The sequence below is a fragment of the Larimichthys crocea genome, chromosome XXI (assembly GCF_000972845.2).
Source record: "Larimichthys crocea isolate SSNF chromosome XXI, L_crocea_2.0, whole genome shotgun sequence".
Taxonomy (NCBI): domain Eukaryota; kingdom Metazoa; phylum Chordata; class Actinopteri; family Sciaenidae; genus Larimichthys; species Larimichthys crocea.
Genome location: NC_040031.1, coordinates 4169100 through 4309114, shown reverse-complemented (window position 1 = coordinate 4309114; position 140015 = coordinate 4169100). Strand labels below are relative to the sequence as shown.

General features: G+C 40.4%; 1 protein-coding gene across 1 annotated transcript; it reads left to right on the top strand.

Annotated features, from left to right (window-relative positions):
• The first annotated feature begins 20226 nt into the window (after positions 1-20226).
• On the top strand, positions 20227-112453 carry tmtc2b (transmembrane O-mannosyltransferase targeting cadherins 2b). The gene is made up of 12 exons (XM_010756822.3): positions 20227-20747; positions 60350-60926; positions 81616-82462; positions 84127-84241; positions 84752-84837; positions 86696-86880; positions 88129-88207; positions 91050-91171; positions 97962-98043; positions 99658-99772; positions 104354-104417; positions 110622-112453. Exons 1-12 carry the CDS (start codon positions 20665-20667, stop codon positions 110799-110801), a joined length of 2535 nt encoding a protein of 844 aa, XP_010755124.2. The 5' UTR covers positions 20227-20664; the 3' UTR covers positions 110802-112453.
• The last annotated feature ends 27562 nt before the right edge of the window (positions 112454-140015 follow it).

Here is a 140015-nt window from a genome sequence, read left to right as displayed (position 1 = left end):
AGATGTGCGAATTAACTAGACAAAAGTTGTTTCAAGTAGGTTTGCAGAAGAATGACCGGAGAAAATAGCACTAATATTTATGGAGTCATAAGTTTATTTCCATGCCCTTCGTACAGGCCAGGGGAATCTGTCTCAGTGACCAGTTACGTCATAGCCAGCCTGGGGTTTTGACCATAATTACCATACAAGTTCACAACTTATAAACAGCAGGAAATGTGTGTGATTTAAACAGGTCCTGTGGGGGTTACACTTTGTCTAAGTTTTTGCCAGAGGAAAATCACTCGCACGTTAAAAAAAGCCCGTGTCCCAGGATCACGCGAGTTTCACAAGCAAGTCCTGGAGTTGTGTGATTAAGATATATTGATAAAATGGAAGAGTAATGGTCCATGAGATGATAATGTGGATTAACTGAGCTGTCGTGTTTGTTTTGAGGTAAAAAAAAAAAATTTACAGCCAGCACAAGACACTCAAGGTAATTTATCATCAGTGCAATGTCACTCGCAGTTATTCATGGTGCTTTTATGGTTTCTCATTCAGATACAGTAATCCATGACCAGACTGCATTTTTGCAGGACCGCTGATTATCAGGTCAGATGTTTCTCAGTGTGCATCGATCCTTCATTTTATAGCTAATGGTCTCATGGATTTCATTGTGGTGGAATTTCCTGTAATGCAGTAAAAATGGCTAAGCTGCAACAAATCAACTCCACAGCGTGAACATTCAGAGCTATTTTTTGTCTTTCTTTTTTTTTTTCACATTACAATGATATTTAGCTTGAATCAGGTTTCATCAGCTGGTGTTTATACCTTTTATGACCCAATAAGGCAAATATTCATATTGCTGAGATATGTTCATGGTTCCTGTTGTGCACAAGTCACTTCAGCCACCTGCCAGTTTTCGCATACATAATACAGCAATCATTTTCTTGACTACAGCCTAAATCACAGGAAGAAGCAGACCTATTATAGTTTAAAGCTTGCTGCTTTGGGGGCCACTACTACAAGACAGTGCCTCCGACCCTAAGGGAATTCTTGTCAACAAATTGCTTCACACCTGGGGTCTCTGTGTTTCCAAGCCTGCTGGGAGAAAAGCTAAACCTCCCCCTGGGTATCCTGAAGTTACATACATTAGCCATGTCCTCTAAGAAACAGTCGATGGCTGTGTGGGAGTGTGAGGTGACCTATGCATGATGCATGCCATAGAAGGGTGAATGGCTCCCATATGGCATGTGATTAAAGTCCCCCCCTAAGTCTTCAGCATGTTTGCATTCAGATAATCCTCTTCCCAGTTTGGGGCCTCCGCATAGCAAGGTTATAAACAATAGGTGGCCCCAAAATGAAAGTTTATTTCATCCCTTTGTGGCTTTGATCTGTGTGAATGGGTTCATCACAAATAATGGCAACAGAGTTTGATATGATTTCACTGTGCACAGGTTCTCTCTAGATAGTGTTACAGGGGTCACACTATAGATCTTCCTGTAGCAGCAATAAGCCTCACAGAAGGGAACTTTTTGCACAGTACAACAAACCTTTAAGAAATATCTGAATTACAGATGTATTTGTGTTTTTCTTTTTCTTTGCCACATATCTCTTTATCCACATATCCGACCTCCAGCTAGTGTCTATTTTCCGCAGTAACTGCCTCCACCACTGTGATTTTCAGTACATTCTCTTATAGATCTAAAGTTTGAGATGTAAACTGCTCTGGGTGTAAATGTAAAGGCCGAAACGAACATGACTAAAAAATGGACAAAACGAGACAATAGAAAACACATCTGGAGTTGAAGACTGGACTCGGGCACTGAACTTTCACAACAAAGTCAGGGCCATCGTCACATTTCAGATGACTCAGATGGCTTGTTTGGCTGCACAGAGCATGATTTCCACTCTAGACTACTCAACATGGACTGATTTATATAACTGTCATATGATCAATATTTCCCCAAAACATTCAATCCAAAAAAATAAACACAAAATTTCAGTAACTTTTTGAGCAGGATCTTTCATTAATCATCTTACAAACACCACCCTATGGATTTATCTTTGTTAGGTTGAGCGCTTAACAGATCAAACAAAAAACCAAAGACCAAAATCAGTTTAAACGGTTTATTGGTAACAGAGGTGGACGTGCAGTGGAAGGCGGAGATCGCGTAGAGGGGAGCAGGGCTGCTGGTGGCAGAGTCCAAAAAACAGGAATGGAGACAAAACAGGACTACGGTAGATGTGATGGCGTTTTCCACAAGGAGAACTACACCGGGGACTATAGGGGGTTGATTCTTTTATACTGCAGGAGTTGATTAGATGATGAGGAGCAAGTGGTGAAGTGATCAGGCAGGTAGAAAGATAAACTGTAGGCCATGCCCAGAGACACACATAACTGAGAGATATAGACAAGACAGACAGAAACACAACGCCTCTTCAAAAAACTACTTGTGACCCTAAGGGGGGTTGAGAACCACTAGAATCACCTTGACCTAACCCAACCCTCAAATGAGTTTCAGATTGTTTCTGGGTTTGATGGTATACCAGTAAAGTTGGGCAGCCTAGATATTACAAGATTGTACCATGCCAGGTGGAATGCTGAGCCATCCAAACACCATAATGGAGAGGTGATACATCTGTCAGTAACAACACTTGCAGTATAGAGAACCCATTGTAAAGGCTTAATTACTGCAGAGAAGACATTCATCTTTGCGTGTCCTTTAACGGTCGCGTGAGTCTGTCTCTGTGAGATACAACCTCATACCTGAACTGCTGAGTCAGGAGGTATTACTATGGGGCCTCAGTGTACTCCATCAGCATATAATTTACATATTATTTTATCAATAAAAAATAGACTTGACTTCACATGGCTTTGTGGATTAATCAGCTGTGTTTTTATGTTTCTCGCCGGTTGCTGAGTTCACTGCGGAGGCCAGGCATTTTTACTCTTATTCTCACAAATCTTAGACAGAAAAGTCCAGGTGAAAGTGAATATGGAATGTTTGTCCATTACAACGCACGGCAAAACCATCACGAAACAGCTTTCCAATGCCAGTCCAGCATCCCAACATCCATCTGTCACACTGCGGGCACCTTCTGATGTTCATATGTAGCCAGCTTTGCTCTCACAAAACCTCCAGCTTGGATAGTTGTTTTATTTATATGACAGTTCAGAGGCCTTATTTTGGAAAACAGTCTAACATCCTGCCTGTGTTCTGTTTGGTGCCAGCCAGAACCTGCACCTGTTTGCTTTTTCGAAAATATGAAACATTGAACTGCAAACTGTCAAAGTGAAATGTAGCTCACTGGCGGGATACTTTGAAACCAAGGTAAACGAATACCTGCCTGACACACACAAAGCTACGAGTTACTCAAACCAAACAGCCAGTGTCAAACTCAGCTCATAGAGTCAAACTCTTCTTTGAAGCATGGAAATGTGATGCTTGGCTTTGCAGAACTTTCCACTCCCAAGTCATCTCACTGTTTACTGCACAGCCCACCCCCCGTTCACTGTCATGTCCTGGGCATGCATGCGTGCGTTGTGCTTTATAATATAGAAAGTCCATGTGAGTGCACAGATGAGCCTATGTTTGTATAATGAGATAAACTGGAGTGATATCATGCTTGGGCCTTGTACATGGGATTGTGCAAGTGAGGTCAATGCCTGTGAGAGGGGTTTGTGTGTCAGAGTGTGAAGATGGGCTCCAGATGGCTGGATGGTGGAGATTTATGGATGAACAGTGGCTTTGTAATGTGAGCAGTGGGATGAGAGAGGGATGTGTGACCCAGTGCTGCTGCTTCCACACTGCAGTCCACCAAGGGTTATATTGGATGAATTCTGTCCAGGACTCCTTGTGACTGCGTGTCCCCAAGCTCTTCTCTGGGACACTGGGAGAAGAAAAAGAAACACTTCTGGCATTGATTAAATTCCTGTGAGAAATGATTTCTCCATTTTCTACAGCCTCACTCTGGTTTTTGCGTGTGAATTTTACTGTGTTGCTGCAGAGAATTCTGCTGCAGTCCTGATTTTCTCACACAGTACACTGTATTCCTTATCCTTTTGCTCTACTGCAGGAGGTGCTGTTTTTCTAGCCTCAAGAACATCTCCTCTGTAGACAAACCACTGCTCCTTATCACAAAGGTTTTAGCCAGAGGAATTGGTTTCTCACAGGCCTTGATCCACTTTCGGGGATGCGTGCATATGGGTGGAGTGTGTTCAGTCCAGGCCGGCCTGCCACTTCTAAAGGAGAGCGGCTGCATGAAGAAAAAAAAAAAAGAAGCCTTGATGAGATAAAGCGCTTCAAGATGTTCGCATGTTGGTTTAAAGCTGAAAGAGAGAGGGAGAGAGAGAGAGAGAGAGAGAGAGAGAGCCACTCAGGCATTGCATTGTCACATCTGTTGTTTGTAATGGTGTGTGTTCTCCCACTCTCTGATACACACGGAAAGCATCCTGATATACAATGGCAACACTGTCCTTGCGCGTCTGGCAGAGTAAACAAACTCCATCACTGCCTCAAGATATAGAAGTAAGAGCAAAATAAAGATAGGAAAGATGCACTGACAACTTCGGCTGAATAAAAAAAAAAGACTCTTTATGGGAAGTGGAAAGGGAGAACTTGTTGCACAAATAGGGTGGAAAATTAGTGCATTGGCTGCCAGAGCTCTTCTTCAACACTAAAGACATTAGTTACCTGCTCCAAAGACATAAAACGATTCTGTGTCTATTATTACATGCCATGGCAGGACTTCTCCATTCGTGGTTCAAAGCAACGAGTTATTGTCCAAAACAAATGCGGTTGGGTTACTTCATTTATGCACGCAACGCAGCACACATATTGCCACGGCCTAAAGCGAGGCTTAGTGTCTTTCCAAACTGATTTCCAAACTTCCAATGATTCTAAAATAATATGCATTGTTTCGCTGTACTAAAATTTATTCCCCCTCTTCGTTCCAGTAAAAATGGGAATTAGGGTAGAATGACTTATTGTGCTTGGTTCTTGTAGTGTATTTCATGCTGAGAGTGAATCTGTGTGAGATCTCAACACCCAACCCACCCCCACTGACAGACTGACAGACAAGAATGGGAAAACACAGCTAACAGGGGAGCTGGATGTAGCAGTACCCCAGGAGAGAAAATAAAGGCCAGGGAGAGGCACAGGGTTAATGCATTTACAGGGATGATACACTACATGGACAAAGTAAATGGACACTTGAAATGAATGTCTCTCAGCTTACACAGTGATTGTCTTTAATGTTGCACACTGAACACAACATCTGCACCATGTTGTAGTAACATAAACTGCATTATACACTTCACCATTATATAATAATGCTTTATGACTACATGTAGAGTGGCACGGTGGTACACGGGGGGCCTACTGTGTAGAGTTTTGCATGTTCTCCCTGTGTCTGTGTGGGTTCTCTCCGGGGAATCCTGGCCTCCTCCCACAGTCCAAAGACATGCAGGTTAATTGGTCCCTTTAAATAGCTGTAGGTTTGAATAAGGGCGTGAAAGGTTGTTTGTCTCTGTGTCCCGTGATGAACTGATGACTTGGCTGGCTCCAGTGCCCGCCCCTGTTAGGATAGCGGTTACAGAAAATGGATGGACTACTATGTACATATATCAGTAGTATAATATATATAACTTTATATATACTTATAATATATAATTGAATATATTATTCATACTTATACCTAATTAACCTAACTATTATTCTATATAACCTATACTATATCACTATACTCATTTTTAATTCAAACTGCTAATGTGTTTTTGTTTTGTATTTTGTATTTTTCTTCTTTTTTTGTCATCACTACAGAAACACTACATAACTTTTAAATATGATAAAGTTGTGGTGATGTTGACTGCTGTTGGTTATTGGCTTAATTGTGTATTGAGTACTGGCGGTGGCTGATCAGGCTAATATCAGCCAATCGATTCAGTTTCTAATGGCAGTATGTGGTAAATGGTTGCCCTCTTGCCAACGACTTGGGGAAATATGTTCATCTTTGTGGTGCAAATCTGACTGTTAATGTAACTTTAATGTAACAGTCATTAGAACATCTGTCAAGCAGAGTGATACATGCAGTTAAAAGTCGCAGTGCTATGTGCTCTATATCAGCTGTCAAATCACTTGGTCTGAACAACTGTTCGAAGTCTAAACATTTTGACTTTATCAGAGCAAAACTGTTATTCTTCTTCCATGATGAAAACAATTTGTTAACCTGAACTTTAATAACCTGCACTAAATGATGGTAGCAAGGACAGAAAATTGCTCAGATGATGCTGTGTAATTATCAAGGAAAAATTCAAGGCTGATCCACCCACAGATCATCATCATCATCATTAACCTGATATTGCTTCCACTCATGCAAAGTCTGGAATTTGTAGCCCACCATTATTTTGCACAGCAACAACTCATGATGAATGAGCGACACTCAGACCTTTACAGCAAACTGAACCTTGCCAGATTCAAAAAAAAGAAACATTTACAGTTTAATCTATAAAGGACAGCTTGTATCAAATGAGAACCAATATGTGTGTTTGGTAATTGGTGAGGCATGCCTGCTTCATGGTCTTGGTTTAATGTGTTTAGGTGCATTTATCAAAACCATGACCTTTCCTACAAATTCAGCCCTTTGTTCTAACCTATATCACTCAGAAACACTGGAAAGAATGTGACTGAATGCCCACTTTATGAAAAGGGATATTCCAGCAAGTATTGCACTTCCATAAGTGGAACAGAAAGACAGATGGTCAAAACTGAAGCAGCAGAGGCTGAAATACCTGATCCGCGCATGGGCCAAGCTCCAAAAACGCTGAACCAACAATTTCCATAATTCAGCCAATGGTGTCTTTCATTAGACCCTAGTGACATCATTAAAGTTATACTGACCTTCACTTGTGAAATCGGGTCCCTTTAAAATAGCACACAGTATATAGGGTGGATGCGATGAAAATGACGCAGTGTGTCAACAACATCAGGTCGTTAATGCGCAGTGAGTCACTTTGAGTGCATCTGTGTGTGTTTAGCGACCGACAACTATCATCAGAGCGCAGGAGGATGGGAGTATGCAATAAAAATGGATCCCATAACTCAAATACAATGTTAAAGTCAACTGCTGCTCATCATTTCCTGTAGAAATACGATCAGTAAATACTACATAGCACAGCTGTCTGCATGGCTTCCAGTGAATGAAGACTAATGTTAAAGTCATAAAAGGTGTCCTTCACCGTTCGTAGAGTGCGGAGGCAGGTGCAAAAAGCATCCACAGGACAAAATCGTATATTCATTACCAGATTAATTTTTGACCTGACGATGATCTGATGGAAACGCTGCGGCTGTGAAGCCAAGCCAAAAAACATGTCAGTCTCTGTAAGCTCCCATGTTAAAATGTCCAACTTCAAGCAGAAATAAACATGTTTACAGTCGGGTACAAAAAAAATTGAAAATTGAATTGAAAAAAAGTCTGAATTTTTTTCACTTGTTAATTATATTAAGGCTTAAAGTTGTATTATTAACCGTGGCTGCTTTGACAGACAGTAACAGCCGTGACAGATGACTTGTTACGCACCCAGGCATCATTCGGCCTGACTCAGGTCGCTGATCACTTGTTAATTATATTAAGGCTTAAAGTTGTATTATTAACCGTGGTCTGCTGACCTGAGAGAGAAGACTACCAACATGGTAGCAGCCAGAGCCACCACACTCACCCCACTGAGCATCAGAACGGCTCTTCAGAAACCTGTGGGTGACGTCACGCATATGCTGACCATTTTTTGTCATTGGCTACCATCTGTGTCTTTGTGTCTCTAAAGTTCTTGATAAAAGATCATAAACTTTCCACTGGACATTAAGTTGAACGGGATGACAGGGAAATTCCCTGTGGGAAATTCCCCAATATAACCTCAGTGGGTAATTCACTTGGGCGAGTGAACATGTCACATGTTGGGTAACATCAGGCTGCTTGAATGGAATGTAACTATTACTAGAGAGTTGAAGAGGGTTGTGTGTGCGCACAAATTGCGCACTTTATTGAAAAAATTCAATAAAATGAAGTAAAAAAAAAACAAAACAAAACGGCAAACAGTTGATCTGAAGACAGATCTGAAGTTAAAATTCTTCACTGAATCACTTCCAGATGCTGAGGACAAAAATAAACTCAAACAAACACACAGACCTGCAAAACACAATCTCCTTCAAAATTGAAATGTTGCAGAAAAATGTCCAAACATTATCAAGCCACTGTTTATCACCAGTCAAAATATTTTGCTCGACATCCTCCACATCTGTCCCCACCCATGTCTGCTGAGCTCGGCTACACCGTTGAAAGGATGTGCAGATTAAAGGGCCCATTAGAACCTCAGTGACACTGTATCCTATATCACAGGGGAGTGTGGTGGAACTGCAGAGTAAAGGTTCTGTGTAATCCTAGTTGACGATATAAACAGTTTGAAATATCACGGCGCCCGAAGCGCAGCAAGGACAAAAGAGATCATTATGTGTGTGGAGGAATTTCACTCGTGGTCATTATTTGTGATATGAGGCTGCTGAGCTGCAGTATCAGAGCACTCTCTGTAATTTCATATGGGAGTTGGAACCATTTTTCTCTTCTCATTATCTCCCAGGCTTTGGCGATGAAGAAGTCTGTGTATGGACTGTGCACTTTTAAGTATGCTCTCTCTTTTACATTGTTACTGCCTGTCACTGATTCAGGCTGATTAACAATAATGGGCTACAGCACTTATCACATCAGTATGCTGGAACTACACCACAGCAGCAGAATCTACACTAGGGGTACATATAAAGCTGATTTTCATTTTTAAACACTGGGCTTTAGATGGACTACTTGTTAGCTTTGCACAGTGGGAATAATGGCAATCAGTGGCAAATAATGTCTGCTGCACCTCATTCTTTTTCCCCAAAAGCCAGAAATTATCATGGTGGAAAATAGCCTGCCGCATCATTCATTTAAAGCTCTGCGTATGGCAGAAAACAAAATGGCAATGGACTGACTTGAAAAATACATTCTTAGCCTTCTAAAGAAAACAACAACCATTCATTCACTTTTTTTTTTTTTTTAACTGGCCAATCTCATTAAATCCCCTCACACAGTCCACGTACGTTGGTCGTGGCAGACGTTTTTGTGTATATGGAACATTTAAATCCAATTTGATTACATTTGACGGAAAATATGCCGAGGCTGCTTGTGGTATTGTGGTATTTTGAGCACTCAGCCCTTGTTTAGTATCTGTCATCCATTCAGCTTGCTTTGCGTGCGCTGGCAAACATGACTGCGCTGTGAGCCCCCTGTGTCGTTGTCCTCAGCTTGTTTTAGGAACTCTGACTTGTCAGATAAGATTTGATCGATTCTATATTCTAGACATTTTAAATGAATGCAAAGACCCCCTGGTTACATACATCACAAATATCAAGACCAATCTTTCAGGCTTGATCTAATTTTTGGTCTCTCAAGTTGCAGGGGACACATTTCCTCCATTTTGCTGTTGTTCATGTGTGCTGCAGAGTAGTAGCCCAGCACAAGATCTGTCATCATGTTCTACAATGACTGAAGAGCAGTTGAAAATGCCAAAGTTAAAATTGGCAATATTTTTTTGTCTTTGATCTTTCAGCAACAAATAGAAATGGTATTATGTTAAATGCTGTTTGATCAGGGCCCTGAGTAGTGTCCATTACATACATAATGTGCATTCATGCCAACAAAGACGGGACAAAATCCTTGTAGATCCCAAAATTAAAGCTATGACACATGAAAGTTATTATGTGTTTAGTGGGAGAACAGCTGATTGTTGAACATTTTTGTGCTTTATCCTCCTTGTCTCGTACATGTAATGACATTATTACCAGTGTAAAAAATGTTGGTTTCCTCTGATGTATAATAACACATAATCCCATAGACCACATTATATGGACAAATTACAGTAAGTGCAGCCCCAAACAGAGGTTATATCTTCTCCATATTAATCCAGTCTGAATTTCTGGTTTGTGGCTCCACTTCAACACTGAAGGCACCACGTGAATATCTGGCTCTGAACACAACTGGAGCTGAGAGAAAAAGAAAGCAGCAGGAGAACAAAGGGAAACGCTGGAGCCACTTGCCTTTCCGAGCTTACGTATTGTCTTCACCACTGAAACTATTCAGAAAAGCATGAGAGCGGCCCAGTGATTTGTCAACCGTGGTGTTGTCTCCCAGGAGCGAGAGCGCGAAAGTAAGTCAGAGCGACAGCAAGAGCAAGGAGAGTGGGCATAAAAGAGAGAAAGAGAAGAGGGATCGAAGGAGAAATAGTTTGAGAAGTGTGTTGGCAAGGGCGAGACGCGGAAGACATTTGTATGCAAGGCTTAACTTTGGCGCATTAGCATTCAGTGACTAGTCACTCTCTGCTATGTACTCTCCCCACTATAAATCAAACAGCATGTTTACAGCGTAGGAGTGCACCGACTGAGGGGTTATTGCTGATGCAAGGCACACCATGAAAGCTCTCTGAGCACTTCACATTTGATTTTGATTTTATGTGCAAAGCCGACGCTCTAAGCTGGTTCTCTATGCTAATGACATTCAGAAGAACATCTTGATAAAATTGGTTTGACTGATAATTGGCATCCGACAGACAATAAGAAAACCTCTTTTGCCAGGAACATCTTACAGTAATTCAAGCAATTCAATCAACTAATTCTCATTCAGAGAGTTCCCCACTGATAATGTCAATGGCTTTTAGCTAATGTCAACTGATTTCAAAGTTTAAAAGGATCTTATGATCGTCACGCAGAGATTAGAAAAGAGTTTCTGTCTGTTTTACTGTTCCTCCAAGACACTGAATGAGATAGTAGGATTTCTTGTTATAGTTGGAGTTCAAAAGTAACATTACAGCTGGCCTGAGGTGTGGTATCTGTCTGATAGGCTAACTCAAGCATAACTGAATAGTTAAAGCTGTAATAACTTGTAATAACTTTGGTCCCGTTGGGAGGCAGAAAACCAGGTAAAAACACAGAAATATTATGTAAGGGATAATGTACAGCAATGCATGACAATGGTTGTCCCCAAATGGTGGAATGACCTACCAACGGCTACAAGAACAGCAACATCCCTTTCTACCTTTAAAAAACTTGTAAAAACCTTTCTGTTTCGAGACTGCGTCCCTGCCTAACAAAACTAACAACTACTCTGTGCTACTTTACACCTTTCTCAGCTTATGTCCTCCTCTGTAAGTCGCTTTGGATAAAAGCGTCTGCTAAATGCAATGTAATGTAATGTAATGTAATGCAGAATCCTGATGGTAAGCAGAGGCGTCTTGAATCACTACCTACTAAGGAAACCAACACTGAAATTATTTTATTGCATCACAACTGTGTCCATAGTCAGTCAGGTTTCCGAAGCGCCGTTTTGAAGCTGAAAACATGCGCGCGCTGGCTGTCGCCATATTGGATGTACGGTACTTCCGCCTCCCTGCTAAGGTAAATATCGGCAAAGACGTGGATCATCATCAGCCGAATGACCCCTGAGTGCTCTAGTAAGCCATCTGTAATGGCGTGGTCACGTTAATTATGTGCAACTTTAAGCCTTGATATCATCTGAATGGGTGAGTTAAATTTGAATTTGGGCATGTATTGGTGCTTATGGAGACTGACTCACTTCTGCAGCCTGTCTCAAGCAGCCACAATTACAGTTTTTAGCACTTTTTTCCCCCCAGAACCAGTGATTAAGGCTTGGTCCACATAGCAACAGTCAGAAATAACAGACCGTAGAATTCTGTAATTGATGTCAATCAGAATCAAGTATTCAATAAAGCCATGTAATAACACTTTTTAAAGGTGCAGTGTGTAAGATTTAGGTGGCTCTATTTACAGAATATGGCAGAACTGGAATATAATATGCATAACTCATGTGTCAGCAGAAAATAAGCATTGTTATGTTTTAGTCGCCTTAGAATGAGCCTTTTGACCCCACGGGTCCACCATATTGAACCACCATGTTTCTACAGTAGCTCCAGAATGGACAAACTAAACACTTCATGTGTTTTGTGACTACTGAAGCTTCTACTTCATGCTAGGAGGGAGAGAGTGAAACAAGGGGGCTGCAATCACCAACTACATTGCTAGATGGCACTTGATTTTACGTTTAAATGTTAAACTTGCTAGCAGCAGCAATAGTACTTACCTATTTACCTATCCATAAGACGCAACAATAGCATTCATTTGGAGTTTTGTCTCTGGTTACCTGGCGAAGACGAGTCAAACGTTCACTCACATTTTTGTTCTGGTTTTTTTTTGTTTTTTTTGGCTAACTTTGTTTGCCTGCCTTGCCTTCAGAGCTGAGTAGCTGGTATACTGTGAGGTTTTTTGTTCAAAATGATACTATGAGAGGTGAGAGTGACAACAACGGTAAAGGTGAGGGTCAGAAAAACAAAACAATGAGCTAAAAGACGCAATAGATCTGTGGGAACTTCAGAGTCAGGTGATATACACACAGCCCTACACACTGTGGTACACCCACAAAGGTGTTTTTACTTAATTTGACTAATTACAACTCGTGTGTGTGTGTGTGTGTGTGTGTGTCGAGACTGTGATCGACTGATAGCTCCCTCACAATTCTGTTAACAAAACTGTTATTGGTGAATCTGGTACCTTGATGTAATTCTCACCCTAGCGTCAAATAACTTCAACCTAAACTGAGTAAAGGTCTAATCAGTGAGTAAAATTAGAAAATGTATTGGCCTTATGCATGGAGGACATTTTGACCCGAACAACAGGAAAAACAGTTGTACATAATAAAATTAATGATAACTGTATTCCATTTAGCTGCTTTGTTGATTTGAGTACATAAGCGTATTCACACTGTCATTTATGGCAAAATGTCAGTACCCAGGTGGTACACTCATGAAGAACAAAAAGTTGCGTATGGGATGCTAGAAAACTTGTGGAAACAGAAAACCACTGCCATTGTGAAAATAGCGGCCGAGGAAACTGCTGAAGCCGCTACGGTGAATACCGTAATATACAAATGTAATTTGAACATATGTTTTATATTTATGTTTATACAAATGTTGGGGCTATTGCTCCTCTCGGGTGCAGTTCAGTGGAGAAAAAGAAAATGCGGTAAATGTTGCAAGACAGTTGTACTACAATGGCTGTAGTCAAACTGAGACAAAACTACGATACCAAAATTAGTGTACTACGCCAGGGAATACATATTGTACTATATAGAAGTATACTAATAAAAGAATCCAAGTGAAGACACAGCTTTGGTATTGTGAATGCGGGTTCAGTGGCATGACTTACTGGGACAGACATTGTTAATGTTACTAGAAACACCAATGACAAGTCCAAATGTCTGCTTTGTAAAAGGCCTGTTGTCAAAATAAAAGAGCTGTATGTGTTTTGTTCTTGATGGTAATTTTAGTAAATGGTCATAGAGAACAAGTTTCCATATTTGCTTTGTCTATGTCATCTGCAGAAAATAACGCTCATCCAAGCATCTGCCAAAGTGCAGCCAATCCCACAGACTCGTGTCCAGCGACCGTGTAATCCTGTCTAAGCCTGTCTCAAGACATGACATCTAAAAATACATAATTTCTTAACATCAACAAGACTTTTATTCATTGTTAGTCCTGCTCTGGTATGCACTTGCCAGAAGAGTTGAGCCTGAGAGCAGGAGGAGACCTGAACTGACACTTAAAGGACCCCTCGACTCTCCTCTCCTCTTCAGTTCTCTGCAGAATGCATTAACCCAGATCAGCTGCGGTTCTCATCAGACACACTCGGGCTGAGGACCAAATGTTACACATCAAAAACGGCTGGGATTTATGTATAAACACACACTCATATAAACACTCAGTGGTTTATGTGAATGTGCAAAACATCCAGCCACACAAAAACTGTCTTTCTGTCACACGTGCTGCACAGGGATCCTACTGTTTTAACACACACAGTCACACATACACGCACAACTACAGCTCTGGGATTCGCAGCCTGCCTAGGTTGCTGGGACAGGTTCAGAGAGCTGTGTGTTCATTAAAATGGCTGTAAACATCCTCTCTTTGAACACATTTCTGGGGTGCAGGTGAGAGATGAGCAAGCTAAGCTTCAGCAGTCCTTTGGGTCTCATTAAAATGATCATTTAAAGGGTTTACAGTACAGGTTGTTGTTACAGATCAAATAGATTGGGGTTTGTAGCTTTACAGATAATCAACTACTGGCATAATGTTAAATATCCTTTTCTTACTAATGTTTCTCTGTGTTTTATCTCACCTGCATATAGAGCAAGGCAGTTTTATTGACTTTTTGTGGAGGGATAGAGTGGAGGGCGCACTAAAATATCCTCAAGTCTACTTCCAAGAAAAGCATCATGTCTGGCTGCATTCAGTATCTGACGGATCTTTTGAGGCAAACGTGAAGATTACTGCAGCAGAGGGTCATTTTGCTCTATGAAAAGGCACTCAGATACATTTTCTTTCTTTGTCCAAAAACCGTCAGCTTTTAAAGCTTGCTGAAGGATCTAGAATGAGCTCTTATATGCACTGGAGTTTGAAAACTGCCAGTTGCCTGTCGACTGGGTTATAGGAGGCAGAGTTTAGGAATAACAGAGGTTTCAGCGATTGTCTCTGGAGTGGAGACGTTGATTCATCCGTGGAAAGACCTTGCTCCGGGTAATTTCATTATGCAGATGAGTATGAGTGCTCCTGTGCGCCTGTGACTATGCTGGAAAAGGACACAGGCGGCGTGCGGCTGGCAGGACACGGCAGGACTGGCAGACTTATCCATACACCACCACCACCACCACTACTACAGTGGTCTCCTGATCAGTTGCAGTTATCCCCTTCCTCGGGTTAACAGGGAAAAAAATGGCATTCTGAGAGAAGCCACAGCATTCCTCTTACAATGCCTATGTCTGTATAGCATAAACAGATGGAAGTTCTTGGCTGTGCTGAGCCCCAGCTTAACTTTTTTACTTGAGGATCTATTGTTTTTATTTATAGCGTGCTGCTGCTGTGTTGGCATATCCATCCTGTGGAGGATTTGGTGCCTAATCAAAAAGAACTGGTAGTTACTGAACCCTCCATTGCTAATGATAACAAAAATTAAAGTGGACGTTTAATAACACAGATTTCATACAAAGTGCTGAAATACACACAAAGGAAACCGCAGATGACTTTGTAGATGTTTCGTTGGCTTCTTGCTCGTTCAAACTGTTTTTTATTGTTCTCTTTCTTTCTCTGTCTTTGTGCCATCACCATCCTCCCTCGTGCTTATTGAAACCTAAGCATGTCTGCTGTGAAATGTGTGCAATGATCTTTTTCAGCTCCACATTGCACATGAATACTTAACTGTGCATATACATGCTGAATTTGTTGGTGTGGCTGATGGTGTTTGGATAAAAGAAAGGTACAAATCGAAGTTATTCATCTATGGGTTACCCACTGCATTTTGCTCTAATTTTACCTGGCAAATAACAGGAATCTACCTCAGAAGTCATGACTTAAAAGAGAAAAGGCTGGGTTCCCGTCCTTGCCTAAGATCAAGACTTTCTTGCTCCGCTTAGACTGGTGAGAGATACAGCAACGTAGCTGCCGCTGCAGGGGGCATCAGGGTTCAAAGCAAGGCGTATAGTGTTTGTGTGATGGTCGTGGTTATTTGAAATGAGAAAAATACTCATTTCAACAGCCAAAGAACATCAGGTTATGTATCCCTGATTTAGATAAGTCCATCCTAAATATAATAGCGAGCTAATACACTGGATTATCTTCTCACTTCTCCGCTCAGACTTTAATTGCGTTTTAAATTGGAAATGTTGTTCTTTGCGCACCATCGCACACTGAGATGTGGTGAAGGGAGGATTGCGAGCAGTTATCACCATGTACATAATATTTAGAAGTTCAGTGTAATTGTTGTAACATCACACAACCAGGCATCTTGAATCTCCCAAGACCAAGACCTCCAAGCAAACTCAGCATCAAGCTCCCTGCTCCTCCAGCTTCAGTTAATGGACCTGCCACATGGATTGACTAGCTAACTTCCTAATGAAAAAGAGAATGACAAATTATATTAATGGAAATGCCACCGTGTCCTGTTCGATAGAGACTTCGTTCTCCACCTCCACTCCAGCTGTCCGGCAGCATTACCTCCTCTCCGGTTGCACCGACAACTCTGAAGAGAGAAAAGTAATTTACAGAGCAGAGGCACCGACAACTCTGAAGAGAGAAAAGTAATTTACAGAGCAGAGTTAACTGCTGAGTCAGCTTCGTTGAGATGAAAATTAAGAGTTGATGTCTCAAACTGATGATCTTGTATATTTCCTGATTGTAAGTGTCTCTTTTTTAGTGCAGGTATGCTGTGGGCTACACCACCTGTGTGCTGCTTTACACGTTTTCTTGTTTTGGCATTCTGCTCAGTGTCTGTCCCTCCAAAACACCCACAAAGTAGATTAAGCCTCTTGGCTTCGTGCAAAGCCATACTTAAGAGAGCCTGCGTTAAGCATCACTTTCTGTTTTTACCACACTCACGTTTCTTTTTCAGGGTTTTTTTTTTTTCCCCATGCAGAAGTGATTTGGCCCTCAGACGTGGGTCTGAACCTGTAATTATCTAACAGCCAGAGTGGTGTCCCTGTAATTCCTTCAAACCGTCCAGGATCCAAAGACACTCAGGGAGGTCTTCCTCTGTCACACACATCAGGCAAATGTCCCCCCGCCCAGCGACCCCTCTACTATCTTTTTCTCCTCTTCACCCACACCCACACACATACACGTGTTTTCAATTTGGTGGACACTTTACAAAGTGTAAGCTAAGAACTTATCAACATAATGCATTGTCACCATGAGTCCCTCACAGATACCTTTCATTACAAATACTTAACATGACAATAAATGACATTTTAGTCTATAAAATATTAACTACATTAATATAGGAATGTTAAGTCATGTAAATTTATATTTAACTTAAGTTACTCAATAACTTGTTCCCCCGCTTCATAATTCTCCATGCCTTGAAATTTAAGTTGGTCATAAGTTATTGTAAGTTGGGTTGCACTGAATTTTTGCTTTAAGTTTACGCAAGGATGTAGTGGTCAGTGGTGTGCGATGTACGAAGCAATTACACAATGTAAACACACAAGTATCAGAGCTTATAACTAATGTGTTACAAATAAAAGTAAATATTATCAGATTATCAAAATCCTAAATATCAACAGTGAAAGTCCTCATTGTTCAGCAAAAAAAGTCTGTTTTATATTTTTATACATACTATGTTGCAGTTGTAGTTAAGGTTGAGCTAGTTTTAATTATTTAATAAGTTGTGGAATATACTCAAATACCACCTTATATTTTCAAATTTTAACAGGTAAATATTGAACTTTTAACTCTGATGCATTTATTTACTTTTCACATTAAGATTTCACATACAAAGTACAAAGCTCTAGTCATAGCTAATGAATCAAACAGATGAGTGACAGAGTTTTGTTTTTTTTTGATAACTGAATAATTAAAAAAATAATTTATTGTCTTAGCTTCTAAAATGTACCACATTAACTTAACTTTGTTAACTACAAAATAATGTCTGGACAAAATAATGTAATTATTGTTTGGATAAAACAACAGCAATGCAAATTCATCAGTAAGAATATTTTCATGATATAAAACAAAAACATATGTATATGGCAGTCACAGGGGCCATTTTTATGCACCGCATACAGTGTGGTATTACAACATTTACATTAGGGTAAGGTATCTGAACACTTCTACTACTGCTGATGTTTTACAATCTAATGTAATCTAATCTTTAGTATTAGTATTTTCATTATTGATCAAGTTTATTATATATTAATAGATCAATGTCTTAAATATTAGAAAAGGTCCAAATTCTAAAGATATCTCATTCAAAACAGTAAAAAGTAACATCTCACTCTTACAAATGGGGAGCTGCACATTTTTACACAAATTAGGCATTTTTGATTTTCTGTCGATCAACTGGATGATCAGCATTGTTTTCAGCTCTTGTAAAGTAACTAGTAACGTAGCGTAAAAAATACATTATTTTACTCACAAATGTAGTTGAGTAGAAGTATAAAATGGCTCAAATGGATCTATTTAAATACAGGTTAAATACAAATTTGTACATTGTGCAATGTCGCTGCCAGTAGTGGACGATAAAGTACAGGAAGTTAAGAATCCATGAATCTAAGATACTGGCTATCCAATTTTCCCCATGCCTTTTTTGGTGTGTGGAGAGACAGACAGACAGACAGATAAGGAAAGAAAAAGAGAGCAGATATATGTGCACATGACGCAAGTGCAGAAAATTTTGGGCAGAAGCGATCAAGAAGAATTATTTGATCAAATTTTCCTTTGATAATCAGATGATTCACTTTGTTTTCTTCAGAGCAAGACTTGTCATTTTGGTTTTTGCTGTGTAATACAGTGAGGCATAGCAGAACATGTGCACATGCTTTGACCCTGATGGTTGGATCACTCATGTTTGGATATTTAATCAGTCCTCAGTTAGTTGTCTTGGAACAAAAACCTTGTCTTTCTTGCTCTGATCATTCTAATTAATTCCTGCTATTCTGCATCATAGTGTCCTGCTGCTGTCTTGTGAAAGGCTGCTCTGAAGTCTGCTCCGACAGATGGGGTCTGCCTATTGAAACAACCCTGAATCAATATGCAGTGGGCCAGACGACTTTCTTTGTCTGTGAAGCACTTTTACAATTATTCTTTTTTTTTCTCCTTTTTTTTTGCTGCCAGTCTCTTTTGTCTTTATATTGTGTAATACCCTCCGAAAAGAGAGTCCAGGAACATTTGATCAGTCATAAACTATGGAGGACTTTAATTTTAAAATGCTGTGTATTGTTTTTGGAAATTAAACATGTTGCACATCCTGAAATTGATGATACAGATCCGGTCTAGAAAAGTATAATAAATAACAGATATTATACTCATTATGGAAAATAATACTTACATTTATTATTTTATTCTCATCAGTGTTTTGAAACAATGAGATAATGATTCATCAATTTAAACTATTAAACTAAAACAGAGAGTGAAATAACATCTCAACATACGTCATGCACTGTGAGCCCTCTACTGGTCACTATGGGTGCAGCTAAACTCCTACACTCGCCTTTTCAAGCCAGATTAATAGAGAGAAATTACTCGTGTGACACTGATAAGACTCTTTGTGGTCAGTGTGATGAACATGTCACCTATTCTTCACATCTAGTAATGGGAAATATTTTATGATTTAATCTGATGACCAGACTGGAAACAAAAAACATTTCTTTTTGGAAATGAACAGAAGTCAGAGCACATGCACACAATGTCCCTTTTATAGCTGATGTTTTCTGCAGCTGTGATCAGTTATGTTTATTGAAAGCAGATTGTTTTTTATAATAAAACTTCAGTGAAATTATTCACAACACACGGGGCAGTTTTACATTGCTGTTTGTACTTTACAGCCTCAGGGGTTAATTATCATTTATTCTAATGAAAGAATATATTTGTCTATACCATAACGTGCTCTCTGCTGCAGTTAGTGGATGACATGAGTGACACATATGATTATCATTATGATGGTAAGCCCTAGGGAATGAAAGAAATTAGAATATTCATGATTGTGCTTTAAAAATCCATAACACCCACCTGAATAAAGCCGAGATGTCTTTGAACGCCACACCGAGGACCACCTCTATATTATGGACTACTGTTAGTGGTAGTAAGTGACCCTTACCCACTGGTCTCAGCATCGTGTAGTGTGATTTATCCTGTTACGTTGGTGGGGAAATGCGCATGCGCCTGAGATCTCCTACACCACATGCTTTTAGCTGGCGATGCGTCAATCGACTAGAGACACCGAGGGTAGGAGCGGAAGTGGAGGGGATTTGTCTCGCACATTAATGTTGCACATTACAACAAAAAAGTTCATTCATCGGTAAATTAAGATGGATAGAAGCTGTGATATGAATAAACGTATATGTTTTTTTTTTACTTCGTTAATAGGTGTTTTAGGTGAGAACAAAACTACACATAAAATATGAAATACGGCATAAATTGACAATAAGTCATAAGAAATGGGAGATGTACAGAACATGCAGTCATAGAACACTATAAAATTATAACACACGAAATAAGAAAAACCTCTTCACATCTCACTTTTCATATTTGCTTCGGGCACTTTTTCTAGTGAGTTTTATTTTTAAAGTCCAACCGGAAGCGGTAGCTCTCATCGCGGGTGACTTGACGGCGCTCTGGCTCACGACGCTTCATCCAGCAGCGGCCGCTGAGCATCAGAGCTCGGATCCTCCTCCGTGTCGGGAAGGCGTGCGGTATGCTGTCACACATCCACTGAAACGCTGCTCGTCTTTTATCTTCTGCCCAACTCCCAGCAGGATAAAACAGCTCTCCAGCTCAGACCCAACATGGGTTAGAGAGAAAGCGACCTATGGATTATCCACTTTGTGCACTTCAGCGAGGATGATGGGGGGGCAGGAGTGGGAAGTGGACTTGTTTTCGCAGAGACATCCTGACAAAGACGGGGACTGAGAGGGAATAAGAGATCCGGGATTCGCTGCTTCATCTCTGTCTCGCTTTTGCATCTTTTTTTTTTTTTTGTGTGTGTGTGTTATTTTTTTTATTTTGTTTTTTATTATTATTTCCCCGCGTGTGTGCGAGACAGAGAAATGTTTGCAGAATTGCTGTGCGGCGCCGTGGCTCTGGTCCTGTATGTCAACACTCTGGGCGCCGATTTCTGCTACGATGACAGGTACTTGGGTTGAATGAATGACATGAAGCCTCATGTTCGTCACTGTCCACCACCACATCTCATCACCTGTGTCTTATCGGTTCTGGACAACAGATAGGCTTTCACTCATTATGTTGCCATAACTCTGTATGCAACACTGAGCTGAGCTTTTTTTATTTCTGTTAATATGAGCAAGTCTACCTGAGGACAACTATCAATTTATCAATAGAGTATGAACAGATGTGCAGTGATCGCAGTGCTCTACTGGTTGCTCTGTCACTGCAACTTAGAAATCACTGCTTTCACCTGCAGACACTTTTTATTGAGTTACAGGGATCATGATTATACAGGATATTTTCCACATGTTCCTACTGCTGCTTCTTTCTTTTTTTAAAACAGCCAGTGTGCTTGGGTGCCTCAGTACAAAGTGTTGTCCACAGTCTGGACTTGTTCTTAGTCTTTGAGGAAATAATTGATCCCTAGAGGAGGAATATTGTCTCGTTTCATCCACAGCACAAATCCCATCGGCAAATTGTTCTGAATGAAACTTTTAGGAAAGTGTTTTTGTCAGTAATTTACTTGAAATTGTCACCATCCACCTTCTGCTTTTGAAAAAAAAAAGCGAGCGCAGTCGGTGCATGGGTTCAGCGGGGTGATGCATTACTCATTGCTGGCCTTTTGATATTTGATGGCTGAATGGTTGTCAGTGCCTCAGGCTCATTAATGTACCATCCGGGGCCTTGATGTAGGTCAGAGGCATGGTTTGCTTCCATCATTTTGTACTTAATACAGGTTGATTATTAGTGATCTGATATTTATAGATATCACCTGCTCTTGACACAATATATGCTGCAGTTCCTCATCCTGCGTTGTGCGCTTTGTACCAGCAGCAGTTTGTGTGTATGCATAGCAGATGTGCAGCTTTTAAAACACACCCAGAGGTTACATATTAGTGAGTAAAAACAGAACATTAACACCCTCTACATCAACTGGTGGTGTATTTCCTTTACAACTTAGCTCTGTATATGGGACACTTCCCATGTTACACATTCCCTCAGGCCGTTTTACTCAAAGTCTGATAGTTTTCCTGCTGTAGACGCAATACACCTTTGCACTTTATGTTATGGTCAGGTGATTCTTGCAACTTCTTGCAAGAAAGATGGTGTTTAGTGTCCATAAACCTGTCAGGGAGTGGCCTTACTGTGGAGAGGTGAGAGGCTACTCACTGCTGCAGAGTCAGCTGCTGTGTGGCTGCCGGAGAGCCTCAAGCCTCCCAAGTTTTTAATGTAAGACAGAAAGCCAAAACCCTGATTATTCTGCGAAGAGATGTTAACATAATGTTTTTTATTACCGTGTGAGTTCGGGTCCAAGTTATTTCAGGCTTCTTACGAAAGAGATGAATGACAGATTTTTTCAGTGCCAGCCAGGGGATTTTTAAAGTTTTTTTCGTCTGACGTATCCTCTCTCCCCCTCTCTCTCTCTCTCTCTCTCTCTCTGACATGTTTTTCATTGCAGGCTATCTGTCAGCCAGCGTTATCTGTTTTTAACACCATGTGTTTGGTTCAGGCTTGTAATTAGCAGCCGTCTCCTGTCCCCCTTGGGCTCTACTGGGGGAGGGAGAGAGATAGACAAAAAAGAAGGGCGCTTAAGTAAAACCGCCTTGGACACAGGAACTAATCTAACTTGCTAATAATGTGCACATGTATGAAAAAACAAAACAAAAAAAAAGCTGATGTGACGTTAAAGATGCTGTCATTGTGGAAAATACTGAATCTGAGGATGACAATAAATCAAACTGCGAGCTTGCCATTACCCAACGCCCTGAAGCCTGTAGGCAGGATTTATTTTAACTGTGAGTCTGACAGTAATTTATGGATCATTCAGATAATGTTTTTCAACAACTCAAAGTGCATCAGTATTACAGAATGTAAGGCCTCCCACTCCAAAAATAAAAAAATCTGTAGCTGATATCTTATTTGGGGAAAGTCTGTGTCTACTGTTGAATGTTTATGATAAATAGTTGCAGAAGAATTAAATATGGATAGTTTGTCACAGTGCAGCATTGATTCCTCGCTGCGAGAAGACAGATTGTGCCACACGTTTGCTCCTGGCTGTGAAACCAATGCATCGAGTTAATTCAGCGAGTGATAAAAAAGTTAGACTTGCAGTGAGCGTAAAATAGCTCAGGGCTGCAGAGCTGGCGTAAAAGACACCTGAGGATCTGCAATCGATTGGCTGGTAGTCTCTTCTGGCAGCAGAATACATAATGATTTGCTGCTCTCCTTCCATGTATTCTTCCTGTGGTGAAGGGAGTGTTCGAGGGGAAAAAAAAAAAAAAGGCACTGTGTTTTTTTTGAGTCACATACTTCTTATCAAAGGCGAGTCCGCTGGTTACACATTAATTTGAGTAAACTTTTCTGCATTCCGTACATAGTAACCAAGGCCAACAGGAGGTCACAGTTAAAGGGGAAAAAAAACAAACAGTTTTACATGTGTTAAAAGAAATGTTATCCTCCAGGCGGTGAAAAAAATAATCTCATGCATGGCTGTTTTTTGATCCTTGCAGTCAGTCAAGGCCCCCTCCCTTGGGAAAAAACAACAACAGCCTGGAAGAGTGGCTTGCTCCACCATGCCTAATCACCCCAGGGAGCTTTTCCTCCCCCTCCCCTGGACACACTCATCATTAACACATACACAGCTTTGACACCTGCACCAGAAAATGGGAATCATACGTCATGTAGTTCATATCTCTCTGCTGCTATAATCTACCGTTAGGGTTGAGTGAAGGAATGGGAAAGTCCTGATAAATGTCAGAGGAGAAATACTGGTGCAATATTCTGTGACTTGCTGTAAGCCCGAACATTAGAAACGCATGGTGTAACAGCAAACCCTTGTGCGAGCATTAGTGTATTATTATCATGATTGCAGGTGGAAATTCATGTCACAGTCCTCAGAGTTTCTAAAAAGCTTTTGTGTCACAGGTTAACCAAGGTTAAATTGGTAGTAGGAAATCAAAAAGACAATGACTTTCTCCATTGAACAGTTGAAAACACTGAGCTCTTTTCGAGGCATATTTCTGCCTACCCACACACGCTGGTTTTATGGATTACCGTTCCCTGTCAGGAGCTTGACGGATGTGATGAACTGCACCCACTTCATTTCTCTGCCCTGGTATGATGTCGTAAGGTATGACTGTGCGAGGATGTGTGAAGGTTGCGGGTCACACTGAAGGACGTAGCCTCCCTGGGCATGGGCGATGATTTATAACGCTCAGACAGTTGGTAAAGGCGAGTCGGTGCTCTGCTCCATGCCCTGAAAGCTTTATTAGAGAAGTCAGGATCGGGGGCAGAGCTGAACACTTCACGCTGATGCAGTCTGATGTGAGCTCTGAGTCGATGATGGCAAAGAAGCCACACAGCGCTTTGGGCGGTGACTCATGTTGTTTAATGATCATACCAACCGGGTAACGGGTAAAAAACAGCTGTGAATCTTTTGGTGTTTGGTGTTGATTTTATTTTTTAAATTGCTTAAATTTATTGCATTGTTTATCATTTATTGTAGGCAGCTTTCTCACAGTCTTCATAGAGCCTTTGTAAACTGGAGGATCTCTCTGTGTGGTCTTTTGTGTTGACCTACCTGGCCTGACGTGGACTCTGTCTGTGACCACGGCTGCCTCTTCCTTGGCACGGTGTGTCAGTTCACTGATCCGGAACCCTCCTCACATAGCCTATACTGTAGGATGTACTGGTTGTGGTTATGTTGAGGGCGGCAACCCAGCAGTTTGGGTATCTCCGCTTTTTTCCCCAGTCAGGCTTTCTCTGTCTGCGCCCTGTAATTACCGTCCTGCCTGCAGAGAGGGACTCACGACATGGTTTGGTAGACGTAGCTGCTCTGCTGTCTCCCTCTCTCTGTCTCTCTTTCACTGCCTGCTTTCCCTTCAACAACCCCCAAAGCCTTTTAGGCCTCCAGCTCCCATCATCCAACGGCTGCCTCCAGATGGTCCCATTTGGTGAGCAGTTTAGGGTTTTTCTCCCTTCTGCAGTTTGGAGGGGAAGGTTTGAAGTGGATTCAAATGGAGGATGTTGTGTTTGCTTGTAGTTGCCAGGATGGAGACATCAAAGTTTCTGATGACACAGACAGTGCGTAATAGAGTCATGAGAGAAGCACATACAGTCATATTATTGTATTTTGAAAAGGAGCTATAATTCATATTTTTCATAGTAACAGTGGATGAATTGTCTGAGTAATGTGAAAGAAGTCGCTTGAAAGAAATCATGATCTGACTATGCAGTTCCTCAACTCTACAGAGCTTTTTTAAACATCTTTCAGCTGATTATTTTGGGCTTAGGGCCAACAAATTTACTTTAGTTAACAACAAGCTAGTGAACATGAGGTTGTATATAACAGTTGAAGGTTCATATTTTTCCTTTAGGAGTTGGCGGAGAACAAAACAGAGCTAAAAGGAGAGAAATTGACATTTGGCAAGCGTCCAAATATACGACTCCAAATGAATGCTGAATACGTATGCTGGATGTGCAAATGGGTGATTTAAATGGTGTTTTTAACTTAATATCTTGTTTTTTCCCTCACCCACGTTGTCAGTAAATTCAGATATTGCATGTTTAAATAAATAGAAATAGAAAAATTACTGACAGCAAGATAGTGGCTATTTTCTTTGTGCTAGAGGAGTAAACTTTGATGTTCTTGCATTTCCTCCCTTAAACCACCAGGGAGTACAATCTGTTGGCTGGAGAGGAAGGAGATATGTGGGAGGCATCCTGCCCAATCTTGTTGGCCCCACACTTTCTCTTGATAGATTTTCTCACATTACAGGAGGGTGTTTTGTGAATTCTCTGTAACGTTTACGGATCACACAAAAATTACTCTACGCCACCCTGAGAGTGTTCACATTCCAGGCACAGTAGCTGTTGTGAGACAACAAACTTGTATCTAAAAAGGTCTTAAAACTCCAGTTCCTTCCTCATTTTTCACTCAAGAATGCAAGTATCACAGAAATGACAACAAATCTCCCATCATTTCATAGAAATGGATGGATTTCTTATTAGAATATGCCAACACTGTGACCATCTTTACTTTCTGAGGCACACCAGCCCGGAAATATCAGCTCAGTGTCTAACCACAGATAGATTGGATCTCCATTTTCCTAACCTCTCATTTTCCTGAAGATAAACGATCAGGATAGAAATTTTCACTCTCACCACAATTGCAAGATAAGCTAGCCTGGCAGAATTCATTTGTTTCTAAAAATACCATTAATGAGGGGTTCTGATATGTTTGTGAGTTGCTTCCATTACCCACAAAACCCTGCAGAATTACTTGAAGCATCAGAGTCTTGTAGAGAGTGAGTTCATATTTAGGTCAATAGGAAACAGCTGACTAGATACGATGCACCTTTCATCCCTTACTATCATTACGCCCAGAATAAGACTTCATTACCCTCTATCTTGGCTATTGAATTTCACCTTCACCTTTAAGCTCATTTAAAAAAATAGTGGCCTTTGTACTACGCTCCCTGTGGTGAGGGCAGAAAGGAAAAATCTGAAATACCTGCATATTTGTAAAATGTGCAAAAGCGATTAAATTTGAGAAAGTGTCTTGCTGGTATGCTTCCCAACATGTAAAATGTGTGGAAACGCACACATTGCAGCAGAACACTACATTCCTGTTGCCTAACTGAGGGCTTCCTTTCCTCTACCTTTCCATTCTGGGTCACCAGGTTTCCCAGTGACTGTCAAAACAGTTAAATTAGCTCTTCAGACTGCTTTGCGTCCCACTGTGGAAAGACAGCTTCCAAAGTGTGATCTGTATATTGATGGGTGTGACCCAGCCAGGCTTAGGTGAACTCTCTCCATCACTGCTCTGGCAATTGAAAGGTTTGAAAAGGTTTTTCCACAAGAATGTGAGGAAATTATTATTTCTGGTCAGTGATACCTCCAATACTTTGCACTTTCTGTAATTAAGTTAGGCATAATGCCAGAGGGTAAATAAAGAGTACAATAAATGTCAAAGCTGTGTTTAAGATGAAACCAAGAGAGGCCAATGCATATTTACAAAAACTCTCTATTACACCAACCAATTCATTAACCACTCTAGTGGAATGGCTCTATGGATGGCAGTGTAAACCTCCAGTCAGTCTACCACTGAACTATCTCACCAATTATTAGATACACTGCCATTGAACTCTTTGCAGACATTAATGGTCCCCAGAGGATGAATCCCAATTACTTTGGTTATCCCCTGAGGCATCATTACAAGACAGTTTCTCCAAGACTTTGATTTATGGCTAAATACCTGCAAAACGGATGACATTTTCATCAGCAAATGTCAGCCCACTTACATGCTAAAATAAGATGGTGAGCATGATAAATATATCTGCTATCTAACTTCAACATGTTAGCATGGTCATTGTGGGTATGTTTGCATGCCGACAGTAGCATTTACATCAAAGCACCATTGTTCTTAAGAACAAACTCATAGAGCTGTAGCCTGGTTGTGGACTCCTGTTTTGCATAATGTGGGTTTGTTTTTTCTGTTTAGGTAAAACATAGCCAACTAACAGGTTGACTATTCACAAATCCTGCATTCACTATAAAGATGGTAGATATGCTACGACTAAGGGATGCATTTCAAACATCATTGTTCCCAAATCTGTGTGAAAACAGTAGGTTTTACACAGGGAACATGCAACCTTGATGCTGCCAGGCACCCATAACCTCCCGATCGCGATGATGTCTAGACTCGTGAGAAACTCTATACATACCTGACTCTTAAATTCCTGTGATAGCTCGATGAGTAGTTTATCACAGTGGGGAGCTGAAGGCACCTTCCTTTTAATTACTGGAGTAAACTGCTGATTGCCATTGGCTGAAACTGAATGTAAGTGGTACGGTGAATGGAGCAGAATCACTCTGGTGATTGCCAGACTTCGGCTGATTGTCATTTGTGATACACCACAGCGCTAGGTCACTTGTGGGATTGAAAGCTGCTCATGCCCATTGTTTCTTGAAAGCCCTCACAGTGCTCAAGCTCAGCCAGAGCAAGCTGTTTCAAAGCTGCATTAATCAGGCTCTAATGCTTTTAAATCACCCGACTGGTATGCAGTGGGATGAGAAATGGGCCATATGTAGATGCCTGGTGGTGGATTGAGACATTAGAGATTGCCTTTGCAGCAATGGACAAGGTGCTAAACTAAGTCCTCTTTAGGTATTCTCAGTGCTCCTTGCCTGGCTATTTAATTAAAAGGCAGCAGATTATCTCTCTTAATACATCATGTGGTTATAGCAGCACACGCACATGCAGTATACTTCAGGCAGACAAACACAGTGATTTGCCTTGAATGGGAATATTTTTCAATTTCCAACTGAAAAGTCAAATAAGCAAAAAGCTTCACATGGTCAGTATTGGATGACATGAGGTTCATCACGCCTACTCAATAATGTGAGAAAGGCTTTAAAGCTGCCAGGGAACACACTGAGTCAAGACAAAGGGTCAAATGTGCTGTTTACTCAACAAAAAGAGATTAGCCAGTTGCATCTGGTGTGTCCACTCCTGAAAACAATGTTTTGAACATGTGTAGTGATCAATAAATGGTGGCTATAGGTTATGCTCCCATCGTTAAACATGAGTCTCCAATGATTTGACTCTGCCGGGCAAAGTTGTTAATGGGTCTAGACAAGGGTTTGGATTTCGAGGGCTAATGCTGGCTGATGGCTCTTAAGCCGTGGCCACTCTCAGGCTCTTGGCCCTCTTCATATTAATGGGATTAACAGGACTGTGGATGAGAGGGGGCATGACGTGTAAGCAGAGAACCCCAAGCCATTAGAAACAAAAACTCCCCTGTCCCCCATATCCAACAGGGATGCTATAGTTTGCCCTTTTCAGTAAGGAAAAGGAGAAGGCGACCCCTCTTCACTGGGCCTCTCCATCTCGGTGGCCTTATTCTCTGACAAGGAGCACTGTCTCGTTTCGATAAGGTTATGACACAAGTTGGCCGGTCCAGGGGTAAAGCCTTTGTCCATTCCAAGAAGAAGGGGCTGTGTGGTCCCTCTGTTCTCACTGGACCCAATGAAGGAGGCCATTTGTCCTCAAACAGAGGGGAATTAAGCTGTGGTTGTGTTGGCCCGTTGTTTATGAAGGACAAAGAAGCAAGACCTCAGTGTTCACTGTTTGAACAGAGCAGAAAACTGCTGCAGATTTGCGGACCAAACCTGTCAGAACCAATTGGGTGAACTCATTACGGTCATACGTGCTCCTGTTAACGTTTTCAAGAAGCGAGACGAAGCAGGGCAGAGGATAGCGTGCTAACAGAAGCTTCTTTGTGTTATGAATATGCCAGTTCAGCTTGTCGGTTTCTGGTGGCATGGATGGTTTAGCTGGAAAGATGATGCGTCAGTCAATGCTATTTGGGAAATGCGGCCCAACAAGTTTTAGAGCTGGTTGCCAGCAGCCATCAGCTATCAGCTTTTGGTTGCCAAAGCTGACAGAATGGTTGCCATATTTGAATCATTTATTACTGGAGCAATTATGGTCTGCTTTAATTATAAGCCGTATTTCTTTTGTAATGAAAAAGGGAAATCAAAAGTGGTTAAAGATGTTTTAGATTATCCAAACCTACTTGTTGGTGCTCTCACAGGTTTATTGTTTGAGAGAGTTAAAAGGTTGTAAACTTTTCAGAATATTTTGACTTGCTTGACCACTTGAATGACTGATATATTTAATTTTTCTTAAAATGATGATAAAATCGGGGCAACAGAAGTGACCTCTATGTAAGACTCTCCACAGAGGAATGCAAAATGTTTGAGAGGATCCTCCCAAGACAAATGACAGAAACAGTAATTTCAGCAAGTGCCCCAAACAACCTATGGTAACGGCTGTAGTAATTATGATGGTAGCAAGGGAGGAGGTCAGGGTGGATGTTTGGGTCAACAAAACATCTGACTCTAACAGTTTTACAATCTTTTTTTTAAAAGCATAACCGAGATCATTCCCCAACCTTGAACACATGTTTATTATTGTAACCATGACGACATAGCTCCCCTAACCTTAACGATGTGGTCATTTAAACCCAAACCAGATTTCCCTGAAACAAACCAAGTCATTTTTTTTGTGCCTAACCAAATTTTAAGTGTAGCATTGTCGCATCATAAAATGTATTTATTTTTCAACAGCGGTTTGTAACGGTTTTATATCGGTTCCTGCTGATAGAGGGTTCAGATTAGAAGATGATGCCATGTGTTGATCTAAAGAGCAGTTGCAAATTGTGTATTTTGCCGTTTACTTTGGGGTGGGAAAAATGGCATAGCACTGTAGAGCAGGTCATCAGTGCCATTTTCCCCTTTCTTGCCAGGTTCAGCTTCAGTTCCTTAACTGAGACAAGTGTTGGAATTTCTCTGACTTGTGTTATTATTGTGGTTAAAGTGGTTTTCAAAAATGATTACAGTATCCGGTGTTCCCTAAGTGTGGTAAGTGAACTCAAGTTCAGAACAGAAGGGCCTGTGGTCTGGCCAGTTTAGCCACTGTGGGTAACCTGCCGCTCCCCTCGGGCTTGTAACACTGGGACACAACTAAACATATGCACTTTGTGGCCTTTGTTCCGATGCTGTGTGTTCTCCCAAGTTATTGAGTTGTGGTAGAGAGAGAACATTACTATGCACTTCTGATGAGGGAACGGAAATAGTGAGGGACTGGTCACACTTTTCTTTATTTGTGGACTTGTGAACAAGCTGACAGGGCAAACTGAAGACTATTCTTGTGGATCCTTACAGTCCCTGCAGAAGGAGTTGCCTCCTTCCTCTCTCTTCCCTCACTTCCTACCTCTGACCAGACCACAGCAATGGAGGAAGCACATCTTTTCACAAGCTGCCTCTAATTGATACCGTTGAGCCCTGGGAACCTAGTGCGTGGTTTTTAGTACTCTGCAAAATGCGTGCAAAGCACAACAGCCTGCAGTATGCCACCCTCTGGGACACCACAGGTTATTTACAACCAGACAACCAGTCTGGCCCAGGTTCTTCTCATATAGTTTCATTTAAGAATGTTTAAAGAAAAATAATAAAATACCCACCGCACTTGGATGTGACCCTTGCCAAGCCTTTCATCAAATAGCTACACTGAGAGAGGGCAAGAGTTGAATCCAATCCAGGGCTGTAATCTCAGCCTTAGGGGGCTTTTCACTAAATGGTTGTGTGGGTTATGAAAGAATGAAACCAGATATATGTAGGTTAAGTTCCTACTGTTGGTAATGGCATTCCGCTACTGTTTCTCTCCGTACTTTTGCTTTTACTCACCAGCTACACCTGTAGAATATTCAGAGTTGTTTAAAAACATGAGTTTATATTTAATGAGTCGTGTTAAGTAAAGATTTGGGCCATATATTTTTTGTGTTTGCCTGTATATGTTTGGCATTACCAAATCCAATCAAATGTGGTGTAAATTGACAAGTTCTAATGTAGCATGTCATGGCTTGGTGAGGCAGACGAGTCTGACATCTCTCCAGATGGAGAACAGCTTGTGTTGTATTGTATTTCACAGACAGAGCCAACTCTCTCGTTCACTCTCTTTCTCTCATGCTCGCTCGCCCTCGCTCTCTGTCATCATGAATAAAATCACACTGGTGACAGATTGATGGAATCATGATGGTTTACAGGGTTGATTTCAGTGGTTTATTTTGGCTGAGCACTGACCCTCAGTATCTGTGGCCACGGTGTTTCTCTTCATCTTTGACCTTTCACATGTGTGACTTTCTCCTCTGGCTATTTTGCCAAGTGAGATCTTCCTCTTGGGCAGGAGGTGGATGCACACAATTGGCCTGAGTTTATTTTTCGTCCTAGGAGGAAGTTTGGGTTGGGAGAAAGTGTGCACAACTGTTTTTCCTTTACCAGCCCCTGAGGTTTGGGGATCTGGAGAGAAGTGCTGTCAGCTGCTCTGACAGAATAATGAGACTCCTTAAATGCACTCTCAAGAAAAATACATTTTTGGTCCGAGAGAAATTGCGTGTATGCAAAAGCAAAGAGAGCAGTGCTGGCAAGTAAGAAAGAATGACTGATAAAGCATTATGGCATTAGATGGAAGGTCTGATCCTTGATTGTTTAAGTGTGACTGTGAAGGCCTTGAGGCTGTCTGTTTCAGTCTGTGGCGAGCATGTGTTGTCCTGACTGTGAACTCCAGCTGCTTAGAGTCTTACAACATTTACCTGATGATGTTAAAAGGGCCCAAAACCACACCGGATCCCCCAAGTGGCTCTTCCAAAACGTGTCCAAGCCCGTACAGTAGACACATTTCTCCACGACCACATGGTAGAAACATCAGCGGCTGTTTTAATTAGGAAGCAGTTAAAGGGAAATCCATCCACAGCCGTGCTGGCTTGCAAGCTTTGTTTTCATTTGTGTGAGTGACTGCCAGAGTCCTTGATGAAGACCCTAAACTTCAGACACATGAGGCTCACGACTGTTCAAACAAACTGTCACTCAGAAACCTCAGACCATCTCTTTGTCTGCCAAAATAAGTCAGCAAGTATTTTAGCCTCTCGGTCAGGCTTAATGTTTTATCTTCCAGAAACAAGTGCCATTATCTGAGGAAAAGGATAAATTATGATGAGTGACACTTAGGCTATATCAGGAGATTTCTTGAGACAGGTTAATTTCTGTCTGTGAAGACAGAAGAGAGAAATTATCTCTCCCTGCTGGCAGAATTCAATCACTTGTGTAAAGAAAAATACATTATCAGCACTAAACACTAGATTAAATGACTTGTGCAGTGCTCTCCCTGCCTCTGCCTCTCATTTAGTACTACTCTGAAACATTTGCTAATGCAGTGCAGCCATCATTCCGCATGATTGATGAAGCTGATGACTCTCCCACACGACAGCTGATATAAAACAGGCAGGCCTCGGTTACCTGCCATGTGTGCTCATTCGCTCCCTCGAGACAGGGCCTTGTTGTTCGGAGACAATAGACCTTGATTGGCGTCTATGATTATGTCACCTCTTAAACCTCACATCCTGCGGCTCACATTCTCATTCACCTCAGGAGCTAGCATCTACCACCGGCAGCTCATTGAGAGGTTATTGATTTTTAGCAAGGGAATAATCCACCATAGTTTCCCAGTGAGCACACAGATGGCTGGCCCTTATTAGGTGAATAAGGATTTCATTTATTTCTTCCTGCAACCGTCGCAGAGCCCATTCATTCATTCAATGAAGTGTAAATCCATATTGGAAAATGAATCACTTATATGTCTATTTCCTGCGGAGTCACAGCATTCTACATCTGTATGTAAAATATACTCTCTGTGGGAGCGGTTCAGGTCCTGAAATGGGTTAAGTTTAGTTTTGAGATGTCCTTTGAGTAAGTAAAACCTCACAAAAAAACTGTAGTGTTTTGTATGTGACCAACAAGCACAATTCAGATTTATGCCGCAGCTGATGATGTATCTCACACTCCACTGTTGGTGACGTTGGGCTGTAAATCATGTGGATGAATGATGGATACAGGTTGTCACGGCGAACAGATGAGTTGGCAGGACACACGCTGGCATGTTTGCCTGCGCAATGAGCTTTTAATTTGCGGTAACAACTTGACATCAGCAAATTAGTGATCTTTGGAAAACAGAAAATCAGACTCCTCTAGAAGAGTAAAAAGGACTGTTTCCTGTCTGGACTGCTAACAAAATGATTCATAGATGTTATTTTCTTTTGTAAAAAGTTTAGCACATTTTCAAAGTTTGAAACAGTGTTTGAAACAGCATTTCAGGCAAAGCAGAGAAAAATACAATTACATGAGGAATGTGCAGTGTAAAGATCTGGGAAAAAGTTCTTTTCACATGCGGCACTAGTCAGTGAAATGATCCTCTTTTCTCTTGTGCCAGTACCCCTCAACCTATTTAAAGACTTTACAGTTGCCTTCGTGGCTAGTTTATTAATCTTTATTGTATTTATTTATTTAACACACAAAATTATCCCTCATTCCAGTTTGGCTGTGGTTGTCCATTTGTTTTTTCCAGAATAATTGGCTGTTGTTTTCATGGGTAGTTTGTGTTTCACACTAAATTGCAAACTTGGCTTTCACCCTGTGCAATCACAGTTTCCCATCTGAGCGCCATGATTAAGCCACGCTCGGTCTGCACAACCTGCTTTACACAAGGCAAAGCCTCCTGTTTTAGATACTCAGAAATCAGTATTTTAAATAGAAATTAAGAATATTTTAAGTTGAAATTTGAAGTAATGTGCTGTAAAGAGCTTCCTGAATACATTACTCTGCTTCTTGTCTTGACAGTCATACTGCATGTTGCCAAGGTCTAATAGTTTTACAATACACTAGTATATTGTTGGACAGGACTCATTCGGAGTTGTGCCATAATCACATAATCATCATTATGAATGATCTCATGGCATTTATTAAGAGGACTTCTGGTTTTCTTCAAGACACCAGCTCTGCTGTCTCACATCATGTCTGTCGTCTGATTAATGGAGAAAATAGCTACATGAAATATTACTTATTTATTCTCGGACGCCATCAATGGAGATTTGTTTTTCACAGTATTGCATTTCCAGTTTGTAACCAATTCATCTCAAATATCTTTAATCATTGTGAGCAGGGGGATCCTTGGCTTGAGAATGAATGACAGTGAGTTGGATTTAGAAACCCGAGCAAAGCCAAAGGAAAGCCACGGGTCCACTCACCGCTCCACGCTGCCATGGTTTCATATGTACGTTATAGTTCCTGTGTTGTCCACAATAATCCCAAAACAGATTCTTATATATGGTTGTGCAGGTTTCTTCATCTGAACCCTACGGATGATAATGATATTGGAAAAAGCTCTTCTTGAAATTTTTTAAACTATATAACAGATGGTTGTGTGCTTTCCTCATATAACCAGCCTCAAAATAGATTTGGGATATATTAATTAATAAAACAGACGATTCTCCTAAAAGCTTTAATCATTTACAGATTTGTCTGACTTAGGAGGGTTTCTGTGTAACCGTCAGTGGACTCCCAAGGGTGAGTCAGCTGTTGCAGCAGTGGACACCCACAGTCTAAACCAGATTAAGAGTTTAAACCTTTTAGTCCCCAGTCGAGAGGCTGTTGAACTTGGCTTAATTTAGATCTATACATTTCTTGGACAGGATTTTTGCATCTACGTTTTCGAATTTCTGAGAAGGTGGACTAAACATGATTGCTCAATGATTTATGACTAAACTGAAAGCTGATTTTTTTTTTTTTTTTTTTTTTTTTTTTTTAAAGATGAAACAAAGAGGCTTAGAGGCAAGGTGCATTTGATCTTGATCAGAGAGTTCTTGAAAAAAAGAAGATGACGATTGAGATCAAAGCGTATCAAAACTGGTCAAACATCTTGATCTTATTTTTTCAAAGAAATTGATCAAAGAATCTACATTTTGTACTGACCCCAGCTGCAGATACAGAGATAAAACCAAGTTCCCCTCTAAGACTGCATGCACAGTGTTTTCACCTCAACACAGCTACACTTTCTGACAGCTCTAAACCTCTGAGTGAAGGTCACTTGAATATTGATAAACTTTAGCACAGTTGACCTGATGTCTACCCGGATCTTCAGCTATAAGCATATTCGTATGTTTGCCGATAATGTAATAATGTGTTGCCTTGTTAAGGGAAAGAGCATAACAGAAAGGAAATAAGGGGCAGCTGCTCCCTATGTACAGACATCACGGCACATTGTGTATCATAATGAATCCAGAGTTGTCGGCTCACTAAGTAAACACAATCCATCAAATCAGTGGGACAAGTGTTGTGGAGAAACTGCTGGAATCACTGGTCAATGGTGAGGTCAGGAAGGAAGAAAGTGTTCAGGAGCCTCTGACGGCTCTGGCCACCACAGTGTTGAGATAGACTAGCACCTACTGTTCTCAACCAAAGCCAAACAACTAATACTGCCGAGGACCTCAAGGCCCACACGTGACCTTGTGTAACCTAAGGATAGAAAATTCCATAACCAACAAGAGCCTAATGTAAAAATGTGAAGTGGCCGAGAGCCTTCACCTTGTCAATCCAATAAAGCCGCTATGATGCAAGTTTAGCTTAGTGTGGTGCAACCTATGGCTGATCCATGAGCTGAATCCTTCTGCCAGCTTTGTGCAGTAGCCAACATAAGTTTTACTGGAAAACTGACCTTAGCTTATCATGAAGAGACTTCATAAACATTTGATATGTCAAGCTGCCGTCCCAATTTTTCCACTTTTATTATTTGTTTCATGGGATACAAATTGGACTCTAATGCGCTCATTAGCAAATGCTTGGGAGGTCAAGCACACTTTATTAGCAGGGACACAGTGTGTTGAATGAAAGCAGAAAAATATGAAATCTCACCTGTCTCCTTATGGTGTTAACTGCAGATGGTGCAGGTTAATGAGGCAGTCCAACAATGCAAAAACAACATGCACTGTCTCAGAAACGACCCTCATTAAGATCATTTATAACTGGACCTGCTACTGTGGACAAATATTCTGGAATATCTCCAGCATCATTCAATAAAATGCCAGAAGTAAACACCATTTCCTCACAGAGTGTATTTCTAGCTGTACTTGCTTTATTTTCAGCAGCTTTGGTTTACGTTATTAGCCCAGTTGGTGATGTGTTTATGGCTGTTTGGACTATGTTTATTTGAGCAGGATTTAATGTTGTTTACTTGGGACCAGCTTCTGGAGGATACAGTAAGCCCAGACAGATAATTGTGAGATTTATAGTAGTAGGTAGGATAAAACACCAGCTCTGTGTTTAGCAGTGTTTATCTCAAGAGTTCTGCTGCAGCGAAATCATCTGCTAGATAATCATGAAATCAGGCTGAACAGGAAATACCTGTTGATTTCCCCTGAATGCTCTCTGATTATGAAGAACTGCATGTATGACTGACATTGACTAGCCCAGAGTAATTATCCTGATGCGTTTCTTTACCTCACTTTTAAATAGACTGAAACAGAACCATGTGCAGCATTATACCTTATTCAGAAATAATAAACATGCTCCTCATTTTTAAAAAATCTTTATTAGTCACATCTCTGATTGTGGTATATAGAAATTTAAAGGATAAGACTGGCTTTACGTTCTGACTTTTCTACCCTGTCTGTAGCACTTAGCCTAGAGCCCTACTGAAGGCATAAAACGGGCAACAAATATATCATTAATTTAATAGACTCTTTAAAAGTTATTTCCTTTAACAGCTGGGCACTGTAGTTTTAAGTAAACAAGAATAATAGCAGCCATTTTGACATGAGATAGTAGAGTCAATGCAGGTGTTTCCAGTGATATTAAGGTTCCATTCCATTCATTGCAGCTTTCCGCCTCTCCGTTGAGCCAACACTGGAACCACAGTAGCACCCTGACTCTGTTTGACCTGAATGGAATGGAACCTAGTATCATTGGAAACACCTGTGTTTACGCTACTATTTCATGTCAAAATGGCTGCTGTGAATAAAGTCTATTAGTGCATTCTTTGAGGACTACTTGCAGGCGACGATTAAAACACATTTTTGGTGCTCTAGTGGGTAAAAACCACAGTAAGATGTATGCGGGTGTAGCAAAAAACAACAACATTATTTTATTCACCGTTTGTAGGCACACTATTTAATACAGCAATAATGTCTTTCGTGCGCTGGTTTTTGGCATCTCATGTACACTTCCTCCAGGTATAAGTAACTCTGTAACAAATGTTTAATTGGTGCATCTACCTGGCTCCTGTGTGTCTCTGACTCAGGTCCAGCACTCATCATTGTATCAAAGGTAACTAAACTTTAGTGCCCGTGCTCAAAAAAACTATGTTTCTCCCTGATTTAAAATGTTCACATTTGTTTTGAACACAGCTGCAGACTTTATGGTCAAAACAGAGCTGTTTTTTATAGTAGCACTGTTAAAAAAAAAGATATTTGCTTTGGCTGTGAGTTAGCACTGAACAAGTCAAACGTAGGGCAATATTGGCTGACTGAAACACAGTGTTTTGCCCCAAAACCATTGGCCGGTGGCCTTTTGGAGCTAACCAGCAAGAAGCTGGTAATTGATTTGTTAAAGCACCCCTGCTGGCTTGCTGAAATGAGATGACAAATGCGGTCCTGAGGCAGAGTTCAGTAGAGGGAGGGATGAGGGTTAAAAAAAGATGGTGCATGACCCACAGGAAGATCAATATTACATGATGAGGGTGTGGAAATGGCACTGCAGTTCTTTGTTCTCATTCAGCTAGAAACCAACCACTTTTTCCACGTTGCACTTGTGATGTTATTAGAGAAAACATATCTCAGTGACACAGGCCATTTGTTTTTACTGGCCATGTGTTTTTCTGTAGTACATACAGAAAATAATTCTTTTTAACTGCCCATCACTGGAAGTGATATCAAGGATATAAAATGCAATGTGGATTCCTTTTGGGCTTTTGATGACATGAAGTCCCACTACAGAGGAATGGAGACATCACACACTTATGCTGTGTTCTGTGTTGTTGAAATCCCATATTAATAGTCATTACAAAGATTAATAACCTCAATTCCCCTCTACTGGAAATAGGAGATGAGCTCACATGTTTGGGATGTAGGCTTGATTGCAGTGTACTCTACCTGATGTGTGAGAAAAAATAGTGTCCATTAATTCCACCAAATACTGGCTTTTGCTGAGGGGAAGGCCTAAATTATTTGTTGGTATGACATAAATAATACAAACGCAGAGACAGTATGACCCTGTTATTTTTCCCTGGGTTCATTCTCTGACTTGCTTCACTCATCTGTTTGTATGTGCAGTATGGAATCTGACTATGCCGTGCAGCATTTGGCAGCAACGCTTTCCAACTCAGCTTTTCTCAGCCAAAAAGAGGGGATAGGTCAATTGCAAGTACACTTTTCGAGTCATAAAAATCCATATACAAGTATTTTTCTTTGGGGTTTAGAGAGAATTCTTTGCCCTTAGGAAAGCCAGCTGAAGGGTTGGAGGGAATAATAGCTCACTTTGCACCTCATAAAAACCTGTGTGCACACCTCAAGTGCTGCTGCTGAAGGTCCCTCACTTGCAGCCCTCAAAGTAGCCCCTGAGGATTATAGAAATGATGAGGAGGGCAGTACGGAGGATGATCTCTGCCTTCACACCGCTGATGTGTGTGTTTAGCCCTTTTCCCAGCGTCCTTCACCATAAACCACAGTTTGATACAAGAGTGGCAGAACATCATGAATTCCTTCTTCCTTTCAGTTTTTGAGTGATGGTTGAGCAGCTTTTTCCTGCTGGCTCCTCTGAACACCACATCTGCCAGTCACCACTCCAAAGTGTGTATTCCTTTACTGTAATGCAATGAGTCTGGCGTGAACCCTTGGCTACTGAGCTGGACCAAATTTGTGCACTGTGTAGGATTTAACCAGGTTTGCATGACTTAAATTGTAAATATCTGCTGAGCTCTAGGAATCCACTCTGTTGCACTGTGATAACCAGCAAAGCAGAGTGTGTGGTCTCCTTTTGTATCTACTGCAAGTGATTTCATGATTCTGTAGCAGTTACACAAAACTCACCTTTTCTTTGGGCAAGTGAACTTCAGTAGATGAAAAATAAGTTGTAAACTGACAGATGAGCATTTGGTTTTCATCCTTATTCCCAACAGGTACTTACTGTATTGGCTTGAACTGTAAACCATTGATTGATAAACAGATGTAAATTGTAAAATAGTTTAGAGTTCTGATGAACAAAACCATTTCAATCTTTGTACTGAAACCAGAATTAGCTCAGATTTATAAGCTCTCTCGGCAGTGGTTTGATCTCATAGTTGTGAAGTTGTTTGCGGTTATTGTTGTTAAGTGATTGGTTAATTAACTGGTACACTGATTGACATATTTTTTTCCATAACCAATCATGCAGCTACAGCCATGCTAACAACTCTATGAGGCCGTAATCAGCAGCAGTGCTTTTGGCTGAATGCTGACATCAGCATGCTAACAAGCTCACATGTTGATGTTTAACAAGAAATATTTACCGTGTTCACATCTTAGTCTAGCCTGACTAGAACGTAACACAAAGTACTGCTGATGTTTACGCAACTTGCATCAGTTATGCTTGTGCCTTGTCATGAACCAAAGCAGTGATCGAATTCGACTTTTGATCTGTTGACACAAGATAAAAAGTCAGGGGAACAAAAGGCTTATAATTTTTCCTTTAGGGAGGCAAACATACCAATCAATTCAGTGTGTTCAAGAGCTAAGTAAAGTATAATATAATATCTCTACAAATTTTCAGAGTAAATCATTCAGTGGTTTCAGTCTAGACCACTTGTTTGGTTGGATGGCCAACCACCATTGTCATCCATAGAGCCAAGACATTAGCGTAGCCAAATGTTGGGTAAAAAAAGAAATTCTATATTAATAAGATAAATATATTGCTCTGCACCTGGGCTGTAAGTCAAGATCTTACAGTGAGATTGGCCAGAGTGTGCAGCCAAAAGTGTTTGACCTAAGTGTAATTCTGGATTGTATTAGGCTGGCTAGGTGGGAGGCTGAACTGAAAACCTTCCTCCCTCTTTTAATTTACTGACTTCTTCTAGGACAAACAGGCGGGCAAATCTTTCCTCTGAGAAGGCTTGTCCTCCGCTGAACTCTGTTATCAGCGATCTGACATGTGAGTAGGTTCATATAATTAAACCCCACTGCTTTGTTCACATTTGCAAGCAGCTGCGACTTACATGATCCATCTCCCTCTCCTTCGCTGCAACACATTCTGCCCTCCACTGTGTCTCATCGTTAAGCAGTTTGCTCGTAATTAAGTACATCGGTGAATTAAGGGCTCACTGGTGCTGATTTGTCTTGGTGGCATGCTAGTCTCTGTCTCTCGTTCATGCACATATATGTAAACACAAACCCACACCCAAGCTGCTTTTTGACACCGATTGGACTGATGTCGTAGGTCTTGCTGCGTGCCTAAGCTTAGCAGTTAAGAGACTGCTCTACAAATAGCCCATGGAGACGTCATAAGCAGGTGTTGTTCTGGAGAAATTCATGTCACATTTATCTAACAAGACATTATGATTAACCACTTGAGGGGAAAAGCTTGTTATTATTTTTGTAGTTTCACTCAGTTTCTGCTGATCACACACAAGTCCTATAACTACATCATCATGTTTTGCAATGCTCTGTATTTAGCCTGAACACTTGATCGCTTTGATCCCTTTTAGGGCTCTGTGAGTATCAACGTGGGTCTGTCCACCACTTTGGTCCAGACAGAAATATCTCAACATTGAATGATGCTTAAAATTTGGTACAGACATTCATGCTCCGCTTCAATAAAATTGGAAAAGCTGCAAATCCAATGAGAATTTGGAAAAAGAATGACAATCAATCATTCCACAAATAAGCTGACGGCTGATTTTCCATCAATCAAAAGATCATTTCCACACTAAATAGCTTATCTTGTACATTATGTCGCAGTTCTGGACTGTCATCAGCAACTACATCAGGTGGAGGGATGGAAGTTTATCCATCCATATTTGCACTGTAGTCTTGAATATTTCATTAGTACTAATCTACTCCTGTGAGTCAGAGGATCACAAACCGGGGCCAATGTAATTTCCCGACTGTTTTTGGTCATTACCGACACATCACCAGTAGCAAGATGAACATACACCTTCTGTCAACATGTTATTTTTAAGATTATGGCTTCCTCGCTCCTTCATGGGAAAACTGGGTTGACACAGTGAATTTCTTTCCATTTAAGCAGCCTTAATAGTTAATGCTGTTTTGTCTGCCCCTGGGGCACGCTGAGTGTGCTTTGCACTTTTTCTGGGCTGGCACAGATTCTCATTACCTCTGGAAAAACTTCCCGTGTTCATGTAAAACAGTGTAACTTGATGCAGAGACTCGAAATAGTTTGCGGGAGACTTAACATCCTCCACAATTTGGTAGAGGCAATGCAGCTTCCCAAGAAGAGTCACATAAATAGAAAATGGCCCTGCAGACGATGTAAAGAAACAGCATGTGCTTGTTTACCATCTATAAATATCCAAGGTGAGGTTGGCATTATCTTTTCGCTCTAGTGAGAGGAATTCTGGGAAATCAAAGGACACAGAGACATGCAGTGTTGCTATCTCAGCTTTTTTTTTTTTTTTATGTAGCTATGACCTCTTTCCTAAACTGTGGCCTCTGTACTGTAAATTGAGTTAAACTGTGTGTGGTGAGATGTGTTTATGGTGGTAAAAAAAAAGAAAAACTGCCATAAAACTCACACAACACAATATTTTTAGCTTGTAGATACAAAACTGGGCACATTTAGTACAGTTACTATAGTGACGGAAAGCAGCAAACGTTGACGATATACAGTTTGCTCCATAAGAAGGATTCAGAAATGTTTACAAGACATCATCTGTTGGGTGCCTTTGGGAAGTTATTTTCTCTTACTCCCTAGTGAGATAATCTGTTTTCACCAGCAACTTGTCACACTGGAGCCATCCAAACAGAAAATCAAATGCTATCCCTGCTGGATAATGGGTTTTTGAATCCTTTAGGACTTGTGATAGTCATTGTCTCATTGGTTCAAATTTAACAAACGTGTTTGTTTGGGCATATTCAGACCAGAGTGTCTGTGCGAGTTTGTATGAGAAAACGCTTGTGTGTGCCTTTTTCTTTTTTTTTTCTTTCTTTTTTTTTTTTTTATGAGCTCGTCTGAGTGATTTCCCAGTGAGAGTGCGTTTTACAGCCGGATTCCTCCAGGATGAGTCTGGCTGTTTGATAGAACAGCCCCATGGCGGCCTCCCAGTCTCCAACCTAATGAGCATCAAGTCTAACAGGTGGTCCATCAGAGGAGCACAAGAGCACAAGAGGAATTAGTCTGTTTGTATGTAAGTTGCTTCTTTTGCTATGCAGAGAGACTTTTTTTTTTTTTAATAGCATTAGTGCTACTTTTTTCTCCGTCCAGACAGGAAATGGAACGATAAACACAATATTTCTTGGAACAAAGATTGGCAGTTTGAGATGCTCTGTGGTCTGCACTGCAAATGATGAAACAATTTCAGAAAACCTTGAAGGTAGTCGCCATTTATTGACTTGATTTAAGGTTGTTGACATTTTTGTACACTGCCTGAATTCAACCGTGAACAAGCCTCTTTGTTTCATGATCCCACTATGGAGAACCTATAAAAGAAGGGCACAATTCATAGAGCTTGAATGAAAGGAGCTGTAAAAGTGTTAATTGTTTCCAGTTGAGCTTCCAGTTTATACGATGTGAACGATGGTTTATTAGATATTTTGTGAGAATTATTTACGCAGTAATCATTTAGTAATCCAGTGGTCTATAAGATAAACATGTACAGTGTTGGCAGCCATCCAAAATAGTTCCATTTTCAATATTTTTATGTACATTTACAACTGTAACAGATCAGTTACTGCATAGCTTTATTTATAGTTTTCTCACTTACAAATATAATGCTACACCCACACTCTAGGTTCCCTTGCTGATTCCACGCTATCGTGTTAATCCTGTTAAGTTATTGTTAATAATAAAATTTGTAATGCTTCATAAACTGAGGTCACAAAATTATTTTATACCAAGCAGCGTGGGCCTGTTGGTTGGTTTGATTGATTGTTTGCTATCAGCAGGTCAAAATTTCAATTTGTTCAAAACACAAAATACTTGCAAAACTAATGACATTTCCATCAGCCTCAGGTGGTCTTTGTGTTTAGTACTAATTAGAAAATGTTATGCAAATGTGTACAGACTCACTTAAGCATAAAATATGTTGAAGTAAATCTAACCAGGGTGTTTGGATTTTGACCAGAAGGGAAGCACAGATCAGTTATCCATCACAAACAGTACTAAACTAAAACTAAAGTACTAGTTCTAAACACAGGGGCAACATCTTATTCTCATTCTTTGTTGAATCCATTTAGGTTCCATTCTGCGTTACAAGTCTTGAAAGGAGACGAGAAACATGACAAAAGCTTTTGCCTCGCTCCCAGCTGTAGTTGCTGCCTTGGTAAATGTCTAAGTCATGATGAATAACCCAAGTCTTTGTGAGTCTTCACAGTTTACTGATTTATCTGCCTTATGTCAAACTTTGCTTCCGCAGCGTGGTCCTTATCTCAGATTACACACAGAGCAGTAATTGAGTTTACTGAGGTTAATTACTTCGATCATACTTATATCTAACCATAATGAGATCTATATTTACGCTAATTACATTATATAAGCTTTGAAAATGAAATTGTATTTATTGTGCATCTTTGCTTATGTTATTTCTAGACTTTAAACGTCATCACTGGGGAAAGAAAAGGAAAACATCATCTGCTTTTTGTGCTGCTTACAACTTTTCCGCGTCCTCTTGCACTTACATTTTTTCCAGCGGCGTTCCTTCAACTGCATGACCACTCTAACGTTGGAAACAAAGCAGGAGTGTTTAGCATGAATGTCTTTTGTCTTGGCATGAGCTCATTAAATGATGTTGTGTTAAAATGCACAGGCTCAGGGTGGGGTGGGGTCTGGGCCCACCCCCCTCCTTCTCTCTCTCTCCTCCTTTGCTGCCGCAGCTGACTTTTAATGGAATCTGATTTAAAAGCTTGTGAATAATTCCTGTGGGCCTGTGGTTTGTAGGTCATTGTGCCATTATGGTTTGTTTGGTCTGTCTGAGGGAAGATGTATGTATGTATGGTGTGGGTGTGGGTGTGTGTGTGTCTGGGTGTGTGTTGGGTGGGGGGAGGGGGAGGCAAGGCACGGAGGCTTGGCCTGTTTGTCTGGTCAAAAGCATCGTGGCGTTTCTCTCTCCATACTGCTGTAAGGTGGTGGACACAGAGTGAACCCGCACACACCCTCAGGCTTCACCCGCAAATCCCTTCCCCTGAGCAACAAAGGGATTATGGGAGAAACAGACTAATCTACTTTTGTGAATTTACAAAGTATTTGCACACAAGCCCCGGCATCAATCTAATCTTAGAGAGCAAAAAAAAAGCGTTTTGTTTTTTTTTCATATTTCATCATCCAAAACTGCAATTTTCTTTATTTTATGGTGTGCAGAGCCAAGAAAGAAAACGTTGCATTTCCAATCTGAGAGCTTTTGTTTGTTTTGTTTTGGGGATACATTGGAGAAGGAACACTGGGCTTGTAAGGGGCCACTTGCAATAACAAATTACTCCCCAGTGTGTAGGAAACATCCAAAAGCAGTACAAATTACTCCCCAGTGTGTAGGAAACATCCAAAAGCAGTGCTTCGGATGGTTTTTGTCTTGATTTATTAATATTCTGCATATGCCTGAGAGTTGTGCATGAAATATAGCTGGAGGTGTTGCACGATGAAAAATATACCTTTTGTGAAAGAGGCTTTCCAGCCAATTATATTCAGTAGCACATACCAGGAATGACAGTTTGTTTCTCGGACAAATGCTTTGAGAGCAACTCTCACCTCTGAATGGTACTTTTGGCCAGCTCCAACATCTTTGATGTCTTTATTTAAAGTTTATGTGTGCATGTCGAGTCTTTATCTGCGCGTGAGGTGGGAGTTGAGTGACGGTGAGTGGAGGAGAGCGAATAAGGATGAACTTATCACTTTGTCTTTGACCAGACAGATCGTGTGGAGGGTTTCACCATAGCTGGCTCTGTTTCACTTGTTTAAATGTTCCTGTCTTGATGGTGTGATACGGCGTATCCCAGGCTTAACAGCCCGGAGAGAAATAAGCTGAGGGATTTTCCTCAAGTAAAGGTTAGCACGCCGGAGTGGCTGGAAACTGATATACAATAAAGGTTTCTTGGCAGTTATCACATTATTGTTCCTCCTCAGACTCCCTGGACATTTGGAAATTAGTCTACATGTTTGCACATTCTGTAAAATGATTGTTTCCCTTCCATCTTTGGCCTGATGATGAAAGATCGTGTGATATTCTTGATGGGCGATATTTATCTTTAGAGGGAAGAGCTTTGATTTTGAGCCACAGGAAGAATGTGTGTGTTGCCTTTGTGTTGCACAGTGCTAGATTGTGTTATTTGACTCATTTCCAGACCAGATCCCAGATGCTGGACCTGGGTGGTCACACCCATAGTGATGTTGCACAACGCCTGTTTACTGCATCTCGTTTGTTAACCAAATATTGTTTCTGTGTTTTTCCTGGTTCTGGAAAAATTAACCTAACACATTGGGGGGAGGTTTAACTGTTTGACCACAATTAAACAGACAAAGCCGCTAAACTGTCATTGTGATATTTCCAGCCAGATGTTCTAATGACGCTCTCATCAGCTCTCACCTCCTCTGTTTTCACAGTGTGTTCACAATGTGAGCCAGATGGGTTGTTCTCTTTTGAAGGTGGAGCAAGATGGGTCCAACACCATGGATGTGGGAACACACAATAATATTATTCAGGCCTGAATATAAGATGATTGTAAGATGACCTCACTTTTCCCAACGCCTGTTTGTAAATAGTTACTTTTGGACGATATGAAATTCTTCTTATCAAACTCGTAGTCCCAGAAGGAGACTACGAGGAGGTTTTCTCTTGTACAAATAAAACAGGAAGCAGAACCAAAATTCTCAAGCGCAAGCTTGAGCATATAAATCTTCATACCGTTTACCAGTCATGTACCATTTTTTTAAATGACCTCAAACCTAGTTTGCCACTTTTGTTCTGCAATTTCTAACTACCTACTGGTCACCGTACACACTGACATCTGCATAAAGTTAATATTCTAGCTCTAGCTCCCATTCTTACTGGAAATCTCTAATGGGTAACTGAAAATAAACCAAAGAAAGAAACTGGAAACTATAATCAGAATCTCATCCATGTCCCACTTGTCAGGGAAACATTTTTGTTTAGCTTACAAATCTATCGGCTGTTCATGACTGATGTCCATTAGAGGTTCAGACATGGGGGTGGGCGACCTTTTTCAGCCTGCAGGCTTCTTGCGCATACTTGAATGTCCCTGCTCTCTCAGCTCACTTTATGAAATGAAAGACCCTCTGGTGACTTGTTGATCTTGTTACTCTGTGTGAACGCACGGTTAGACTGACTTGTTCATTTTATCACTTAAATGCTACCATGAGAGCTGCCTAGATCTGAAAAAAAGAAAGTAGCTTTTTACAGCTGCACAACACATTTTTATACACCACTCTCTCCGGCAGCAAAAAGCACTCTCTGTGTTGTGGTTTATTCAGCCTTATCTGAGCTGATTTCAAACACGGCCTGTTGCATGGAAACAGGAGTATTGTTAAGCTTCTCGAGCACATCCAGGACACTCTCAGGCATCCATCATGCACTGTAACAAGCCGCTGAGTGCCGTTTGAAGCTTGCGTGTTTATGTGCTATGCATGTTCAGCGCTGACAGATCTGTAGTGACAGTTGTGAGATATGGCCTGCTGGACATCCAGGATAGGGATTGTCATGTCTGATGAGAGGCATCACCAGACGGCTGCTCTCTGAACCCCTTTCACATCTGATGTTAGCAGCGGATAATGCAGCTCTAAAGCCTCTTGTGTAAGAGACCTGGTCACTGGAGACTGGACAGGAGAGGACAGGGAATGACGTAAGTGTCCTCTTGTTCTTCCTTCCATTCTCCCCCTGCTCCCTGATCCTGAGCACTTGGGGAGGTCAGCGGAGCAGATACTCTGACCCTAATTCCTTAAGGAAAGGTTTCCTGAGGAGTGTTGCCCCCTGCTCCCTGCCCCCCTCTTGGCAGCTGACCTGGAAACAGAGCAGAGCGCAGCTGACGTAGACACAGGCCGCGTGTTTTGCAGAGCCTGCGGACAAAGCGCCGAAGGGACTGGACTGTTTTTTGATCTGATGAAGGACATGGCTCCATCTGTTTCCTGCTCCCAAGGACTGCGGCATTCACAGCCATATCGGATGAAGACAAATGAATAAACGGAAGGATGAGTCACGGCTTCATGCCCATGTTTTGACAAGTCCTTCTGCTTGAGCGTGCGACGCTGGAAATATTGACATGTTCGTTAAATGACTTTGAGGGTGGTTGCGTGTCAGGCGTCATTACAAACGGATAAATTCAGCTGACAACATTTCTGTCTATAATTGCTAACCAATTCAACATTGCTGTGTTTACTCCGCAGGGTTCCATTGTTTCTCCGTCAAAAAACAAGACAACTCAAAATGTAGGACACAAGTATTTGTGCTCCCCTCAGGAATCTATGTGCCTCTTCAGAGTGTCTCCCCATTCTTTCAGCTCCTCATCCACGTCGGCACTCAAACCCATCCATGTCCTTTCTCTTGCCCTGTCCTCTTGTCTGTCTTCCTTTAACACCTGTCAGCTTCATTGTCTTCCCCTGAAGAAGGGTAAAGCCATGCTCCTGCGACCTTTTCAATGGCTCTCTCCCAACAGAGCCGGTGCCTTTGTTCCTGTGCCTTTCTTTCCAGGTTTTGGGGCAATCAGCAAGGGGGCATCCGTCTTCCCTTTGAGGGAGGCGTGGTGTTCACTGCTTGCTGGGTGTGATAATGGACCACACATGGTTGTGCTCCGGTGGTTCACCAAGACCTGGGGGCTTGGTGCGTGGGCACAGGCCCCGGCTCTGCCTACTCTTCCCTAAAACTGGCCCATAAAGCGCTCTTCTTCTCAGCCTTTTGTCTCAGGCCCTTTCACTTAGCCAGAGCTCTGCCGGGCCCTTTGTCCTCCTATCTGGGGGCCTGGTGCCTCAGCGTCCACTCCCTCAGCTTTGTTCAGTCCACCTACAATATGCCACCAACAAGTATTCCAGAAATGAAATGAATGCAAGTCTTTCTGTCCGTGTGAATGTGGCTAAGTAAAGAAGGAGAAAAGGGGTTTTTGATTTTGTGTTGCTCAGGAGGTTTTGCTGACGATTTGGGCAGTTTATTGAGCTGAGCTGATGATGTGAATAAAAATTCATTGGGATACAAGAAAAAAAAAAAAAAAAAAATTTCTGTTTCCGAACTTGTATAGAAAATTAAACAAGATTCTTGCTTTAAGGAGTTTAATTAACATTTTTCCTGAGTGAGGGATTGTTGTTTACGTGGTGCAGATTCTAAATTAAATGCAACTATTAATTGTTGTTTACGTGGTGCAGATTCTAAATTAAATGCAACTATTAATAGTGAATTAAAACCTCATGCATACTTTAATTGCAGACAACAATACAGTCCCAGCAATCCCCAGTGGTTGAGTAACCCCCCATAGCAGACCACATGAATCCCAAAGTGCTTTTTTTTATCAAACCTGTAGACATATTTTTCATACTTGACTGAATTAAAGAGCCAAAAAAACAGGCGTCAGAAGTCTGCATACTACACTAAAATGTTAATATATGTCCCTCTGTCCCCACGTCCATGGGTAACATGCAACATGTCTGACTTTGTATCCATAAATCTTTAGATGCACGGCTTATTAAGTTTCCTTTTCTTTTTCTTTTTATCTGTAGAGTGGAGCTTTTTGATGTTTGACACACATGTCAGGGAGGTTTCTTTCTTCTTTCTTTCATTATATTGGAGACTTTGCTAATTTAGAAAACGTCTGTCAAGGCCTGTAGCGATGGTACCACCCTGACACTCCATTAACAGGAGGCATTTAGGATGGTAATGATGTAAATTTAATGAAATCCCCATCCTTCTTTGACTAGAATTTCATTGTAAGCATTTTAAACTATAAAAGGGATGTCATTTTATATACTTCATGAAATCATTTTCCAGTTTGCTCTGGTTTACCATACAAATGGCAATGATTTATTGGTGCTGCCAGGCTGCCTGCACAGACCTGCAAGGCTGAAGCGTAACATGCAGTTGTTAATGTCGGTCCATTTGAGTAATAAGTCCTCTGCGCCACATGGCCCTTTGTTGTTTTGCCGCAAACCAGGAATACAGTATGGGGAGACATCAAAGGGAGATGGCTACCTCTTGGGTAGCCTTCGGAGGGGCCTTGAAAGATTCCTGTTTTTTTTTCCTGCTCTACTCATTCAGGTCACCGTGGTGCCTGTAGTATTTGACACAGTTTTGCAAAGTCCATGTAAGTTTTTGAGGTTTTGGTGGGTTGAAAAACTTCCGTCTACAGAGCTGGGTTAAATTCTTTTCATAATATCAATCTCACCCATGTAAACTTTTCAACCCACTTTACTGAGCATCATTGCCACTAACTCTTCTTTAACATCAGATCTCAAATGCCAAACTTTTATAACCCATCATCAAAAAAATATGAGCTTCAAAACCTCTGCAGCCAGTGTCCTGTACGTCCACATTTGTAGTAGCTTTTTTTTTTTTTTTAGAATTGTGCTTCATACAAAAGATGTAAATGTTTGCTATTTCATAGACACCAGGGGCTATTTCTCAATTTCAATACAGGCCTCTCGGGGAAATATTGAAATTGAGCAACTCTCTCTGTGGAGTCACATGACTTTGATCATTTGCATCAGCTAGTTAGGAGCAAGAAAACAAGCAGCTGTCTGTTTGACAATCAGGCCTGCCCTCAGGACAGAGAAACTATAGATTGCTGGTGTGTGACGACAAGACTCAGCCAAACACATCGATTACACACACTTTATCCAATTGACTGATCAGTTCATCCCACAGTAATCCGTAGCTAATGATGCAGCTTCATCGTGTTTAGTATCATGTACAGTATATCTAATTTTGGTCATTTTATGAATATTTTTTGTTGTATGTAGAATGTGGTATTTTGGAAGCTCACCTTTGCCAGTGTCGAACAAATGGTTTTAGAAAATCCAATAGTGCTGACTGTAGCCGTATGTGTTGTATCTTAGTTCAGAATTCAATTTAACCCGACAATGGAAACTGAAGAAAATTGCCTCTGAATGCTATTGACTCAGTGAACGAGATTCGCTGGGGAAAGTCTTTTGTGGTGCGGTGACAGGAGTGACAAGACAATACAGAGAAGACATAAAGACATAGGAGGAAACATTACAGTTAACGGAGGAGGTTTTGCATTTTTGTCCATTTCAGGGCACAAAGACCTATTGTTAGATGCATGTACACTGAATTTGTCACAGCAAAATATCTGATCTTGCACATCTTTCTTTCAAATTGGTGTTGTAATTCCTTTGTGATTATTCAATGTTGCACCTGAGCAGTGTAAGTAATCTATATATTGTGGACATACTCTAAATTAATTTGTAAAGGAGGGCAAAGAAGAGCTGACAAGAGAAACAGTTTCTGTCAGATCAGTGTGTTTACTTGTGTTATTTTGTATTTGAGAGATTCTACACTTTCTAAGTGGAAAAACTAAGTGAGGAAATCCAAAGTCAGTAAAAAAAGCACAAGCACTGGTTATAGAGGCGGTGTGGTTTGTGTGATTTGGTGGCCATAAAATCTCAAATGCGTAAATGAGCTCCTTTACAAAAATGCAAATTGGCACCATGTGGAAGACAAAGCATTTAAAAACACGTAAGAGGCTATTTGGGTACCTCTTGGACATGTTTATAGGTTTACAAGGCAGTGCTGTCTCACGCAATGGCAAAGGCGGCACTGGCGATATTATAGTTAGATAGTTCCTTTCTTATGAATTAATAGCAAGCTTTAGGCCGTGGGGATGAACCTGACATAAAGTATTACTTTCCTTTATTGTTTCTTTAATATTATATTAATCTGTCTGCTCAGAGTTTGACTCTTTCAGCTGCACATTTAAGTATTTAAACAATGTTTAGCCTATGTTATAGGTGATCCTTCAACTAATTTTGCAACATCTAAGCGTCAAACCCCTAAAGCCTACTTTTCCGTATCCAATTGAAGTTAAAATAAATACCAGATTACCATCGTGCCTTAACCTGATTTCCTCACTGAGTACCAGCTAACATTGGCCCCGACTCTCTGAGAGCAAGCACAAGTTAATGAGGCGGCAATATCAGCTATCAGCGGTGCGTCAGTGTAGTCTGTCATAGAAGGCCTGATCCCTGAAGGAACACCCAACCCCCTTTTCCTCCACGTTAACACTGACATCCTCCCTACATTCACGTGGCTGTCGATGGGGGCTCTAGATCTCTTTGTGAGTATGTTACATGTGCCTTCAATTAGGGCATGGAACTGGAGCCCAAATGGGAGAGTTTAAAAAAAGACTGGGTTTGAGAGCAGTGTGAGAACACTGGCCTGTTGTGATAGTATCTAATGAGATCAGTCAGAGCTGCATCCTTGAACGCTGCCACTCATTAATGTAATGATTCTCTGTGCGTGCGCGCGTGCGTGTGTTCTAAATCACTAAATAAGCTTTCATGCTGTGTTCTGGTTGCTGCCTTGTGCTGAGCGGAGAGGAGTCAGCTTTAAAGCTCTACATAGAGGTAATAACAGTGTGATCTGAGCTGTCTTTCTGCCTGTCTCCATCTGCCTACTTTCTCCTGAGCTGTTAGTGTCTTTAGCTGATTGGTTCTCTCTCATATTTGTTTGTGTTTGATTGATTGCACAGGGCTTCTATAAAATTGCGGCTAATCACAGCGCCCTGCAGGAAGGAGAGCTCCCGGAGTCCTCATGCACTTAGGCAGCATCTTTATATTTAAACAGCAGAGCCAGATAGCTGTGAGGAGAACTGGGACAAGACACAGCTGTTTCAAATGCTGGATATATAAGATGGTCAGGGTACTAAAGATGTCTTCTCCTTTCTGCTCCACTGGCATTTTCAAAGGATCTTCCTGCACCTAAGGCCCCATGCAATAAACATCAGTGAGAGGAGGCCTCTGCGTTGATGTGCCATGATTCAGGCTCATCCTTCAGGGCTGCTGTGCCTCGTAAAAGCCTCTCCATGCAAAAAGGTTTGCGAAGAGAAATGGCAAATGCTGGACAGACAATCCATCCACTCATTTGTTGCTTCTCTGCATAGGCATCTGAGCTCTGACTCGCACAGGATTTTTCCATCCCTCTCTGCTAGTCCCCCTGCATCTGGTGCGGGTCTCCCTGAACTCCCTCCATGGGTCAACATGCTCTGAGCCCAAACCAGGATGCTTAAACGGCCCAGTGGTAGGCCAGGCCGGATGGGTCTTGCACGCAAACACGGCCACAAGCCCAGAAAGTGTAGCCGTCTCTGCACTGATCGCCCTCTCCATGTGAAAGAGAAGCACTCTAAACGGGAGAGGAGGAACAAATCAAACAAATTTATTACCACATGGCCGAAAAGGTCAGAGCGTGACAAAAGACCTCCTGTTGTGAGGAGGAGTGCGGTGGAGTGGCCCCCCTCTAAACAGAGCTGGGGTGACTACCGCAGCATTAGACATGGGTCAGGGGAAACATGGAGGTAGAACTAGTTTGAGAACAAAGACCTTCTTCTTGTTTCTTGTTGCACTGTGACGTTTATTTAATAAAAATCTGCTTGTTTAAATGTTCCACTTTAGTGTTAATTTAACTAACAAAGCCCAAAAGACACTAAGAAATTAGATTTTTCAATTTGGTGACCATTATGTGGCCATTATAAGAAATTTAACAAAACATAGGTTGTCAAGGATATTAATCCTCTGTGAGAAATGCAATGTCACGTTATAGTGAACCAGCCTTTTCAAGAGATTAGTTTTTTAAACAGCATTTTCAACTTTTTTCTATTTTTAAACAGTTTGTTTTTTTTACTTTATTGCTATCTTATTATTATCTTTTATTTTTAATAAAAAAACATTAATGCTCAACAGCTAAGCTAATGTGGCTCTAGTGATGGTAATGGTCAGTCTGTCGGTTCCCTCACGTTCAGACCAGATTGAAATATCTCAATAAATATTGGATAGGTTGCCCAGATACTTGTGGTTTTGTCAGGTTTTTAATGAAGCACCATCATGAGGTCAACATTTTTATTTGTCCAGTACTTGATTGTTAAAATGACACCTGCTTAACCGTCTGTATGTTAATACGTTGACATTAACATATAGCTCAAAATACCATTATGCCCAAGTATAACCTCACAGAGCTACAAGCATGTATGCCAACTTTCTGATTTTGGACAGACAGGTGCTTATACGTCAATATGTGGCTCCAAAATAATTTCACCCTCAAGGAGGGAACTAAGTTTTATGAAAACCATCTGAGTCTCAGCCTTGCCCACCGCACTAACCCAACGAGACGATCTATTAAAAATGGAGGTAGTGAAAGATGCAAAGAAACAGTTTCTTGTTGGACAGAAGAGAAAGAGAATGTGTGTGAAAGAGGCCTACAGAGTGACCCAGCAACTGTTCGCTGTGTCTTGCCACAGTCCTGCACATGCTGACAGATTTATTGGATACAATAATCAGAGTGTATATCACCCTGCTCTGCTCTGCACAGACAGCTTCTGTAATTGGCTTCTACACCTGGAATCGACTGTAAACATCACACAACTTTACACTCGATTGAAAAAGTGACTTGGGTATTTAATGATTTGTTGAAAATGCGCTTGGTTTTGACGTTGATTGAGATTTCAGTTTTTACTTTAACACAAACAGCATTCATTGTAGTCTACTTTAATTAAACATGATGTTTTCGTTTGTATTAACTGAAATTGTTGAAATTAAATTCTGACCTTTTTAGCCTACAAAATACTGTGAAAGTGTTGGTTCTGTGTTGATGTCTAGTTGGTCAAAAAGTAATAGAGACAGACTTCCAGATAGCTTTATCAAACAGGCTAGTGGCCCTAAGGCCTCTGCTGGACATCAGAAGATTGAGCTGGATTCATACGTGCCCCTGGCAACTGTGAGATTCACCGCTGAGCTGCCAGGATTCCTGCTCTGTCTGCCTGGTTGGCTGGATAGAAGTGTGGCCTGCTGGTTGGTTGGTTTGCTGGCTGGTTAGCTCTCTGGATCAGCATTCAGGTCATACCCTACTGTGCCCACCCCATACAGCACAAAGGGCTGATCAGGGATGCTAAACAGCAGGCACGGGTATTCACCGAGCTTAAACACACTGCAGTGCTGGACGAGCCTTCTCAGCTCCAGACTCAGTGTCTCAGTGTTTGCTTGTCTACTGTGCCATGAAATGGAGTGTGTGTGTATGATTGTGCCAGTGGAGCAATGCAAACACCCTGCCTGAAGGAAAGAGCTATTCTACTTAGTTAGGGAATGCTGCTGGATGAATTGGACACAGTGTTGCAAGTTACACTTTGATCCTTTTTAGTGAGCCTTTAGCGAGATCTCTTTTTGTGAATCTGTGGAGGTTTGCAATATGATAGAGAAAGAAAAAACAGAAACTCCATGCTTTCTTTCTACAATCCTTGACAAGAAATCTGATTTAAAATATGAACTTCAGTATTAAATTGACACCACACCCTACTGTATAGAAATTTTTGAAGTAGCAGGTCGAGATAAAGTGGCTATTCCACCACAGAAAAGTCAGGATATATAATGCAGTAATGGACTGTCGATTGTGAGAATACTGAAGGGATGAATTATTCGTTAGGAGCACAGAGTAAATTCAGCCCAGATGCACCCCTAATTACAGCAGTCCATGACCTTTATTCTGATTGTCCATCGCCACAATCTCATCTATCCTTACTCTCCTGCCTTGCATCAATTACAATGATGGAGGGAGGCATCAGGTGTCTGCAGCCAGGAATAATGGTGAAACATCCTCTGTTTAATTTGCTCTTGGCAACAGTGAAAAACCTTTTTTTTTTCTTTTTTTTTTTAATATTTGCATATTTGAACATTTCCAGCTCCATAAATTAAAATGAAAGCCCGACATATCAATACTGTCTAAATAACAAATAAATGTCATACCAAAAATTCAGTCTTGTGTAAAAGGAAAAAAAAGCTCTTCAGCACTCCCTGAGGCTGTTTTCTTTTATCAAGAGCTTTTATTGTAGGCTTACTAATCACATATGTCAAATGGAAGAAAGCGGCTATTCATTCTTGACAATAGGGATTTTACGGCACCCTCAGTGGTGGTGTGTTGGCTACAGTGAGCTACCCCGCAACCACTTTCTCTGTTTGTCCTCTCTAGCTTTCCTCATCTTTCATTCACTGCACTGCCCTCCTGTTAAAGCTAAAATATCAAAACATTTTGATACTGGAGTTATGAAGTACTTTGTAGCCTAAAGATATGGAGAGGATGGAGAGTTCTAAATGTAGCCAAAGCAAATTTTGACTTTTTTCCATGTTGAATCGGACCCAGGTGCTTTTTTTTCCCCCTTTTTTTTTCTCCCTGGCTGAACTGGTCCCAAAATGTTAATGCTTGATTACATTTTACCTCATTTTGCATCCAAGCCCCAGTGGCTTGTGGGTCTCGCCGTGTTTTCAGAAGCTTTTTGTAACAATGCCCCAAAATGACGACCCCCCCCAACTTTGTGCATTTCATCTCCATCACCGTCTGCATTAATAATTGATGTATTCAAATGAGCTTTTTGAGAGTTGGATTCCTTTCCTGATGCTACTGAATACATCAAAGCACTGTTATGGTACAAAACAAGAGATTTAAGAGTAGAAATGTATTGTTTCTACTGTTTGATTTATAGTACAGAAAACAAATTGAATATGTACTCTTTGAAAGGACATTTTCTTTTTCTATATTAGGTACCATAAGTGCAGTGGAGGTATACCATTAATGACCTCCTAGTGTGCCCATGGGAAGAAACATTAGACAAAAGAGCTTGCCGGAAACATTGAGCGGGCTACCCCGGTGTCTCTGTGGGCAGTCTAAAAATACCACTGTGTCTCTTCCAGATATTGAAGCTGGGTGATGACATATAGTTGGCAGACCTTCGATCACTTTCCCCAAACTCCAACCAGAGTTGATTTTCTTTTCACATGCTGTCACAAATGGAAATCTTTATATGCCTTGTATATTAAAGGGCTTTAAAGGGCTGACCTTCTCTTTAGTGGTCACTAATTAGTCCGTATGGTATGCAGTGGAATCAGTGTGGATATTATTTATTAGTTTACTGGTTTGTGTGATAAGCCTTAATATGCAAATATTGCTCTCCCATTTTAAAGGATTGGGTAAAGGAGGTACCAAACAGGTGGTAGTCATGGAAGCAACAGTGGAAGGTAGCCTATAGAGCATTGTGGGAGATGTTGGCTCAACAGGTTCGACTACAGATGCCATTTTTTGCCAGATTAAGTTCTTTTTTAAACCATGACTGGAGGCTCCCCTTAAACCTTAACCACATTGTTAAAAATGTCCAAATGTAACCAAACAGTGAACTGCCAATATATAACCCTAAGCTTACAGAAATAGTTTGACATTTTGAGGAATACTCCTATTCACTTGCCAAGAGTTAGATGAAAAGATCAATACCACTTTTCTTCGATATTTTCAGCAACACAAAATGTTCCCTAAGCTTTTCCCCTGTGTGATTTATTGACAGACTTCCAGTATCTGCATTCTTTGGTGTGGATAGTTTGCCTGTTTTATTATTTTTATTCTGGTCATATGGCTATTTCGTTTGAAGCTTCATTTCAAATTCATTGAGTGGTTGTAAAGGGAAAAACCTGATGACATGTCCTTGGTTTTCAATCTTCTTTCTAATATCCAGTCCCATCTCCTGTGTGTGCCCACTGCTTAGACTGTGCACAGAAAAGCCAATCCAACTTCCATTTTAGATAGCCTCCTTATGCGGGATCCTGTAGTCACTGGACCTGCCTATTTTTCTGAGACTGTGAAACTGTTTCAGAGGTAAAGAGGTTAGCTCTTACATGATTATTTCTCAGCTAACGGGATGAGGAGATAGCAGGAGCGTTTTTCATGGAAATGATTTTGAACTCAGCCGAAAGAGTTCAAGCTACACCCACATAGGAAATCTTTTTACTCTGGGTTTATAATTATATGGTCGGCAGTTGTCTTTCGCTAGAGGCTTATTTATACAAATGCTTGTATAATAGAATAATAACAACAAGGCTGCTGTCTAATGGTGTTGGTCTAAAAGAAAAACTAATAGTTTGTTCATTAATACTGAGACATTTTACAGTTTTTTGTCAATTGTGAATGGTCTCTGCACGGTGGAAGAAATGGGATATTTCCATAGTCCTGTCTGTGCTTTCTGAACTGGTAGTGGGGTGTGGACGTGACTTTTTTTGTGAAGCTGTAAGAAGATTTGGACAGGCCTTTGATATAAGTAACAGACATGGTGCTGTCTTTGTTTTCTCATTTCAGCAGGATTTAGAGGTCTTTGTTTAGTCCTGCAACAGTTCTCTAAAAATACTGAAATGAGTTGAGAAAAGGTTGTCAGAATTTCTAGGGTCTCTGGGTTCACCAAAGTTCCAGTTAATGCATAGGCACTGAAAGCTTTCATAAAAGCAGCATCTTTCTTGCATATTCCATGCTGTATTTACATAGGTAAATCAGACTTTGCGCACATAAAAAATTTAAACATGTATAAAACCTCATCTCCAACACGTTATGACAAGCAGGCAGACTGTTACAGATTGAGGCACGCGATTGAGATCCAAGCAAGTTGTGGAGGAATTGGGTTTGGCAGCAAGAAGTAGATGCATCGAGACAGAGTAATGGGAGGTAGAAAAGTTTTTCGGGGGCTTCTCTTGTTAGTGGCCACATGATCCTCTCGTTCCTCTGGGAGGCGGCGTGCAGGCACGCGGTTGTTGGAGGAATGTGCTCCCGGCTGGAAAAGGTTTGCAGCGCATGGAGAGGTTCTCCTCCTCACCTCAGTAAAGCTCTACTGAGAAATAGACTCGGTCAGCCACGGAAACTCAATCTACCTCTTCAGCTGGCCTCTGTGCTCGTCTGATAATGATGAAGAACTACAGTGGATTAATGATTTGCCATAGATTGGGAAGACTGACCATGACTAGTTAGACTTTGATTCAAATGTGTTAAATCAGCTGTGGGTGTATCCCATTCATCTGCTCTGAGTAGTTGTTTGGGAGTGGGTTAAGAGGTTACACCCCCCTCTTTTGCTTGCGTTTCCCTGCTTGTCAGCCGCAGTACGCTAGGTGCTGGCCTGCCTCTGTGACATAAAAAACAAGAGACAATCTGAGAGGTGAACCTACTGCATGGCGATTCAGGAAGCCAAATCTGTAAATGTGTTGGGCTTTTGAGCGACTGGCACTGGATTTTGTCTGTTACTTCGCTGCCAGAAAAATCTGGTGTGGTTTGGAGGCAATATATAATGTATCTGGCCTCCACCGCACTGTGCAATGGAAAAACAGCACACTTGTCTCCAAAATGGCTTTGAGATGTAATTGAACCATAATGCCTCTTATATGAGCATCTCGTGGTGGAATGAAGATCTCACTTGACAAATGGGCCTGCGAAAATAAACTGGCATATCTGAGTCATGAAGTGGAGAGTTGGGCTACCGACTTTTAAGCCGGCTGGTGGAGGGCTGGAGCCCCCGTCATTCCGACATTAAAGCTAAAGAAACCCAATCATCTGTGCGCTGACAGCTAAGGCATTTCTATTATATCCCAGCTGATTATTTCTATGCTCTTTCCAGCATACTGAGGCCAGGTAGTATTTATTTCCTTTAGATCCATCATAAGATGGGCTTCGTCCGTTCACCTTTCTCTGAGAGAGCTGCTTGATTTTGTGATTTGATGAATGCCGCAATCCCTGCGTCACTATGCCATATTCCCCATGAGCTCTCTGGTATTGAGAGGCGTCAGTTGCCAGAGTAAAGTTCTTTGCATCAGAACAGCCAAGGGAGCCGTTCATTACATTTATATTTACTTTATTTACAGATAAAATGTCTAATTTATTTTCCTGTCTTGTGCTCTCTGCGGCTCCCTCCCACCTTTTCTCCACCCATCTCTCTTTGAACTAATTGAGTGTGTTAATTATGACTGCCGTGAGGACACATTACAACCTGCTGCACTTGGCTTGTTATCACGTGCCATGTCTCATCTATCACACCTTTAATTACAACACCTCTGTTCTATTGCCAAACACCTTCTTGCTCTGCAGAGGCTCATGCTTTTGCTTTCACATCATCAGCACCACCGTCTCCCTGTTAAAGCGTAAGAGGCTTTGTCAGACACCTCGTTCAACATGGCAGAAAAGATAGGAAAAACATTTCAAACCCTGCTGGCTGCCACACACAGCTTGTGGCTGATGTAGTGTCGTTAGGTTAGGTCATGTAGGTTCATCTTTGACAGAGGGGAAATCATGGCCCCTTACTTAGAGACAATGCTGACCAAGATGGCCTGAAATTACACATTTGGTGTTTGGAAAAACGGATTTATCTCTCTGTTTTGCGCTGCTGCTTCTGCTTCACTCCCTGCATAAGCTGCCATGGCAATTGTCACCATAGGTCGCCTTCTCTGTAGGCTGCATTTTGCCAACATGGCGTTCCCCTACTGTGTGCCAGTATTTGTTTGTGGTTAAGGGTGTGGTGCTCTTGCTTAATCTCCGAGTCCACAGCTGTAAGAGCTGTGGATGCGGTGGCAAAGCTGCCCAGAGCTTGAAGCTCGCCCTCTGATTTTCTGTTTGTGAATGCCACATGACCACACTCTTGGGGTAAAGCTGTAAGCAAATGCAAAAGTTTCATTTCATAGCAACCTATATTTTCTGCTTAGTCCGCAATGGTAAAGAATAGCTGTGCATCCTCCTCAGAGAATCTGCAGTGTGTTGCCAGAAGAAATACTCCATACCATGAACACTGTTATCAGATGAAGCACTTTTATTGAATGTGGCAGGGCGGTAAAGTGGTCAGGCGTGCGAAGCAGTGTGACATTAATTGAACTGACAAAAATGTCAGCGTTACTGTATCAAATATGAAAAAATAATCTCTCCATCTACAGAGAATATACATTTTCTCTCCTGAACTTTTCCTGTTTTCTTTACAGCCGTGCAATCAAGACTAATCAGGACCTGCTTCCAGAGACCCCCTGGACAAACATCTTCTACGATGACTTCTGGGGCACCTTACTCACACACAGTGGCAGCCATAAGTCTTACCGGCCCCTCTGTACCCTCTCCTTCCGCCTCAACCATGCTGTTGGTGGGTTGGAGCCCTGGGGTTACCACCTGGTCAACGTGGCCGTGCATGGGGCCGTGACAGGCCTGTTCACCTGCCTGGCTCGCCTGCTGCTCGGAGGAGGTCTGTGGAGCCTGCTAGCCGGCCTGCTCTTTGCCTCTCACCCCATCCACACCGAGGCAGTGGCGGGCATCGTGGGCCGTGCAGATGAAGGTGCCGCCCTGTTCTTCTTGCTGTCCCTGCTGTGCTACATACGACACTGTAAGCTGCGGGGTCACGCTGGGCTCTGGCGGCTCGTGGCCTGGTTCCTGGGAAGTCTGGGCTGTGCTGCGTGCAGCATGCTGTGGAAGGAGCTCGGAGTGACGGTCCTGGCTATCTCGGCGCTGTACGACGTCTGCGTTTTCCACAGGCTCAAATTGCGACAGGTCATCATGCTGCTCTACAAGGTAAACAGTTTGTTCTTGTGCCGTGGTGCGACTTTTTCACTTGTATCTGATTCCCTACACCCGCACCCTGACTCTCAAGAATCTGGCGTACAGCAGTGGAAAGTTGATATAGGTGTGTGTGCCTGTGTGTGCTACTATATGTGTCTGTTTTGTTAGCTTTTCATCACAATTAAAAAAAAAAAAAAACATTTGTCAGTGTATGCACAGCTGTGTCATTCAGGCCAGATTGTGTTTTTCATTAAATGCAAGGAAGCACACATGTTAGGAAAGGAAAGCAAACAGAATCTCTTTTTTTCTGTCTGTGCAGGAGACAATTAGTAACGCATCTATTGATGGGTAATCTGAGTTGAATGTAACTGATGAGAATGAGTATTGTTATGGTAATGAGGAATCAGAGGGAGTTTTATTACTAAAATGTACATTATTATACCCTTTTAACCTTTCTGCCTCAGGACTAAATGCATAGTAATGTGCAAACCCACAAGAAACTGGTCTGTTAGACATTTTAGGTTCTGACTTGTAATTCAAGATGTTGCCTGTTTTTGTCCCTTCATGTGGCTCCACCTCTAACAGTCACTTATATTGTTTTCTTCTCCCGTGAGAAACTAAACTCTGAACATCTAAATTAAGAAACTCTGAACATCTAAATTAAGAACCCATTTAACCAATAAGAAGTCAATTAAACCAAACCCAATGTGAGAATGAGTAGCTAATTGCTCATTAAGCCATTAGTGTTTATTATCTTGAAATTGAGGAGGTCTTTATAAAACATAATGATGAAAAGTGAGCTATTTGCCACATGTTACATGTTAGCAATGGAATAAATCAGTGTGTGTGTGTGTGTGTGTGTACATGTGTTTACTTGTGTATTCACGTTGCACACGGCGAGAGAAAATGAAGAAAATGAAAACATTTTTCAAAAGAAATAGCTGAGATAACAAAAAGTGATGGCCATTGTTTATTTTCTTGTCGCTTTCGAAGCGTTCAGCCATTAAGTAGCCCTTTTCCCCCAACAGCTCCTGTCAGAAGTATTTACTGTTTGCTGTCTAGTCAATGTGACATCCATGACTCTCTACCCATCATAACAAATTCAACAAGACGTGTGCACAAATGTGACAAAGGGACCGCAGAGCAGCCAATGAGAGGGTGGCTATCTGGCACACCCCAGCAATAAACAGCTCTTAAAGAAATGTGTTGTGAAGAGGGATAGGGGTCAGCAAAAATTACAAGAGAGAGACACAAATTAAAGTAGTTAAAATAGCTCAGTGAAGAGCTTTTACTGCTCAGGGTAGTGTGGAAGTGAAACGTGGGGGCCTCTGCTGCTGTCTTCACACTGTCCTCACATGATTTAAGCTTTATCTGACTCCCTGTGTCCTCTGGAGTATTGCCCATCCATTGCCGCAAGCAGACAGGCCTTCTAATGGCTTGTCAGGCATGGCTAGACTAGAGAGGAAACAGGGCCAAAAGGGCCAAAGGAGATGATGCCTCATAGCTGACAGTTTTTCAACTTTTTGATTGAAAATCCACAAAGCCTGCTGATCCAATTGTCTTTGGAGGAAAAAAAATGGACTGGCAGATAGTTACACTTCTGGCATGGAGCAAGCCCTACTGATTTCTTTCATGGTTTGCCATTGTGGTTAACTAACTTGGCATGCGCCTCAAGGGGCAGATGTGCTCTGCTACAGCACGGCACATCCAGTGTAGCTTCTGAATTTCAGAGTGCTATTATGGTAGTGTCGATAAAGGTTTTTGCCCTCAAGCTTTGTAATGTCTGCATAAAAAATATTGTTGTTCACTGATGATCATAAGAACTATAATTATTTACTTAGTTGTTTAGAATGTTTAAAAGATTAAAGGTTTGCACACAATTTATATAAATACAATGAAACAGAGTAGAGAGTAAAATATTTCAATAAAATAAGTGAAGCAGCAAGAAACTACATAAAAGCAAGATTTAAAGTCTTCAGATGTTTCTTCAAAGAATTTGCAGTCACATGTTGCATGTTGAATGTTTTTGGGCAGTCTGTTCCACAGTTTTGTTCAATAATAAGTAAAGGCTGCCTCTCCATGGTTCTTTGTAACATGTCATGAGTGTAAAGGGGGAGACAGTCGACTATGGAGGTGCTATACCATTCAGATGTTGTACATAGTAGTACAGTAATACATTTTGAAATCAGTTCTAAAAAGGTGTGATGTTCTCCCTTTTACTTGTTTTAGTCCAGGCACTGGCAGCTTCTTTTGTGCTCACTTAAGTCTGTTCAATTTCTTAGGCAATCCAGTTAAAAGAGCATTTGCAATAGCCCAAAAATAATAAAGCATGAATCATTCTCTTGTGTGTGCAAGTGCAAGATACAGTGCACATACTGTATTTGTTTTTTTGTTTTGTTTTTTTTATGTGGTTTTGCCACTGAATGAACCTGATGGCAGTTTACAACACCCATTCTTAGTTAAAGAAGCCGCAAAAAAGATTTCATTACTTCATGGTTAGTTGAAAGATGGAAATAATATTAATGATTAGGGATGCACTGAAAATTCGGCCACCGAAAAATTTTTGGCCGAAAATGGCCCAAAAGTGCATTTCGGAACAAATTAACAGTGATTAAAACAACATGGACTTTCTAACAGTATAAATGAAATAATAATTATACTAACTGGAAATTCACCTGGAATATTTGAAGGATATTAAATAAACATTTACTTTCTTTGAGAAAACATGTCTACAAATTTATTCTAGCCTATTTATGCAATAGTAAAAAAAATAGTGAAATATTTGACAACCGCAACGGTTTCGGTATTCGGCCAACCATTTAATTTTTATTTAGTTTCGGTTTCGGCCGAAAATTTTCATTTCGGTGTATACCTATTAATGACTATGTTTATTCCCAAGATCCAATACTGAGTGAACCTTAACTAAACCTCTGTTTTACTTTAGCAAAATAGAACATACCCTGCAGGCATATGTTGGCGTAAAGCTGTTTTCAACATTGCAAACTGCAGGCATCCAGGCTGTCTCTGTATTGTACACTTAAAATGTCCAACAATTTTAAGTGAATTGGTCACAAACCATAAAAAAGGGACAGATTTAACAAAGCAACACATTCAATAGAGTCTGAAATGTGAAATCCCCCTTTTTCTTTTTCTTTTTCTTTTTTTTTTTTGCAGCACAGAGGAGAAGAGAGGCCATGGCTCTCACAGTGGGTTCTTTGCATTGAGAAGGCAAATGAGGCACTGCGTGGGTTGTCAGGCGCTCTGGGAAAACTCTGCAAAACAACTAACTGTTTTTCATTCTGTTGAGAGTAGACCATAAAACTGCATAATTCTCTGGAAGTCAGGCTGCCATATATGGCTAGCTTTTCCTAACGTGCAACTTTGAGCTGACAATTGTCATTATGGTAACATATCATTTAGTCTCACCACAAACAACATAAAAGGAAGCACAGACAGAGAGTGGTTATCATCACTTCAATCATGTTAACTTGGGAGGTTTCTTTTCATATAAGAACTCTCTGCCTGTAATGTAAGTCTGTGATCATACATTCATATGTATGAGTATTGTGATTTGATCTGTTGTCCCCATGGCAAACAGTATCCACAACAGCAGCATGTACATTCATCTCTCTCTGTTTCTGTGGAGACAGGCAGCCACTTTGACTGATGATAAGCAAAGGGAGTTATTCCTCAGGGTGAGTCGATCCTTCCACCGCCTGCAAGAACATTAGATGTGTACAGAGCTCAAAGTGATCACAGTGAAGATAAATACCGTTCCCTCCCTTAAGTTCAGGTTTAAGATCTATCAGGTGCTGAAAACTCTGCAGCTAAGTCCCCAAACAGAAGTTTATGAATGTGAAAGCAGCATTGTAACATTAATGTTGTGTGATAAGAGGGAAACTGGGCGTAAAAGCATGAAAAAGGAACTGTCATCATGTTCCAACCTATTTCCTTGTTGAAGTACATAAAACCCATCCTTCAGTCGGACTAAATAGTCTGCTTTGTTTTGTAAGTGACAGGCCACTATGGGCCGGCGCTAACATTTTATCACTGAGCTCTCCACTCAGCCTCATTCTTTTGACATTTAACGTAGGAAATGGTGAAACAGGGCTGCTTATCTGATTGTGGCACAGAGTCAATTACATTACAGTTTTATATCTGCTGCAAATCTCCCGTTGTGTCAGTACGACTTCTGTGTGCAGCTTGTAGGTTGAAGGCAGTGGAGACCAAGACCAAGACCTTTACTGTAACTCCATGTAGATCCATAACTCATTTCATCAAGACTTTTACTGCAGACTGGCTGCATATAAATCAGAGATAATGCATGGATATTATCTCAAATGATTGGTTATATGTTGTGTGACAAATCTCGGAAGAGGAGGATCATGTGCTACAATTAACCATGTGTAAAAAGAAATCTAGAAAAGAAGAGCTTTTCTTTAAGCGACAGCAAAATCGAAGAAATAATCTTGTAAAAGGAGACATCTCACATTAAAGCATGCTGCATTTAAATTAGGGCAGAACAAATTGTCGTTTTGAATAGACTATAATTCGTTTGTGTACTGTACATGTGTTTCTTCTCGCAGGCTTTTGTCTGTGTAATGTTAATGTCAGCGCTTACATGGATCTATTTCTTCCATTCACCAAGCTAAATTGTCCCTGGGCAAGACAAAAACCATAAGAAGGATCAGACAAGGACATGCTATTTGCTATATGCTATATTCTCCAATAAATTCTGTGAATATTAAACATTGGTCACATTATACATGCAAGTTTAGGATTACTTGCTACCCGTGTTCATGTCAGTGGTGTAAGAACTTCTCCGGCTAAAATAGAAAACGGAGATGGCGAGAGGGAAACAATAGAGCTCAGACAGTAATTGAAAAAGCACGTTGGGTTAACGGTGGCTCTTGGCATCCAAACTGTGAGGAAAGCTTTTATTAAGCGATCTGGTGCAACCTTTACATGCTCGAGTGACCTTTTCTAGGAAAACCACAGTGCTCTTTAGCTAAATTAAAGTCTTGCATCAGCACTTTTAAAAGATGTTTTCATGAATATATGCATACAAAACACCTCTTTCTTACAGAAATGCCTGCATTAAGTGGCAGTTTAACTATTTATAATACATAATCTCATATATACCTTTCAACAAGCACTAACCCCCTTCCACTTCCTCCTCCCAGTCATTAGTGTGTATGTTTAGTGTACCGGCACTTGCAGTGTTGATAACTGGTGCCAGTGTAAGTCTACAGCTTACAGTGTGTTCTAATTAGTTCTTTCCAAGACTTGTCTTCAAAAGTGGAAAAAAAACCTGTCATTAAATTGTTTACTCAAGCTGACCTTTACAGTGGTGATGTTCTCCAGTTGCCTTGGTGCCTGATTAAAGCATTTATAGCCATGTGTTGTTATGTATTGTGCTACTCTCAGGCAATGAGTTTATGGCATTCAAATGTAACATAGTTGGCAATGGAGTGAGTGTGTGTGGTGTAACCGCAATTTATGTGGAAAAACGTGCTTTTTACGAGACTGTTTCCTGCACAGCATTACTTAATAGGCTCATTTTCAATAAGAGATAGTGAAACACAATTGGAGTTCCTGATTTAGGAGAGGAAGGAATGCTTTTTAATGTGATCTCACAGTGTTTATTCCATAGCATAATGTCATAAATTGTTTGTCCTGAGGACTTGGTGTTCTTTCTTTGTTTGACCATTAAAATAAACGTTTGGACAATTGAAGAAGTGAAATTGGCCTGAACGTAAGCTCTAACGATGGGAAAAACAAGACCTTGGCCCCGTAATTCAACCAGAGAGAGAAATTGTTGTGAGTTTGTTTCACACCGGAGAGATGATACTTTAAACATACAGGTACAGTATGAGCCACAGGGCCCTGAGGGGCTGACACTCCTGACATGACCATGACAGGAACAAACCTTTGAAAACACAATAGAGAAATCCGATGCTTTGAAAGTGAAAACTAGATAAAGAGGAATTATCTTGGTGATGTCATGTCAATACTATACATCCATCAGTAGTCTCTGACAACACAAAGGCTTTAAATATATGTTCAGGTAAACTTGAGACATTCCTCTGTGATCGCTTTTGTTAAATCTAGAATCCGGAGATGCAACGACTGGAAAATGATTTCCAAATCTGGGACGAGACCCAGCTGGCCCTTAGTGAATGTCAAGCTTACACACTTTATCTTTTCACACCTCCCGTTTTCTGTTCACACTTTGGCTATTAGCGCAAGGTCACTGCTTACAGTATGTGTGTTATGTGTCTGGAGAGTGACGGAGCTGACAGAGTTTACCTGCGCTAAGAGCTCAGGTGTTGTGGAGCTGGCGAGGCCGCTGAGGCCTGACCTCAGTGATGTCAGATATGAAGGAAATCGGGGAGGGCAGATGTGTGTGCAGTGATTGTTTACATACAAAGGTGTGTGTGTGTGTATTTGTGTAAGCTATAGACCTTGCATACAAAATATGACATCCATACATACCCTTGCTGTGTATTAGATGAGGTAAAAGGAAACACAGCCCAGCCAATACATTCTTACCTGGGGCTCCACAGATGCTCCTCTATGCTCTAATGGCTCCTGTCACTGTGTGATGGATTGAGCCTTGTGGGCCCAGCTAGTGCCCCCTGCCCTCATCCACCTGCCTCTCACATGGGGATACACACCACCATGTCTGGTGTGAATATGGAGATGGGCAGTCGGAGGCATGCATAACTGAAGCGCATTTGTAGGAAAACAAAGGCGATGCTGTCTTACTGAGGATTAGATGCATAGTCAATATGAAGCAGCTTACCACCTTAGCTTAGCACAAAGAATGAAAACAGGTGGAAAAAGCTAGCCTGGATTCTTATCATCACTGTGAGCTTGCCAGGCAATCAGCAGAGACTCTAGAAAATCCATAAAGTGTCATTTTTTTTTTATTCTCCAGATTGTACAGATTGTGTTTGTACCTTTGTTCCTTGTTTCCTGTTTTTTTCTAACCTAATCGCATCCTGCACTAACTTCAGATTTACATGACAGTAAACATGACAGTGCTATCGATCTTGTCTTACTCTTGGCAAGAAAACGAATATTTGTATTTCCACGGTTTGAAACTGTATGCTCTTAGTTAGAGCACACACAGTAGCAGAGGAACAGTGAAGACATTCCAAACATGCATATGACTGAACAGGCCTGAACGTCTTCGCTCTGGGGTAAAATGAGGCAATTGCAAGTACAGTGATAGAAAGTGACTTGACCTGGGTTTACTTCAGCTTACTGTTCATCAGGCTTAAGTGAACCTGACAGGCAGGGTGACAGTGACAGTGACCCTGACTTCGCCTACTGTGAGAAGATGGAAAAGAAAGAATGAAAATCCCCTCAAACAAAGCCTCGTAGCGCTATGGAAAACAAAAGTGATATACAGTATGAGACTTGAAATATTTCACATTGTCCCTTGCTTCGCTGAAAATGATTGCATGGCTCGTTCTTTTTATAGCCAGCATCTCTTCGAATCGATAGTGGCATGTTATGCAAGAACTCAGTCCTGGAAAGGAATGTCCCACAGCGCCAGTGCCCTGCAGCGTAGTTCTAATGCCTGCATCAGGTTGTCTTAATAGAGACGTATAGATTTGCTGGTTTGTCTATTTTCTCAAAATCATTGGGCTTTCACAAGTGATAATTGATTCACCCAGAAGTCTTACAGCAAATAGAACACCCAGTACAGACATGCACCTCATTTTAATTAACCGACACATGCTTTCAATGTATCCTTTCACATCTTTTCATTCTCAGGACAGTCCTGAGGCGTACTCCTCCAGTCCGTTCTAAGGACAATTTATATTTTACGTTTAAAGTTTTGCAAATTATAGTTTAGAACTTCAACACAAGTGAAATATAGTTTTAGGCCTTTGTTTCAGTTGCTGACCATAGTTCCTATTTATGGCTCCTTTTTATGGTCTCAGCAAATAAACTGGCATGTAAAATCAGTCAGCCAGAACTGCATTACTTGAGACTTCCAGCTACTGTACCAGTAAAAACAAAGACTAGTTGAAGTCTCTGTCAGTGCTTGAATTATGTAGTTGTGTTATCTAATTAAACTCAAATGAGTATTTTAAGCATATTTTAATTGATTATGTACAAAATCTTAATGGCAAATCATAGCACAAACTCAATTTGTTTTTTAATCTTTTTAGATCTTAACAAAAAGATGAATATTAAAAACTGGAACAGCTCAAAGCCTAATGACAGGTTTACAGCGTACTCGAGTATTCTCTCATGTTAGCTGTTTATTTTCTTGGGAGATATTATGGTATTTAGGAATCTCAATCAAAACAAGCATAAACAGATATCCAATAAACTATAAACTACGACCAGAATCTTTCAGATGGATAAGATAAATAAAATCATTCCGATGCGGAACGGGCACACGGCCACTTTCAGCAAACAAAGGAAAGGAAAGGGAAACAAATGCAGGGCTATCTGCAGATTCAATGCTGCATCATCCCATCATGTCCTGTAATACACAAGACTCCCGAAGGCAGAGTGGTCCAGTCTGTTACCTGAATAGGTTCAGTCCCAGCAGAAATTCCCCCAGCGCATGCTGCTACAAAAGACCGCTGCGTCTTCCAGCAAAGGTCCTATCATCACCGTGGGCGCTCCCAGCGCAGGGGGAGAGAACCGAAGAGAAGCAGAGCATGTGCGACGGAGACGGACAAAAATGTGTTGAAGGGGAGGCAGAGAGGCATTAACGGATGGGGCAGCCAGGGGACAGAGAGAGGAAGAGAAAGGGAGTCTGCTGTAGACATTTTCAGGAGGCTGTGTGCTTCTGTCAGATGGCCTGTCGCTCCACATGAACCATCAGCTACCGGATGCTCTATTTCGGGCTACACTGAGATAGACCTATATGCCAAACCGGTGTTATAGCTGGTTATTAAACACGGTATATGAATCAGTCATAAATCAGGTTTCAGGTTTCACTCTGAGCATGTGTGAAACCTGCAATGACACTCATTTTATTTTTTCATTTGTTCTGTAATGGCTTTGGACATTCTGTATTTTAGCGTAGTACATTCAGTCACCCTTGCTTAGAATGCTGCTAGACCTTTAATATACAGCAATATTTCAGAGGCTTTCATTTATAAGTAAATAAAACAGTGCTATTTTGGAGAAACTAGGAACACCAAATCATGGCAAAATATAAAAGGTCATGAATTTCAGCCTCAGTGCCATATGTACATGTATATGAGTATGTATGCAAATACAGTACACACGTGCGTTCCACATTATTCATTGGATTGGTCTCAGCTCTTGGGCCATGACAAAAGGAGGAAAATACACACAGTCGTAATGGGAAGAACGAGCGACCATTAATTTACCGAAAAAGCAAAAGAATTCATTAAATACACATATGAAATAATCACTTTGTAGATTGGTAGTGTTAACATGTGGATGTATGAAAGTGTAATGTTGTCTGATGTAAAAATAAACCAAACCGAACAAAAGAAAACACGTGGTGCATAGCGGAGAGTCAGCGATACAGTGAGAGAGAAGAAAAGGGACGGCTGATTCTGAATGCATTCTGGATAGACTGGCCAGGCGCACCCAGTTACACGAATAAGAAATCCGCCTCAAAACCAGGACCTAAAGAAAGACAAATTGCATGCAGCAGCCCAAGAGCAAAACACAAGCCTACAGGCCAGGGCAAAGCCAGAGAGATGTCACAGTCTTTCATTTAGTTTTCATCTTGCTGTGTAAAATATTTATGTTGGGCGAAAAAAGGCATTTTTGACAATTATGCTGTCATCTGTTATAACTGCAACTGGTAAAACTGCAGGCGAAATGTGTTTAACATGGAATTTGAGTTGATTGATTTCTGCTCTTCTGAAAAGTAAGAACAAGCCCATGTCACGTAGAGGATGGCCAACATATTTCAAGGGACTTGAATATCAATGTAATGCAGCTGCACTACGGTCAGGATACAAGATCTTAATGCCTGTTGTAGGAACAGTGTGTACTTTTTTTTAATGGCTATATTATCCAATGAATCTGGACTTGATTTTATGACCAAGAATGTGTTTCTTCTGCGAGATGAACAAAAGAAGACGTTGAATTGAATTTCTGAATAATAAATCTTTGAACAGATTGGTGCGTCTTTGGATTCTGTCCCAAACTACTCCGAAGCTCTGTTCCTGTTCACACGTCTTCTTTATTTATCCAATATTTTCAGTCTAACTCAGATTCTCACTTGAGGTCTGCTGTCACCCTCAGATTATATGCTCTTTCATATAGCGCAGCAAGCATTTAAACAAAGTGATGAATGAGCAGCCGGAGAGCTCTCTTGCAAAGTACTGAATTTTAAAAACCTTTATCACGGGCAGATTGCGTCGGGCTTGCCAGTGTAGCCGTGGAAGACTGAGTGCTGCTCTTCAGCTGTCCCCCTCCTCCCCTCGTTCCTTCTCTTACAGTACTCTCTAATTGTTTTCCAATCTTTCTTTTTTAGCTGCTGAGTTGCAGTTTTTGTGCTTCAACATTCAGTCAACCGTGTGGACTAAATGGACTCTGGCCCATACCCAATTCTAATTTCTCTTCTGTGACACATTGCAATGATTATCGCAGCGGTAAAGCGAAGCCGCTCGGGACAATCTGCTGGTTGTAAACATAAATGCAAATTGTGGAAAGAATCCTCCTACTCCTCTGTAAAAGGACATTTCAGTGGTATTGTGACTCACGTTGATTAAATACTGTGCGATCAAGCGTTGCTTTTTGTGAGCCTGATATCTCTTCAAGACGCATACTGTAGATATGTTGTTGTATTTACAGTTCGGCTGTGAAAATCCTAGTCATTGAGCTGAGTTAAATGTAACTGATTAGATGTAGAAAGGTTTTGTGTTGTATCTTACCATCCCGTCACAGAGGGATTGAGTCTTGCACCAAATAGAGACACACAGGTGCTTCTGTGCCAGCACATCTGGGAATTCTTCTCTCAATCCTCAGATTCATTGGTAATCTCTGGGCATACTAGGATAGAATTAAAATTCTCATGCCCTTGGTGAGTTCAGAGACATGTGGAGGCTCAGAGACCTACAGAAAGATGTCTGGCATGCCCAGCATACTCCCACTACATTAAGGGTTTCTCGGTTTTCTGTTTGATCTCTCAGGCTCTTTCTCTGTTTTTTGTCTGTTCTTTTTTTGCATCAGTCTCTTTCTTTCTTTCTCTCTCTCTCTCTCTCTCTCTCTCTCTCTCTCTCTCTTTGCCAAAAACTCAAAATTAAAGTAATTCTAAGGTTTTTAAGTGGCTTTCATGATTCTATGATGATTTTATGACTCTGATCTATTGCTCCGTTCCTTTGCAAATTAACCACTGCCCTTTTGGTATTATCACTTGTTTCTACCTGTAGATATTTTTCACCAGAGAGCTTTGGAAAATGAACAACAGTGTGCGTGTGTGTGTGTGTGTGTGTGTGTGTGCGTGTGTGTGTGTGTGTGTTTATGTTTACTCACTGAGTGGATAGAGAGGATGGCCCTGTTATACTTAAACAATTAGCCACGCTGGCTGTGTGGCTCTAGAAATGACAATGGCGCTTTGTCTGTCCACCACTGGTCCAGACTGAAATATCTCAACAACTATTGCATGGTTTTTGTACGGACATTCATATACTCGCTAAGATGCATTGTGACAACTGATATTTTCATCTAGTGTCACCAGAGGTAAAAAGACAATACTTTGGTTTCTAAAGAAATATCTGCAAAACTATGACATTCCCATCAGTCTCCCATCTGTACTTTATACTGAGTGAGCATTAAAAGTATTATTGTTAGCATGTTGACATTAGCATTTATAGGCCAGTGCTTATGTTTATACCTGCAATAACAGAAGAAATATGTGAACATAACATTGATATATAATCACTATTTATGGCGACTTTGTTGGTAAACAGTTGCTTATTTTATTAAATCCATCTGTTAAAACAGCCAGTGAAGCAACATCATCACTCACTTTAAATTGAGTTTCAGGCCACTTGGCAAATCTAAGTCCAATATTCACTCTCTTGTAATGTTATTGTTGATCTCTACCAACTCTTGCCCCTAACTCTGTTTGTCTGTTATGTAGCAGATAGAGCAGTATGTAGCAGCTATGAGAGTAGTGAAAGTGAATGTTATTATTTGGTGACCAAGCTCAGACTGACGTTAACTGCTTCATGGTTTGACGCTTGTTTCTGCTGTTCGTCATCATCCCACACCACAAGTCATCTTTTTCGCGTTTGCTGAGCTTCTCTCTTGCTTGTAACTAGCCAGTATAAACAGCAACAAATGGCATGCTGTCACTGACATGTGGTGGTCAACCATAACGTAACACACCAGAGAGCTATTTTCAAAAAGTGGTTCAGAGAAGAAAAATGCAATCTGCGCAATATTCTACATCCAACATCTGACATGCTTGTGACAGTGTATCAGCTTAGTTTTGGACCCCAGCTCTGGCTTTGTTTGTCTCATTCATGCACATTTTGAAGGAGCTTACCGCCCATGTAAACCCTGCAATACAATGGCTCTGATTTCCCAAATGCAAAGTAATGATGTGGAATCCATGCATGGACATGGTTAATCTAGTTTGGATACAAGTGGCAACCGTAAACCCGGAACTGACAACACGCCTCCGAAACACTCAATTTTGAATTATTTTCTCTCTTTACATTATTTTTCTGTTTATCACTGAAGTCCTTGAGAGTCCATAAGCAGCATGCAGCATACAGTAAAACACTCCCCTCCAACCCTCATTTCACCCTCCTTCATAGAGCTTGAATCAGCATCTTGTCACAGCAAATTTGCAGTAGTGGTCACACAGTCTGGTTGGCCTTTGCAGTACAAATAAATATGGGAAACGAAAGACCAGAAATCAGGAACACTGAGTTTATTTTTCAAACCATTACTGTGGTTTCACTGAATAAATATCTCCTGTGAAATGTTAAGGGTTCCGAGTTGACTTTGGTTTTCCATTGTCATTATGTTCTTATTGTTTGGTCTGCCCAACGCTTTTGCCTTTTCCGAATATGACTTCAGTTTGTAGTGACTACTAATGAAGATGAATTTGGAGTTGTTTGATTTTCTGGGCTTTTCAGTTACTTTAATGAATTGCGATGCATGACCTTGATGTGGCTATGTGACCCGGCAAATACATCTCGACAAAGAACAGAAAACAAAATGGTGTGGGCATTTTTCTTACCACTCTGAGCTTACAGGTCAAGCTGTTGCATGACTTGAACTTCCAAGAGGACAAACTCATTCTTGCCTTTTTGGAAAATATTGAGAGAGTTTGTTGTTTTTCCATACATTTTATCAACTCAAGTTACAGAAACCACTGACAACTTGGCAAACTGGAGGATTTTCCATTGATTAGCTGTTTATGTATCTTTGCCTCGGGGCCTTCTTCATCTTGCTCCTGCCTACCTATAACACACTTCTCTATTTATACTCAGCCAGAAGTTCAGATTTCATCCCTCTCCAGAGGCACCCTCTGGTTGACAGAATAAGATCTTTCCTATGTCGTTATAAATCTTTAAATGCCTGATTGCTACTGATGACAAAATAAATGTACTCTGATTATGACACTAAGAGAGAGAGACCCTTACTGACCTCTCAACAAGGATCATCTGACTCCAGCATGAAAAGAAGACTTTTTTTTAGCATGATTGGGATATCTAGAAGAAGTGTGTTTAAAGTGAGACAGGGTGAGACGAGCTGGAATGCTGAGTGAAGTTTTCAAGAGAAATGGATCCGGTGTTGGTTCAATGATTATGGTTAATAAAAGCTGACCAAGAGAGCATGAGCTGGCGTGTTTTACGACGTCTTGGTCGGAAATTTTTGTACTCAAATTTATATGCTTTCGCCACATTAAAAGTCCAACTTTTTTTCACAGTAGGCCTTTAGAGATAGACAGAAATACTTAAAAGAAAAAACTGTTGTTTCACATTTAGCTTAGAAATCTGAGCTCTGTAATATTACTAAACCTGTCAATGCCTTTTATTCAGATAGGCACCACATAATGTTGTGTGTTACCCTCCTTTCCCCCACTTCCTTTATGGTCTGTCACATATCGTACTGTGTCTTATCCACTGCTGGAAGCTGCGTGTTTGTAATTTTCCTGTGGGTCTGTGGGTCTGTTCTGATGGGTTCAAACGGGTTAAAAGGTTTGATCATGAGCAGTGCAAGGCAGATCCGCTATGGAGTTAGGCTCCATGACCTTTCGGACCATGCGGTAGGCAATCCACTATCCACTCAGCTTTAAGTAAACTATACACTGTAGCTGCACACAGATGCTTGTAGGGGATTCTCTATCGTGAAGCGATGACAGGGCTGATGTAGCTTATCTTAGCTACATGACAAACTGAGGAATGTGAATTTATTGGATGTGCCCCAAGGTCCGATATGTGGGGAATCTCTGTTCAGACAGTAGACTGTGAAAAATTGTTAAGAGACGTTTCTTGGGTGTTCACTAACCCTCTGAGGCAAGTGTCACCTTTCAGCTTTACATTTATCAAAACTTAGTGGTTCATACTTAGAATAGTTTGACGTTTTGGGATATATGCTTCATTTTCTTGCCAAGAGTTGGATGAGGAGACTTTTCATATCTTAAGCTAGCCTGGGGTCTTCTCATCGCTGTGAGGTTGCCAAGCAACAAGCAGAAACTCCAGGACGTTACCTCGCCGGTGTGTCTTTTTTTGTTTTTTGTAACAAACAAGATACAGTATAACGTGTTAATTAATTAGCTTCAGAGGTTCTGGTAGGCGGATTTAGTTACCTACATTACCCCCTCTGTTTTTCCAGTCTTAGCTTGGCTTAGCTGAACATTAAGACAAACTAACAAAGCCTGCTTACCAACACCTCTAAACTCACTACTTTACACATAATACCTCGTTTGTTTTATCCATAGAAAACTGAAAGTTTGTAAACATTTTGGACGCTATGATTATGTGCTGGACAGTATACAGATCTTACAGATACAACATGTTAATTAATTAATTCATTAATTAAGTTTTAGAAGTACTGATGAGTAGATTTTGTCACTTTTTGGCAAAGACAAGTTTGCTGTTTCCCTCTGTTCCTAGTCTGTGTGCTAAGCTAAGCTAAGTGGATCCTAGCTTTAACTTTATATTCATCCTCTTATCTAACTGCCGTGTAAGCAAATAAGCACATTTCTCAGTCTGTAAATTTAGCCAGAAAACTTCCCCCAATTTATTGCAGCATAAATTTTGCCAAAATAAAACACATTCTGTGTGTGTGAGTAAATTGTCAGCTTAATCACATTTTGACAACGTGAGCCAGCTGGTGGTAATCCATAACACGTTGTTAGGAAGTGTAATATTCAGGCTCTTATCTTGTCCTGTCTGCTAACAATCAGATTTTTACACCCGAGTGTTCTTTACTGTCTCAAAGGAGAGGAACAAAACAGCTGCAGCTGATAAGAGAGAGAAAACATAGGTGGTGAATTTGTGGTTCATCAACCCACATGCTTGATTAGTTGATCCAGCACTCAAGGAAGGTCACAAGAGGAGTGTATATCCATCCATTAAACCAGTAGAAAGGTTTATACTGATTTTTTGGCAAGGGGATCTGGTGTTCAGACCAAATTTGAGCTTTTTCTTTGTGTGTGTGTGTGTCTGTGTGTGTGTCTTTGAAGGTGGTTACTCTCTGATTGGTACCCTGAGCTCATTTTCACTTCCATTACAAGTCCATCAATGTGAAGCAGGATCTTGATGAAAGGCTCTTTGCAGACAATTGATCTCAGTAATGATGAAGAGGAGGGGATAGGTCAGACACACCGCTGCTTCTTTCACAGGATTTCTCTCAGGTATTTGCTGGAGGGTGAGCCAGTTACAGCGTTGCGGTTTGGTGGGCTAGTTAGATGTGTCGTGTGATGGATTGTTCTTAAAATGCTCTCGAAAAACGGTGTGGTGTGCATCAGCCAATTATGCAAAAAAGGCTTTGTGTACCCCGAGAATAGAGTACTTTCTCCAAACTAATTAATTAAATTTCTCTCTGAGCTCTTTCTGCTTTATGTTACCACAACACTTCTTTCAACAACACCCAAGCGGATGTTGGAAAAAAAAAAAGATTGAGTTTTCTTTTCAGTCAATTCAACCTAATCAGAGTGTAGAGAAAAAAAATACATGCACAGGCACAAATATTCAGGGATTCAGTAATTGGCCTATTTTGCATTTCATCTCCAAGGATATTTTATTCACACGCTTTCCTTATAAAGACTAAATTGTTTCAATTCTGAACTGATTGTGCCTGCAACACAAAAGGCAAGAGAGAAAAAACACTGCCCTCATGCCTCCTATGGGGTTGTGCTAAACCACTTATTTCAAACTAAACTGGATTATAGACAAAAGACACAAAGCTGGAATGCCTCAGTTTTCCTGCATAATAGAGCTATAGCACCAGGGGAGCCGTTGCCTGGCTGGTAATTGAACTTGTGCTTTTGAATGGTAGACACATTAACAGCAGACATATTAGGGAGGATGCATATGTTTGTTTATTCAAGAGATAATAGACTTGGGGTTCATGTTGTCCCCCCTGTAATGTGTCCTCCAGAACATCTCTAAAGCACTTCCTGTTTGTTTGCTGACCATCTCTGCTTTCACGTTTATTTCCCTTTAGAAAGTTAGAGCAGTTGGTAAAGTAGGCCGAGAGGAGGAGTAGTGGGGTAACAAATGTGAGCAATCAAAAGATTGTTATGCTAAAGACTTTATTCTGCATAGAAAAAAAGAAACTCTCAATGTGCAAGTGCAGCACAAGAATGTAAATGAAACACTGCCTCAGTCCTCAGCATCGACATATGGATGTGGTTAGCGTGGTGGTGTCTGAGTGTGTGCTGCATCTGGGAAGAGTCAAGATGACATATCTGTTTGTCACAGAGCCAGGTATGAGTATGCATAGGAGTGGTCAACTTTCAGGTCTTCAGAGGTGTACACACAAAAGCATGAAACACACATGCCAACTCGTTGTTACAGACGGTGGTCTCATCACAGCGGGAGCAAAGCTGCTTTGCAGAATCAAAGTCACTGTAAAAATCAGCCATAAACAGAACAGAAATTAGCTCAGAGGAGATCTGGGTGTTGTCTGGTTTGGAACCTGGCAAAGTGCCCCGTCCATATAACACCCAATTGTGGATGACCTGATCACTCCAAAAATAGAGTAATCTTTCCTTCCAGTCTCTCCTCAAGAGTTCTCTGAGATAACTTTGACTTGTAAGCCTGTGTTTTAGCCAGAGACGCAACTTGAGGGTCTGTAGAGGAGCTCTGTAAATCCAAGCGGGATCTGCCTCAAGCTGTGATTGAGATATATTCACACTGCTCAGCAAGCCTCTCTGGCAAAGTCTGAACACAGTACAGCCCCTGAGCCTCATGGACCACCTCAGCCCACTTCATCTCCTTATAGAGTTTCTGCTCACCTGCTTTGATTAGAAAGTGGCCAGGACCTCTGTTTCTCCGCTCCAGTGATTCTAGGGATTGACTGTACAGTGCACATTGAAACCTGGTGTGTGAGATTTGAAGAGGATGATCTCCATCCATTCAAGAGTTCATAAAAAGTTCAGACGACTTTAGTTTGGGCAGGAGTTTTACTTTTAAAGGACTGGTGATTTGAAATGCCACTGAGATACATAAATGTAACATTTCTCTTAAACTTTAAGTGCATTTTGTAACATTGTTTTGTTAGACGTGTCAGAGTGTGATATTTTCTGAAATATATTTCATGTAGAGAGTCAGTTGAAACCCTTTGTACGATGCTACAGTAAAGATTGGAAACAGGGCAAACACTTCGCTCTGTCCAAAGATAAATTTGTCCAACAGTACCTCTAAAGCTCACAAATAAACTTAAATTAACTTTAAATAAACTTTATTTAATCATTCTGGTTCAGGGGGTGACAGACTTGCTTGTGCTATTTCTCCAGCTAAGTTGAACTAACAGGTTCTAGCTGTAGCTTCAGATTTATCGTACAGAGAGCGGTATCAACCTTCTCATCTAACTCTCAGTAACAAAAAACAAAACAAAACAAAACATGTTTTTCTCAACATGTTGAACTATTCTTTTAATTTGTACAAAAGGATCTATCTCATTTAGTTGTTATGGTTGCGTTTATGTGTTTTTTTTTTTTTAGACTTAGCGGTGAAGGCCACAATCAGCAGGAGCATAGATGCTGCATTCCTGTGTGTCACTTACGGGCTTATTAAAATGATACATATGCATGGTATTAACCTTTGTTCGACAGGAAGTGGGAATTATTTACCTCTTTTTTTCACTAGACCATTTAACCATAATTATTTGCTTCATGACTCATGCTTTCTGTTCTAGCCTTTCCCTTGAACGGACACAGTTTCAGTCACTCATATTGAATTTTCACATGACAAAACCTAACTTTGGTCCTGTATCTGGAACCCTGTTATCAGTTGTATCTGTGTGTACTGACAGATGTTAGTACTTTTCCACTTTTATTTATTTATAATAGCACTGAGATAATTGTGATTGTTTGGTATACACTCTGATGTTTTGTATTCAGTTGCCTAGCTGTGGTATTTTGTTTTTATGTTACAGCGTTCGTTGTCACAGTAGGTTTCCAGCGAGAGAGGTTTATTATGGATAAATGGTTAAAAATGGTTTATGCATCAAGTCCCTGCACAGCATCTTTACTTTATACTTTTCTGCATGTGATAATATTTCTCACAATTATAGCCTTTACTATAAAATATAATATTGTGATTTACTGTGTCCTGTGTTCCCCTGGAAATCATGGGAAGTCAGCTTCACCTTTGGCAGTTGCTCAGATTAATGAGAAATGGTGATGTGGATTGAAACACTAACCTTTTGTTGCCAAGCGACTGAATAACTTCAGCTGTGACATGTTCTAATGAAATACTGAAGCACTGCGGGTTGTTGTCAGGTCTCCCCCAAAGCTTTTGACAGAGCTGACCTTATGCAAGTTGTTTCTTTCATATTAGTGATATTCCAAAAACTGCTATGAATATTGTATACCAATAATCTGCTGCACAGTGTTGTTCTTTAGCCACAGAAATGTACTTCGCTCAGCTGAACACAGAATATGTATATACTATGTTATATTGGAAATGTAGTTTTATTATTATTATTATTATTTTTGCTAAAAGAGTCACAGTGAAACAAACCACTGAAGAGGAGTTCATCTTTCAGTCTTCACTAAACACACTAAACATATTGACTTGTTGCATTTGAGTGCATTGCAAGTGTTTCTGTCGCATTCACCGCCTCTATTGCACCACAGCAAATATTGTAATGAGTTGTTTGCAGATCAGTTTCATGGTGTTGTCATGGTGTTGACTCCTGTGTTTCCAGTCTCATTTCCTGTGAGAGCCGTTGGGCTACAGCTCTTTGTATTAGCAGTGTTCCTGCAAAGACAACAAAGCTTTTCACCCTGCAGTCAGATGTCCCCAGAGGTTACCAAAGCCTGTCTTCACAGATACAATCTGTAAATGACAATGGGCAGGCGAGGAAATCAATAATACACCCCCAAAGCACTGGTGATGTAGTTTATGATCACAGATGAGACATGTTTGTGCACTTGCAGAGATGGATAAAGAGTACATTCACTGGAGTAACAGCAATATGTGGTTGCCTTGGCTTTAAGTTTAAATAATGAAAAGGATTATATGTAAGCCTTTGATGCCCAGGAGATTTAGACTCAAACTGCAGAGACTGGTGCAATATTCACATATTGATCATCTATACCCTGTTTAATTCTGATGTATTTTTGAAGCAAATTTTAAGTTATTGCTGCAGGACAAGTGGACTTAACTGTCCATGCTATAGCTGTAGCTGCATTTATTCTAAATTTAGTTGGTTGGTTGGATTTCCAACATTTCCAACAAAAAGAAAGGTAATTTGGTCCTAACATTGGAACATGCTTGTGGGAAAATATGTCCAGTCATTTTTCAATGCTCTGCCAGAAAAGTATTAAACAACCAAACAGACTATAAATATTTTATAAGCGTTTCCACACAGCATTTGGGAAAGTGTTTAATATCAAGTCTGTGATATGATGAATGGAGTTCGTACATTGTGTTTGTTTTGTTATGACTGTGGAGGCCATGGAGAAAAAAACGTGTAGGAATAGAAAGTTGTTAAGTAAGGTCACCTTCATTTTTAAACAATAAATGAATTGACTTAGTGTGAATGATCTAGCTTTAATAAAGGTTTGTGTGCCACTTCAGTGGTGGTTAGTTTAAAAAGTGACTCAGTAAGAAAGAAAAAAATAGAAAAGATGGCACTGCACTGATTTGTTCTTGCTTTACAGGTTTTAAAGAAAAAGTCACAGCAGCCAAAACAAAATGTTTTGATGAAACACATAAAACAGATACTCTACTTAATCAACACTTTCTAAATTGTCCTTGAACAGTAATTTTGTTCCAGATGGCATTACGCAGCTTTCGTGGCCATGCGGTAGCCATTTTATTCTTGAGTGTTAAAGTGACGTAAGGTCAGGCATTCCTTTGATCAATTTCCAATCCATAGCTTTGGTCAGAGTAAACGTAAAGATCCAAGAGTCATAAATATTACAACCACCATGGAAAACTAGGTTTGGCGCAATCTCTCATATGTGCAGTATATTTTCTCCAACAGTCGTTCCTTTCCTTTCCAGTGGATTGATCTTTGTTTCTGTATTATCTTTGTCTTTCAGAGAAAGAACGTCCACCTGCTGCTGAATGTGTTTTTGCTGGCAGCCTGGGGAGCCATCCTGTTGGCCTGCCGCTTCTACTGGATGGGTAACAAACCTCCCAACTTCTCCAACTCCGACAACCCGGCAGCCGACTCACCCTCGTTCCTCACGAGGATGCTAACCTTTTTCCACCTACCTGCCGTCAACTTTTGGCTTCTCCTTTGCCCCGACACACTGAGCTTTGATTGGTCAATGGATGCCCTGCCTTTAATCAGGACCCTTGCTGATTGGAGGAACTTTCATACAGTAGCCTTCTACCTAGGATTGTTCTTGTTGGCTTGGTTCAGCTTGTGGACACACCAGCCAGCTAAGAGCAAGGAAACCAATGGCAAAGCGCATCATTACACCAATGGCAGAAATGGGAACAGTAATGGCCACAGTTACCAATATAACAACCATGAACATATGAACAATTCTCACACAGATGCTCATGTTAATAGTGCACAAAATGGTACCAAAAAGCACTATGAGAGCAGGACTCCACTGCCCACCTCTGAAAATGTTGTAGTGTTCTCTCTCGGCCTGTTGGCTATCCCCTTCCTCCCTGCCACAAATGTGTTTTTCTATGTGGGCTTTGTGATAGCAGAGAGAGTACTGTACATCCCCAGCATGGGCTTTTGCTTGCTGGTGGCAGTGGGGATGAGGTCTCTGTATGTCCGTCTGAGACGCAGGTCCTCCAGGACTATGTTGGTGTACTGCAGCGCTGCCCTGGTTCTGCTTTTCAGTGTCAAAACTGTTTTGAGGAACCAGGACTGGCAGAATGAGGAGATGCTCTACAAGTCAGGGATTTATGTCAACCCTGCTAAAGGTAAGGCGCAACTCAGATGCATGCTTTTATTAAAATCAGCACACACAGGTGTGTGTGCAAAAGCAAGCTTTATGGTAGGGTTTTAAATTTGATAATGTTTGCTTTTTTTCAGTTCTGGCCCTGAATAATTCAAAGTAAAGCTGCTTCAAAATGTCTTCTCTTCATCATTCAGTCTTAGAACAGAAGTGCTTACTACTGTAGTTGAACTCCCAGAAGCAAAATGAGACTGGTGCGTGTTGTACCCTTCAAGGCCAAATCTATTTTTACAAACCCTTGATTTTACTGTTGTTCCAAGGAATATAACAGAGTTCTACCTCATTATAAGTCACCCATCTTTTTATACCCAGCACGCAATCTGTTTGACACCAGATGCCCAGTCTTACTTGGAAGGACACCATCACCCGTCTCTGACTGGCACATTTTACAGCAGATAAAATATTCAGCAGCTTTCACATTCAAGGTCATCAGACACAGATTCCCATCCAAAGTTCTCAGAGAGGCTGAGAAGGGAAGCAGGGCAGGTTACTCATAAGGCAACGGCGGGACACGTTGTGTTAGCTAATTTCCCTTTCAGATTCTGCAGCAGAGCTGAGGCGTGACAGCTGTTTATTTTGGCAGGCCATCAGCCAAACAGAGCAGCAGCAATATCCCCAACTCACATTCATTATAGTTAATATGAGATTTGAACAGAACCCAACCTCAAACACAGGCACACTCATTGGATCGTTTGAACTGTGAAATATCCGGATGCACAAAGCAACTCTTTCCTGCAAAAGACACTGAATTAATTGAAATGGCTGCATAGTCGAATGAATGAAGCTTTAGATTATTTTGTTTGTTTATACTGAATATTCTTGTGGGATTTTATAGATGGGTTCGATTATGATTTTTAACTAAATACTGTAAATAAATTGCTTAAAGACACTTTAACACATGTCAACAAAAGCAGCATTAGGCCAGACCTCAAAATATTTACATATACTAATGTTAATTACCTCATTAGGCCTGTCTGTGTGTGTTTAATTTAATTTACTTTTTCTTTTTTGAGAAATTCATTCAGTGGGATTTTAATTATTGTGAAGGTTTTTCGTACCATAGAATAGTTTTTAAAAATATTATTAAATATTATTTTACCTAGCAATCAACATTGACTTATTTTACATCCATTTCTTTTCACCCCTTTTTATTTATATTTTCATACTCCAGTGTGAGTGAGTCTCTGCACAAAATGTACAAAAATCGCTTAGCAACCTTATTTCACCTGTCAGTTACTGCACTCTGCTATTCAACACTAATGCCCTTCACTGTGCAATAGCACTGTGGTGGTCTTCTTTTCATTCTCGCCATCATAGAAATGACAGGTGTGTTTGGCACAAACCTCCTCTGGTGTGTCAGCTCTCTTTATCCGTAATGTCTTTTTATACCAGCAGCAGCAGAACAACATCCTCTATAGAGTTTAAAAAAATAAAAATAAAAAACACTGAACTGAATGTCAGTAAGTGACTGTGAGTAACAAAAAAGAACAGAAATGACTGCTTGCCACAGAAATGTCCTCTCCTGCTGCTTAAAGAGTTTTTTTAACATTCTGAATAAGTTGTATATTAAAAGGCTGCCACATTTTTTTAAATTCTGTTCAATTAACCTTTTCTTTTGTAACCTGTCAGCATGGGGCAACCTTGGAAATGTCTTGAAGAGCCAGGGCAAGATGGAGGAGGCTGAACAGGCATATAGAAATGCCCTCTATTACCGCAGCAACATGGCAGACATGCTGTACAACCTGTGAGTTTGTATTTATTCTTATATCTGCGTTATAATATGTATTTTCTTATCCTTAAGCCCTTTGATTTCCTTTAGTATCCGCTGATATCAAAGTGTGTCTGGAAGGCTTTGCTGATTTTCTGAGGTGTGTCTCCACCCATGGCTTTTACAATGACTTAGGAGTGTGTGCGGGCAAATAGATGAGTTCTCCTTTTACATGCGTGTGTCCATTGATCAGAGCTGTGATCTCAGAGGAAGCGCCTGTTGTCTTGTATTCTCCAGAGTGCTGTCTGTCTGACAGGGTTATTAATGATGCTGTTTGAGCCTGAGGGGGAAAAAATCCACAGCCAACACTCACAGTGTGCTCAAATGTCTGTGGTCTACTAAGAGCTAAATCTTCCTCCTCGGTTTAATCAGCCGCTTGTGTTCTTGTCTAATCCTAACTGATTTTTATAACTTTAAACGTTCTCCTCTTTTGAGTTTTTTACAGCACTAAACTGCCTGTACCATCATCTCTTTTGTCTTTTCCAGCGGTTTACTGCTACAGGAGAGCAACAAGTTCTCGGAGGCACTCCACTACTATAAGCTGGCCATTGGGAGCCGGCCAACTCTGGCTTGTAAGTACAGCTCTTCTTTTTTATTGACAATCTCCAGCTCTTGTGGTTGTGGCTGTGCTGTGTCCAGGCAACAGTCAACACAGGCTGTGGTTATGTGAAGGGAGAGTAATAGGTGGCAAAGGGCAGTGAGTGTTCGACCGAATTCAACATTCAGCACAGCTGAATCTGACTGGCCTTCAGAGCTAGTCAACAGATGAAGCAACTGCATTATGCCATTTATTATGAACTCAGGCCATGACACTCTCATTACATTTTAGCCCTGCTATGTTCACCACATCTACTTCTTTCTCTCTCAGTTTTTGTGTCTTAGTTTTTCTCTTCGTTTCTTTTTCTCTTCCTCCTCGTTGTTCATCACTCTTCTTCTCCCCCCATGGAAATTCACCACAATTATCCTGCTTTCACTGGAATCAAATTTTCCATACGATGTCATTCTCAGCAGCTCCACTCCCTGATTAGTACAAATCGCTCACAATCTTACCTGATCATGCAGTAAATTAGCTCCCCATTGTTCTAGGCATCAGTCAATGACAGATAAACAGAGAATCTTCAACGTCTCATCCTTTCTTCCCACGGATTAATTATAGACCTAATCAAGATCCTGCTTAGACTAGAAAATTTCCATTCAGCCTGCAATTATTCAATCTGTTATAGCCGATAACAAAGTTAATTAATTACGTTAAGCAGCAGACATGTTGAAAGCAAAATTAGGATGTGACAGCTAAAGCGTTTTTTGTTTCAAGGTTGCACCATTACTCACTGTCTAATTGGGAGCTAACTAGTTCACACTGTAGCATTATTTAATATACAACGCCATCCTGTTCTATCTAGTGCTATCTGTCACGTTTTCTGCATAAAGAAAATCAGTTCAGAAGAAAACTTCCTTTGTCTTTCTGTGGTGTTTCTTATCTGTTCTGCTTTCAGTGCAGATCCATGCAATGGAAAAAAGTCTCTGTATTGACCCACAAATGCAATACCACATAGGACTGATAAGACTATGAGGTGTAACGATGTAGAGTAAAATAATTTGAGATAACAAGGTCCAAGGACAGGAGAGGAAGAAGATAACTTGTTTGTTTGGAAGAAAAGGCTGTTTGATTCTCAGCCGCCCCCCTTTGACTTGGTTATATGTCAACACCCTATAGAAGAGCTGTCTAGATTGATCTGCTGTACCAAGTTAATTTATACCAACAGCCAGACCTGATAAGTAGTTGTTTAGAGAGGCAGGTCCACAGAGACTAATTACTCTTCAGCTACATATTGATCATTAGACGTTGTCTTTGACCACTGAAGAAAAAGTTTAGCAAGCATCTAAAGTATCCACAGTAAAGCAGGAATACGATCAACAGTGGCGCATATGTTTCACATAGACATGATCATTACTCTTACTTTACTTCACTACTCACTTTTCAACAACACTGATGTCTTTGGCTTAAGGTCAGAGAAAGACATTAATGTTAAGGATTTGATCATTTAGGGGCAATGGTTATGCACATAGTATATTTTCCTTCCTCTTTGAGGAAGCAGTAACAAGGATTCTTCTAGGAGAGCTACTCCAACCTTAAAAAAACACATGCAGGAAGATTAATTCAGTGAAACTGACAAATATATCACATAAAATGAGTTTGCGATAGTGGAGGGAGCTGTTGGCATGACCATACAGTATCAGCAGAGTAATGTTAAGAGAGTCAGGTTTTAGTCCACACTGTTCATCTGTGTAAATACTGTGTAACATTGCTATTCAGATGAAAGCCAGATTTTTACGAAGAAAAGAAACAACCAAACCAATTAGCTGTTGCAGTCTAAACTTAAGTGCTCTGCCTGAACTAACACAAATCTCCATGTTTTGTTTCCCCATCAGCGGCCTACTTGAACACAGGCATAATCCTAATGAATCAGGGTCGCCTTGATGAGGCCAAGCGCACCTTCTTGACCTGCGCTGATATCCCAGATGAGAACCTGAAAGACCCCCACGCCCACAAAAGCTCAGTCACCAGCTGCTTGTACAACCTGGGCAAGCTGCTCCATGAACAAGGACACCAGGAGGTAACAACCTGAATCCATAAACTGCACCACATGGACACGACATTCCTTCATATGCGGTTGCTTCATCTCTACAATATATATTTGACCTCTCAAAATATGAAATGTAAAATCTACATTACTATAAATGGCCACTTTATTAGGTACAGCTGTGCAATCTAGTGTAATTCAGTGCAACTGTTCTGCATATGTCATAGTTGGTTGTAGTGTTGTACTGGATTGCATCATATTCAGAGTTGTTTCTAATATTCACCTCATGTATGTACGTAAATAGAGGTGACAAAACCAATTTAAACACCTCATTCTTGTCCAGTACATCCAGTCCAGTACGACAACATCTTTTCTAACAATTTACACATTAAACATAGCAGAAATGGCAGAACTGTTCCATGAATTGTAGCATATTGCATAGGTGTACATAATAGAGTGGTCACTGTATGTGTATTTTGGCTCATAGTTTCATATCTGTAAACACATGCTGCTTAACAAACACCCCCATTGCTAACATGGGAGTTCACAGAGTGCTCCTTCACATACAGTACATGTTCATGAAAATGTAAAACCACAGTGAATCGGGATAAAACGTAGCCAGTTGCTAAGGAGCCTTTGGGGGACACTGAGAAAATGCTCCGTGGTCCAAAATTGCCTGTCATAGGGGACATAGTGTTTTGTGCAGATAATCTTCAGGCTGTTTCTAACAAATTTACTATTTTTCATGCCCCCAAAAGGCCTTCAGTGCTGGCTAAAGCAACCGGTTTTCCAATTTTGCACTTTTATATTGTACACAAGCACTGATGCTGCTGATCAGGTCAGGATTGAAGCAGTAGTACTGCAGATTCAATAAGGGCTTTTATAAATTGTTGGCATGCTAGAGAGAGAAAGCAGTCCCACTTCCTCTGACCTCTAACCACAACATTTTCTTCAGCAATAAAGTAGTTCCAGCTCCCTCTACTATTTAAATTCTGAGGTGAATCGCTGTACCTCCGTCCCATACATACCAGAGTCAATATGTGACACTGCTCTAGTTGACTTAACAGGCGTGACACTGGGGATAGACCCTTTCTGCTTGAAGCCGTATGAACCAGCCTCCCAGCGACCCCCAATTCCACGCTGTGTATTCACAGTGTCAAGGCCCCGGCTGCAGGGGAGGAATGACTAGTTACTCCAACGGCAGTTTCTCTCGCGGGGTCTCTCTGCTCTCTAATGCAAACATCCCCCCACCATCTCTTTTTTTATTTGTTTCATTCACAGGAGGCCCTCACAGTGTTTAAAGAAGCAATACAGAAAATGCCAAGACAATTTGCACCACAGAGCCTCTACAACATGATGGGTAAGAGCTGCTTTTGTTTTAAGACCTGAATGACACGATTTGTTGTTTTGAAGTGCAGGAAGAATAACAGACAGTGGAACAGAAGGTTGAGGGTTATTTTTGAAGCACTAATAGATGGCTATGCATCATGAATTTTTGTTTTACTTTGTAGTTCTGGGTCCCTTAAAACAAATAACCTCTGTGTTTTTTCTGGACAGGCAGCGTCTTAACTGAACCAAACTTGCAGTAAGCATTAGGTATTACTAATTACTGCTTACATCTTCATTAGCTGTTACACTTGCAGCTTTGAATGTGGCATAGTTGAAGTTCGCTAACAGCCACTGTGGAGCAGGTACCTCTCACACTCAGAAACACAGATTTAAATCATTCAAATGAGTTGAAGTTGAAACAAAACTAATAGAATGGTTGTTGTGAACTTCCATTGATTTTAATTTCTATTGTTTTTCCCAGTTAAAAAGGTGGGAGTTCTTCCTTACCAGAATCATGGGACTAAAGACAGAGGGTGTTGAATGCTGTATATAATTTAAATCATACCTGAAAGCAAATTGCATTTTGGCTGATATAAATAAAATTTGACTTCAATTTAGCTGATTAATGATTTAATATTTTATGCGAAGATGTAAACCCAGATTTAGATTTCTTTGGGTTTATGCTCACTTCAAGTCATTGCTTAATAAATATGAACGTGCTCACTCTAGCCTCCTGTAGCCTAGTGTTAAGGTTAAATTAGGGCTACAGTATGGTGTTCTGCAAACGGTTTTAAGGATGGCTAAAATAAAGCATAAAGAAATTTCATTTAAATTAATGATGTTTAACAGCGTTTTGACCAGACAGTAGTGAGGTTTAAAGTATCATGTTCGAATTAGACTTCATTTGCTTTTTACTACAAGAACAATCCAGCTTGTTGGATTCCAGCTGTAGAACAGCTGCTTTCAGGCTCATTATAGCTGTTTTTTTTCCCTCTCGGTCTCCCTCCTGTTTTCTTTCTCTCATACTTACGCAGCTACTTATACACACACACATAGTTCAAACCTGTCTGTAATCCAGACTAGGTAGTGCCACAGGTTTACTTACATGTTGGCAAAATGCAATTTGACAGACCAGCTGAGATTATGTCAAAATGTTGATGAAAGCTCCAGTTACCGTAAAGGTGAGCCAGAGATTGTGTGATTTCTACGGCTTAGCATTGTTTCCTCACTGAACTGATTTGCACATTTGGCACACCTGCTCATGTGTATTTCCAGTTTCAGTCACTGTGCAGCACTCATGCTGTTTGTCAGACGCCAAAGAGCAGAAGCTTTCATTAAAGGCAGACCTGGGTGGTAATCTGCACCCTGCTGGTCTCGCTCCAACAGTCTCTGGTGGGCCGAGGAATGTTCCACTCTAAAACGCATGGTTTTCAATGTCACTTCTAATTGCACGTTGATGTTTGTGCTAATCTCACACAAAGTTCTGCTGCCAGAAGGGCGAGTCAAGTATTTTTGGCTGCTTTTAAACCTATCAGCATATGAAGAGGTCGGGTCACAGCAGACCTGTAGGTACATTTTGTTAAATAATTCAATGCATTGGATTGGTGGTAAATCTCTCCAGACATCTTGATGATTTATTAAACTAAAGTTATTCAACATTCTTAAAAAAAACATGGAGTGCTTTCAATTCTTGAACTTGTCAAATCATATAAATTGGAATGAAAAAATTACAAGCTTGCCGTGGAAGTGTCGAATTTTTGATATTCTCTAATAATCCATTCTCTTTCTATAGAAACATCTTCGATGTTAGCTGTTAACATGGACAACTTTGATTATGTAGCTACAATATCATGGATTTCCAACACTTAAATCTAAAACATAAGGCTGTGCTGATGGATATCGTCTTGAAAATATATGCTTATGTATTACTTTACATCTCAGGAGAGAAAGGGCTTTCTTTTTTCACAACAAAAGGAAGTTATGTCTTAAAATGGATGTATTTTACTTGCCCATGTGTTAGGAGATATCATTACACTGCGTTATCGCTCATTCACAGGAGGAGAAAGCGTGTTTACAAATCAAATAGGTCCCCGAGTTGTCATTACACATGCAACACCTGTTGCTTATCTCCAATCAGGGAAGTGATTAGTCCTAATCCCCACGGATTTAAAGTTTCAGTCCACTCTAGCCTAAACAACTCATTTGAAATAGAAACCCAAGTTATCAGTTTCTTGTGAAATGTTAACAACTGGGACATATTCAGTCTCTTCCCCTCGATATGTTATATTGTTGATGTTGAACTGTGTTGTGTCCAATTACCAGCCGATGTTGTCAGATTTTTTGTAATAATACAAGTGTTATTGGATGGCTATGAAGAGAGGTTATTGTTTTTTCAGGTGTTAGCAGAGGATCCGATCTCTAGTGGTGGGGGAGGTATCAGATTATATCTGACAGATGAGGGAATGTGAAGGAGTGTGTTATAACAGCAATATTCTCCTGTAGTGTTTTTAAGTCACATACTGAACCCAGCTTATTTCACTTTTTAATAAAAGATACACCTTGAATGTTCATTTCTGGCTGAGCATCAATGGTTTGAAAGACATCATAAGTAGCTCTAATTGTTTGTTGTGATTAATTCTGCAGTGTAAGCGTGGCACTCTAAAACAAAGGTCAACATTTGCATTTTCATAGTTCAGTGTATGTACAAGTGAAAATGTCAAACATCGTAGGATTCAAGGCCACATTTCATGTCCTGCTGGACTGAGGTCTGGTGTCACTGCCATGGAAACCCTCAGCTGAATGATGGGAAGATGCGTGATATCTTAACCTTTGACAGCTTGACCTTTGACTCGACCCTCATTTTGCTCTCATAGGAGAGGCCTACATAAGACTGAACAAGCTGACTGAAGCTGAACACTGGTACAGAGAGTCTCTGCGAGCCAAGCCGGACCACATTCCTGCACACCTCACTTATGGCAAACTCCTGGCTATGACGGTAAGATTTCAATTCTCCCTTGTCCTATTCGAATTTGAATTCATACAAAATAAAACTCTTGCTTAATTCAATACACAGTGCTGCAAGGATAACCCAAAAGTTAGCATCGGCCTGGTACCCTCCACGAAAATCCAGTAGGATGTTTTTGGGCTGGAAGGCTATAAACGAACTTCACCTTAAACTTTAACATCACCACCGCTAGGCTCCTCCTGTAATCAATGTGATGACATTTAATGATCCCAACAACCCCTGCAGTCTCATTTACCCCCTTGTTAGCAACCCTATTTTTAACTAAAAGTGTGTCGTATTTACTGACATATTTTGTGTCTTTCAAGCTTCTGTTAATCATGGACTTTATTTCAGTCATCTAACCAAAAACTAATTTTAAAAAACCCAACAAAAATGCACAATACAAAAATGCTTACTTATTTCTGGTTGTAGGACTCATTTCTGCAGCACTCATGCACGATACAACTAAAGCCTGATGCAGCTTGATCATATCCGATATCGGCATCTAGCATTTCAGTTGTGATTGTGAAATCTGACACTCAGCTATAAATCAAAACCCACTCTCGTTAACCGCTTGAGTCGACTGTAAATCTAGCATTACTTAATAGCGGATGTGTAGATACGCTAAACGTCAATCGATCACGTCCCGTTCACAGATGTTGCAAACTGGTGTCTTTCTCGTCTAAACTCTGCCTTGCTGATGTCAACATGTTTAACCTCACATTGTTTGACTTCTTGCTTCTCTGATCTAACTCTCATTCTCTACGTGTACTCTCTTTTCGCTTTCTTTTTTTATTGCAGTCTCTTTCATCTCCACTGGCTTTTCATCAGTTCTCTCCAGCTCTTACCGATGGTCGTAATGTTCTCCTGAAGTCTGTACAGTTAATCAATAGTGTCTGTGTGAGAGAGGGAAAAGATTGGAAGAGAGTAAGAGGACAATGAGAGAAGGTTGTGTCTCAAGATTCTCCTCTCTGTCCTGGGAATGTGACTTTTTGATTAAAAATCCCAGCTGTCCCGGCTGACCTCTTTTGGTGCATGTAGCTTGTTTGCGACTATGGATCAACAACAAAACAGATCGGATTAGGCATTTGGCAAAGTGCTCTGCAAGATAAAGAAATTAAATCTCTAAACGATGTGACGAAAAAAAAATATCCGTTGCATCTTCCAGGACGGCAAAGATAATATCCTGTCAGGGTCACACAGCTGACCTGTGTTTCAATAACCAAAAAAAACGCTGTCTATGTGGAAGGGTCTCAGGGGTAGAAGCAGTTTTCAGAGTCCCCCTTTTTACGAGTAGGTGGTCATGTGGTTGGGTCATACAGTCATGCATTACAGATTGTTGCTAGATATGTTAATGGACTAGAACTGGCGGAGTGGAGCAGTTAGAGCTGAAAAGGAGTGTCAGAAGAAAAATAAACAAATTAGTGGAGATGGTCAAAAGAAGGGTGAAAGCGTTCAGCTCCCATAGTCTGGGCCCAAATGAAAAGAAATAAATGTGTTTAAAAGCCACGAGCGGTGAGTTCTGGATTTTCAGAGAAAGGCTACAGTCTTCCTGGCCCTGTCCCTTTTCATTTCCCTTATGGAAACAGAGTCCTTTGAAAGTGCTTTTCATTTCCAAAATTATTAGTTTGTGATATGTGTGGAAGAATGTTGCTCGCACATCATTTTCTTAAACTGTTCAACCATTATTGTATTTACACTGCATCAACACATTAAGCCCTGACATTTGGGGGGATATGAGTATTTGTCTTCTTGCAGAGAGACAGATTGGAATATATCTTTGTCATATCTGTGCGGCAAATATGAAGCTACCACTGGCAGCTGGTTAACGCTTAGTACATGGGCTGGAAACAGTTAGCTTGGCAGTTCTAACAAAATCTGCACTTATTTTCTTTCTCGCTGAGAGGTAAGTGGGTTGATCCCACTTTCACGTCTGTAGGGTAAATATGAAACTGGAGCCAGGACACAGTTAACTTAGCATTAATGCTGAAACCACAGAGAAAAAGGCCTAGATTGACTCTGCTCTAAGCTAACAAAATTTGCCTTCCAGCATTTCCAAAACATAACGATGAACATGTTATTTAATCTATACAAAAACTGTCATGTTGCACTTTGGAGTTTGCAACATCTTGCAGTTTTAGCGGGCTTCAGATTTCGATTAGCAGATTAATCCAGTATGTATCCAGTCTTTGTGCTAAGCTAAGCTTTGTGCTGATTTTCATATTTACTGTACAGATGTAAGAGTTGTATTCATCTTCTAATCTAACTCTGGCAACAAAGCTAAGTGTCAGCCGCTTCCTAGAAGGAGTATTGTGTAGGATTTAGTGACATCTAGTGGTGGAGTTGCTGGTTGCAATCCCCTCACCTCACACTCATCTTCGTAGCACGAAGGAAATCCGGCGGCGGCCATGAAAAACATGAAAGGTCCTATCTAGTAGCAGCGTTTAGTTAGTCTGTTCTAGGCTACTGTAGAAGTTTCCCTCATCTGTATCACATGTGTGGCTCAATAAAGCCATTACACAGTGTATCTGAAGTAGTCTTACCATTGTACATCAGTGTGTCTAAATTAAATTGAGCCCCAGCACCATTCTAGATTGATTTTTTTTTTTTTCCCATCTGTAGTCAGACGGATGGTCAGCTTAAAGAATAGTTCAGCTGACACCGTAGATAAAAACTGCTTGTTAAGCTGACATGAATCCCTCTCTGTATGAAAGCCACTGGGCATCAGAAATTAGCTGAAACCAAACTCTTGTCAGCGAGTACAGGCTGGGGTAACAACACAATTCTTTAGAGGACAGCATCAAGACTTGGTGAAGTGGACTCAGGGAAGAATTCAGTGAGCCGTGAAGAGAAACTCATTTTATTTAAGAAAGTGATATTGATTTTGGAGGAACTTGGGTGTCAAACCTGCAGGGATGAATGACTGTAGATCTCTGACTGTGAAGAATGATGAAGGGGTTTTGAACCCCCGTGATCCTGTGAGTGCAAACAATGCCATCAGTGAAGGGAAGCTCCTCTTTATCAATAAGAAAAAAAAATGAAGTAATCTGTATGTCTACAGACGAATTCACATTACAGGAGCTTTTAATGTATGCTCTTCCTGTTGTGGCTATTGCCTCTTTTCCTGATGACAACAACATTTAAGCATGATCAAAACCAGTGCAGGAAGTTGACTTCCCTCCGCTTCTTTCATCCCCTACCTCCACACTCCCTGTGGCACCACTGTGAGTAATGAAGACGTTTTAGATACTGTCAGGGGGTTTGAGGTTTAGATGCCTGAGGGAGAGGTGGAGAAATTGCAAGATAAGGCTTGGCAGCAGGGTCAGAGAAAGGTGAGAGGAGGACAGAGGAGCTGAGCTGGTATAGGTGCAAAAAGCAAAGAGTTGCTGTGATTTGTGGATGAGGAAAGCACAGTATGTGGGAGGAAGGGAGAGTTAATCACTCAAATGAGTACTGGCTCCTCCACACCCTCCTAACTCACACCCTGGGGATCAGGATGTCTTTCAGGCTCTCTGTACACTCTGCAGGTCAGAAATTGACATGGCTGTCTTTATGCTTTTAATATTGGATTCAGTCATCAGCTTGTCATTTCCTCAACTAATACAATGCAGGCTTCATTCGTAATCACCCCGTTGTCCAGAGAGCCAGAGCTACATCTGCAGTTTATCCGATGTTATCAGGAGATTTAAATGTGTGAGCCATGCACCATTAAGCTCTGTATGTGTGTGACAAAAGGGAGGATGTTGTATCCACACGATGTGGATATATTTAATAAAAACACAAGGCTGAAGGATTGTCTGCATTTTGTTATTGATTTCCTATATCAGTTTTATGTTTTCCATCCCCTCCCCATGCTATTGGACTCAATGTGCTTTCAGTTCAACAAATAAGGAGTGTTTTCGTGTCACGAAAATGTGGAAATGGAGTGACAGCAAGCTAGCTGTAAGTTCCATTGATCCTCATCTTTGTTAGTTTGACTGGGCGCTTTCCACTGGCACATACAGCAGTTATCATTTTATGCCAGTAAACTTGAGGAAAGAAAAATCCTGGGCTGCAAACAAACAACTGTAAATCATTTCTATTCTCAAAGTCTAGACACTTGGCCGAAGACTATCTAGTTTGTCTCTATGATTCCTCACCACAGAACATGACATGTCAAGAAGGGCCTTTTTTACCCCAATACTTTGGTTTATGACCAAAGCCCTGGCAAAACTTCAGTATTATGAGCATTGTCATTGTAAGCATGTTGGCATGCTGACGATAGCATTTTGCTCAAAGCACTGCTGTTCCGAAGTACAGCATCTACAGAACTCAAACTGAAGTGCACGGTGCAAGTCCATTTAGGGTATGTACAACTCACTTTTTTAGTTAATTGGCACTTATCCCACTAGGCTGTAACAATAATAATCTCCTGTCAGTTGATCAGGAGAATAATGCCAGCTGTGTCTATGCACCCATACCTCAAAAAGAATCGACTTGCAAAAAAATTCAGCACGGCAGTGATTATGCACAGGACTAGTATTACCACAGGACGTCATGTGATTTAGAAATTCTCTGTAATTTTCATTATGGACCAATGTCTGTGCTGGAACATGGATTCTGGTCTTGATGAAATGACATCTGCATGATCAGAAAATAGAAAAACAACATTTGTGGTGCATTGTGCACTGCTTTGGGATGCAAGATAGGGCCCAGAATGTTGTTTGCACACAATACAGTTTAACCAAAAACTGAGACCTGAACTTGACCTTTACCTGTGCCAAATTTAAGACCCAACGCAAGATTCTAAACCTATATGTTTGCTTCTTTTATCTTTTTATTGCTGGTTACTGTAGCTTGCCAGGTACAGTATGTGCAACAACATTGGCTTTATTCTTCTCTCACTGTGCAGTTATCCTGAAGCAGTAAACGACATATACGGATGCAGAAGACTGCAGTCAGAGAGAGAAAGACATAAAATTTCTTAAAATGGCTGCAAAGCAAAGTTTGAGGACAAATCTTAAATCAATAAATATTTTATGAATAAAGAAATGCCTTAGATGATAAGTGGTGGAGTAGTTAACTTTGCAGGGGAAAAACGATTACGAGAAAATTGAGCATCAGTGCGTGTTTGGTTTTATGATTATTCATAGAGACATATAGGTGAGCCAAAGTTATAATCCAGAAATCTGAAGATGAAAGAGAATGTAGTTGCCAGTTTATAAGGCCATTCAACAGTGAAGTAATATAAGAAGTAGTGTAACAAATTGCCTCTTTTGGGATTAATAAGAACTGTAATAACATTTCTTTTAAGACGAGAAATGAGCAACTTACTTTTTTGAGGTCCTAGCTCCTAACTGCCATATAGCTTACTCTGGGCATGTTATCCATTAATACACCCAAACCTGTCATAATCCAAATCTTCCATTCACTCACAACTGCAACTAATTTCAGTGTGTGAAATCTTAATTCTGAGGTTTAACAAACAGACGTAGGCCTCTGTTATTATAAAACCAGCTGGCCCTCAAACATACACATTCCTACATGTGTGAAAATACACAGAGATTATGTTTTTGAGACTGGAACTGTGATCACTACTTGGACACCATCAGCTCTATTAAACATATACTTAACACCGGCTTGATTTTCTGCAGCATCAAGGGAAACACCACTCAGATATTTACATTAAAAAATCATGTATTTATTGACTCCACAGCTCTCTGAAAATGTACACGCTTGACTAAGTATACAGTCATTAATGCTACACTGTGCCGACTGGATTTGAGCCCGTTCTTCTATTTGACTGAACTGAAGTAATTTGCTGTATTTCACACTGAGTTCATTTTGCAATATTTGTCCTGGCTTACGCAATCTTTATTTAATCCTCCTCCACCTTTCTGATACTTTGGTGTTTCACCTCAAATCCTCATAGACTCCATTTTAACAATTTGTTATTGTTATTATGTATGCAAAGGCATTATATTTTAATGTAACACGCAATAATGGTTGCATTGCTCATGCTAAAACATCAGCTTTTATAGATGAGTGCACATTGTTAATTGTTGATCAGATGGCATCTGGTGCCCAACTGTGAGCAGGGATGTGTCAAAGTCCCAGCTGGCACTTCTATTGGCCAGATGCTCTGTTCTGTTTGAGCTGTGATTGGTTACGTATCGCAGTCTAAAGGATCTGAGGGAGCTCTTGAGGTCCACAGGGCTTCAGTGATGCTTTCCCTCACCATGCTATGCTTACTCTCCCAGTATGGATTCTTAAATTTTTTTCTAAAGGCTGGAGAAACACTGTAGACACAGATAAAATCAGTGTGTGTGTGTGCCATGCTCCCTATAGATATATGATGACGCTCACTGTTTCTCTCTCCTTCAGTCTCTTTCCCCTCCTCTTCTTTCCACCCTCCCGCTCCATTTCCACTGCTCTCTGTCTTGCTTCATAGCGGTCGGGCCACACACACCGGTAATCTGCGGTTATGCTCTGGAAGTGTTATTTGAACAGATAAAAGTGTGTAATGAATGAGCCTTTGCCCCGTCTGCTCCTCCGTGCCAAGCATGACAATGTGCACTTTGACAGGACGACACATGAGCTTGAAAGAATAACACTCGTGGCCCATGTGTTTCATGTCTATTTATTAAGATTTATTGTTAAAGTGGGTCTGTGGTTTGGAGAGGGACATTAGGTATACACAAAGGTATTTTGGCCCTTGAGCTGACTGTGGTGTTTTTATAATGAGTAGTTTTGAGGGGCAGTTGAAACAATAATGACACTGTGTTTAATCCGTCTCTCTCAGGGGCAGAAAACAGAAGCAGAGAGGTACTTCCTGAAGGCCATCCAACTCGATCCCACAAAGGGAAACTGTTACATGCATTATGGTAAGTATAGATGTTTTTTTTACTTTCAATTTGACATATCCTCCTGACTTTATTCTTACATCCTCAAACATATAATTTGGCAATTTAACGCATACAAGCTGCACTTGCGTGCACAAAGGCAGGAACTTCCACACCTCGGCCGACCCTTTCGCCCCCTCTCTTCTTCCAATCAGCAATGGTGTCGGTTTGTACGTGGTTAGTGGAGGGTCATAAAAAGAGAGGATGATTTCCTCAGATTGTTCTCTTTGATTTGTTGAAACGTGGAACGTGACAATCTAGGCGTCTCTCACCTTGTGTTATTTCCAAGTGACTCAAGTTGCAGGGTAACCTCTAAGATATAACTACTGCCATAGTGAGACTGAGTTTAAAGAAACTGACAAGTTAATTACTTCTTTCCTTCAAAATCCTTTAAAAACCGTGTCTGTCTGAAACAGCATTTTATGATGAGCTGATGTCTGAGCTCGCAGCTCGAGATATTTGGCATTTAAAGTGATCAATACATGGTTGGTGTATGGTTGATTTATGCATATTCTACTTTAAGTTGACACCTTTTAAAGGTTAATAACGTTGTTTAACATAAAATAAACTGCACTGATTGCCATTGCAGAGATGAAGAACAGAATATAGATGGACATGAAAATGATTATGTATATGGATGTAATGTATTATATCAGTTTTACACTACGTTATTCCCATCAGGGCTGGTTTCTTGTAGTTTACGTTAGTATTCATGTGTTAACAGCCTAACACAAAAGCAAATACACAGATGGTGATGCGCACCTCTAGATATTTCTATTTTGAGTTCAACAGAGTTGTTTGTTTTTAATAGTTGCTGACTGTGAATGAGCACACAAACCCCAAAGCTTGGGTTTCCCAGTGTTTTGGAACTGGATCTGTGAATATTTTCCAATATTCCCTTAAAACTCACTCTGTCACATGATGAATTACAGCACCAAAGACCACCTTTGTAAAATATTGTTCAAAAATAGCAGGACGCTGGCATTTATTGATGCATAGACTATTTTTCCTTTATTACTCATAGATTTGCTTTCATATATTATGAACTGCAGAGGTGTTTGTACCCTGGAGCTTTTTTACACTCAGTCATAGTCTGAAGTCTCATTTTACATTAGTCTCTCACCTCAGGTCTGTATTTGCCAGTTTCAGTTTAACAGTTATTAAGGAAAATATGCTTAGGTTCAAAAAGTGGTTTAGCATCCTGGTAGAGTAGTGGGGCTAACCAAAGTCAACAGGGTATTAATTCCTCTCTAAACCTGGCCCTTACCAAGGGGTCCACCCTCGGTTCATGGCCTTGTCAGGCTTCCACGATCCCATCGCATTCTAATCCATAGAGGCTGACTGCCAGCGCAGCCACACCCGTAATAAGATGAAAACCTCTATGAAGGCTGGCTAATCTGAACAAATGGGCCTGCGAGATGGCCAAAGAGTAGTGGTATGTTGCACTCATATCTAGTGTTTCAGCACATTATTTCAGGGCTGGGCTGTCCCTCTCTTAGGGCCAAAGGCAACAGTTGCAGACCTTGTATCCCTCTGTGCCTCTGTGGGGATCCCTCAGCATTTTAACAGCGGTGCTGTTCTCTCCTGTTCTGCCAGGTCAGTTTTTGTTGGAAGAGTCACGGCTGCTGGAAGCTGCAGAGATGGCAGAGAAAGCCGCACGCCTCGACAGCCGGGAGTTTGATGTGGTCTTCAGTGCAGCCCACATGCTCAGGTGAGTCTTTGATTAGAAATTTGGTTCTTCATTTAGATATCATTATCCATAGCCACATCTCATGCACAAAGACAGAATATATTTAATTCTTTGTAGCTGAGATGGGTGGGCCACAGTTTTCCATGGCTGACTAGAACAGTGGCTGTGTATGAGAGAGGGAGGTCTACTGTCTGCATGGATTATCCAGGGGCTTACATTACTCCTCAGCCAGTGTGATTTACTTGGCTGTACCTTGTAATCCTCTTCCCTTGCTGCAGTGCCAGCCTGAGAGCTTCTGGTTTGTCTTAGCATGCTGTGCAGCTATGTGTCTTCATATGCTCTCTCTCACTCTCTCTTTACTTCTCTCCCACTCAGTCTCACTCTCTCTCTCTCTCTCTCTCTTTCTGTTGGCCCTGGCTCATACTTGAAAGCCTGCCTCCAAATCAGTGCTCGGTTCAGCTGATGAGCCTAAGCGGCAAAGCCCTAGTAGCTCACAAGCTGTTGTATTTCTGAACACAAGCCACGAGCGGAAATTTGTAAATACAGTCATGTGCCGACTTACAGTACGCTGTCGCACTGACTGAAAAAAACCTACAAAATGATGCAGTAATACCCATTGTAGATATTTCCTTCTTTAAACATATCATTGGTAACTTTTGCAGAAGGAAACATCTCGCCTGACACTTCCAGTTCTCACTAATTAACACGTCATGCCTTGTTGGTTAAAGCTAAATGCAAAATAGACATGTTGAGGTAGAGACTCCAGGATTTAACTGCATCCAACCATGAAATAGACCAGCACATATGCCAGATTTACATGCATCAGACAGTAATTACAAGCAACTAGACACCTAGTTATTGGTTGTCAGTTGGAGAAATCTGACAATATTTCTCACGTAGAAGAACTACTGAACAGAGGTGTCAGCAAATCTGTGGCAAAATGGCTGCAAAGCCACCATACAGTGGTATCTAAATCTAATTTATTGTTACACTGATACAATCAACTAACCTAATTTAACAGGAGCTATATGCTTGGTAAGATTTTTATCATGTTATATATGTTTTTATCCGATTTTAAACCGTGAGCACCTTTGAAGAGACCAAGGTTTCCAGTCTTTTCCTGAGCTGCTAGCTGTAGCTTCATATTTAGTGCATACAGTCGTCCCTCACTATATCGCGGTTCACTTTTCGCGGACTCGCTGTTTCGCGGATTTTTTTAGTGTAATTTTGCATGTTATTTTTTACAGCGTACTGTACAGTATGAACGCGCATTGTGTTCTGCGTCCTAAATTGGCTAAGGGAGAACCGCACATGTGTTCTGCGTCCTGTTTAAGGGAGTACTGTACAAAATGCGTGTAAAAAGGTGTATAAAAGTGTGTGGTTAGGGGTTTTACGGCCTTAAAACATGTATAATAATTGTAAAACTTACTTCGCGGATTTCGTTTATTGCGGGTTATTTTTAGAACGTATCCCCCGCGATAAACGAGGGACCACTGTAGTTGCAAATTTTTCCCAGTTTCCTAAAATGTCTAACTATTCCTTTAATGGCATTAACCCATGTTTTGAATCGCCAGAGTCAGATAAAGCTGCTGCTGTTTTACCCATGGGTACAGCATTGCTGCACAGCTATGTAAGATTTTTACCCAGCTGTTTTTTGCGTAGCTCTTGTCCCACCAGTCTAATCACGCAGGATCTTCACCACCAACAGCTTTCAGTATTGAGAGCCTCTTCCAGGGTCCAGACCCCTGGCAGCTAAAGAGAGCTTCAAGCAGTGCTGGGTCTGAACTTTTCTCCGCCTGCTTGGCATGGGGTCTCACTCCTCCACAGCTCAAGTTCTTTATATGTTTGTCTTGGATACAGACGTGGAAAGGCCCTCGGTTGGTGGGGACACAAGTGAATATACACGGGGGAAGGGAAGAGATTAAAAGGAGGGTCAGATGCTCTCAGATGTGCAAATGTATTTTATTGCTCTCTTGGGCACTTGGTTTTTGACCATTTTGCTTCCAAACTAATAATTTCCTTCTGCCTCCTTTGAACAATTCTTTCTTTTTTTTTTCAAACTAACTCTGGTTTATAGTGTGAATGTAAGACGGGGGATGTTGGTTTATGGTGAGACCAGTGGGGATGTACTTGTACTTGCCTATAATGTGTCACATCTCAGCAAAAGTGATAAACGCCCACTGTGACATCATTCTGTAACATTAAAGCTATAGATATTCACAGACAGCAGGGGGAAAATGAATCTCTGAAAAACACACTAAAGCAGGTTATGTGCTCATAGTTCACCTCATAGATTCCCATCCAAACCATGTGTCTTATATTATAATACACCATACTTTGTGTATTACCAGCATGTCATGATGTTAGGCATGCCAATTTGTGCATATTCGGTCGTTCCAATTCGCAATTGTCTAAATTGGTTTAAACTGATAACCTTATAATGGTAATAAAAAAGGAAGAAGATGGTAGCAAGTTCGATTAGGTGTACTACACATACAGTACTACCCTTAGGGAAGATGGCTGACTTCAGTGCAGCATTTGAACAGAGAGTCTGTCTGTAATTCTAGCTCAAGACAGATGGGGCGGCTGCGGTTTAAGCACAAATATCTGGCTGTTGTTGAAAACGCAATTTGTTCATTCAGTCATTAGTATCCAACAAAGTCACGCTTATAAGCAGTACTGTCAGTAGTTTGATTTGTGCATGTCTGGGGTTAATAAACCATCTCCAGACAACGAGATGTCAAGGAACAAATATCAGTGGTTGAATTGCTGATTTGAAATATAGTCAAGAATTTCTTTCCTCGTGGGATTTTTTTTTATTCGTTCCTACTCCATTTTCCCATCCCTCTTATTGTCTTTATTCCTGTGCTCTTGTAGCCTCACACTGACTCTTCCTCGGGTTTTAAACCCAGGCAGTGGTTTACATTCTTGGCCTCCATTGTCTGCTGCACTCTTAGAACCCGCAGTCAGACATGAGGTCCCGCTGCTTCTTTGGCCACGGTGTGGCAGCTTTCCAGTTCTCCTCAGATAATGTGTTTATAAATGTGATAATGACATTATAGAATTAGATTTGTGCAATTTCTTTCTCATAAGGTTGCGCTTTCTAAATATTATGCTGGCAAACAAACATATGGTTGTGGTTGGACGTGAAACCTACATTTATAATCTCAGGACAAATTCGGCAACTCAAGTCTGTGCCTGGATCGCCTCTGGAATGTAAAATGCTTCGTTGGAACAGAGCTGGAAAAATTCAGTCTTGCTAAAAAAAAAAATAAACACCAGTTGGATGTTGTTCTGGATTTCTGAAAATGTAAGTGTAAGTCACTAACACGTATAGAGAAACTGTTTTTCAGTTGATGATGATGGCTGGTCACAGACTGAAATGTTGCAAGCTATTCGAGAAATTACCATGATTGGGTCACCACTTGACTCACAACTCTCACAACTCCTGCTGGACTTTAAACTCTTATGTGCATGTGATATTTATTAAATGAGACACAAGATCCAAATAAAAAATTAGTTTCCAAGCTCTACATTTAAAGTTTCGCCATGGTAACTGAAAAACACTGTCTACTCAATGATCAGAACACATGAAACAGTGGCTTTCAAACCAAACATAAATGCTATGTGTTTACTTAGGCCACTGACCCGGTAATCCTAAAATAAAAAGCTTTGCCTTTTATCTAAAACCATATGGATGATGATCCCCTAATAGACTGCGACAGCCTTAATGAAACTGTGGTTCCAACTGCCTTGCCTCCTTTGATCATTACGATTTAAGGGGCTCCACTGCCAGCCGTCATTTACTCTGCCCTTGACTTTGTCAAAGTTAAATTGTTTGCAATGAGACAATTGTTACCATCAGTAAATAGCATACAGCTGTGGACCATAAAGGTGATTTTTAAGATAGCAGAGTATTAATGACAGGAAGTGCCATGTAACAGAGGAGCCACAGGTTTGTGTAAAACATTAGGCAGAAGAAGATAGGAAGCATAATATAGGACATTCCTGTCTTGCCTGCAGGCTTTATGTCCTTAGGAACAAAGTATTTCTGGTTCCAGGGAGTCATGCCGTCTTGCCATCTGCCCACAAAATCCTTTGTTTTGCAGTGTGGCATATACAACATGTTTAAGTGCATCTGTGCTGTCTGCTTTGCTGTCCTTGTTGTTATGATAGTATATTTAAATGACTTTGTCTGTTTGCATTCCATCAGTGTCTCACTATTCATCCTACATATCAAACCACATTTTCCCCCCACCAGCTGTAAACAGAAATGTACAGTGACTATTCCTGATCAGTTTTGATTTGTTGATGAGTTTTCTACAAGTATCCAATAAACCAAATGTCTTGACCTCAAGGTTCAATTAAAGCAGAAAGTGCTTGCTATGCACTGTTCAGCACAGATGTTATCGAGGGGAAAGATGCTATCGAATGAAAAAAGCCAAAGGCGATTGGATCGGCTTTTCTCATCCCTCTTGCTGTTACCTCCCGTTATTTTCTCAGTGACCCCTGAGTGCCAGTACACAGGGTTCAAGGCCTCATCCGAAGCCAGGAGCAATAAAGATGAGTAATGCTTGCCTTTTTTCCGTTTTCCCTTTGCAGACAAGCCAGCCTAAATGAGGCAGCCGAGAAGTATTACGGCCAAGCAGCAAGCCTGAGACCCAATGTGAGTACAACCACAACTAGCTAATTATCCACATTACTATGTGCCCTGATGGACACTGTGTAATCAGAGTCTGGGTGGCTTTCCAATATTATCACTGCCCAGGCTGCCTTGTCACAACGGCTTTCATTGTCAGTGGATCTGAAAAAAAAAATGAGGGCAAGGTTTCTACTAAGCTCAGAGGTTTGTTTATGTAGCATCCATCACCAACTTCAAAGGACAGGCCAGGGTAAGTAGATTGAAAAGAATAATGATAATAACACTCAGTCAGTGGACTTTGACATTTTGAAAATGAATGGGGTCCAGTCATTGAGAGTTTTGACATGAGGGGTCGCGTTGTTTAACTGAGCTCTGCAGAGGAAGCAAAATATGTTTGGCATGTGGTCGCCCTGTTTGTTCCTGTGTCTTGATTAGAAGAAATCAGTTCAGGATTAATGATCAAAATATATCTGGACAATGTTATACAGACAATAAAGTTTGGTTTTGCATGTAAAAACCCCAGTATAATATATACAAACAATGACAAACAAAAAGACAAGCAAAAGCTTGAGTATAACAAAAGGATAAAATTTAAAATTTCCACAGAAACCATGAAATTGATCTCCTATTCCCTTTGTTGTTCTCAGTGTCGATCTATGTGTTTAACTTTTGGCAGAGAATGGTTTATTTTCAAACATATAATTAAACCCAGATGTAAGAAAAATAATGTTCTCATTGCATCAGTCCAAATGGATACATAAATAATGAAAGAGAACGATAGAGTTTAAGGTGAATCGTGGGAATGTGTCTGTTAAGTCTTTTTCAAGTAGCAGAAACTCGTCTACGTGCTATGAGGACACGCTCACATCTAATTACTGCTGACTTTTTCCTCTGTTTACAAAAGTTTGCAAAGCCTTTGAATTAAAAAAAATTGGAAATCTTAAAGGGACAGTGTGGCTTTTTGACATAATATGGAATGACTCATTGGTAGCAAAAATCATCAATTTCAGTGGAACTATTTAAGCCACAATGGCCCCAAAAACGTATGCTAACTGTTTAACTTGCAGATCACTGCTTGTTTAGGCCCCAGCAGCACTGTTGGCATCTGGACTGTAAGCTTTTAGTTCATAAACGGCAGTGTGATACGTGAATAGGCTCCACTGTCCGTGAGGTCCTATGGTCCATTCACAAATGCAGGCTCAAAAGCTGGGACAGCGAATGGCTGCTATTCATTGCGAAAGGGCCCTGGTATTGCAGCCCGGCGCCACACACTGAGCTACAGAGATTTAAAAGTGACAGAACCACATTGTTGATCAGTCTTGCCCACTTGGGCCTTGTTATATTCAAAAACAATAAAGTTTACCACCTTTTAAAGAAAGTGAAAACAAAGCTTTTCTGTACTCAGGAAAACAACATTCATTTAACATTCATTTCCAGGGCTTAGTGCAATTAATTTGCAGTGATGGGGGCTGCAGGATATGCAAACAAAAAGAGAAATTGAGCAAGAATCAACTTTTGGAAAAACACAACCCAACATGTTGTAATGGCCAATAAGTTCAGTCGAATGCTCAGCCTGAAATGTTACTAAAATTCTGCAATATCTAGGTGGAGTTCATGGACTACACTATGACACTCTACTGTAAAGTTTAAGTTATTACTGGCAGTTACATTCATTACAAATAAACAAACCAACAGCCCTGCGGTTAATCGCTGCAACACCTGATTTGGTCTGACTATAACCCAACAGTAACAAAAATGTCCCCTGCAACCAAAAAGCATTTTCCACCCAAGCAAGACACCCAAGATCACATCGAGTTGCTACAATGCTTTGTAGCAGGACTGAGACAACAAGGGCCACGTAATGAGCGACAGAACACTAAGGCAGAAGAGGAAGAGCAACTTTCAATGAAATTAATATAGACCATGTTGGAGAATCCATGATTCACACCACAGTTTGCCCAACTTTAAGCCTTTGGACCATCTGACCTACAGTCAGGAGACAGTGTTGGACCATTGAGAAGGTCACTGCCTTTCAATCCCCTGATGAATATGTACTTCTGAAAAAATGTGCTGAGGATGTTTGTCTCCCTTACAGTTCTATTTCAGGGACAGATCCATGTAATTTTCACATCACTGTTTCTTCGCATGTGTAATTGCACAAACACGCATTTGATGTCCACATCCAAACACAGAGGCGCTTTTTTTTTACCCGTACTTGGTCACTTTTGCTTCGCCTTTTGCCATTTGTATTGCTTACAGCTGAGGCACAATTATAATTTAGCATCTTCATCCATCTTCTTTACCATTATCCTTTGTTCTTTACAATGCGAGTTGACTGAAGCCATGTAGCCTGTCCATCTTCATTTGTCATTTTATGCTTTACTGCTGCTTGACTCTTCACTATCCAAAAGCACTGGTGTTTTATATTAAGCACACATGTTTGCTCGCTGAGTGAGAGAGGACAATTCCCTTCATTCAAAGGATTTAGACCCTTAGTCCTACAATTCCCTCTATCTAGATGAGCTAAATCCTATCGGATGCATGGTTTGATTTGGCCAATCTCTGCATGCATGCATATCCTATGACATCTGTCCTTTCAAAGTTTTCCAGTCCATGTAGATATTCGTTACCTAAATGCCAATCTGAAGTCATTATGGTCGGGTCATTCCCCAACTTAGCTTTACTTTTAACTCTCACAGTCTTTATAGCATATGTTGCTTTACGGTCTAGGCTAATATGCTCCACATCTGGCCATGCCTGTTCTGCTACATGCCAGTTTTGGGAAGGGTAGGGAGACAGAGAGGTTACAGAGCAGCAGGAAATGAGGAAAAAATGAAAGCTTTTGACAAGGGAACATTTTGCAGAGTGTTGCAAGTGTTGCAAGGGTGAGGAGGAATGCAGAAGTAGAGGTATAAATCACAAAAGTCTTAGCTGTATGAAGTAGGGGGAGAAAGTCCTGGGTGAGGAAAGGTGGGAGCTATAGAGGAAGGAAACTCAGGAATTGATAAGTTTTGCATGGACGGAAAGAAAGATCTTTCAAGTCTCTGCTGCAGCTGCACTGAGAGGAAAACCAGGAGTCAGTTGATTTTCTACACAGGAGTCTTTGCAAATGGCTTCATATGTTACACCACTCATCGGTATCTATGCGAGACGATCTCAGAAAGCTTTCAGTAGTTTGGGGTTTTGTCTGTTTAGGTCAGTTTCTCAAAAACTTTCCATCTAGATCAGTTTCTCCAACAAATGGACAAAGGTTTTCAGTTTCTATCCTCAAAACCTATTTCAGAATTGTGGTTTTACATCTTCACCAACCTCTCATCCATCTAATGTCTTTTCTGGACAGACTTTGTTTTTGACTCTGGGAAAAAATCTGAAAAGTTTGCTCCTCATTGGCTTTTTCAACAACCTGGGAAAATTTCCAATCCACTGTATTTACATGGCCTAAAGAGAATAATACAAGATTAAATTGTCACTAAAATATTCCAGTGTACATTTGACAGCAACCAAATCCACACACACAATTAGGAAGTAGGGTATTATTGACCATTGTCATTCATTCATTTAGTGACTCCAGAGTCATTTTACCTCATGAACTGATTTACCTCTAAGAAACAGAATGAGGCCATGGACATAATTTCCACTTAAGATGAGTGGGACGTCCTATTTTTGTCTTTTCGGTTCTTACAGTTTCAGTTCACTAATTCACTCAAAAAAACACTTACTGCTGATCAGTTTCCTTGAGTTATTATCTTGCACTCACAACTTTTAAGCTTTACAAGTAGTACAGAGTGATTTGCAGACTTTCTGGCACAGATTTCGCCTCTCAAGCAACATGCAAGCTATCCTGCCAGCAAATTAAAAATCCTAATGATTTGGCTTATTCTAATATTCTTACCCTAACTATTTCCAATATCACTCCTCTTACCTTTAAACTAATCAATCCAGCCAACAAAGGAAAGGATTACTAGCCAATCAGAGGCAGAGGTCATGCCTTTGCTAAAAATGTGATCTAAAAAATTGGCATCCTTCCGGGGTGATTGTTGGAGCGAGTGCAGACAGGGCTGAGAAACGTCTCTCAACTCCGCTGCATATTTGGGTATAAAATGTTAAGCAGTTTTATTTAGCACCCTAACTATGTTGTTGCATGTATGAAACACACACACACACACACACACTTGTGAAACCAAACCTACACCCTTGACTCAGACAAAGGGATAATTGCAATTCACTCAAGATTGGATCCTCACCAACTCCACTGAATGGCATTAACACTAATTTGCCAATATTCACCAACTTCCACCTGATGTTAATACAGTATTTATGTGTGGCCCATTTACTGTCGCTTTCAACCATGTCCATATGTATAAACAATTATATTTTGGCTAGCATTATTCTGAGGTGTAATAATTCCTAACTTGCAAATTGATCCCCCAGCGTTTGTGGTTTGACCTTCAAATAGGGGGTCAAACTGAAGGTAATTTATAGCCCAAACAGCCTCAGAATTACCCCAACCATTAAAGTCAAAATCTCTGGCTGCTCCTGTGAACAATAATTGGAACGCAGAGAGACACTCTTGTTTTACTAGGTGATTATGTAATTGCTCAATATTCAACAAGTGCACCGAATTGGTGTCTAGAAAATTGAATGCTGACAACAAGCAACAGTAGAAGTGTTGGTCATGCCGGCCTTTGCCTTTGTAGCATGTTTTATATGTTTAAAGGGAAGACATGACTTGTCTCTAGGGGACAAAAGGGTTATTCCAGACACTCTTTGATTTATTCATCAATTTTATTCTCCCTATGAGAAAATCAGCATAATTGGACACATTGTTCCCATTAAAATTCTCATGTATGAGGCATCACTCATCCAACCCTGACACTGGAAAAACACAGAGATGTTTTGAGAGTTCTGTGAGTGTCAGACAAGGGTAGAATAGTTGACCAAAGAGGAGCAGTTCATACAACAAGAAGTGTGGACAAAGCATGATGTATGATCTGAAATGTATGGAAATGTTTAGGTTCAAATACTAATCGACGGTGCTTTTCTTTGTGTTCAAAAACACAATTTGGATTTCTAAGTTTGTTTGGTAGCATTGCTGTGGTTAAAGTATTCTGTCATTTAAACAATGTTTTTCTGACAATTACTCTTGATTGGTTAATAGGTAATGAGAAATATCTATAGTCCATGATGTATGAAATGATAATTATGGGAGGAACAGTCACAAACAGTACAGTTAAAGTTAAAAACTGTTATTTGAACATTCCTTGTTTCCTAGGAGTTCCAATTAAATGAATTACAATAGTCCCAAGCTGTAAAACAGTAGCTTCACTACAGGATTAGACTTTTTTTCCACAATTCAAGCTTAAATGGAGATCAGATGTGGCCCCTCCCTTGTCCTGAATACTTCATGGTCTTATTATGATTGCACTCCGGACACTTTTCCTGTACTTATATCCTCATGACTCATCCTCCTGTCGCACTGATGATGATTCTGCCCCCTGGCACCAGCAGAAATATACAGGATATTCATCTAGACCCACTTCAAAGTGGTGGTTGCTCTCTCTGACATGACAAGACACAGTGACACACAAAGCAGCATGGTTACCAAACTCCAAACACAGTCCGGGTGATCTGAAAAACAGGAACCAATAGCGTGTTAGCGTGTCTGCGCTGTAGCCTCAAAAGATGACCAAATGTTCTTTTTTAAAGTTTTCCTTGAAGGTTTTCTTAAAATAATTGTTTATTCAGTAACTTTGTATTCATTCACTCTGACACTGTTTTTTTTTTTGTTTTTTTTTAGTTCTTCAGAAATAACATCTGTTTAAAGTTTCTCTGTTTGGGGTTGACAACAAACATTTGGCTTAAACATTTCTGGTCAAATTCCATTCCTTACTAAATTATTTATACCCCATAATGTGAATAAATAGATTATTCAGCTAACATCCATGCATGGCCCCTGACGTCCATTCTTAAGCCTAAACAAACCATTGGTGGTGAGTAAATAACTGTTAGTGTCTGTACAGCAGCTCGCTCTTGCTGTGTCTCAGCAGCTGAATCACTGTGTTTATACTCTTTGTACCTACTTCTCAATAACAGGGTAGAAGTCTTGTGTTGCTATTCTTGGACAGAAAGATGGTGTGTCTTTGGAACAAAGCTTTAAGCTACCCTGAGGTGTACTTAGTATGGAACTGATCTAATCCTAAAATGATCTCTCTTTTTTTTTGGTTTCAGTATCCTGCAGCCTTGATGAACCTAGGAGCGATCCTCCACCTCAACGGGAAGCTGCAAGAAGCTGAAGCCAATTACCTCCGAGCACTTCAACTGAAACCGGATGACACCATCACCCAGTCAAACTTGCGTAAGCTGTGGAACATTATGGAGAAACAGGGCCTGAGGACCACGAGTCCCTGAGCTCACTCTGCCTGCCTACCTGCCATCTGTACACCAGACCTGGGGGAAAGGACGGCCTACACGCTCCTCATTGGCTCTTGTCATGCAGGAGAGATGGAAGAGACTCAGGGAGGATGTTTGCTTAGAGAGAGGCCATGACTGTGCCGCATAGCCCTCCTAATAACTCCTGAGCCACCTCAGGCCAGCAGCTTTCCTCAGAAGCATTGCTCACAGTTTGGCAGGCGCTACCTGGTATTTGGACTCTTTAGAACTTTCTTAAAAATTAGTGCTCTCACAGGAACCACCTTACCTTCTTTTTTTCTTTTTATACAGTAACTAGAGCACTTGAACCTGAAGTGAGATAGGTACATTCTTCAACATTTGTGATAAATTAAAGTTTGTTTGTTTTTGTTTTTTTTGTGGAATAAACAATTTTAGTTCAAAAACAGTGAAAGTTGACCCAAGCAGTGTGGGATAACATATAAAAGAGAGAATAGAATCTCTGAGCACTGCACTGAGGGCATTTTCCATCCCCGTTTAATAAAGTTATTATATTGATCTGATGTTCTAGCTTGATAATGAAGGAAATAAGGCTACATAAAGAACTGAATACCAACCAGAAACACCAAATTAATCACATAATGGGTTACTTTGTTTTGCTAATGAGATTACTAACGCTTATATGAAAATAAGCACTATAATTGCAAACCATGTGTGTAAACATGAAAAAGGGAATTTAATTTGGTAGCCATCACAGCACAACAATAGCCTCTAAAAGCTCTTTAAAGGCTGGATTTTGCAGGTACAGTATTTTTTGGCAAGAAACCTCAGAAGCAAAGGAACCTGAACCCCTTTCACATTGCAATGCCTTATAATAAAAGGTGCAAATCTTCTTTTGCAGTAGCATACACGTGGCATTTTTACCATCCATGCTGTTTGCTCTGGCAAAGAAGCCAAGTCACCATGGTAACAGTAAAAAGTTGTAAAGGAAAATATTAAGCTATCTAAGTCACAGACAACAAAGAGGCAGGTACGGTAGTTTTGGTTTCAGCATCTCCCCACATGCCTGAAGCCTCATAAGTGTGTGGAGCTGAAACAGATGAAAGAGTTCTTCTAACCAAATACAAAAGCTATGCCGATGCACATTTTTTCATCACAGTACAATGCACAGACATAGCACGTCTGAGGGAAATGTTTTAATGTTTTTGTTGGAATAAAACTAATTTCATTATGTTTGTATAAATGAATCCTAATATATACCTACCTTGTGTATAGTATACAGAAAATCATGCAGCAAAAAAAGTAGCCAAACTTGGAGTGGAAGCAGGTTTGGTTCCGTACAAGAAGTATTTCCCATACTGTCAAAACTGAGTCTTACGGTCTCATTTTGTATATATTCTGTGTAATTAACATCTATTTGTTTGTTGTTGTCAGCATACAGTAAGTGAAATGGCACCTTCCCAGAAGTAAGAATATGTACAGTATTTGTGATCATTTGTTTGTTATTGGCCACAAACCTATTTAGTCCTTAGTTTATACATAAATGTAAGTTATTGCTTTGTGTTACCTTAGCAACAGAACCAGCTGGCACTGTGTTTTTACATGTAAAATGAAGGAAGTTAGCAGTATGATGTCCAAATACAGTTGAGTAGGCCATTTATTGTGTGTGTGTATATATGTATATATATGTATGTATGTATGTGTGTGTATATATATATATATATAGATATATATATATAGATATAAAGAAAAGTATAGAGAAAGAGATATATATATATATATATATACACACACACACATATATACACACACACACATATATACACATACACACATACATACATACATACACATATACACACACACACACACACACACAGTCACTTGCTCCCGTCACAATGGTGTCATCACTGTTCTGTTTAGTGACATGTTCAGTAAAATAATCGGAGTTCACGTCCATCCTGCTCCCACACCTCACCCCCATATAGTCAAACAGTGTGCTCATTTCTCCTGTGTATGTACATAAAGTGTTTATGAATAAACACTGATAATTGTTATTGCTTGAGTGAAGATGTAAGGAGGAGGAAAAAAAGGCGTTTCACTCTGTGTCTCTGCTCAGGGATCTCAAGCAGTGATTTATTGCAGAAACTTGTTCACAGAGCGTTTACTAAATTAAAGATTTATTTTTGAAAGTTGTTGTATTTGTATAAATTATCAAGATTTGTAGCCTTTTTTTCTCCTTTTTGTAATATAAAAATGAACAATGTGCCAGAATAGACTTTTCTTCCCAATGTTGCTTTTTTTCCACAATAAATTTATGGTGGTCTGCTTTTGTTTTGGTTCCTGTGTAGCCGTTTTTGAAGTTGATGATTAACGTGTCAAATTAATTTATGGATTTAAACATTCACCACCATTCGAGAAACACGCATACCCTTCACACTCTGTAGCAACATCTATAGTTCTAAGACACGTTTCCTTTATATTCATGTGGGATATCAGACTTAATGGGGTGGTCTTGCATGCTGTGGAACAGGTTTTACAAGGCATTTAAAGTCCCCCCCCCTGCAAATTTGCTAAAATGTGTCATAAAATCAACTCAAATGGATCTCCTCCACTTTGATGTTTGAACAACAAAGAAGACATAAATATTCCCATATGGAAAGGGTAGCACAGTGTCTACACATGGCTGGTGTGTTTCGATTACAACCGCCCCCACAATTTAGACCCCGCTGACAAGCAAAAGGCCCTTCCCTGAGAACATAGCAGTCTGCCTTGTGATGTTTCTCACATGTCTACATGGAAGGTCTGCTCCTATGATCGCAGCTCACCATGGTGCCCAGCTTTCCTTATTGGATTGGAATGCACAGAGGCTGCATGCACTGTCCAGTCCAGTTTGAATCATCTTCTTCTCATAACACAGGTGCACCTCACTTATCTTGACAAATAATGAAATAGTGAAGCTTGCTGGTTCGCTGGCTTATGGAGTCACGCCACAAAGGCAATATGCTTTTATTTTTTTGCTGCAAGTCTCAGACGGCATTGGGTTTTTTCCCATATGGTGTTAAGTATACCACTGTCTTGGAAATTATACATCACTGGTAGTTTCAGAAGCAGCAAAGGGTACTGTTTTAGGTTTTAGATTTTTAGCCATGCAAGCATCAGGGATAGTAACATTGGTCTGTTGGTTGGTCTACCACTGGAATATTTCAGCAGCTATTGATGGATTTCCATGAAATTTTCTACAAATAATGAATTCTAACTTTAGCACCATCAGCAAGTGCAGCAGGTGAAAGTTTTTACGTAACCTGTGAAAATCTCAACATCTAAAACTTTGCTATGTTTTTTCAATACTTTGCAAAATGATAAAATGCCAGCAACGGCCAATGTTTCTGGGCTTCCTGTGTAGCTGGCAGAAATCGGGCCAAGACTTCCTCTGTAGTCCAGTTACCAACTTGATACATACAAATGACGAAAAAGACCAATAGATATCTGTATATAAATCCAGGTAACTTTAAAAATAATAATACATATAATAATAACATTTAATCTTTGTTAGATGGTAGCCAATGGCTCTGCAATTGTATTTTGCTTTTGCTCTCCACTAAAACTGTTGCAAAGTCTATTCAAACGTGACTGTTCAATACTACTTGGAAACCAGCTTCCGGTGCCAAAATCGTGGTCTCTTGCATTCATAATGCAGATATCTGTTTTCAGAGATTAACCTGTGTCATATGTGTCTCTTTTCTGAAAGGGGTATTGGTCTTGTGGAAGGTTCAAGCAGTTTCTTTTCCCTGTCCAAGATAGTAAATGGACCAAGATGTGGGCCATGTAGCTACACCACATACAGTTCAAAATTTCTCTGCTCAAGCCAAGCAATAACGTATCTGCAGCCATAACACTCTTTCTAGCTGTCCTAAAATGAACTGAGCAGATACATGTTGAGCTTATTAGTTTATTTGGATCTCAGTGTCAGTGGCCTGTAAACAAACGGTGATGTTTCCAGGCTCTCATGTCCTCATTTGCCTTCAGAGTGATTATGCAAGGATGGTTTGTCAGTTGCTATTAGTACTGCACAGCTTAAATTAGAGTGATACAGTAATAGTAAATCAAGTCAATGATCATTTCCCATTGGCACTATTTATGTGTAGCAGAGAACCTGTAAATTCAATCATTTGATGAATTCTAAATTGATGTGAAGTCACATAGTACTGATTCAAGTTTATTTCACTGTGCAGTAGAAAATACTTTCTTCCCCTGAAGAAAATCACATCTCATGAAGTTTGATTTCCTGTTCTTATATCAAAACAATTACATTCATCTCATGGCATCAGATAGACTCTGGATTCCCTTTGTCCAGCACCTAAGGAAATTGAGCATGTCAGTCCTCTGCTCCCAAAACCTTTTGTACTTCATTGCTTTATATGACTTCTTACATCCAGAGTTCAAGCTGGGAGAAAGGATTTTTTCTTATTAGGCTGTGATCTGTCAAATCTGCCTACTGTTATCAAGCAAATATTGTCTGGTATGTGCTGATGAACTATCACCACTTTGATCTGAAGTGCCTGAGCCAGGCGCTCACAGCACCAAACTGGCTTCTTTAGAGTGGACGGCTGTGCGTGATGCTGACAAGCTCTCTTCTCTGGACCCAATATCCATTGTTATTACTTGACAGAAGCAGCATTAAGATGAGACCCTGCTTCATATTATTGAAGTGTTTTGATGTCCAGAAAGGAAATTGTCTTTCTTTGGTATTATGTTACTGTGCAATATCTACTACCGTAGCCCAGTGCAACAGAAGCATCAACTTTTAAATACAGTCTTGTATCAAATTTCTCAGTTAATTGCTGGTCAATACACTGAAATAGATTTGTAAACCACAGAGTATTTTGGAATTATCAAGTAAAAAGAAACACATGTCGCCAACATTGGGTCAGTTTCTCATACCGCTATCAAAATAAGATGTAACCTAATGAAAAGTAATTTCTATGTGTGTAATACTTTGTAATAAGACAGATTTATTCAGGAAATCTCCACGCCCTGACCTCAAAATACAGTGTTAGTGGCCAAAAAGCAATATGGGTCTGTTGATTGGTCCACAACTTGGTCTGGACTGGATTATCTCAACAGATATTGGATGGATTACCATAACTGTCAAGGTTTTGTATGTCTTGTTAATCATTTCCTATTTTGTGTTGAGTTTTCCTAGAATGTCTTGTGTCTCTTTACTTCCAGCCTCTGTTGCGTTTTCCTGCCACTTTTTAGCTCGCACCATGCTGATTAGTTTCATCTGTCCCTGATTAGTTTTCACCTTAGTAGATACCTTAGTCAACTTAGTTTTTCTTTGCTCTGTCCTTGTGCTTCTCCCCATGTTCCTGCTCCTTCATGTTTTCTGTTCTAGATTCTGTTTATTTGACCTCTGAAGATATTTAACATTATACTTGCATAGCATAGCATTGGCATAGCTGTGAGTGATGAACCCAGTCGAGATAATAGAATATGACCAATGATGGAAAGAACTGTAATACCTTCCCACATTTGCCACAATAAATCCACATGCACATGTATGATTATTATCCTCACATACTCAGTGCTCCATCTCATGAATCCTGACCATATTAAGTTCTGTCTAGTAAAATGACAACTCATTTATCAAAATAACATTGTCAGATCCATGATTAAATGTGTGCATACATTTGTAGATATTAATTATGATAACACCAAACTGGAATTAGTTTTGTTATTATTATTGAATGTGTGTGGGTGTGTGTGCATGAGAGAGCGAGAGCGCTCTGGCACAGAGCAGGAAATGAACACATTAGGTGGTTCTCCGTCGTCTATGCCATAAATCTACTCTTCAACACTACAGCACTCTATATTTGGTTTTTAGCCTTCAGACCAGCCTACTGACAAGTGTACATAGTGTAATATGTATTGCCCTCTGAAAAGTTTAAAGCTGAAGTTGCTGATGCATGTGATTCCCAGAACTCAAAAGTGTTTCAGTGCCAAGGCTTACCCAAATGTCAGTACAGACACATAGCAATCCTCCAAATCCATTATGAGTTCTGACTTATTGTTGACAAAAGACTACTCTGTTCTATTTCCTTGTTTGGACTTCATCCCCACATATACCAGCTATCACAGTCAGTACATACACACACACGCTTGTGTATGTGATCATATGTGGGCGGTCATGTGTGCTTGTGCAGGTGTACAATGTTGAAAAACATGAAAAAGGAGTCAGAGACACAACCCAGATCCCTGTCTCCCCAAAATGGCCACCCCTGAGGATTTACAGAGCGCTATTAACAGCCAGACCCTTGAGACCTTCTGAACGCACCATTTTATGTTTGTTTTTTTGGCAGTGGGATCTACACATCACAGGAAATGGCCCCTTTTTTTGCGCTTATACTGAATGTGCTTTGTCTTCCTTCTGCCCGCACTGATGTGGAGAAGCAGAACTGCAACGTTCTCTGAGTTGGAACAGTGTTCTGTGTGTGCAAAAATATGTGTATATGTGGATGTGTATATGCCATATGCGTGTGTGTGTGGTAGCCAAAGAGGAGGCAGGTGGCCTGTGCATATCACGGCGTCAGGATTGATTAGTTCCAGAGACAGAGACAAGATGTGAAGATCCAACAGCATACTGTCATAACAACAGGCTTTTCTCCAGACAGCTGGATTTCTATTCAGACCATCACATGGACTGCATGCATGCTAAGGGGGAAGGACAATATTTATAGGTGGGTTGAGTGCAATTCAGTGTGGGCCCAGAACTCCTTTGGGCAGTACTTACTGCCGCCAGAAGATCAATGTCATGCAATAGAATGATTGAGGAATTATTCATTTGACCTACAGAAAGGTGATTCCAGGTGATTTAACAGACACTGACAGCCATAACAGCAGTCCTCAATTGTATGAGCAAAATGCGATTGAACAGATTGCGTATTTAAATGTGCAGCTTTTGTGGTTTCATCAATAGATTTTGACATATGTGGTGAATTGTTATGTTGTTTCGACAAGGACTTTCAGATTTCATCACTTCAAATCATATTCCAATGTGACAGGTGGGACTCATTCAAGACGTAAGTGAAGTAAAAAAGTGCAAAGCTAAATTTCATGACAATTTGACTGCTGGACTGTGAATATACCAATTTGACAGTGTACCAAATATAAACTAGCTAAAACTGATGCATGTGTTAATTTTCAACTGAAACAATTTCAATTAATGCAGAAGCAACTTCACAACAATTTACGCCACATCTCGTAAGTAGATGCTGCTTTGCCTCAAGTGATGAAAAGCCAAAAAAGGTTGGCCTCCACTGAAGTAGAAGATGATATCAGGGATAACTGGGACACTGGGAATCAATTTTGGATACAATCATGAAGTAGAGACAATGCAGCATCTACTTGTGGAGAATTGTGTCCATGTGCAGAAGAAATCAGATCAATAGAGACCAGAATCGCTTTTATTGGCCAGCTATGGGCTATGACTCCGGTTTCTCATTGCTCTCAGTGAGCATTGGTAGCCATCATGTTTTTACCATTAAATCATGAAGTTATTTCACTATAAAGAGAAATAGCTAAGTGGTAGACTTACTGTGGTTAGACTTTCATGCAGCTCTTTGATTCACAGATGCAAAAAAAGCAAATGTTGTTTTATGCTCTTGTTTAATTGCAGTCATTTGATATTATTTGAGATATTATGTTACTACGGGTTACTAATGAAGGTAGTTTTAGGTGTTTCTTTATACCTTATATCATATAACAAACTATTATGTTTCATTGTTTTTTAAGTTGCAGTTAAAGTTGAGAATTTTTAGTAACCATACTGAGGTCTATTCAATGACTACTTCCTTAACTTATTTCAGCTGGTCTACCAACATTGATTTTGATGCACGGGGGCAAGGAAGATGTTGCGTGCAACTTACTACTACGTACTACTCTGACAATCTGTAGGCAACACTGACAGATGAACCACAGGAGGAAGAATGATTCAATTATGAAGACAGCATAACAAGACTTGCTTACTGTGCTAAGCAGTCACTTTTGTTCAATCCAACCATCACATTTCATTGCAGTGATTTGGGGGCTATTTAAGGTCTCCACATTCACATTCAATCCAAGTACAGATGTGCTTCTTACTTACTGTAGCTGCTGTTGCCAGATGCTCCTCGCTCTAGCCTCCACCTGCTTCAGGTCTGCCCTGTTTGTATGCACCTTGGATCGTGTTTACTGTACGTAATACCCACTGGGTTTTTTTGTTTTTTTTTCTGTATATTATTTATTGTGTATGCGTTGGGTTGTCACATTTTTATGCTGTCTTCCCAAGAGGAAAAGTCTACCGCCAAGTCAAATTTTACTGTCATCTCCATTTGTTATGTGATGTAAGTGTTTCTGACAGGACTGACCTGACCCTCACCCATATCCCAATCTTTTCTGTCATCAGTCTTGTTCCCAGGCTGCACTCGCAACACATAATAGGATAAATACAAAGCCTAAAATGGTGATGTTGTCCAAACAGTAAGCATGAGGGAAATATGTCTGCACACAGGATAACATGGAGACATGGCTAGAAACAGACAATACTTTGGCATAGATATACTGCAGTGGAAAGTAATAGCTTTAATGCTGATCTGTTAGAAGAATCACAGATTTTGTTTACAACTTGTCAAATTGAGCTAATATTTATTTATGGTTTAATCAACACTTGGTTTAGTAACCAAAATTTTACTGTTTACCTGATCTTATTATGTGACCATTGACTAAATATGACAACATGCGATGTTGCCACTTAATCCAGTCCAATGTGAGGCATGTGATAGAGGGACATAGAACTCTAATCTACTTTTCAGAGTTGTGTGGCTTTTTGTTTATTTTAAAACACAACTAACTTTCTATCAGAACCTCCATTATGGTACCAGTTGCATGGGATTCATGGCAGCCTCTAAATCTTGGCAAGTTTCCCATCTGTCCGGTTGCTGTGGTCATGCAGAAGGAGAACAGTCGCCCGGTTGAAATGCAGGCTTCTCTGCCCTGCCCTTTCCATCTTTCATCGCTCCACTATACAGTCTATATAAACCTCCAAGTCTGACGGACCATAGAGCTAAACATTAAGAAAAAAGCACAATATCTGAATGCCAATGTTTATCAGCCTCAGAAGAGACTAACTTGAAAGAATAAGGTTTCCTTTTGATGACTGAAATCAATAAAACCTGCAGAAAAGTTTTATTACATTTAATCTGGAAATCTCTTTTGGGTATCTTAAAGGTATGTGCAGTCTAGCACTTTGACATTAATAGTAGTGGACTAGAGATGAAATATCAGAACTCACAGGGAGATCCTACTGGATGGATGTAAACTTCATGGAGAGAAAATGAGAAGAAAGGGTTACGTTTTCGGAAATTCTCTGAAACTAGAGGCAGAAAATGTTTAACTTCATTAGAGCATTTAAGCGGAAGATAAGGTGAAGTGTGTGTCAGAAGATACGCCAAGTGTGATTCATACACAGCTTATTTGCCTTCTCTTTAGACACAGTAGCTTCTGGAGTCTGTTAACCATATTAGGAGGAGAGGAGCAGATGATTGTTGGTCTAAATAACAGCAAATTACACTGAAAAACGTTCCACAAAGTGTTTCTATTTCCGATGTTTACAACTACACTGCAATTTTACATACAGTTTATTTCCAGGAGCTTCTGTGGTTGCTTAAATGCAATTTGAGAAAGAAAGTTTGACATTTTTACAACATTGTTCTTGTTCTTGTTACAGATTTATTTCATATTTAATGAGAAACCTTGTTATATCAGTATCTTCCACAGACCAAGATTACTTGAGTAGGTGGTTTTATAAGCAGCAAATGACAGAAAATGTAATTGCTTTGACTGATTCTGTTCGTACCAGTGGGTTCAAATAGGCTATATTGTACCAGACAAAATAAACACGCTGTCAGGAAATCAATTGACATGAACTCATATTGCAGATATCACTGACTCCATTGTCCATGCTGGCCAGTGGATACTGACTACTACCTCCTTCGTTTGCTATTTCCAACCGTCTGTTGCAGTCTATAATATATAATTTCCAGACACTCCATTAATACATTCTTGACAGCTGCTGCCATAGCCAGAATGCTACTCTTGTTCTTGATCATGTTAATTGACTTATCTCACTCCATAGGAGCATGCCTAGCTGTAATTCTGACCTGGATGGCAGTGTGTCTGTATTTTAAAAATCTTTTAAACTGAACCCCCGGGCAGTTTCCACTGTGCATGAACATACATGGAGTAATATGAGGACTTCACATATTACTTGTGCAAACTGTGCAAACTGTCTAGAGGCTAAATACAGTACATGATTTGACCAAGAACCAACACCTTTCTCCAGCCTTCACCACTCGTGAAGGCCCTTGTGATCGCACACAGATTGACGTCTATCCCAGGATTTTGGAAATAAATATGTCTTTTTAAGAGTATGTGTCTCAGTTTTACCCATCACTCTTTATTAAACTTATTATCTCGCTAAAGGGAGCTCTGGCTATTTTTTTGCAAAAGTACCATCAGTCAGCTATTTCTTGGCTAGACCCCCCTAAAGCAGAGTTGTCCAGCTTGTTATTTATCCTTAGTGCTGTGGGAATGGCTGATTAAGTTCCTCAGAGACCCATTAGAGCAGGCAACCTGTCCCACTCAGCCACTGCTACCATCCATCATGCAAATCTAGAACACGAACACCACGCTCAAGTCTACCACAGTCTGCTTTATTATACCCTCATGTCAAAAACCTGTAAAAAGTCTGCTGCTAACAACTCTGGACACTTCCTTTAAAAAAACTCTCATAATAACAGAAATGGGACACCAGTGAGTGAGCGTGGCAGGAGCAACAGGTCTCGTATCAGTAAGGTTTGGTTAGCCAAGTTTGACACCTCTCCTCAAGTCTTGCCCCATATCTTTTCTCGCTGTGGTAGCTGACCCAGGTAGCTGGGTCTTGGACAGACGGCAGACTGCTGTGTGTTATTCTATCCTCGACTCTGGTGAAGGAGGTAATTTGCAAATAGGCTTCAGGATGCTCAGCACCAGAGTTCCAGTGTAGAGGCCCTCTGACAGGTCTGATATGGATTCCAATGGAAAATCTCTCAAAGCTGTGGTTTGGATATCTACCAGTGAGCCTGACTACGCTCCAGAAGAATCCAGGGGGCCATTTATTCAGATAAAAACAGCATGTTTCCAGTTATTGATACTTTTTCAAATATGAAATTCACACAGTGATAATTATGACTATGTTTACCACAAAAAGTAGAGTATATGCTGAGAACACTAATCTATCCATTGACATCAAAGGTTATTAAAGCATCTGAGGAATTGCTACGCAGCTTGTTGAAATCAATCTCTTGTGCACTTGTTTTTACCATCAACATTTTTTTTCATATGACAGACTCTTGATAAGGTCTTTGGGTCTGGCCCTTTAGAGGTATGCACAACTATTTAATGCAAAAAAATGTAGCCAGTTAAGTCAAATAGCTGGTTAAGTTTTAGTTTGTTACAACGTCAAAGTGTTTATTTGGCTGAAATACATTCAGTGCTGTTAAAACAATTAACAGACACAACCACATTTCGATTCATTGTTTGCCAAGACGCGTCTGTGTTTTTCATCTGTTTAAGCAACCTAAATGCAGACTCACACACATGTGTAGAATCTCTCCACTCACACGCAAATGTGTCTTCTGTCAGAAATTCCCTTTTTTCCTTGTGCGCCAAATGACTTTTTTCAAATTGAGCTCTTTTTCAAACAATGCAGAATGCCCCATTACATGCCTGATTGTAATTGATGCCTTTGATTGTGTCAAAGCTCTACCATCCACAGCCATGCAACTAGCTCGAGGCCACAGACCTTCATCATGTGAGGAGAAAAACCCCAAAACAGCACGCACTTCTGCTTCTGTTGTGTATCAAACCAGACAGAGGCGAAACCAAACAAAGTCTCCATTGAGACAAGCAGAAAAATCCAAATGCTGTTGATGCGGTTCATACTGCACAGCAAGAGTGTAAGACTGATGAGGAAAAAGTCTCGTAAACACCCTCTTAGTTTTGTGACAAATGTATGTAGTGGAGGTAGAAGTATCCGGTTTTACCACAACCTTCTATATTGTAATCCCATAGTAAAATATATGGTACAATGTAATCTTATATCCAAATACAGCACAAATAATGGATGCATTATTCATCTTGAAACAAAGTCCTTTTTTTTTATCAAGGGTCAAATTGCAGTGGCAGAAGACTGAAGTAGACTTCCCTCTCCCCAGCAGTGTTTTGTCATGTCAGATGAGCTATGTAATTCCTCCAGCAAATTCTGGATCTACCCTAAGGTCTTCCACCAATTACATCCTAATACATTACCCGAATACCTCAATTGTCTCTTTTCATTTTGAAGTAGCACTGGGTGTACTGGGTGCTCCCATCAGATGTACTAAGGCTCAATCCATCCACCCTAAGGCGGAAACTCATTTTAGCCTCTTGTATCTGCAATCTTGTTCTTTTGGTCATTACCTAAAGCTTGGATTGGAAAATAGATTGACCAGTAAATGGAAAGCTTTGCCTTCTGTCTCAGCTCCCTCTTCGCACCAATAGTCCATAACAATGCCTGTATTATTGCTGACACCAATCCACCTGTCCATCTTATGCTCCATTTTGTGCTCACTCGTAAACAAGATCCTGAGATATGTGAACCCCTTCGCTTGGGGCAGTAACTCAGTCCCAACCCAGGGGGAGCAATCTCCATTTTCTATTGAAGCATTGCCTCAGAGTTTGAGGTGTTGACTCTCATCTTGGCTGCCTCTGTGCATGTTGAAGGTCACGGTCTCATGAAGCCAACAGAACACAATCTTGAGGTCTCAAAATGGTCCCTCAAAGCAAAGTGACTTACCTAATATCAACAGTTTTTGTGGGGAGTTAATGCCTCTGCTGTTGTTGGACACCAGTTCAACATTTTTTTTTCCCTGTTGAAGTGATTTCATATTCTGTCACCAGCACAGAGGTACCGAACAGTAACGGATTTTCATTCATCACATCAGTCATTAAATGAGTGGATTTGGTGTGTTATTCCAGTCTTGTGGGAAGAGCCAAACGGAGATCTGGAAGCAATCAGAAGATGTTTATATATTTGGCAAAATGATATTCACTTAATGCCGAGTATAAAATGGAACTGAGGCAACTGGTGGTTAACTGCTTACTATCGCAGCCATTAAGCTGTCAGTTTTAAACCAGTCATATTTCTTCATTAGCTTGAACCACAGTGCTTTACTAGGTTTTGAGGGCTTTTAATGATGAGTGTCTAAGTCTCGGTGAATGTGTGCAGCTCTGTGACCAGCTTCTCCACAGTCCCTATTTTAACAGTGGACGTGGAAATTGAAGCTCTGACTTGTTTGTTCATCTTTTGGCAAGTTATAAGAAAAAAGTCTGTTAGCCTGATTACAGTTATATAGTGTTTCTGAGCTCAACACAAGAGCTGAGATTTGGTGATGTACAATAATTAGCCATAAAACAACATCTTCATCAAATGTAGTCTCTTCCTCTGTACTCTTTCCAGCTATCTAACATGAACAGATGGAGTTCATTAAGTAAAAACATGGTAAGCATGCTGTATTTGTAGTCAGCATTAACATACTGTATGTGGGTATAAAACATCCAAGATTTACTTTTTATTTGTCTATTGTACTTTTATGAAACAAATTCTGCTTTCTCAGCAGACTGGAATGCAAAATGTTATGGCTTAATAGGGACACTGTGCAAATGTTTTTTTCCTAATGTTCTCCAGAAGAACAGTGTTTTCTCACCCAAATTATTTGTATTACAGCAGATAACATACTGGCACTTTTGACAAAAATATTTTCTATTATCTCATCAGTCAACATTAGGAGCTTGGATATGAGGCTGTTTCAGCCACAGTTGATATGACCCATCTTGTCAAAGACAGTAAAGAAACATAATTCTGAAGGAAAAATATGATGTTCCAGCTCCGATATCCGTCACAACCATTTTTAACGTGGGACACAAGAACGTAACAGGACACTGTATAATTTAGAATGTAATACAGTGAAAGGAACAAATAAAATCTAATTTACATTGATCACTTATTAAACTAATCTAGTTAAAGATTCTCTTTAGTCTCTACTGATTGGCTGTTTGTCCATGCAGATGTCAGTGTGGAAATTAGAAAATTAATCAGAGGGGTTTAGATTAATTCAACCTTTCCAAAGGCATGTAAAGCCAAATCATTACTAGTTGCAAGTGGATTTCCTCTCAATTTGCTAACTAAACAGAGAAACTGCCTGTTTCTTGGTAGGTGACACAAGGGGTTAGATATGGTGTCTGTTAAAACTCTTTTATTGCCTTCTGTTTTGGGAACTGATATGAAAATGACATTTGAAACGCATTAGTCATTATGTGCATTAGTTGTTTTTCTCTGCATACTTTGTACAATATAATAAAAAGTCCTGTTTTCTGTTTTGAAACAGGATCTGTATCTTGAGTCTCACAGTAGCAGATTAGTTTCAGACATCCTGACAGCTGGGCCTAAACTGAATACTTTTGACTTGACTTAAATTGTAGAATATGTTGGAAATTGGTTCAACACATACTATAAATTCCATCCAACCCAAAGTGCTCTGTTAGTTAGAAACATACAGCAACTGTTTGCATTTCAGTAGGATACCATTCAGTGTGTCCACTGCAATGGCCTAGTCCTAGGAAGGAAAGCATAATGTTTTAATAACAGCAATCTGTATTGAAGATGGTTCTTTTTAACCACTCTGTCATCATACAGTGCCACACACACCACAATTTCTTTGATACTTTTACCGGCGAGTTTCTACTTTGAGTAGTTTCAGTTTGTCATTGAATGGGAGAACAAAGTGTTTGCAGCAAGAATCTATTTAAAGGTTACGCTGAATAAAGAAGGGCAGAAATACTGCTGCCACTGTAATTCACTATGGATGTATCCTTAATGGTGATTTTTTTTCTCCACGGGAAACTGGGACTGCCTGCTAAATTTACATGCAATGAATTTTAGAGTGATCCTTTCTTAATATATTTGAACTTTTTTTTTAATGCACCAAAACATGCAGCACCTGGACAAAGAGTTTCATTGTGTGAGTGCTGCTTTGTAATGACCCCAGGTATGGTTTGACTCACACAGCAGCTCTTTGTGTGATGGACACCTGGAGGAAATCGTGAAAGAGGATGGAGGTGGTGTAGAGGCAGGACTGGTCTGTGGTTCAAAGACTCCACTTCTCCTTCGTTTCTGAATGATTTACTGTGTGATTCATAGTCTCGCTTGGACTGAATTAGTTACTGGACAGAATGTAAACATTACATGCAGAACCACATTGGTCACTCCAATTAATGAAGATTATATCAATCAAAAAATCCAAAAGTCCACAGGCATCCAACCATTCCTTTTTTCTTTGACGTAAGTGCCACTCTGACTGCCAGACCTCTGACCAGACGGTGATGTCCAGTGAACTGCGAGGAACTAAAAATGTTCCCTTGCAATTACATGTTCACCACAATTTCCTGGAACTCCCAAGAGATCATAAATCACTGTTGGGTCAATCAGCTAAAACACGTGTGTTAATACAACATCAACAGCAAATGACCCTTCAAATGAACATCTGTCAGCCATATTTGGGAAGACTTCCCCTATTAGCTCTAAGTGCAGGAGACCACATGTGAAAGGTGCTGGTGATTCATAACTGCCTAAACAAAAAGGCACAGGTGAGATGTAAAAACAACACAAGATTTTATATTCTGCAACAGTGGAAGACCCTGCTTTCCTCAAGGGTGTTGTTATAATGGTTGCTGAAAGAAGGTAGAGCCTGACTGTTCTGTTTCCCCTGCCCTTTTCCTTGTTTGCTGCAGGAATTAATGCGGTGACCTTTTGTTCACACCCCAGTTTCGTAACCTTAGAGCTACTGCCACTACACCAGTTCAGTCAGACAAATGACGTGGAATATGTATATGAGTGAATATGTTTAGAAGAAATATTTGGCTTCACACAGCAGGGACTGGGGAGAGATGATAATGCCTTCTCCCTTGGGGAACACATGACGTATGAAATACTACAGCGGAAGTAGCAGCAAATGGCAGCTTAGCAGTCAGGTGAGCACTGTGGCAGCAAAACAGCGAGCAGCCCAGGTACACCGTAAACAGTGTATCTTAAATGTCTGAGGCAACTACAAAGTTTTTTGAAGCTCTGCGAATGTTTGAGGCTAGAAGCTCAAGGCTCATTAGTTGATACTTGCTAAACCAATCCAAAAGTCAAAGTAAACACAAATTGCATTGTGGGTAACTGTGATGCAGGCAAGAAGAATAGATGGGGAAAAAAAACATTCTCTGGTACCACTAAATTGATTCTGATCACGTGTTTAGACAATGTTATAGGAGAGTAATGCTAAATTGGTGGAGTCTTGTAACCATAGTTAATATGGTGTAACTAGATTCTTTCGCCAACCTTAACCTGACATCAAAAAACATTTTCAATAAATGTATTCCATGGTTTTGAAGATTTGTCCAAGACTTGTCTGTTGGAACGGTATGTTATATAAAAGTAGCAATGGACTCATGTTGACCGCCTGTACTAGCTTGCAGGCCTTGTTTCATAAACACAAGCAGTGCATGTGAATGGTATGTGTCCATATTGTTTGCTTTTATGAAAACAAAACATTGCAATCAGTAAAACATGATCCAACCATCTTCTGTTCACGATCTAACTCAAATGGTTCAAATTTTGTAGAAAAGATTATAGTGTAAATCTGTAAGGTAAACACAAACATTCTGGAGTGCCTGCCGCCTCTGTGTTTGGCATGTGAGTGTACGGTTTCATCGGGGAGGGATAAGTTGTGCAGCAGATGAGGAAAAGTAGGAGTGAGACAAGGAGATTCAAAAGAGACAGAGGTGAATAGTGTCACATTCATCAACATATTACAAGATTATTTCTAATGTTATTTCTTAAGGTTTGTTCTATGACATCCATCTTTCCTCGTTACCCGGTCACCACGTCGACCTTTTCTGCTGAGTCTTTACATGTGCCTGAGGTTATCACAGGACAAATGAACCAATCACAGCAAGATTAACTAACAAGTGAGCAAGGCGAGCCTTGGAAAAGTTCCAAGTTAAAGATCTAAGGAGCTTTGTTTTGGTCGACTAAAGAAGCATGAGGTTACTTTAATGTTCAGCACTGAGCCAAAGTGGATTGCTGCTGGTGTGCAGACCTCATACAAGATAATTATAGATTTTCACCATGTAATCATCTCTTCTAATCACAAGATAGGCCTCTCTACTTTAGGCATCATACTTACATGCAATTACATTAACTTTCTGGTCAAATGTTGAATTCTTGAGAGTTTGTTTATACATAAGAAATGTGAGCCGGGTTTGGTTTATGTATTTCAGAGGCATCTTAACATTTTGCCAGATAGAGTGGCCTGAGCTCTGGGCAGAGAGGCAAATATAACAGAATGGTTGTGGTTTGGGGATGGTTACTAAGGACAAAGGTAAAAACAGAAAACACCTCATTTATAGTTATTGGGTTAAAAGTGTTTATGTCATCAGAATATTTGTAAGCATAACAACATGCATAATAACAAGCTACAGTAACAAGTAACACGAATCAGTGTTTCAAAAGATGAGTGTATAAACTACTGGTTGAACCCCAGATCTGAGTATAATCAAGCACGACAACAGCACGCATCCCAAAGTGTACTCCTTACATACTAGAGCACAACTGTCTGCACTATACCAACTGACATCATCAAGAATTTGATGCTCCACCATCTGTGTTTTTTTGTATGCATCCTCTCCCTGGTTGACTCCTTTCACTGCTCATAATTTTTTCAATAAACAATCCCAAAGGTTGACATGTTGGGAATAAAAACAGGAACACATAAAACAGGTCTGGTTTGGTAATCAGCTTAAACAGATGTCTGCAGCTTTATACAAAGAAAGAAAAGCATTTGGGAAATAAATGCAGCTTATCACTTAAAAGGCTCCTGGTGGGCAGGATGCTCCATTTGTTATAAACATGAAAAAGTAGAACCGCGTTTCATTGCTGAGAAGCGTTCATCCATCATGCCATGGTAGACAGGGGAGACAGTGGCCCTATATGCTGATATGATAGATCTTTCTGTTCCATCACTGTGATATCTACAAGGGTTTTGCCTTCAATGGGCGGTGAGTATATTAGTAAGAGGATCAGCTACATTTAGACAGTTAGTATTTATGTCTCCGTGGCGAAGTGTAGCAGAACAATGCTTTCAAACAACGGTAATATTCATTGGTTAAAGTGTAGAAAGTTGATGTCATGAGTGTTGACAATAATCTGTTATATTTTTAACAGAAAGGAAGCGTGCTTTGGCAGTGTTTGTAAGGAACCCGTGTGTGGTCTTAGCACATTTTTTAACAGAATCCACAGAAAAACTAAATGCTGACAGGAGAAGAAACAAGTTGCACGTTTTCACCACAAAACTGAGAACTCTAACACCTTATAATTGTGGAATTACAGCATTTCTAAACATGAAACATCTGTATGTTGCATTGACTGTATCGCCTTTCAAGTATGTTCATGAAATTTCATACAGAGATTCATGTTGTTTTGTGATTCCTGACGTCATCTAGCACTATAATGAGTTTAGTATTTTATTTGGTCAAATACTTTGATAAACCAACCTGTAAAACTTAAAACATTTCCATCAGCCTCTGCTCAAAGCCAGTGTTGCAACTTCCATGTTACATTTAGAGACTTTTCTTAGCAACTTCATTTCTAAAAAGCCACAAAACCATATTTGCCATCGAGAAAATCCTTTGCTCTTATTTCAGTGAAGAAATACTCTCCAGTTCTGATACCCCTAATACAAGCAGCATCTCTGTTAACGTTTTTAGCAGCCGCCACCTCTCACACCCGTCGTCACAAACACCTAATGTTAAACCACACCCATGCTGTAGCTGTAGTAGTAGTCAATAGTTCCTCAAAGCATGCTGAGTGGTCCATAACCACTGTGTTTGGACACAAACACATAGCTTAAAGCCTGGCAAGATGGTTTCACACATGATCGAGTAAACGAGTGATCTACAGTGAGTTCAGCTGCCTTGAGGTTAGAAAAATGTTGTCATTGAACATAATCCAGAAAGAAATTCTATTATTTGGCAAAACTATTTAATGGTGTACAAACATAATTTCTGGTTGACAGGTGGTTCATTCACAGTCAAAATAAATAGGGATATTTTCTCCTAAAATAATTCATTGGTGGTAGGTGGAAGAAAAGCAGCAACATTATGATGTCAATTAGATTTTGAATCTTTGGATTTCCATTGCAGATGCATTTCTTCCATTCATAGGGACTTTCTAAAAACTAAGCTAATATTGCCATAAGGTGAAGTACGGTGCCAATCAAAACCACAGAGTTAAAGAAATTTATTGCAGAAGAATAATTTGATATTAAATATTTTCATAGGCCTAGTAAGCATTACCAACTGTTTGCTCAAAACCTTCTTGGCCTTTTAACAAGGGTTTGCCACTCTGAGGTGGTTGAAGCACCACAAATTTAAGAACTCCTGATGTATCATCAGTTTTAATGTTAGACGTCTTTGGAAGGAACATTTAACACAAAAATGAAAAATAAACCTGAGACTGACATGACACAGAAATGAAACTAAACAACAGACATTGCTTACACAGCTTAGAAATGTAACAGTACAGTATTTTAGCTCTTTACTTAACAAAAATAAAATACAATAAACAGAGAATGACTTATTGATGATACCAATACATAGCATTACATTGATTTTTTTTTCTCTCACTCACACCTGGGTGGCAAACATTGGCAAAAATCATCATTCTCTTTTCATTCATCACAGCCTTCACTATCCAACAAAAGCACAGCCAAACCTTTTAGGGTGTTTGCTTTTCCATAAAATTGAGACCACATTCCCATGTGTTCATTGTTCATTATGAATAGATTTGTTCATCTGGAATCTCTCTTTTTTCTGATATGCTGCAGAAGGATATTTACCATGAGCGTGACCGAGAATGGAAAGCTACATTATATAAAATTTGCATACTGCATGAAATCCTCCATGTTCCTCTAAGAACACAAGTGTACTGCATCTGACCTAATATGACACTTGTTGCATTATTTATCATTCATGAATAATGAACCAAACATTACAACAGCCCTGAACATCCCTGTGAGATATATACAGTACAGTTTATTTTAGGGCAGCAAGAGGATTATTAACATGTTTTTGTGTAGCTTCTCTCAAAACCAAAAGCTTGAACGCTCGCAGTGAAAGCTGAAAATGCTTTAAGTGTTCAAGTGTATTATGTTGCATCTAACTTTTTACAATTTTCTGACACTGAATAATTTCTGAATAATTATTCAACCATGCAGACTGAGGAAATGTACCCAGTAATTGCTTTTGAAAGAGACCATTTACGCCTCCATGAAAGACCGGTTTTCATCCAAGTTACATTAATACTTTTGGTTTGTTGTCATCTGGGAGTTACCAGTGATTTTAGGATGTGGACTGTTGAGCAGCTTGGCCGTGATAATTAGCTGCTGCATTTCCCTCATTTCATTGCTCTGTTGATTTAGCCAAGTGAGGAAATAGTAGAGAGTGAGAAAAAATCCAAACAGTGCTTTAGGAAATGCCATTTTATCTTTTTTCCTCCTGATATCGTATGCCGTGTGCAATGCCGTAGTCTGTGTAGCAGCTTTAGTTGACATCGCGCCACCTCCGTGTCCCATTATTTCAGCTATTGTACTAAATTTCAAACGATTCCTTTAAGTGCACTTAAGTGAGTGTCAATCAGCCCAATCTTAGAAGCATTATATTGTAGTAAAGTAAAAAAGCTCTATTGTGCATTTTACATTGTGCCTTTGTTTCTTGACTGCATTTGACACTGCCTGTTGTTAATCATGTTCTGCCCACTCACTACGTTCCTCTCTATTTTAAAATAAAGAGCCGGCTTTCACACTTGTCATTCCTTTGCTAATTCAAGATCAGCCTTACACTCCTAATTACTCACTCATTCATCCTCTTCACACAGTCTTTCTTCCATTATGTTTCGGAGCACCAGCATGCAGGAATGCTGGGAGAGCGTCCTCATTATGGTGGAGACAGCAGTTTGGGAATGGTTCTTCAAACATAAGTTTGGTCACTGCTTTACTCGGAGAGATACAATCGACCTTAGAGTGTCCCTGTGGGGAAAACACTAAAGCTGAGTTATGTGGCTGAGTGTGGGAAGAAAAGTGTAATAACTTTCACCTGAATGCCTCCACTCTACCAAACACCATGGGTTTGTCATTCACAGGCGTCAGACCCCCCTGTATTCAGAGACGGAGGCCTGCAGGGATCTAGCACTAATGAGGCAGCAGGCATTTCTCTGGCTCGTTACAAACCACTGTGTGTGAAGCCTTTCTCTTGACTAGAAGCTGCACCCAGTACCAGCAACTATTTCTCAGAGTGAAAGGGATTCACAATTAATGATGCAATTATGCTAATGGAGTTGCCAAGCTGCTCGTTTGCCTCCCCTCCTACTAAGTATCAATCCTGTTGAAGAATGGGAAAGTGAAAGCATCACTGCTCAAATTCAGCGTATATTTGCCCATGAATCTGAGCTTTTCTGAGAAATGGCAGCCAGTGAAAACTTGATGACAATTGGCTTAGAAATAACAGAACTCTTGTTTTGTCACACAGCTTTTCATGTTAATGCGGAGAATAGCATTGGCAGGCAGGTCTGGAGTATTTACATGAGATCCAATCAAGTTTTGGCCACAAAGTGATTCATTTAATATTGACAGTATGACATCATTTATGTTGCTGCAGCCACAAAGCATAGTATGAGCTATTCTGGCATCAAGGTGCTTTTTCCTACAGTCAGGCGGGGTCCAACCTTTCCAATCCACCTTTAAGTTGCCTTGTTGTGTATTCTTGGACACGCTCAGTTACACTATTGGTCTGCGTAATTCTCACCAGACCACATGGGTGCACCTTGACATCCACTGGCCATAAAGGCATTTTAAATTTATGAAAAGATAAACCAGTGGGCCAGAACAGATTCTTTCACCAAATAGTGACAAATGGCTTTTTAATGCAATCAGGGCTATAATTGTGCTTGCCACAACAGTGGCCACATTAGAAAACCAAGGGAGTAACCCATATGTTCACTGGAACTTCTACTATCACGTAATAAAGATTGGTGTATGTTTCCATCCAAAACCAATGCTTAATTTCATTCAGTGTTTGGTTAACCTTCAAAATAGCACCAGAAGTGGAAACCAGCAGCAGCAGACTATGCTAACTTGACAAATCAGTCTGCACTTTTGAAGAGTGTTGAAAAGACAAATTTAACGTCCACTGAGTACATGGGCTGGAGACACTTACAGGGTCCCAGGGTCGAATCTATCAACAATCACTGTTACAGTAATCTTTTCATATTTTATACTTTTCCTTTCCTGATTTTATCCAGAAGTACGATGACATTTATAATGTGACTCCAATAGGGGCTGCATGATTAACTTATAATTTGTTTTTTTAAATCTGAGGGTGTGGAGTTGGAAAGAAGTGAGTGTACCCTGTGTAGCCTGCTCCTCATTGGCTGCATTAGCTACTATTAGCATAACGCACCTCTGATCTGTCTGTGGTGCATTGTGGATAATGTAGGCACTAGGAGTCACGGAAGACGAAAACGCTCATATCTCTCACGGTGTTGCATCGAGTTTGAGCATTTTTAAACTGTTCAGCACAGGAGGAATGTTCAAGCAACAGAATGCACTTTTAAATCACAGCATCTTTTTAAGTCAGATGAACAGCTAGGCTCAAATCATCATATTTTAACTGTTCAGCAGAAGAAAAAAAAAGCAATGCTGTGCCTGAAATACTCTGCACTTTTCTGTCTATTCAGTTTTCATTGGCACAAAGACACATAACACTCATTTTACAATTGTTTGTGTTCAAAGTGTGTAATTTGTAAGTGGTTAGTTGGGATTGTTGTTTTTTTTCAGTATATCACAACATGCATATCAGTGTTCAGAAAGTGAAAATGTGGCAGGGATTGTTTTGTCGGCCTTTGTTTGCAAGTGTTCAGCCTCATTACCATAAGCTCTAGTCAGTTGCTATTGACTGCTGTCTTGGCTTTGGAATCATCTCAACTGTTTGATTGCCAAAACGCTCACAGCTTGGATACACACAGCTAGTGCCAAGCTGGTAATCACACCTTTTATAATCAGGGAAGAAAAATCAACAAATTCCTGAAACACCTAAACTAAAGTGCTCATTTGATTATTTCTGTAAAGACTAGAATGACAGATCTTGACATAAATGCAACACCGATAGGAAGTGATCATTTAAGCATTTTTGACTGTGTACCACCCAGAGTAAAAACAACACACAATGCAGCCAACCCTCTAAACTACAATTCATAAACATGTAGATGGTGAGGCTCTGGGGTGCTTGTGTTTTGATTAAACTGAGAAACAGTAATTGGAAATGTTACACCTGCGAGTCGCTGCATAATCATATTACTTCCCATGCCAAGATCCTTCCACTCCACCTCTTCTCATTGGAGACAAAATGTATTTGTGGGCATGAAGACATATGCATGATTGTTTCGCTCCACTGTGCTTTGGCTTGCATGGATGCATAAAGGTTAATTATATAAGCAATGCACAAAGGAGGCCTGTGTGTCAGCTGCAGATGAAATGATGGATTTAAAGGCTACCCTTTTAAACAGCCAGAAACTATATAACGCCTTGTAGTATTTGCATTTTGTACTGAAACTCTCATGGCACCCTATCATTTTATTACAGTTTGATACAAAGTGTAATTTCATTTCCTCTTTAACAAGCTTATTGCCAAGCTCCAGTCAGCCTTACCAACAATAACTGTCACATTACACATCATCTAAAACCACACTACACAACTTGAACAATGGTTACCCAGAGCCTGACAATCAGACAGTGGAAGAAATGAATACTAACTAATGGTAGACAATCCTGTCTGTGTTTGAAAAGGTTTGTAAATGTGGGGGGAAGTCTGCTGACGGTTCCCAGGAGATTTCCCTCCCATGAACAATACCGTGGCTGCCCGAGTGTTTGCTCATGTCAGTCACCTGCCAGATGACGACAGAGACGAATCAGCCAATAGCAACTTGAGTCAACTCCAGACTATGATGAAAAACACGTAAAACAGCAACTGCCTCCTGTTGTGGAGAAATCGCTGAAATCAATGGTCAATGGTGAGGACAGGAGGGAAGAAAGTGTTCAGGATCCTCTGATGTCTTATGCTGTATCTCTTTATGTTAATGGTACATCAACGGCAAGCTGTCTACTATGTCTAGGAAGCCAACATTCAGTTCCTTCGATCCTGGTCACCACAACGTTGAGATAGTCTGGCACCAAACAAAGCCAAACAACTACTACTGCCAAGGACCTCAAGGCACTCTGTGTAACCAAAGGATAGAAAATTCCATAACACCTCCTTCTTCACTAAGCTGCTTCCAAACTCTATGTGAAGGCAAGTGGGAAAAAAAAGACGCTGTAATATTCACGCTGTTTTTATGGATGAGATGTTTTTGCAATACCACACAGATGCAGGTACTGTTTAGCGTATGCTAATTATAATATCACTGATGCATAATTCAAATGTCTCCACATCTTGGTTTGCTTCAGTTTTTTTCAGAGATCATGTTACACTTTGCTTTTTCACGCTGAAAGAATTGTTAATGAAAGGAAAACAGCCGTGCTGAAATCATAATAACCATAATATTTTGATAAGCGGACTACGATAGAGCACATTTCAGAAAGTGTTCTTGACATTCAGACCTCACAGGCTCTCCCCCCTGTTTCCTTCCAGAGTGACATTTCATATGTGTGATATATTGAAAGTGGAAAGCATAACACAATACTTGAACAGACAATTAATGTTGCAAGTAAAATCTAAAATATGTGGGTAATCCTCCACAGATGGAAAGGTATATACGCTGTCACACTTTATGTTAGAATGAATTGCTCCTCTTCTATTAATGATTGCATGGTTTTATGGCAAAATAATATAATATAACATATTTATTCATATTCAGTTATATAAGATGCTGTTTAACCACTGATAGAGCATTAATGTCAAACCAACACAAATCTGCGTGTAATCTAGGATTTGTATTTTTTTATTGGTGTCTTTTGGTTTTATTTGTGACGTAGAAAATATCTATTCCAATAGAAGGTAAAAGTATAATTTTTTTTTTTTTTGCAGAATACAAATTTGATTAAAAAGTAAGTCCAGTCCTGCCTTGTTATCACCCCTGTCTCTGGAAATCAGACACCACCTGCCTTGCAGAGTTTCGATCTCTTCAACATCTGACACCCACCTTCCTCCGCACCATTCACCCCTTTGGCTTTGTTTAATAAACCTTTTTAATTCAGTATACCGTTTCATGTAAATAAAGAATAATATTAATTTAAAAAAAACATGGTCAAAATAAAAGTGAAATGACATTTAATTCAGATAACAAGACAAAAAAATCAGTAAGGCACATCTCTGCTTTACTGTAAGCTAGATGCTAATGCCAGCTCAGTACAGCTCAGGTATTTAGTGATTAACTTAAGACAAATGTCAACCTGACAAAGCACTATTACAGTTTATTCTGATGGAAAACATATTCCATGGAAATCCATTCAATACTTGTTAATATTTTAACCTGGACCAAAAATGGTGGACCAACCAACAGACTGACATCACCATATTTTGAGTTATTCCATTAGCATAGCAACCATAGCTGCTCCCAGGCAAGAAAGCGCTTATTTATTTATCCATAATAGTCCCATTTTCTTCTCCTTAATGCGCCTTTCATTGTATCATGTATATGCCAGACACTGCACCACTGACATGGCTGGATAAAAATTTCAGTTGACAGGAGATGAAAGGCTTTATTATAACATCACAGCCCTTCAACTAAGTAGCTCACTATGCAAATCCCACCATCACAGTGAGGCATTTCAATGTATAAAAAATGCATTTATGTCTATATTTAGAAGATGTGATGAAATATCGCCCAGAAGCTCAGCTCTCCTTAGCAACAGAACAACGCATTAGGTAACGAGTGCCGTTTTCACTTAGTGTCTTTCCTTTTCACATGTTCAGATTTCTCTTTTTTGACCACCTCATTTACATTACAGTGGCAGTTCTAGTGGCAAGACTACCACGGCGCCTTCAAAGCCTTTGCCCACGGCTTCTATTTCAGATGTGGTCCACTGTTTGACAGATGAAACACTGGTCAATCCCCAGTTCAAATCCCAGTTCTATTGTTGGGAAATACTGTGGGTTCTGGCAGTTGCTGAGTTGCTGAGCGAGCTCCTGGTCTCTAGGTCTGTAATAGTTTCACGGTGCCCTGCTCATGTTCAGAGTGAGTCACAGTGAAAGGATGATTGCTGTCTGTAATTCTGTAATGAGGTTTCATTCATGGTGCCCGAGAGGATGGATTCTGCTTGTCATTATACAAAACAAAACAAAAACAAAAAATACATACCACATTCCTAACTGCAAACCAAAGTTTAAAGGGCCAAAACAATATCAAAGATTGTTTCATGATGTTGTGAATGACACTAAAATCCAGTTTTTATCTTCTAATTTCTTATCTTGTAGCCATATTAGGCCAGTAGCAACAGGTGTATCCATAAACAGGGATAAAGAGTCCCCTGATTATAGCTTATCACCATGTGTCCAGAGTAAATGAGCACCCCCTGTCCATCCTTTCATGTCCTGTCCTCATCACACTGTGACATTTCAGTCATGTCCCCCATAACGGAATGTCAACCTGGGTGCTGTATCCTGGGCCATTAATCTCCCTAATTGAATAAAGATGAAGAGAAACCACTGTGATGAGAAAGGGCAGAAGAGTGTCTGGGGTGTGATTTAATGACCCGAGTGATTTATGGCAGAGGATAACACCCCGTTTAGGTCTGTGTGGGTGGTGTGTCAGAGGACAGCTCGCAAAAATGCCCTTTCCACCGTTCTCCCTGTTGCACTCAGGGTAAATACCCCTACTGCACCTCAGCATCGTAAATTTGAAGCTAAAAGAGGAGCTGGGGGAGAAGAAAAGTTTTGTCTCGTTTGCAGAATGCATAAGTAGTAAAATGAAATGACAGAGAAGGAAAGAAGAAGAAAGTTAAGGTAAAGAAAGGGACAGGAAAGTTACAGGAAAAGAAAAGTAAGGAAAAGGAGTAAAAAGGTACAAGAAAAGAAATGACAGAAGTAAAGGAAAAGAGATGTAAGAAAATGAAAAGTACAGGACATGGAAAGAAGGGAAAGGAAAGGGCTGTAGGTTGCCAGGTCAGTCCTCGTGGGGCCTGTTTCTGCTGAATGCAGCATTAAGTTGATAAATTAAAGGCAAACCTTTGATGAATATGGCCTCTTTCAAGGCTCATTAGTGTACAATCACAATTAGTTTCCAATACTGTAAGGTATATGGCTGCTGGAGTGGCTACTGTAAATATACTGTTTGATTAAGACAGCGTCCGTGAATTGGAGACAGCTCACCGTTCCTGGATCTGTCTTATTCTTTTGATTGATTTTATGTGAATTATGAAAATGACTGGCACGCTGCTGTCTGGAGTTTAAAAACCATCAGGAGCTAGGGTTTTTTTTTTTTCATTGGAGGACGCACCTGTTTTTAAAAAAGCAAAACCTTCTTCCTCTTATTCCCTTACATATTTCAAAGAGAGGCTAATGACATTCACAGACACAGTGTGATTACATGGCATGTTAACGCTCCTGAAGACAAAGTCGTGTCTCAGGCCGAGAGGGGAAATATATTTTACAGCAGGGGCAGCCTGACACAGATGTTAACGGAATCACAGCCATCTGCTTCGAGGTGGCCACCGCCGTATGCCCCTGCTGGTAAGTCATGCCATGTTTGTGCAAAGTCACACTGTGCCATCAGCTGTCAGGTCATTCATAAGGAAGCAAAGTGTTAAATTTGAACACCGGAGCGCATACACAGCGAGACAGACACATAGCGGTATCATAGCACACAGATATAGAGACTGAGGCTCCTCCTCATCGTTTGTACGCTGTCTTCACACTGCAATCTATCACACAAAACACAATGACTGTAGGTTGGTGATTAATGAGCTTCTCAACCTGTCTGAGCCTCCGGGTGCTATCACAGAACGTGCACGGGTGTAATATTAGATTTTCTAATATAGCAGATACGTTGCCATAAGTGTCTTGCTGGAGTATTTTTATACAAGCCCCTAGCTGACTGTGTGGGCTTGTTTCAATATCTGTGAATTTGCCTTTAATTCATTTATTGTTCCCATTATTCCAACCTCAAGACATCTGGGATCAGCCAGTGAAGCTGAATATACAAGAATGTGTTGAAACAGAGGCATATCTTTCATCCTTCGAGTTCTCCAATGTGCAAAAAAACATTCTCAAAGTAAATTCACGCAGCTCTCCCATAGTGGTATAGTGATTCTATGCAAACAGGGGATCAAGGACCCAGGGTGCAGAAGGGGTTTGTTGCTGTGGTGAAGCTGGCAGAGCCCTAAAAAAAAAAAAAAGAGGAAATCAGCAACAGCTGTGACATTAAGGGAAAAGCAGGGTACTCTTCTTGGATGACTGGCACTAAACGCATAGTCAGCCTATGTTGAAAGTTGGAAAGAAGAGAAGAGAGCTGTGATTTCAGGTTTCAGTGAACAATGGATGTAATGAATGTGGAACACTACGGCTGGATGGAAATAAATGAAGCAAGCCACCTGTTTAGTCATGTCTGCCTCATTATACCCGTCATCTGTTTCATGACAAAAGAGTAAAAGTCAGAGAATCTTCACTTTCACAACTTTTTATTGGAACTAGTTTGATGTCTCAAGGCCTGACTGAAGCGCTGAAGCTCTCCAACAGAGTAATTGCACCTCAGTGGCAGCTCTTTTCTGTAGCTGAAAGCTCCCACTCTGCGAGTGTACATATATTTGAGCCCTTTAATGCCACATTTACATAAAAGGAAGAGAAGAAGGCCAGACTGTGGTGGACGAGACAGCAAGATGGAGACATCCCCCAGAGGAATTATCGAGTTTTCTGAAGCATGTTAATGCAGAACATGGCTTGCATTATGTTAATGTCTTACAATGTGATTCAGACACTGCATTAGTAGTGAATTATGCTATCTCACAGTGAAAGGTATATTTAAGCTAAAGC

Coding starts and splice junctions, on each gene's coding strand:
- tmtc2b (XM_010756822.3), top strand. CDS start 20,665: ATGTTTGCAGAATTGCTGTGCGGCGCCGTGGCTCTGGTCCTGTATGTC. Junction 91,172..97,961: donor GCAAACTCCTGGCTATGACG/GTAAGATTTCAA, acceptor CGTCTCTCTCAG/GGGCAGAAAACAGAAGCAGA. Junction 104,418..110,621: donor CAGCAAGCCTGAGACCCAAT/GTGAGTACAACC, acceptor TTTTGGTTTCAG/TATCCTGCAGCCTTGATGAA.